We start from the raw sequence: 144,179 nt of genomic DNA on the forward strand, positions 1-144,179 counted from the left end.
CTCTCCATGGTCAACGACCTCCACTGGCCCACTGTAGGATGATCCTTCTCCAACCACTTTTGTAATATGCATTTTTTCCCTAGTAAAATAGAGTGTTTTACAAAATCCCAAGTAACCCCTCGGTGTCGGTAGTGATAGGTGCACAACATCAACCAGCATGTTAGCTGATGGAATCTAACAGTGTCTCCAAAGATGACTCACATGTGTAGTCACAGAGTCCCAGAAAACCTTAATCAGTGGACATCTCCAAAACATGTGGCCCAGTGTAGCCTGATTCTGTGAACACTTTAAACAGTTGTCATCAGATCAGAGAGTGGCCAAGAAGGATCTGTGAGGAGAAATATAAAGTTTCAAAATAAGTCTATACTGGAGCTCAGCATGTGTTAGGTCCCAGGAAAGTGCTCCTCTATTAAGCACACATCTTTAAAATTATTCCTCTGAAAGGGATATCTCCAAATCTACATTCCATTGTGCCACATAATGTGCATAATTCATTTCAGGTAGTAGTTCCCACAACTGTTTATGGAAACATTTCAGAGGGATTAGGAGTTGCACGTCTAACCAGTAAACCTCAGTATAGGCCTCATGAGCAGACAAAGAAAGTGCCTCAGCTGGGAGAGAGGTCACGTGCAGGGGCATAATCGAAAGGGGCGCCCAGGTTTTCCTGAGGACGTCCTCGCAGGACGTCCTGGTGAAGGGGCTGGGAAACACGTATTATCGAAACAAGATAGGCGTCCATCTTTCATTTTGATAATACGGTCGGAGACACCCAAATCTTGGCATTTAGGTCGTCCCTAGAGATGGTCGTCCTTAGACTTGGTCATTTCTGGCGATAATGGAAACTAAGGACACCCATCTCAGAACCGACCAAATCCAAGCCCTTTGGTCATGGAAGGAGCCAGCATTCACAGTGCACTGGTCCCCCTGACATGCCTGGACACCACCCGGGCACCCTAGGGGGCACTGCATGGACTTCAGAAAAAGCTCCCAGATACATAGCTTCCTTACCTTGTGTGCCAAGCCCCCCAAAAAACCCCAAAACCCACTTCCCACAACTGTACACCACTACCATAGCCCTTACAGGTGAAGGGGGGCACCTAGATGTGGGTACAGTGGGTTTGTGGTGGGTTTTGCAGGGCTCACATTTACCACCACAAACGTAACAGGTAGGGGGGGATGGGCCTGGGTCTGCCTGCCTGAAGTGCACTGCACTCACTAAAACTGCTCCAGGGACCTGCATACTGCTGCGATGGACCTGAGTATGACATTTGAGGCTGGCATAGAGGCTGGCCCAAAATATTTTTAAACTATTTTTTTGAGGATGGAAGGGGGTTAGTGACCACTGGGGGAGTAAGGGGAGGTCATCCCCGATTCCCTCCGGTGGTCATCTGGTCAGTTCAGGCACCTTTTCGTGCCTTGGTTGTAACAAAAAAAGGACCAAGTAAAGTCGTCCAAGTGCTCGTCAGGGACGCCCTTTTTTTCGATTATGGGTCAAGGACGCCCATGTGTTAGGCACGCCCAAGTCCCACCTTCGCTTCGCGATTGAAAGCAGTTGGGGACGCCCAAAAGCGGCTTTTGATTATGCCGATTTGGGCGACCCTAGGAGAAGGATGCCCATTTTCCGATTTGTGTCGAAAGATGGGCGTCCTTCTCTTTCGAAAATAAGCCTGATAGTGTCTCAACTGATAACACTGAAAGTAAGCTCTGGTCCCCAAATGATATCCCTGTTGCAAGTCAGGTAAGGGTCTTATTCTGCCAATTTCAGTGACCATATAAAACAGATATTGTGCCCCTTGTGAAACCCAAGAATCAAAGGCCCCACCAGCTAGTCCAGGAGGGAAGGCTGCATTGCCCACCAAAGGCAAAAAGGGAGTCACCCTGCAATCACGGGCAAGAATCCTCCCCATCTTTTTCCAAACTTTCCAAAGAAGGGCAAAAAACAAAGATTGAGCAGGATGTGGCCCCAGGTTCAGTGTGTTAACAAGCATAGATAACTAAAGTGCCAGTGGCTACCCAAACCAATTTCTGCCTCACACACTGAAAAATGAGATGATCCTTGGAACCAATCCAGGATGTGACGCATGCCACTCACCAAAGAGAAAAGATGCAAATCTAAAAGGCCTAAACCACCTTTCTCTCACAGTTTATACACAGTTGCCATGGGTAAATGAGGGCACCTCCCACTCCATAAAATTCTCCGTAACAATCTATCAATGATTTTATCATGTATGCAGGATAGCAAAATTGGCAACACCTGCAAAACATATAAACACCTTGGTATTAGAAGCATATTATATAGGGCAATCTGACCGGAGAGGGGAAAAGGCAAGGTCTGCCACAATTGCAATTTATGAAATAAATCTGACACTAGAGGATTAAAATTTAGAGAATAGAGGTGTGTCAAATCTTGGGGAATAACAATGCCCAAATATATTAGAGAATCCGGGGCCCAATTTAGTGGAAATGGACCCACCCATGTTCCACAGACCTTATCCTGCAACAGAAGGGCTAAGGACTTCGCTAAATTTAAAGAAAAAACAGAATAAAAACCAAACATAGCTGCTAGACTAATATACAGATTGAATAGATATACTAGTGTTTCAGACTCAGGTTCAAAGCTGCTTGTTTAGATTTTCAAATCCTAAAGAGATTCACTTCTGAACTGCTGACTAAGAACGCTTCGCTGTGTCTGGTCCAGTCTAACAGGCTGAAACAACAACTGAGGCTAGCATTACTGTTCCAAAAGACAATTAGAAATCAGAATTTTTCAGCTCTCTATTCCCCGTTCTTGAAGTCAAAATATGGAATTCTCTGCCTATTCCCATCAGAACAGAAAACAGCTACCTTGACTTCAGGAAGAGGCTAAAAACCTTTCTCTACCCAAAGATTCTTCATAACAATCATGACTTCTACCTCTTAGTATCACCCATTATCCTTTTCTTAATGTTTTAGTCTCATGAATTAATCCAATGGTCTCTAATGTTTCTCAAACATCACACTAATACTATTTACTTTTGTGTCACCTAGAATGTAAACCACAATGAACCCTGAAAAGGGGATATTAGCGGTATACAAGAATTAATTTGAATTGAATTGAATTTGAAATTCAGAAATCAGACTAAGTACTCTGGCCAAAGATAGCACAGGCTCAGATAATATTAACCACAAATCATCTGTATATGCAAGTATCTTCAGAGTCTGAATACTTTCTTAACTATAAAGAACAAAGATGGATTTATCAATTGAATTTTGTTTCTCATTTACTGGATTGAGAGTGGAATGATTTTTATATGAAAAAATATAGTAAAAGAGAAGTAAAAAAATATATTATAAAGACTATATTTAAGATAAAGGACTGATGATGATTTGATTTGCTGTCATGATCTGCTTCTTGAAAAATGCCATTTCTGAATGTCCATATATTAAGCCATTTATTTTTATTGGTTTAGATATTGCATATGGAGTTTGACAACTGGATTATATTTAGATAGACATACCTTTGTAAAGACACTGCTTATTTATATGTGGTTTTGGGTCCTGTACCTGATGAACTATCAGGTTTGCCCCTAACACAGTCACTGAGGTACCAAAACATGTTGAGCTGGTAATATTCTACTATAATCAACAGGTTTGACGTTGCCTGTATTTGATTTTTTGCCTAAAGCGAAGTCATCAAGGCAGATTACAATTAATAAAATCAATAGATAGAAAGGAACTCCATGGAAAAGAATAGTAAGAAAGTAGATAAAGGAAAGAGAATGGGGCAGGGGAAATAGCTGTATGCTACGATCCATAGGCTAATAAGAAAGAGAAGCCCTCCAAATTCCAAACAGCTCATAGGCAAAAAGTCGACCACAATAAGCAAGTTTTCAACACAGCTTTAACTTGAGGGAGAATACCCTTAGCTCACAATGCCAAGGGAAGGGCATTCCACAATGAAGGCCCAACAATATTAAACATCATTTTCCGAAAGTATTCAACTGTGCCTTCTGAACCAGAGGCACTGCCAGTAGTCACTGCTGGCTAGAGCGCAGAGTTCTAGAAAGTATATAAGGTGTCATTGCGGAATACAAAAAAATAGGGGAACCTGGGTGCAAGATCTTGAAAATCAAAAGCAAAGTTTTAGAAACCATTGGGGATTCTACGGGAAGCCAGTGTTCACGCCGTGTCATGTGGTCAAATTTATGGACATCAAACAGTAGTTTTGCCACAATGTTTTGAACAAGTTCTAGTTGTTTGATCTCCCTCTGCTTAACACCCCTCAACAAGGCATTTTGCAATAATCTATGCAGGTCACAACAAAGGCGTGAAGAAGGACTTGAAGTGCATCCTGAATAACTGGATGCTTCTCATACTGAATACGACCGAGATGGAAAAACAGAATTTAACCACATCAGACACATGTATGGAAGGAAAGTTCAGAGTCTAACACAACCCCCAGGACCTTAATAGTGTCATTTACCTGAAGCGCAGAAGAATGTTACGCCCTGCCAAAAACCTGAACACATGTTTTCTGGGTGGTAAGAACCAATTTATGTGCTCTAAGCCAAGCCTCAATCTGGTGTAATTTCGTGCCATATGGAACACAATAGTGAGGAGAAACCAAGGAGGATACCAAAAAACTTTAATTAGGTTTAACCCAATAAAAGTTTTTTGGTATCCTCCTTGGTTTCTCCTCACTATTTTGTTCCATATCTCATGGCAGCGTGAGGTTTTTGCCTCCTTTGTTTTGTTTATTTATATAATTTCGTGCCAGTCACAGCTAATAGGCTATCTGCACTCTACTCTGTTTAAGGTTACTGTCCAATAAACTGTATTGTGCCAAATGATGTGTTGGGTGTTGTTTTACCCTGTTTTATATTCTGCTGCAGCTGATTACTACCTCTTTGTGGTGTTTGGTAAAGCCCATAAACTATTATTAAGGTAGACCTGGGAAACCACTGCTTATCCCTGGGGGTAGGTAGCATGCAATCTTACTGCTTCTTGGGATTCTGCCAGATACCTGTGACCTGGATTGCCCATTATTTTACAGCTACCTCCAGGCCCATAACCTCTGCAAGGACTGTAAAAATTACTCTCTTAAGCAAAGCAGATCCAAGACTCAGTAGTGAAATGTTAGTGGTGTGCCTAGCCACCAATAGCAAAAAACAGAAAGAAAATCTGAGCGTTTAAAAATTCTCTCTTGATTCCAGTATTTGAAACATCCCTGTGCCAATTTTTGGAAATGATGGGGGAGGGGGAGTTCTTTTGTGTAGCGACTGAAAAGTATGTAGAGTTGGACACTTGGTTGGAGTAACTGTTTCTTATCACAGATTTCCCCGGACAGTTGTCTTTGAATTTTACATGGCTATTTATTTATTTAGACAATAATGATATTCCACAGATGTGTTCACTTAATCCAGGATTCCCATTCAATTGGGCTCTGACAACCTATATACATTGTTTCACATTAGTTGATTGCTGAGGTACTTTTTTCTTCACACTAATGGCAGCCTTTATTTACCATTTATCTCTGCACAGTCTCCTCATGATCCTTGCCAAACAGCAGTCTCCACTTGATCCCTTCCCACCAGGACAAGTCTAATAAGGCATTTTCAGCCACCAGAGGATTTCTATATCTTCCTACTGAATCAACACTATAGGGACATCCTCCCTTCAATTTTCCTTTGTGTACAGGATCTCCATGATCAAGGGCGACCCAACCATTAGACCACCTGAAACGGGGGCCTCAGGCGGCACTGTTTAGGAGCGGCATCTCAGGGGGCGGCTTCACAGCATTTTACCTCATCACGGTGATGTTCCAAACCTGGCAGGAGTTCCCATACACTGCCCTTCCACCACCAGCACCCACCTCTTCCCTTTACTGCTGCCGCCTGAAGTAACTTCCTGTTTCACTCAGGCAGCCGCAGTAAAGGGAAGAAGCGGGTGCTGGCAGCAGCAGGGCTGGAACATCACTGTGACAAGGTAAAACGCCCGAGGGGGGGGGCAGCATACAAGCTCCGCCTCAGGCGGCATCTTGCCTTGGGTCGGCCCAGTCCATGATCCACTTCTCCCCTGGGGCTTACAGTTTAGTTAGTGTCCAAAGCTTCCAATGCCTAATTTGCTGTCTGGTGTCTCTCTGTCTTTTGAAAGGGTATGTTATCTTCCCTCTCCCGGCTACATTCTGTGCAGGCAGACAAGTTTAATTTCATTTAGTTTAATATTCTTTTGTTGCATTTTTTAAATTCAGTTCCATGCTTCTCCTATAAAAATGTATTGATCTGTTTTTTGGGGGTGGGGGGCAGCTTATTTCTTTGGAACTTCTAGTCCAATCTAGCTCATTTTTGAATGTGATATATCTTTGTACCAGTTTTTTAATCCCTGCCAAATTTGGTCCTGTTCATTCAATTTTGCCCCCAGACAGACAACCCTTTGGACTACATTCAATAAATGGTGCCTAAAAAATCATCATGGAAAAAAATTGTTCTTAGCGCTATTCTATGAATGGCACTTAAAGTTAGGCACCGTTTAAAGACCTGCAACCACTTTTAGGCGCAACCATTTACACCAATGAAACCCTGGTGTAAATCCTCATGTCTAAATTAGGTCCAGATCCCCTTTATTCTATAATAGCATGCATAAATTTTGGGAACAACCTTGACCCACCCATGGCGATGCCTCCTTTTGAAATCCACATGTAAATTTTAAAAGTAGATCAGGCCATGTAAATTTATGCAAATACATTTTAATTAATGCCAATTAGCACTGATAATTGATTGGCAGGGCTAATTGTGGGCACTAATTGGCTTGTTATTCAATTTAATTGCACGCACAAATTGAGCACACGCCCAAATCTGTGTATGCATTTTTAGCGCCATTTATAGAATTTGAGGTTTTATGTATGACTTCAACCTTGGAAAGAATAAAAAAATGTTTGGTTCCACACACACACACACACACACACACATGCACCCTCCCCATTCTCCCAATCAAAATAAAACAAAATGAAGAATGGACAACATGATATTCATTTTTCTTTTGTTTTACATCAAAGCAGCATTGTGTCCCCAATATTTTGGATGCATTAAAAATACCTAATAAGCAGTGGCCTCAATAGGACTTGGGGCTCTTTTATGTGCACATTCCTAGCTGCAGCAAGGCAACAAGTCAACTCCCAGGCAGCCATGTTTTAAAGGGACAGTAGCTCCAAAGAGATTCCCCACACTTTTTTTTTTAGAATTGTTGACAGTCAATGGCTCCTCACATCCCTCCACCTGTAATAAAAAGGAAACGACTATATGTGAAGTCTCCCTGAAACCTCTTTTTGCAACTTTGTCCATCAAAAAATTAACTCCCTCATAAGCACATAAGCACCGCCATACTGGGAAAAGACCAAGGGTCCATCAAGCCCAGCATCCTGTCTCCGACAGCGGCCAATCCAGGCATCAAGAACCCGGCAACCCCCCCCCCCCCCAAAAAAAAAAAAAAGATTTTTAATAATGTTCAATGGACTTTCACTCAGGAATCTGTCCAAACCCCGCTTAAACTCCGTAAGGCCAGATGCTGTCACTACATTCTCTGGCAACGAGTTCCAGGTTCCAATTACACGCTGAGTAAAGAAAAGCTTTCACCTATTTGTTTTAAATCTACCATATTCTAACTTCATCTTGTGTCCCCTGGTTCTATTGTTGTTTGAAAGTGTAAACAAATGCTTCACATCTGTCCGCTCTACTCCGCTCATTATCTTGTAGACTTCTATCATATCACCCCTCAGCCGCCTTTTCTCCAAGCTGAAGAGCCCTAACCTTCTTAGCATTTCCTCATAGGGGAGTCGTTCCATCTCTTTTATCATTTTCGTCGCCCTTCTCTGCACCTTCTCCAATTCCTTTATATCTTTTTTGAGATGTGGCGACCAGAACTGGGCACAATATTCAAGGTGCGGTTGCACCATGGAGCGATACAACGGCATTATAACATCCTCGTGTTTGTTTTCCATCCCTTTCCTAATAATACTCAACATTCTGTGCGATTTCTTAGCCGCTGCAGCACACTGAGCAGAAGTTTTCAATGTCTTATCAACGATACTCCCAGATCCCTTTCTAGGTCTGTGACTCCTAACGTGGAACTTTGCATGACATAGCTGTAATTTGGGTTCCTCTTACCCACATGCATTACTTTGCACTTGTCAACATTGAACTTCATCTGCCACTTGGACACCCAATGCCCCAGTCTCGCGAGGTCCTCCTGTAATCTTTCACACTCCTCCTGCAACTTGACGACCCTGAATAACTTTGTGTCATCTGCAAATTTAATTACCTCACTAGTTACTCCCATCTCTAGGTCATTTATAAATATGTTAAAAAGCAGCGGTAACAGCACAGACCCCTGAGGGACCCCACTAACTACCCTTCTCCATTGAGAATACTGACTATTCAATCCTACTCTCTGCTTCCTATCTTTCAACCAGCTCTTAATCCATAGTAATACCCTACCTCCGATCCCATGACTCTCCAGTTTCCTCTGGAGTCTTTCATGAGGCACTTTGTCAAACGCCTTCAGAAAATCCAGATATACAATATCCATCGGCTCCCCATTGTCCATGTTTGTTCACCCCCATTCAACTCAACCCCCCATCCTTGACTAGCACAAGCTTGCCTTGTAACCCCTGGGGTCTAGTGGGGGCAGGTGTAATCCTCACTCTCACCTGCCCCATCATTGCCAGTCTTCAAAATGTTACCAACTGACCCTACTTTGCCCTATAGTTGAAGTGTACAGTAGTGGGTAGGATCAGTTAGTGTCGTTTTAAAAAAACTGAAAGCAATTTTATTCAGAAGGAAAGAAACAACAGAGAGCAGACACCAAAAGTCCAAACAAATCCTTTATTCAAACAGACCCGGTATGGCCACGTTTCACCAATAAGGCCGCATCAGAGGTAGAGACACAAAACAGCTAACAGAAGAATTAAAAAATATGTATCACAAAATAATTTGGTACAGCCAAATTAAAATGTACAATAAACATATATAAAATATATATATATATAAAAAAGAACAACAAAATAAATCTTTTATTGGTAAAAGCTAAGAACTTAAAAACCATATAATAATAGGTAATAAAAATAGAACATACAAATTCGATAAGCTCATTGAGCATAAGTAAAATACCAAAAGAACTAAAATCCCCCAGGTTTGATAGGGAGAGGATATAAAAAGCAGTGCTGGAATCAACAAAAATATAAAATATAACAGTAAAACTTACTTCAGTATCAGTTTCCTCACAGGAAGTTGAGCAACAGCTTCATACCTCTGCATGGGGTTTGCCATCTTGGAAACAGTCCATTATTTATAGTGCTGAGAGTCTTTAATCTTCAAATTAAGAACTAAGTCTAAAACTACTTAAAACATAATCTTTGCTCATATAAAATCTTATGACAAGAAAACTAGAATGTTAAGGTGGAGGCTCTATTGTTTTAAAAGCTGAGGGTTCAAAACGTTAAAAATCGGTGTTTTGGGTGAAAAAGTGAAAATAAAGCCTAAGTACTGGATCTGATTCCCTGAGTGATGCCCTTCTTAAAAAAAGTGATTTTTATTAAAAATCGCCACTTAAAAACGATAAAAAACGCTAAAAATATATGCATTCGAGCAGCCATCTTGAAAGCGTTCCAGTGATGTCATCAGGTGTCACTGGAGCTAAAAAGCTTAAAAACATACATGGGTTAAGAATCCACAAGCATCTGCAGTAAGGAAGCCTACTAAAAAATTAAAACCATATCAGAGATATGTAAAAAGGCACTAAACTTCCTATTTAATAATAAGAGCTGTACATGTACACTTGAAGAATATAAATGATTGTATTATGTTTAAGAGATAAATACATAAATATACATACATAAAAACAATAGATATGTAAAATAGCAAACTGTTATACATGTAAAAGAGTAAATATAAATGAAATCTCCTCATCCAAACCATATGGATGTCCTGTATTAAGGTCAAAGAAACTTTTGTTCTGTTTTCACAAGGATTCTGTCTACATTTCCACCTCGTCTTGATGGTTTTATTTTACAGAGTACAAAAAACTTGTACTCCTCAAATCTGTGATTATGTGCTAAAGTGTGCTCTACCAAAGGTTTCTCTGAAAGTCTTCTCTTGATGGCACTCTTATATTCTATAATCCTCTTATTTAGTGTTCTTTAATTTTCCCTATGTTCATAAGAGTGCAGGGACAGTTACACGCATAAACAACACAGCTGGATTGGCAGTTAGAGAAATGCCTTAAAATGTATGGTTTCTCGATAACTGGATGAATTATGGATGTAGTTTTGTGATTTACTGGACAAACTGAACATCTCCCACATGGGTGGTGGCCAAAGGGAGAAGTCCTTTCACATATTTCATGTGTATTATAATCTGATGACACTACAAAGTCATTTTACGGCTGTGGTAAAAATATTTATTTATTTTATTTATTTTTGGTACATTTATACCCCACATTTTCCCACTAGTGCGAGCTCAATGTGGCTTACAAAAGGTTACAATGCATGGAGGGTAATGATACAAAAGTCAGAATGACGGGAAAGGACATAAGGATAGTACATGTTGGCTAAACGGGTATAGGCAATGTGAGGAAGGGAGTGACTGAGCATTATTTTGGGGGGGGGGGGATAAGCTTTCTCAAACAAAAATGTTTTTAAGGATTTCTTGAATAGCTTTAGTGCACAGGAAAAATTCCTGCAAGGGCATGCTAAGGCCACTTTTTACCACAATTTAGTAAAAGTGCCCCAGATAGAATCAAACACAGAGGTAGATTTTCCACACTATACAACAGTGCAACACCAAAGCAGGAATCAAAGAATAACCAATAGAAATATAAAAATACAATCTATTACATATATTAAAAATGAAATCACTTAAAAACATTAGTCATTTCATTTTTAGCATATGTAATAAATTGCATGTTATATGTTTTATTGATTTTTTATTATTTGATTCCTGCTTGATTTCCTGTGTAAATTTCTGCATGAGCATTTGTGCACAGCTATTTTATAAAGGCGGAGTCATAAATGATATGTATATTATATTACCTCCCACTAGTCTAGATTTAAGTGGAAACAAAATTACACAATGCATAAAATCATACTGTGTATTTTGCATAGTAAGCTTCAGGACCTGTCCTAGTTTTGTTCACTGAGCAGTGTTTAAATATTTCTGCTTCGCCTATGGATTTTTGCCTTAATTGGTACCTCTGCTAGTTAATCCTCTGACACCTTGAAAGTATCATTTCCTTAGAGGGTAAGTACATTCTGTCATTTTCATGGTGAGACCATTTTCTACATCAGTTCCTGAAAAGGGGAGACAGAAAAAAAGGTGACTTTAAAACATGCGACAATCACTGGGGGGGGGGGGGGGGGGCAGATAAAGTACTATGACTGTAACCTGTAACGGCTGTGCTCCATCTTCAGTAATTAACACTCTTCCAATACTCTGAAGAATTCTGTGAAACAATTCACTTTAGTATCAGGATTAAATACTTATCAATGGTGCAAGACACATTAGTGTTTTAATTGGCATTCGGCAGCAAACCAATTAACTTTTATCACATACTTAGGCAATAAAATGAAATGGCAAACTTGAACTGCTCATTAAAATATTTGGTGCTGTATTGAAAAGTCACATATTTTGGAAACACTGGGGCCCTTTTACTAAAGTGTGGTAAAATCTGGGTTTAACTGGTGGTAACATGGGATTTTACTCTGCACTAAACCCAGATTTAACACAGCATCTTTTAAGGGCTTTTTCTTATTATTTGCAGGTCGTGCTTTATTGTTCCCATTAGCACATGGTACCTGCAGAAAGTCACAGGCAGATGATCAAAAGCCCCGCGCTGTTCCAAACACCGTTCTAAAATAACTCTAGAACAGAGCGGGGCGCTATTAGACCTATGATCAGAGATAATCCATGCAAATTTAAGCAGCACAATTATCTCTGATTATGGAGTGGAAGTGCAAGAGAATTGTGCCTGAGCATGCGCTCAGCACAATCCTCCCGCACTTGTTTGACAGGTCTGGACTGGAGACCAATGAAAAGAGAAGGACGTCCATCTTTAAATTGGAAGATGGACGTCCTCAACTGCCCTGTTGCAGGGACAGCCAAATTTCAAGGGGGTGTCGGAGGTATAGCGACGGGGCAGTTGAGGAAGTCCAAAATTTGGATGTTTCTGCAATGGGCAGTTAAGGACGTCCAAAATTGGATGTTTCTATGAGAAAGACGTGCAGGTGAACTTACTGCCTCCTATTTATGAGGTGCTAAGTGCTTCCTTATTAACCCTACATTAGCCAATTAGGGCCTTATACTATAAAGGTTATGCTCCAAAATTTACGCTCCTAAAATGTATGCTCCTAAATTTATGCTCCTAAATTATGAGCATACTCTATGCTCCAAAAATAGATTATGCTCATAATTTAGGAGCGTAAATTTAGGAGCATAACCTTTATAAAATAAGGCCCTTAGGGTCAGATTCTATATATGGCACCTAGATTTCCATGCGAAAGTACCCACGTAACTTAATTGGTGTAACAAGCCAATCAGCATTTTTAGCAGCACTTAACAAGCAATATTGAGCACTATTGCCAGAATTTATGCATGGAAATCACTAAGCATATTCTATAAAGAACTGTGCCTAAATTGAAAAGCACTGTTCAAAAATAAATGTGCGTAGTTAAAAAGGACCATGTTTATAGGTGTGTTTATGGGTGTTTCATGGGCATGCCAAAATTTCCGTGCGTAATTACAGAATATGGGTTACTGTGTCTAAATATATGTGCATGGATTTACACCAGGTTTTTATTAGCGTAAATGGGTTTGTGTAGAGTTAGGCGCTATGGTATCAACTAAGCATGTTCTATAAACTGCACCTAAATCTTATAGAATATGCTTAAATCCACGTAGATTTTTTAGGTGCCATATATAGATTCTGGCCATTAGTGTGTGGTAATTATAACGTGCTAGCTGGTTAATGCTTCCATTCTGAGTCTCCATGACATGCCCCCCTCCCAAACATATTTTCAAAAAATAAGTAACGCGTGGGTTAGCATGTGGAAGCAGGCAAAGGGCCCCATAATGAAAATGGCCATGATTCACACAAAGATAAGCACCAACATTGGTGCTTAATGTTATGCTTATATTCCCTGGTGTCGGCAAATTAAATACTACCACTGAATGTAGGTATAAGCGTCAACCACATTGCAACTGAAATGCAAAAGTTATGCCTGCTTTTTCGCTGGCCAAACTTATGCATATAAATTATATAAAGGGCAACTGAATTTCATGGCTTTGTATATGTGCCTACCCTGACCTTGCTTCCCAGTCTACAGATAAGTTTTATACATAGAATCCACTATCACATGAGCTACACATAAAGTTATGCATATCAATGTGACACTTTTTTTTAAAGGTATATGCGGTTACCATTGGTGCCATCCACATAAGTGATGATAAATACCAGGCCCAATGCAAATAGATGTTATTAGCTTTCCGAGTCTCTCTACAGTTCATGATCCCAACGGTGGCGTAGAACATAGAAGATCATTAAACTTAATTACGAAGCTCCTAATGTAGTAAAAAAAAACACATTTGAAGCACCAAAGCCCTAGGTCTCAATAAAACAAATTGATTTGATTTAGTTACTTTGTATATCACTATAGCTGTGTCACAGCTGAAACATCTGGAAACACTTTGAATAGGATTTCTGTGAAACAATGACTGCCTATTCTTTTCGTCATAATTCAAATTTATATTCAAACAATATACAATCTGAATTAGTAAATGGAGTGCATGGCAGTAATAAATCAAATCATAATCCTTCAAGGCAACAGAATAAATTATTCAAGTTTATCCAAGTCACCAAACAGAACAAAAGAAGGTAGATTAAAGAGGAAAAGAGGCGATTTATAACAGGTGATTCCTCCTCTTCTTAAAATATAACTGAAATACCATTCTTCTTTCTGAGGTCTGCACAAAGTTAACTACTACTACTACTACTTAGCATTTCTATAGCGCTGCCAGGGTTACGCAGCGCTGTACAAGTTTAAACATGGGGAAGGACAGTCCCTGCTCAAGAGAGCTTACAATTTAAAGGTAACAAACTATGTAGTCAGTGTAGGTATCATGACTGGGGAAGGTGGTTAGGCGCCAAAAGCAAGGGAGAAGAGATGGGCTTTGAGTAAGGACTTGAAGATGGGCAGGGAGGGCGCATGACGTATGGGCTCGGGAAGGCTGTTCCAGGCATATGGTGATGCGAGGCAGAAGGGGCGGAGTCTGGAGTTAGCGGTGGTGGAGAAGGGTACAGATAGGAGTGATTTGTCCTGAGAGCGGAGGCTACGGGTGGGAACATACGGGGAGAGGAGGGTAGAGAGGTAATGGGGGGCTGCAGATTAAGTGCACTTGAAGGTCAATAGGAGAAGCTTGAACTGTATACGGTAGCGGATCGGGAGCCAGTGAAGCGACTTTTCACTTTGTTTCACTTCTCAATTCTAATGAATTTGTATCAAAAGCCTTCTGCTCAGCTGTTGCCTATGAGGTTTTCTCACTGGTTGTGCCCAGTATCTGAACAATTTGCCTCCAGAGGGTTAGGTCCCGGTGTGTTTCGATACAAACTTGACATGGCTGCTGCATCTTTCAAGGGCTTTTGTTTGCTTGTTTTTTAAGAGTACTGATCTGTTGAATTTTAATTTGCCTTGGAATCAAGTTTTGGTCCCATCAGCTCATACGGATAATGTATTTATAGTTACTAGATGCCTTCGAAAGCCACATTTAAAGAAGGTGGTATATAAATTTATAAAAGGGCACTCTGCATTTTATTGAGGAAAATGCTCTTCCAGCACAAGCACAAAGAAAGCAAGTAATGGCTGCAGTTAAATAGAGCAAGCGCAGTCATATCCTGAACAGCGCTGGGTCATTTTCAGACAGTGAAACTGGGCACACAGTTCTAGTCTCATCATATGGAGGCTTACTATTTTAGTTAATAAAAGGTACAGTCCACCTAGCAAAGAGTGATCAAGGTGTACTCTAACCAAATGTTCAAAAAAATAACATTACAGCGTACACAATATAACAGAACACCCCCCTCCCCCTATTTGGATTTAGAGAGGCCATAAAGCCCTTTCTGTAGCCGAGATGACTCTGTAAACCAGATTTACAAATATGGCTGTGAAAAAATTCAGAACAAAGCAGCACATCGAAATTCTGACTAAAGTTAAAACCCTCCTCATAAAAGTGAGTAAAAAAAAAATCAAAATCTTCCAAACGGGAAGCAGTGTTAAGGCCTACAACACTGCACCAGCTCCCTTCCAAGCATGACAGAGGCACATAAAACGTTCATATGTTGTAAATAGATAATAGTAATGGTGCTCACTGCCCTGTAAAACACTTAAGAGTGACAGCCCTTGATATCTAATGTTTAACATGGAAGGTGGTGTCCACTGGGCTCAACCAGCAGACCCTATGGAAACCATCAGCAAGGTACAGCCTTGGAATCACGTAAGAAGCCAAAGGCATAGCTACATCGCCATTCACAGACAAGACAGGGAACTGCTCCTATGGCCATTATTCACCATATTATCTCGAATTCTGCATGTGCAGCTATCTTGGGAGGGTGGGGTGATTATTTTCCCCACTGATATTTACAGGTAGGGCTACAGACCCAGGAACTTAGAAGCTACTAAGGTTGCTCTATTACTGGCCTCCTTCACCTTAGAAAGTTGTTTAAATTACTTAAGTCTAATTGGTCCAGACTTCATGCCTCCTCATGAAGATGGACAGATTTAGGAATGTAATAAACTCTAGAAAGTGTATGCAGGGAATCTGTAAATCATAGGTACGAGGATTGAATGAAAAGTGATGCTTTCATCTTCATAATTCATTAACAGATGACAGCACTGACATGCTACACATGTTCTTTGAAATCTCTTCCTTTACCTCAGTTGGCAAGAAGTGTCAGCTTGAAGACACTGTTTTGTTATTGCTTGTGAAAAGGAAGTATGCAGTGGACACTCACTGGAGCAATTTAAGTAACATGTCATGACAGAATTTCTGACTGTTGGAGTCCCTTCAACTGAAGTACACTGTGCACACAGGTTGTTAATGGTGATGATTGTGTTGATGTGAGTACTGTGTGTTGCTGTGTCAAAAAAATATAAAGACTGTCGACCAGGAAGGGCTGACTTGTGTGATCAAAAATGAAGTGGACAACCCGTGACAGCAAAGGACAAGCCTCACATGAGAAAAGTTGACAAACTCATAAAGAACAATCAGAAGATCTCTCAAAGGGAAATTACTGTCATACGTGGCATTTAGAAGGAATGTGTAGGGTATATTATTGATATTCTTGGATACTGAAAGATTTGTGCAAGACGGGCTCCTTGCATGCTGACTTCAGTAATGTCCAATAAGGGATTTTTGAGGAATGGTATGATCACAGCATATTGGAATAATAATGGTCTCCAATTTAAAAGCATTTCCACATGTAAAGAGCAGCATTTACACACACACAGATATAAATGGTGATTTCAGAACACTGCTGTTTATATGGGGAAATCCACACCATGCAGAGATTTTAAGGGGTTGTGGTAGAGGTGTGGTTTGGTGGGGCTTGGGCAAGGCAAAAATCTACATGCCTATTCCACATTTCACAAAGTGAAAACACACCTCTGGGGCAAAATATCCCTGTCGGGTTCTACACCAGCTCAAAGCCACACACACACACATTAAAGTGCTCATTTTGGCCAGGGCATTAGACAAGAAATTAAGGGAATCATTCTCCGTAATCCCCTGTAGATTATTTCTGCCTCTGAAATGAAACCAAATAAAAATGGTGGTCTCAGGACTTAATTGGCAACATATATATGTGAAATCAGGCAGCTACACAGGGAAGCAACACCACATGCACGTGGAAGTTACAAAATTGTCACTTTCATGAAGAAATGCCAACACCTTTATGTGAAATCCACCCAGTCTATGCCATTACATTACATTACATCATAGGAGCCAACTTTTCAAAATGATTGGGGGTGCTGAATTTTTTCTTTTACAGGTGGTGCATTCCCCCCACCCCCTCGTCCCTCTCCCCCTGTCCCCCCTCCCCCTCCTCCCCTGTCCCCCTCCCTCTGAGTTCCAGGCCCCCCTCCCTCCAGGGCCTGCTCCCTCCCTCCGAGTTCCAAGGTCCCTCCGAGTTCCAGGGTCCCTCTCCCCTCTCCCTCCCTCCCAGTTTCAGGGTCCCCCTCCCTCCCAGTGTCCCTCCCTCCCAGTTCCAGAGTGTACCTCCCTCCCTCCAAGTTCCAGGGTCCCCCTCCTTCCCTTTGAGTTCCAGGCCCCCTCCCTCTGAATTTTAAAAGTCATCTATCTTATTTCGTTGGGGTTAGGGTGGCAGCAGTGGAAAAAAGCATGCAGGCTTGGCTCGGTGCTTAGTTGTTTTCCCTTCTCTCTCTCTCAGCTCTGGTCCCACCCTCATTTCCTGTTTCCACAAGGAGGGGGCCTGGAACTCAATGGGAGGAGGGAGGGAGGAAACGAACTTCCGGTGGGTGAACAAACTTCAGGTGGGTGAAATATTGGGGGTGCTTGAGCACCCACAGCACCCACGGAGTTGGTGCCTATGCATTATATTATTACTTACTGTTTGCATATACCTGATTAGTTCAATGCAGATTATATACCAAGAAAGCTGAGAATAACGCAGAGAATTACAGTAAAATAGAAACTTCCAGTGATTAAAAGGTTCAGATAACTTAGCCAAGATGTTTAAATTACCATGTTTTAAGTTGTTTCCTAAACCTTGGATAGATCTTCAAGTATCTAAGATCTCTAGATAAACTGTTCCAGACACTTGTTACCAGATAAGTGAAAGAAGATCTAAAAATTCTTACATACTTACCCCCCTGTTTACTAAACTGTGCTAGAGGCTGCAGTGCACTAATGCCAGCACAGCTCATTCACTTTGAATGGGTTGTGTCAGCACTGCCGCACGGCTTAGGGCCCCTTTATTAAGCTATGGCAATAGGAGGCCAGCACTGGCATCAAAGCATGTTTTACGTGCATGCTGAGGCCCCTTTTTACCACAGCTGGTAAAAGGGAAGTCTCACTGTAGCATGATATGAGGAATTTTCAGAGTTATTGATTTTGTATATAAATGTATATATATATATATATAGAGAGAGAGAGAGAGAGAGAGCAGTATCAGATAAACTGGTCTGGCCTTCACCCTCCCCTGGAGACCACTGATACCAGTGTAACAAAATAACAAAAGTCTACATATTGACAGCAATCAAAAAGATGGGATGAAACTCATACACAATGACTCAGAGACTGAAAAGCCCATCTACCTACCTACCTACCTACCTACCTAATCTAACAAAAGAAAGACCATGTACTCCTGACAATGACTCTTTTAATCCTGTCAAATACCTGTGTGTCTACCAGCAGATGGCCAGACAGGAACTCTTATGATGTCATTAAACATGTGACCAGTTACCATGCTCCATCTCAAAACTAGATGGAACTAGTTTTCAGCTATCCCTGAGTTTTCATTGGATCAAATATACCCCACCTGACTTCAGCCTATGGTCCAACAAGAAATTATAAAACCCTGGAACATTCTCAGCTCTCTCTCTGCCTCCATCAAAGTGAGTTACTATTAATCCAGCCTAATTTATAATTCAGACTTTCTAACAATATTCATCTTGTGGCACATTTCCCTTGTGTAAAATCCCTAAAACTGCCTTTTAACAATATTGCATTACCTGTATTGTAAATAAACAATTTAAAGGTAAATATCTGGTCTTTATGTTGTGAGCACATGTCCTTAACCCTTACAGTGCAGGTTAATGTAATTCCCCAACTCTATTTCTTCATCACCTTTCATTCCCCCATCCCCTTTTTTACATTTTGTTGTAACATCACCTTCCTGCAGGAAATGGCCATGCAGCAAGTAAAGTACAAGCTGAGCAGCCATTTCGGGGGGAGCCCTTACCGCCACCCATTGAGGTGGTGGTAAGTGTTTAGATGGAGGTAACTGTGCACTGCCCGATTACCGCCGAGTACACTCCAGTGCTACAAAAATTAATACATTTTTGTAGCGCCGGAAATGACAGCACACTAGAGGTGAGAAGTACCACCGGGCTGCTGCGGTAGCCCAGCCATACTTCCTGTATAGCAAGTGGTAAGCCAAGGAGCCCTTAGTAAACAGGGGGGTTAGTGGGCCTTTTACAAAGGTGAGCTAGAGATGTCCACATAGTCCTACCTTGCCTTTGTAAAAGACCTCTTTAATGCCTGTGAAGATGGAAAGTGTAATATCATAGGATCTCTTAGCATAGGGAGTATCTTAATCGTAGGGCAGAACACCAACAAAATATCGATCCATTTATTTTATCCACATGTATATTTCTAAAATGGATGCTCCCATTGTATGTGTCAACAAACGCAGATGCAATGTGAACTCTTGCAGGTATTTTTTTTTTTTAAAAAGGCACTGCACTGGCAGAGACTTTTAAAAAATTACTGCCAGAACAGAGCATGTCTGGACCTGGCCATCTCAATCCTAATCTCTGTGCTCTGTATAAAATGAGTCTTTACAAATAATAATAATAAAAGATTTTTTTTTTTTGCATCCTTTCAAATAATTGAACAATTAAAAAAATGTGATTTCACTACCTGTGAAGGAAACCAGCAACACCACAAAACAAACAATATCCGAATTCAATTAGTGCTCAGAGGCACTGCATTTTCAGTTTTTTATTCAGATAACAATTTACATAATTGGATCATTTGTTTTATGTGGCTGGAGATATTTGTTGTTGTTGTTTCTTTCTTAAAGGTATCCTGGGGTTAATTGTAACTTCAGACTCCTGACAAGTAAAAATGGTGCTATGAATACCCATTTTTTTTTTTGTTGTTTTCAGTTTGGCAACACATCAAAGCAATCTCCTTGCCATCCTTCCTGCAAACCTCAAAAATTATAATCAGAGGGGCCTGATGCCGTTCACTCAGTTTGGGATTAGCAATAAAATACTGCAACCTTTAGGATTAAAATCCTCCAGTGTATAATGTTATCAGTCCCTGTCATTTCTAGCTTTGATTACATCCCCTGCAGCACGTCCCTTCCGTGTGGAGTTTTCAATTTTGTAGGATCCCTCACAAACCAGATTTCTTTTCTCTATCTCTGTACCTGTGCTCTGAAAATAGTAGTGCAGGAAGCTTGCAGAAATAGAGAGGGTCTGTCCTTCTTTGCCGTTGCTTCCTCCTAGCAGCTTTTGACATGCAGCTGGTGGGAGGTCTGACAAACCGAACGAGGCAGGCAGCAAAAATTCCGCCCCTATTAGTTAGAATCACTGATCCCTGCCTGAAGATTATCTTTCCCAGTTTGCTTTTTTTTTTTTGGGGGGGGGGGGGACCTTTTTTCTTATCATGGTATCTGGCCAATACACATGATGATCTCGTGTTATTTCAAGCTTTACAACCGTGCTCGTTGAGCAAAGATTCAGGAGGGGCTGGCTACAGCTCAGAAGAAAGAAAACAAGAACAGAAGCTGGCACCGCAGTTCCAAAGTCAACAAAACTATCACGAAATAATTGCGTTCTGGAGCACGGAGGGAAAGGGCGTACACACACAACCGCACAAATCTCTCTTTCAAGCATGGCATAAAAAATAGTCAGTTGCACTTTGTAGCTCAGTTGCACTTTGTAGCAGGCTTCTGGAGCGGAAGGTCAGTTTTGTTTTATATTCCTCGATGCTTGCTGGTTTTGCTGTTTGCTTTAACGTGTGTGTGTGTGTGTGCGCGCGCGCGCGCGCGCATTGGAACCGACTCTTTGGGTGCTGTGGGTGAGGGGTTATTTTCATTGGGTTTAGCACCCCCAATAATTTTGAAAAGTTGGCTCCTATGTGTGTGTGTGTCCCTCTCTGGTTTGATGATCTCCTAATAACATCCAACACCTAACCCTATTATTTCTGTCCTTAGCTTAGCGGAGGCTTCCACTACGACAAAATCACTGCAAATACACAGGGAAACAAAAAAGTTGTGCTAAGGATGGCCTTAAGGCTTAAAATGAGCGCACTGATGGCATAAACCCGAGACTAAACTCTGTATAAACTACATACTAGAGAATCCCTGTGTTTTTGTTCATTGTATAAAGAAACAATTCTAGGAACACGGTGCCCAATTAACTTTCTTAAGCCATTTAGAGCTGGTTATTGTTTCTTTGTCTTGTTTAACACTGTTGCATTTAAAAATTGTGTTCCTGTAGATACTAATGGGCAGCGAGAGATGGTCCAGGAGGAAGTACCGGAGCCCAAGTTTGATTTTTCAATCCAGGCTACTTTTTTTTCTTCTCTGAAACTTCAGATGCTCCCGTTCTCTACCCCCAATGTGCCTGCACTTTTCCGCCAGATAATAAAAAGGAGTTTTTGTGATTTCTAGAGAGACTCCAAAGGCGTTTAGCGCTCCGCGTCTGCGGAGTAATGGAGAAAAAGGACAAACGGAACGGACCGCGAGTTTGGCAGGTTCGGTTCTGCACGGCGCGGCTACTGAAAGCGTGATGGTGGCCAAAGGCTGCTCGCTGTTATTCCTTCCCATTATCTCCTTGCAAAGTTCAAGTCTGGGCATGGATATTTTCGGCAAAGGGGAGAACTTTTCGAATCTTACCACAAGCTCCTTACTGCGACTAGGCTTGAGCGATGTGGGAGCTGCAGGGGCCAACGCTTCCGAGATCGTTAACTGGACCACGGATGCAGAAAACCTCACGGACCTCTCTTCCGAGAGCAGGGTGGCTTCCCCAGAAAAAAACTGGCCAGCCCTGCTGACCGTCGCAGTCATTGTGGTCACCATTGCTGGAAATATACTTCTCATTATGGCTGTGTTGTTGGAGAAAAAGCTCCAGAATGCCACCAATTATTTTCTGATGTCACTTGCCATAGCTGATATACTGCTGGGGTTTCTTGTCATGCCTGTGTCCATGTTAAACATACTGTATGGTGAGTATTCCTGCAAAGTGTACCAATTAGTCTGACAAAACTGAACCCGTGTGTGTGTGTGTGAGAGGTTATTATATACTATATGCGACTGTTAGGTTGTCTTCTAGGCAAAGGGAAATGACCTTTCTGATCATTTCTGTCCTATAAGAAAGCTTTTACATAGATATTAAACATCTTAATAACGATGTTTCTGAATCAAGCCATGCAATATGCCAGTATGGAACTTACCTGTAGAGGACAGTAATGAGACTCAGGGCCAGATGCGCAAAGCGATGCTTCTTGCTGTATTCTGTATCCAAATGAAAGTATTTTGCACATCTGGCCCCAGATGTGTTGAGTTCTCTTTAAAGGCGTGTTTAAAATGGACATAATAATGAATTTAAATGCAAAATTTCTAATACGGCAATGGTCTCAATAGACTGATGTCTAGAACACTGTGTCTTCAACAAACAAACCATAGGTGTGCTTTGTGAGTGCGTGAGTGTGTGTGTGTGTGTGTGTGTGTGTGTGTGAGAGAGAGAGAGAGAGAGAGAGAGAGCATTTCTATATCTACCCAAATACATATATGTATGTTTTGTGTATACATATACAGATCTATATTTTTAGCTGTTGCAAAGTGAAACACGCCTGCCCCTAAGCAGGTAACGAATTGTTTTCACCTCGTAAGCAATGACTCAATATGTTTGGTAAAAAATCTGCGTCTACGGAAATGTTTGTTTTTAAGAAAAGTCTCTGAGAATAGTTTGTGATACAATTGTTGGTGCGATACTGGGAGGCGGGGGAGGGGCAGGAAAGTAGGAGCAGCAGAGTAAAGCTATAGCCCCCACCCCATAAATGCAGCTGCTGCTCTACTTGAAAAACATACTGACTTGAGAACAAGAGTGCAAGGAAAATCCCCAGACTGCGTTTAAAGGACCCACTCCAGCGATAGGAGGTCTCACCTGCCCCCTCCGATCTGTCATACTTAGCCTCTCCCACAAAACAAAAGCTCGTGACGCCCACACACACAACTTGTTAACATTCTCAAAAAGGCTCAGTTTTAAATGAGTGCAGAGATGCATTACAAGGTAGCTTTTGCCTGAAAATTTAAAGCCAAAATACACATCAAGTTTTTGTGTGTGTGTGTGTGTGTGTGTGTGTGTGTGTGTGTGTGTGTGTGTGTGTGTGTGTGACGTTTTTAGCATGCATAAATGCGTTTTTATTCATTTAAAAATAATTGAAAATATGACAGCATTTTTAAACAGCCATTTACTTATGACACATTAGAACTAACCTAGCAAATAATTTGCTTTTCTTTGTCCATGAAATAGATTTTCCGTGTTTGTTGCCCTTGGTTTTGTCCAATGAGACCCTCTAATCTGCGGCTGTTCATATTGCATTGACAGTGAATATACCGGCTCTTAATATTTTTGCATATGATGCTCTGTTTTCATTCATCCTAACTTTCTTTAGTAAAAAAAAGTCAGAAAAGATATTCATCTCACCAGGATAACTTGGTAGATACAGAGAACAGTTAAAAACTGATTGAATGATAGACAATAGAGAATAGTGGTAAATGGAGATCTCTTTGAGAACAGAAGAGCTAACAGTGGACTGCCTCAGAAATCAGTCCTGGGGTCAATCTGCTCAATGTTTTCAAAACTGGTATTGCAGAAGGATATTTAGTAAATATTTGCTTTTTTTTTTGTATATGACACAAGGACCTGAAAAAATGGACATTCCTTAGTACAGTGGAATTCATTCCAAGTCTTTGAGAGCGATCAATGGGTTTGGTGTTCAGGATATCCTTAATGAATATGCATGAAGGAGATTTGCATACATCAGAAGCAGTAGGCATGTAAATCTCTCTAGTGTGTATTCATTAGGAAACCCTGAAAACCTGACCCATTGGCAGCCCTCATATCTGATAATATGTGTAAACTGCTCTGTTGCTGCTATGAAGGGTGGTATAGAAACATAAACATGATCTTGAAACAGTACAGCAATCAGCAAAAAAAAGGAGGTAAAATACCTCACGTGACCGAGATGTATGAAAAACAGTGATTTACACACCATTTTTTCAAGGAGAAAAGATTGGAGGTAGACTTATATTATCCAATAATTGGGCATCAATTCTCATCGGTGTATTAAATTAGACTGCTACACCCAGATTGCTCAAGACCCCTGAGGCAGGCCTTAGGGCCGAAACACGGCCGTGTCGGGTCGCTTTTAATCCAAATAAAGTTTTTTTTTGGTATCCTCCTTGGTTTTTTCCTCAGTGTTTTTCCTACTTGAAACAGTACAACCAGATGAGAAGGCAGTGGTCAAAGCTAGATGATTGGTAAAGTGTTTGCAGAGAGGCATAACTGGTAGAAAAAAGATGGCAGTACTTTCTCTGAAATAGTTATGGGTGAAAGTTCTCATGAGGTAGTTTGCTCAGTTCTGTAGACTGTACCTCCAAAAAGAATATATCAAGATTACAAGCAGTCTGGAAGTATACTACAAAATGGTACACCCCCAGAATCTATATAGTGTGACTTAAGTTGCATGTGCAAATCCAGTCGTATTCTGGATTTGCATGTGCCAACATAGTTAACAAGCCAATCAGCATTGATAATTGCCAATTACCAAACAATTATTGACACTAATTGGCATTAATTCAAATTTATGCACAGAACAGTCTAAGCATATTCTATAACGTCATGAACGTAAATTCTAACTCGCATAGTTGAAAAGGGGGCATGGCCACAAGCGTGGAATGGGCGGGTTATGGGCATTTCTAAAATCTATGCATGTTGTTATAGAATACATCCGATCTGCGCCTAATTTAGACATTGGCATTTACTTTGCATAACTGCCTTTGACTAAATTTAGTCATGCAAATGGGTACTAGGTGTATTCTATAAACCATGTGGAAGTTTTGGAGTATTCGATAAAGTGCGCCTAAATTTAGGTATAGTTTGTAGAATACGCCTAGGTGTATTTCATTTCAGCACTGATTTTTTTAGTCATGATATATAGAATCTAGTCCATACTGTCTGCATCAAAAGCCATCTGAAATGAGAGTTAAAGGACATAAATGTAGCTCACCATTCTGTATATTACAATGACATTTTACTATTGTTACACTCCTGCTTATTTTCAAAGGAGAAGGGCACCCATCTTCCGACACAAATCGGGAGATGGCCGGCCTTCTCCTACGGCTGGCCAAATCAGTATAATCGAAAGCCAATTTTGGCTGGCTTCAACTGCTTTCTGTCGCAGGGCCAGCCAAAGTTCAAGGGGGCGTGTTGGCAGTGTACCAAAGATGGGACGGGGCGTGGTTAAGAGATGGCCGGCCTCGGCCAATAATAGAAACAAGAAGGCCGGCTCTGACGAGCACCTGGCCGGCTTTACTTGCTCTATTTATTTTTAGGACCAAGCCTCAAAAAAGTTCCCCAACTGACCAGATGACCACCGGAGGGAATCGGGGATCACCTCCCCTTACTCCCCCAGTGGTCACTAACCCCCTCCCACCCAAAAAAAATATATATAAACATTTTTGTGCCAGCCTCTATGCCAGCCTCAAATGTCATACTCAGCTCCATCATAGCACTATGCAGATCCCTGGAGCAGTTTTTAGTGGGTACTGCAGTGCACTTCAGGCAGGCGGACCCAGGCCCATCCCCCCCTACCTGTTACATTTGTGGTGGTAAATGTGAGCCCTCCAAAATCCACTGTACCCACATGTAGGTGCCTCCCGTTAGCCTTTAAGGGCTATGGTAGTGTTGTACAGTTGTGGGTAGTGGGTTTGGGGGTTTGGGGGGGGGGCTTAGTACACAAGGTAAGGGAGCTATGCACCTGGGATCAATTTGTGAAGTCCACTGCAGTGCCCTCTAGGGTACCCAGTTGGTGTCCTGGCATGTCAGGGAGACCACTGCACTAGAAATGCTGGCTCCTCCCATGACCAAATAGCTTGGATTTGGCAGGTTTTGAGATGGCCGCCATTAGTTTCCATTATCGGCAAACACCAATGTCGGCAATCTCTAATGCTGGCGATCTCTAAGTGTGGCCCAAATGTTGAGATTTGGCCGGCCCCGACCGTATTATCGAAACAAAAGATGGCCGGCCATCTTGTTTCGACAATATGGTTGGCTCCGCCCCTTCCCAGGGCCGGCCCCAGAGATGGCCACCCTTATAGATGGCCGCCCCTGTTCAATTATGCCCCTCACTGTCACTAAAGTGTAAGCTCTTTCCCCAGGATTCTATATACGGCACCATAATTTCCACAAAAAAATCGAAGCATATTCTATAACAATGTGCATGACTTGATTGGTTAACTAGCTAATCAGCGCAGTTAATTGGATGTTAACAGGCAATTAGTACTAATTGGTATTAATTAAGATTTACACGCACAACTCGCTAAGCATATTCTGTAACGTGGTATGCCTAAATTCTAAGTCTGACTTCCCTCAGTTCCATCAACTGTCCCAGACTCTCACAACCCATCGCAGCCCACTACCTGAATGGAGAAGCTCCTTGACGTGAGAGAAAATTCACAATGCCCACCAACCGTAGGAAAGGAAATGCTTCCACCCTATTTTGCAGGTTTTTACACCACCATCTCCGAGCCAACCCCACTCTCTTAGAAAATGCAACTTCAAGATATGGTCTGCCCACCATGCAAATGAACCTCCAGAGACCAAAGTTGAGTTGATTTGCTGAAGAACTCTTGGCTGATTTGCTGGAGAACCCTTGGAAGACGAGCTGCAAGGCTGTGAATATTTTTTTTTAACTGAGAGTTTATTTAGTTACAGATATAATTGTCCCAATACCTGCTTTTAGACTTCACCTTCATTGTTAATCTAGAGGGAAGTGCGCTTTTTGAATTTGCCTCTCTAGGTATGTATTATAAGTAGAAACTTTCTTTGAGATGTTTCCACCAACACTGGTAACTCTTGAGTATTATTATGCCCACTTTTCACATATAGGGTTCCTTTTACAAAGCTGCGCTAACATTTAGCAACATGCTAAGGAGGTGATTCCGTATTTGGCACCTAAAAAAATCAGCATTGAAACCAGTGCTGACTAAGCATATTCTAAAATTGGCACCTAGATTTAGGCACCAATTATAAAGTATGCTTAGTTGATATTTTAGCACCTAAAAACTATAGACTCCTTAAGCGGCGGTAAGCCCGATGCGGGCTTACCGCTCGCTATACAGGGAGTACCGCCGGGCTGCTAAAGCAGCCCTGGTGGTACTTCCCATCCCCAGTCATTTCTGGCACTACAAAAACGCATTTATTTTTGTAGCGCCGGAGTGTACCCGGTGGTAATTGAGCAGTGCCGCGCACTGCCTGGTTACTGCTGGGTTAACGCAGGAGCCCTTACCACCACCTCAATGGGTGGCGTAAAGGGCTTCCCCCTAAAATGGATGCACAGCAAGTGCTTTACTTTCCGCACGGACATTTCCTGCAAGAAAGGCGAGACTTCCCTTTTAGCAGCTGCGGTAAAAGAGGGCCTCGGCATGCGTGTAAAATATGCACCGATACCAGTGCTGGCCCCCTTTTGCCGCAGCTTGGTAAAAGGGGCCATATGTGCATCCATTTACATCAATGAAAACATGGCATAAATCTTGGCACATAGATTTAGGCGCACTGGGCCATATTCTCTAACTGCGCCCGTAAATTTCAGAACATCCATAAAACACCCATTTCTCTGCCGATAACCACATCCCTTTTTGCCTTGTGTGCATTGGAAGTTCTGCGCACTTTGTTACAGAATATGCTTAGCGAGTTGTGCGCATAAATTCTAATCAGTGCCAATTAGTGCTCATTATTGCTTGTTAGCTGTTATCGATGCTGATTAACTCGTTAAGCCAATTAAGTTGTGCACCTTGTTATAGAACCCAAACTAATTTCAGCGCGGATCTCTAGGCGTGCTATATAGAATCAGGGGGTAAATGCAAAGAAGCCCATTCTATTTCTGTGGGCTTCTTCACATTCATCTCACCGCTAATGGTAGTGCAGATTTGTAAAAGGAGCCCATAGTTTGCTGCACAAAGCTCTTTTTATATTCTAATTCCACCCTTTCAAGCATAAAAGTTTCTGAGTATGTCTGACATGTATTTGCATGGTTCCTATATGATTTTAATGTATGTTACTTTTTAATCTCTGCATGTTCCATAGTTTGTATGGCTTTTATTTTATTTTTGTTACATTTGTACCCTGCGCTTTCCCACTCATAGCAGGTTCAATGCAGCTTACATATTATATACAGGTACTTATTTGTACCTGGGGCAATGGAGGGTTAAGTGACTTGCCCAGAGTCACAAGGAGCTGCCTGTGCCTGCAGTGGGAATCGAACCCAGTTCCCCAGGACCAAAGTCCGCCACACTAACCACTAGGCCACTCCTCCACTTTATATGATTTATATCATCATTATCATTTTTAATTATTTATATATTTATGTTTTTATTGAATTATAATACATGACCTTAGTATTATTGCTCTGCCCAACAGTTCTGACTCTGATGCAGCCTTCTGGCGAAACATGGCCATGTCAGGCATGTATGATTGTTTGAATTAAAATCTTTGCTTTTTGACCGTCTATATCAGGGGCGTAGCCAGACTTCAGTGGGAGGGGGGTCCAGAGTCCGAGGTGAGGGGGCACATTTTAGCCCCCCCCCCCGGCACTGCTGACCCCCCTGCCGCCACCACCACCACCACCACCACCACCTTTGACCCCCCGCGGCGCCAACTCTTTCGACCCCCCTTCCCGCACTCTGCCAACCCTTCCCCGCTGCCAACGACAGGTACCTTTGCTGGCAGGGGTCCTCAACCCCCACCAGCCAAAGTCCTCTTCTCTGGTGCGGCCATGTTGCTGATCTGCAAGGCTTCTGTTTCTGTGAGTCTGGCGCTGGAGAAGAGAACTTCGGCTGGCGGGGGTTGGGGACCCCCGCCAACAAAGGTATCTGATGGCAGCAGGGGAGGGTTGGTGGCAGGAGGGGGGGGTCAAAGGGGTTGACAGTGGGGGGGCAGGACCAAATCTACGGGTGCCAATGCAGCTACGCCCCTGGTCTATATTTGTGGATCTACTGTTTGTACTACCCCTGAATACATGGGTGCCAACATTTCCAGATTATTGGAGGTGCCAAAAACAACATACTAAATTACTGCTCTCTGGACGCAAGGAAAAACCTTGCTCAATATTGGGGGTGCTCAGCATTGATTGGCACCCACAGAGCTGGCTGCTCTGCCTGAATAACTACCAGTATGCCAGAAATCCAAAATTAGCATTTAATAAGTAGTGCAGGCCAGAGAGCTTACAAAAGTACTACTTATTATTTTCTGTAACGTTACTAGATATACAAGCATTGCAGTATCACGTCAGTAATTACAGTTAGAGTTTTAAAAAGTAAAGATGTGCAAGCAATATATAATTTAATCTTTCTAAAGTCAGAGAACCTAATATTTAAATCTCCATCTATATATAATTTGCTACAGTTCTCAGTTGGTCAGAATACGTAGTGATTGATTTCAGAGCCATATGCCTTCCTTTCTGTCTCGCATCAGAAAGCATGCTTTAGAAATGTTAAGGAAGAAACTCTTTGTAAATGATTTGTGTCATTTTCCCCCAGATTCTATATATGGTGCCCAAATTAGTGCATGTTGCCAAGATGTGCGCACAAATTAATTGGTTAATGAGCTCTTAGCCATCGATAATTGGATGCCAACAACCGATTTTTATTAGCACATTAAAATTTACACATGCATCTGGCTGCACATTATTCTATAGGCAGGGCACTTAACTCCCACAGTGCATTTCTCAAAAGGGGTGTGGCCATGGGAGGGGCATGGCTGTGTCGGAGCATTCCAAAAAGTTATGTGCATAGTTATAGAATATTGGGTAAGCCTGCCTAACTTGGGCGCCAGCATTTACACCAGGTTTCAGCCGGCATACGTCTGGTGCCCAAAGTTAGGTATATATACATGCATGTATACCAAATATGTGCCTAAGCATTATTCTATAACAAAATGTATATCTTATATAGCACATATTTTACAGATGCGTATACTCATGGGTGTGGTCTGGGTGGAACACAGAAAGGGAGCACAATTATGTGCGTAACTCGCAGAATGCTGTAAGTTACATGCACATCTCTGGAACCTAGGTGCACTCACTCACACCAGCTCTGTGACTGGTGTGCTTATTCCTAAGTGCATACGTGCATATATACCCTGTTCTGCCCTCTCACTGGGTAATTGGCCTGCAGTGTAAACCAGAGTATAGAACATCGCTGTGAGAAAACTCAGAACTCTTGAACCAAAATCTTCTTTAATGCAGTAATTAAACAAGGAAAAATAACTTACAGTTCAGTTGTGCTAGACAAGAGTTTTTGCCTTGCAAACTGGGAGTCTGTTCTCGACAAGCTCTCTCTCCATGCAAGAGAGAAGCTGGGAGGAATTCAACAACATGCTGAGAGTAATGCTGTTTATACTTTTACATGGGTGAAATCTTGATAGAGACGCAGTAACTTGAAAGGATCATACCACAGAGTACAGCATAGGCAATTTCAGTTCACAGAGGAGCTATGGTGCAGATTAACTCTTACAGACCCAACTGAGAGAGAAGGGGGGAAGCAACTTGCCCAGCAAGCTTAGAGCTTCTTTTACAAAGCCGCACTAGTCATTCCCATGTGGCAAATGAGAGGAAGCCCATAGAAATTGAATGAGCTTCCTTTCATTTGCCGCACAGGGAATCGGCAGCGCAGCTTTGTAAAAGAGGCCCTTAGAGAACAAGGCAAGCCAATAGAAAGAGTCCCATCAGTCTCAGAGAACTAGACATGTACTCTGAAATAGCCTATTACAGAGATTTACAGGATTGCAGGTATTTGTAGTGTTATTATATATCCTATCATCTGCGTCCATGCAAATAGAGGCAGAACACACCCTGGTACACTAGTATTCTATAAAGGAACTTAAGTGCCTATGATCATTATAGAATATACACCTCCAAGCTGTCCAGTTGTAGAATTATCCCCCACATGCAAATAAACCATGGATTGCTACGTCATCTTGCCTCTGTGTGGGTGATAGTATGCATGCTGTTCATGTGTTGCAATAGGTACACAAATTCCCCATAATTCTATAAGCTTGTGCACTCAAATTTCTGACTAGCACTCAAATTTGCACACGCAAGTTATAGAATAAGGTTGGATGTGCACATAACGTAATTCAATAATTGGCTGTTAATTGGATTACGGTCTAAGGACCAGAACTGTTTTTTATAGGAGAAGATGGGGAATGAAGGCTTTATGACAATGGGCTGTTGAAGTACGGAAGAGGCTACCATCAGAGATAGGAAAATATTATTATATTTGGCCTTTAGGAATGCCCTGAAAATTTATTATCCAGATTTTAAAATTTGATTTTATGTGTTTGTGAGGGAGTAGCAGAACACTGCCCCTCACCCTTAAGAAGGATCCCTCAGGTACTGTTGTTGCAGGAATTGATGCATGAATTTATGATACTTCAGGAGTCAGACAGCACACACCAGAATGAGAGAGAAATCTTCTTTATTTGCCAGCAAACACAGTAGGACATCAGTTCTAGCTCTTTTCTTCTCTTTCTCAGCTCTCTTTGTCTCTCTCTCAGCTCTCTGTGTCTTTCTCTCAGCTGCTTCTCTTCTTATGCTGTCTTCTCCTTCTTCTGTCTGTTCCTTCTGTCCTTCTCTTTCTTCTGAGCTCCTTCTGACGTAAACTGCTTCTTCTCCCACTTAAATACAGTTCTATCTAGCCTAGCCTAGCCCCCTTACTCTCCAATTGGTTAAGGAATAGATTGATTACCTTGCCTCAACCAATCAGCTCTATACAAATATCAGTTACATAGGTTCCAGACATCCTAAACTGACCTGTGACCTGGGGCCCCTTACACCAGACATTTGGGCTCCAGTCTCTTACATGTTATTATGATTGATTTCTCATATTCCTAGTACTAACTGCTAACTAAACTCTGGTATTCATTAAAGGGGTCAAGGGCCAATCTTACTTAATAGCATACATATCAGGTTATTACTTTCAAGACCATTTCTACATTTTACCTATAATTAATCAAGGAGAAGAGAGCTGACTAGTCCTGACCTCTTTCACCTATCAGCTTATACATTGAACCAGCCAGAACTGCAGATAACTTAAAACACATGTTGGCCTCTTCACTGCAGTCCTTGCTTGACCTCTTAAACAGCAGACAAAGAGTAATACAGAATTTAACAGACATTCTACACAGAATTATTAATTTACACAGAATACAGCATATTCTAAAGTAAGCATCCTTATAAGACATATTCTACATACTTATAATGGTCTATATATCTATATCTAAGCTATCTCCTTATAACAAAATCTACATATCAAGAACTTCTGAAATTATTTCAGCTTTAAACTACAGTATGCCTAACAGTATACAGATGTTGAGCTAGCATTCATCATTCACAAGGGTGAAAGAAATTCCTGTCTCTGACCTTTCTAACCTTTTGCTCGGCAAGCTAGACATTGAGTAATTAACCTGAACCATCTGGCATTCCTTCACTGTACTTGCAAAACTGAGAATTTAAAATAGTATTTGAGCACCTTTAAACAGAATTAACCCTTAATATGATTTCTTATATATATTATGCCCATGGCTGCCTCATTCCCCCCTTTGAGACTAAAATCAGCTTATGCAGAGATAAGTCTCACAACTCAAACTCTGGAGATTATAGTGATCCTAACTAGGAATAGACTTATGAACCACCATTACCCTACTTGTTAAGGTTCGACGGCATACTGCCGAAGCACATGAGGCCAGGAAACAAAACAACAACCCTGCTAGAACTAAGACTATTAGGGAAATGAACAAGGGACGTATCCAGGAGGTCAATGACCACCACCAGGAGGTAAGGTCTAATCCTCCTCGGTAATCCTCCACATTGAGGCTGGCCAACTGTAGGACTTTATCCATGGCATGCCTAACTACATGCGTCCTATTTATGACAATAGTACAGCACTCTGAAGAATTTAGCACTGTGCAGAGGCCACCCTGGGCTGCAAAGAGATAGTCAAGACCCATACGGTTATACCGAGAAACTATACTTAATTCATTAATTTGATCCTGCAATGCATTGACTACCACGTTCAGCTCATGAACTAGAACATGAAGTAGGGATTGAAGTCTCCGGGTAGCCATACCTAGTTCAGTAATACCCGCTACCGGGCCCCCAATTGGAATCCAGGCCGTAGCAGAAAGGGCTACAAGTCTCTTTTTAGTCAGAGGATAAGTAGAGTTAATATACTGGAGGGCTAATTCAATCGCCTCATCCTCTGTGGCAACGGAGGAGGGTAAAGACAAGGCCTCTCGCTTAGAGCGGTGCGGGGATGGTGGTTTGAGAAGAGGAATAACTTTAGGAAAATAATTCAAAGTTACCAATACACAAAAATCATATGTGGGGGGAAGAATCATGTGGAGGACATTATCACAGAGCCAGTAATGACCAAGGAGAGGGCGACGAAAGTTCCCAATAAATGTAGGCACAGGATGGAGATTAGGATGCCCATAATGCGAGCCCCTATCCCAGGGGGAACGAAGAAGAAATGGAGACTTTGTACACCATAGGTGCCAATCCCCAATTGTAACAGACCGCTCATATGATGCAACCCCTTCATACCCCGGGGACTTATGAAAGTAGAAAATAGGATGGGACACTATAGTCTTCTCAGTAGTATAGTTAGGAGCCAGATAATCACCTTGGTCATAATCTACAGGTATGGTAGTAGGGCACATAGGAGTACCTGGAGAAACTACCCACACAGGTTCCTCCTTCTCTGGGAGAACATTAGTATAGTTACAGGGAATGGGAAGAACAGTTGAGATGTCTCTTGTTAAACAAAACACTCCAGAAGCTGGATAGGGAGACGTAAAAACTGGCCTTAGAGAAGAGTCAGAGGGGGAAGTAGCATTATAAAAGGACCACCAAGTATAATCCTGGCTCCAAGGACCTGAACTCGAAAAGTAGGGAGGTATAAGAGCTGGGAGCTGCACAGGGACAGGAACAGCTGGGACATCTGTAGTATAAGGAGAAAATCGGGAACACACAATACAAGGGGAAGTAATCTTTGCCTGGCTAATTAGTTCCTGGACAGAGTGTAACCAAAGGTTGGAACGAGTTGGGGTTTTAGGAACAAGGAGGCAAGGAGTAGAAAACAACAAAAGCATCCAAACTACTAACATTTTCTTTCTTCCTAATCTAAAACAAATACAGCAAACTAATTAAGCAATAATATTTCAACAGTCTGTGCTAATCACAGATTACTCTCATATAATGTTCTCAGTCTTTGAGTTCTTATACCAGTTGGGATAGACCCTCAACTGACAAGGATCAAGCTTTCAAATTCCAAGAAAGCCAGAATCTGGACAAGAAAGAGTCTCAGTGTGAAGCCGAAGTTCAGCAGCTCCTGCAGTATGCAGTTGACCCTTCTTTTCAGCTAGTAGATTCTTTGGTTCGGGTCAAGCGCAACTTCAATGGCTCCGCTGGATCTCTTTCTGCTCTCCACTGTCTAGGTTCCGTCTGATCCGTGCTGGGCTCAGTCTGGTCAGCAGACTTAATTCGAGACCAATGGACCCATGGAGTAATCCCTGCGACCTTCACAGCTGCAGGGGTAGAAAGCAAAACAGTAAAAGGTCCTTTCCATCGGGGCCCCAAAGGCTGGAGCCTCCAGTCTTTCACCCAAACTCTATCCCCTGGCAGGAAGGAATGTACCTGAGCCTGGAAGGGGACAGGGTTTATTTCTCTCACATAAGACTGAAGCTCAGAAATTATCTTGCCCAAGAGGGCTACCTGCTCCTGTACCTGGGCAGACCCTAAAATCCCTATGTCTCCCTTAATTCCCTGCAAAATGGCTGGGGGCTTCCCATACACAATTTCAAAGGGAGAGAGGGCTGTTCCTTTAGTTGGAGTGCATCGGAGGCGGAAGAGGGCTAGTGGCAGTGCCTGTGGCCATTTCAGTTGGGTTTCCTGACAAATCTTTGCTAGGCTATTTTTCAAGGTTCTGTTTGCCCGCTCAACCTGCCCTGAACTCTGGGGACGATAGGCACAATGCAATTTCCAGGTAATGCGCAATGCGCGGGACAGGGCCTGAAGTGTAGCTTCAACAAAGGCGGGACCATTATCTGAACCTATGGCAAGGGGCAGTCCATACCTGGGGATGACATCTCTAAGGAGGGCTCGAGCTACTTCTGTGGCTTTCTCAGTAACTGTAGGATATGCTTCCACCCACCCAGAAAAGGTACAGACCATGACCAAGAGGTATCGGAGCCTACCGCTCCTGGGCATTTCTATGAAGTCTATAACTAGAGACTCAAAGGGTGTTAGTCCTCTAGACTGAACTCCTGGTGGAATACGGGGTCCCTGACGGGCATTATTCTGGGCACAGAGAGTACATCGGGCTGAGGCAGTGGCAACCAGACTATCCAATCCTTCCAGCACCACTACTCGACTGAGTAGGCGGGCTAGTGCTGTTTTCCCTAAGTGTGATAGGTCATGAGCTTGAGACACTACAGGCCAAGCTAGGTGGCGTGGCACCAGAACTCTGGTATCAGGGAGATGTAACCAGCCATCAGGTCTCCTTACTGCACCTTCTTCTTGAGCCCATTTCTCTTCCATTTGGGTGTACATAGGCGTCCATTCTTGCAATCGAATTTGGAACAGGGGAGTCACAGTACTTGCTGGGGGTCCTCGAGCAGCTTCCTTGGCCACCCGATCAGCATGGCGGTTCCCTCGGGCCACTGGAGTATCTATTCTTTGGTGTCCCCTGCAGTGAATAACAGCTACCTTCTTAGGTGCCCACACAGCCTCTAGCAGCTGAAGTATTTCAGGTCCATACTTAACAGGCTGGCCTGCGGCATTTATGAGTCCCTTTTCCTTATACAAAGCTCCATGAGCATGTAGAGTTGTGAAGGCATACTTGGAATCAGTATAAATGTTGGTTACCAGTCCTGCTGCTAGCTCCAGAGCTCGTATGAGGGCCACAAGTTCTACTTTCTGGGCTGAAGTTCCTTGGGGCAGGGCTCTTGCTTCTATCACCTTGTCTTCTGTCACCACAGCATAGCCTGCCAATTGCTTGGAGTTCTCCACATAACTGCTTCCATCTGTGAAATAAATTACATCTGGGTCCCTCCACGGAACATCTTTAAGATCTGGTCGACTGGAGTACACTTCATCCATGGTTTGGATACAGTCATGATCCGGTGGTCCCTCAGATGCTGGCAAAAGAGTGGCGGGATTGAATGTAGCCACTGTTTCCAGGTGTATCCGTGGATTCTCACACAAGCTAGCTTGGTACTTAACCATGCGGTTATTTGTAAACCAGTGGTTGCCCTTATACTCCATGAGGGTGAGAACTGCGTGGGGGACTTTAACAACCAGTTCTTGCCCCAAGGTCAGCTTATCAGCTTCCTGGACCAGTAAGGCTGTTGCTGCAATGGCCCTCATGCAGGCTGGCCATCCTTTAGCCACTCCATCCAGCTGTTTAGACAGGTATGCAACAGGCCTCTGCCAGGATCCCATCATCTGGGTCAGCACACCCAGAGCAACCCCCTGTCGCTCATGGACATACAGTGAGAAAGGTTTCTCCACATCAGGAAGGCCTAACGCAGGGGCTTGGAGTAGGGCTTTCTTTATGGCAATGAAGGATTGTTGAGCTGTAGGTCCCCATTCAAATGGTTCCTTTTCACCCCCCTTTGTGGCTTGGTAAAGGGGTTTCGCCATCAATGCAAAATTTGGAATCCAAATTCTACAGAATCCAGCTGCTCCCAGAAACTCCCTAACTTCCCTTCTGGACTTGGATTGGGGAATTGCAGCAACTGCTTGCTTCCTACTGACATCCAGTCTCCGACTTCCCTGGGAAATACAAAAACCCAGATACTTCACTTCTGACTGACAAAGTTGGGCTTTTGAGCGTGAGACCTTATAGCCTGCATCCAAGAGTAGCTCCAGCAATTCTCTGGTAGCCTCAAAACACTCTTCCTGAGTCACTGCTGCAATCAGGAGGTCATCTACATACTGGAGTAAAACTCGCCTGGAAGGCTCAGATTTAAAAGTCTTAAGGTCTTGTCCTAGGGCAGTCCCAAAAATAGTGGGGGAATTCTTGAACCCCTGTGGCAGGCGGGTCCATGTATACTGAAGCTTCCTTCCTGTTACTGGGTTTTCCCATTGAAAGGCAAAAAGCAGTTGACTGGCGGGGGCCACCCGAATACAAAAGAAGGCATCTTTTAGATCTAGTGTCGTGAAATGGGTAGCTCCAGAAGGTATCAATCCTAGCAGGACATATGGATTAGGCACTACAGGGTGTAATGAAATAGTGGATTTGTTAACCACCCGTAAATCTTGGACTGGCCGGTAGTCCTCAGTCCCTGGCTTCTGAACTGGCAATAGTGGCGTATTCCATGGAGACTGACAAGGACGAATAATTCCATGGGATAACAAACGATTCAGGTGTGCTTGGATCCCTTCCAGAGCCTTTCTGGGAATTGGGTATTGGCGAAGATGGATTGGCCGGGCATTTGGAAGTAAGTCTACATGGACAGGAGGAATATTTCGGGCCAACCCTGGGGGATTATCTTCTGCCCATACCCCTCTGACTTGAAAGCTATCTGCCAGGGGTAGGTCAACTTGGCCCTGTGACTGATGCAGCCGCCATTCTTCTTCAAGGGGGCAGCAGAAACTCAATATACCCTTAGGGCTGGATATCGGGGGCCGAAAGGAGACTGAAGTCTGGCCATCAGAGTCAAAGGAAATTTGGGCCCTAAGCTTGGACAGCAGGTCTCGACCTAACAAAGGGATTGGACAGTCTGGCATATACAGGAATTCATGAGTGACTGTGTGTGAGCCTAATTGGCATCTACGGGTCGTCAGGAAGGGCCTCCGGTTCTGCACCCCCGTGGCTCCCACCACTCGGACAGTTTTTCCAGCCACAGGCGCTAATCGCTCCGTCACAACAGAATGTTCAGCTCCTGTATCAATCATGAATGGAATTGAGCGGCTCCCTATAGTTAACTTGACCATAGGTTCCTGGGAGCCCAGTTTGTAGGAACCCGGTCTGTCCTATTCGTCCCATTCTGCCATCTCGGCTATCCCGATGATGTCAGATTCAGGAGGCTCATATCTTCCCTCTCGAACTCGGCCTCGGCTTCCTCGATCTCCTGGTCCCCTTCTCAGTCCCTGGCGCCTCTGGGGGCATTCATCTTTCCAGTGCCCTCTTTCCTTACAGTAGGCACACTGGTCCCTCTCCAATCTTGGTCTGGGATTCTCCCCCCTTGGCCGGGATTGATTGAAGGAATCTCGGGGCCTGGCTGGTGGTCCGGGGTCCCACTTTGGCTTCCCATTAGCTAGAGGTCGACCTCGATTAAGGGTGGAATTAGTAATGGCTGCCGCTAAAAGGTCGGCCTTCTTCTGCATCTTCCGGTCAGCCTCTCGACGCACCTCCTGATCTCTATTAATGAAAACCTTGGTTGCGATCTCAATTAGCTGGGTGGTATTCATCCCTGCGAATCCCTCCTGACGCTGCAACTTCTTCCGGATATCTGGCATACTCTGGGCCACCAATGCACTATTCACCATTCTCTGGTTTTCTAGTGCTTCAGGATCAAATGGGGTGTATGTTCTGTAGGCTTCAATTAGTCGCTCTAAAAAGGCCCCAGGGGATTCAGTTGCCCCTTGGAGAATTTCAGAAACCTTTGCCAGATTAATGGGCCTCTTTATGCCTTTCCTCATACCTTCCAGCAAGTCCCGGCAATAGCCAGACAACAGTTCATAGTGCTGCCCATTATTTGGATCCCAAACTGGAGCTGCGCGAGGAAACCGAGCTCTAACCCATTCCTCTAGGTTCTGTGTCCCCTCGGGGGCACGCGCTCGCGTGATGGCCTCAGCATTTTGCAAAATCTTCCGCCTCTCCTCAGTTGTGAAGAGAGTCAGGAGAAGTTGTTGACAATCAGTCCAGGTTGGGTTATGGGTGGCCATAATGCTAGCCACTAGGTCCACCACTGCCTGAGGCTTTTCAGTATAAGAGGGGTAATGCGTCTTCCAATTCAGGAGATCGGTGGTTGTGAAGGGTACATACTGATAGGCCTGTGCCTGTATAACCTGACCCTGATTATTAGGATCCGGTCGAGTGGTAGTTACCTGACGGAGTGGCAGAACTCTCGAGGAGGTGGGAATGGAATCTGAGGTAGAGCTAGGAGCTACCCTCCTATCATGCTCAAAAGTGATTGCAGCGGGTCTAACCCATTCAGGGGAGGTAGGTTGAAACCCTGAGGGATGGGGAGGGGTACTCATAGACTGAGAGGTGGTCACAGGTGAGTCAGTCCATTGAAAGGGATGCCGGGCCCCTGATGAGTGGGGAGGGGTATTAGAGGGAGAAGCTGGGCTGTCAGGAGTTGAGGAGTCAGGGGGTGGAGCCCAAAGCGGGTCTTTGGAGGTTAACAGGGAAGGATGTGGCAGAGGAGGGTAGAGACTGGCTGAAAAGTCCAACCTAGGATGTGGTGGGGTTCGCACAGTGGGGGAGGAACTATCCGGAGAAGCCTGTACTGGAGAAGCTTGGGCTGGGCGGCGTGGATCTCTAGGGGCGGCACGGAACCCCAACAATGGGCCATAAGGTGGTGGCTCAAGGTCTGAGGGGTCATCAGAGAGTATGGGTTTCTCAGACAGGGTAGGGGCGGAAGCCACCGATTGGGTGGTAGGCTTCCTGGGGCTCTTTCCCTCTTCCAATTTAGATTTTCTAATCTTTCTTTGAACATGGCCTAACATGAATTTTACTGGGGATCCCATATAAGTTTTCAACCAAGAGGGAGGGTCAGTCACAAGGCTATCCCAGGAATCTATATAAGGGAGTTGTTCAGAATATTCTGGTTCTCCTACAACTATGCTGTAGACCTTCCGGATTACTTCAATATCTAAGCTGCCACTAGGGGGCCACCCCACTCCCATAGATGGCCACTCAACTTCACACAAGGTTCTTAAAGTACTTGAGCTTAAAGTCTGTCCATAGTCATTAATTAAAAATCCTTTTTTAAAATTCTTAAGCATACAATCTAGGGGGGTAGCAATTTGTCTAGATGATGTCCCACCCATAATGCTTACAGTTACAACACACAAAGGGGGAGGGGGAATTTTTGAAAGTGCAGTAAGGGGTCCGCACTCTCGAGACACTAGGTAGACAGACAGCAATCGCTTCCTTCCGTCGCTGGCCAATTGAACTCGCGTTAATTGGAAACGCAGCTATAAGAAGTCCGCACTCAGTTAATCATTCACGCATCACACATTCCATACAGAAAATCCCACCCAACAATTTCAAATTTCTCAGATACAGATAAGCTCAAGCGTTTTCGCTTCTAATCTCCACTAGACTAGAAGGTACTAGGGCCTTCGCTGAGAGTTGATCAGGCTCTCCTTCCCCCAATTTTTGAGGGGCTGGTTTACAACTTTCTAGCTAGAATTATAATACAGAATACAGAATACATACCCGGCGAATGTTCTTCAGTCAGTTGGGTGCTGGGATTAATGCAGGATTCAGGATCCCACCGCTGCCACCAAGAATTGTTGCAGGAATTGATGCATGAATTTATGATACTTCAGGAGTCAGACAGCACACACCAGAATGAGAGAGAAATCTTCTTTATTTGCCAGCAAACACAGTAGGACATCAGTTCTAGCTCTTTTCTTCTCTTTCTCAGCTCTCTTTGTCTCTCTCTCAGCTCTCTGTGTCTTTCTCTCAGCTGCTTCTCTTCTTATGCTGTCTTCTCCTTCTTCTGTCTGTTCCTTCTGTCCTTCTCTTTCTTCTGAGCTCCTTCTGACGTAAACTGCTTCTTCTCCCACTTAAATACAGTTCTATCTAGCCTAGCCTAGCCCCCTTACTCTCCAATTGGTTAAGGAATAGATTGATTACCTTGCCTCAACCAATCAGCTCTATACAAATATCAGTTACATAGGTTCCAGACATCCTAAACTGACCTGTGACCTGGGGCCCCTTACACCAGACATTTGGGCTCCAGTCTCTTACATGTTATTATGATTGATTTCTCATATTCCTAGTACTAACTGCTAACTAAACTCTGGTATTCATTAAAGGGGTCAAGGGCCAATCTTACTTAATAGCATACATATCAGGTTATTACTTTCAAGACCATTTCTACATTTTACCTATAATTAATCAAGGAGAAGAGAGCTGACTAGTCCTGACCTCTTTCACCTATCAGCTTATACATTGAACCAGCCAGAACTGCAGATAACTTAAAACACATGTTGGCCTCTTCACTGCAGTCCTTGCTTGACCTCTTAAACAGCAGACAAAGAGTAATACAGAATTTAACAGACATTCTACACAGAATTATTAATTTACACAGAATACAGCATATTCTAAAGTAAGCATCCTTATAAGACATATTCTACATACTTATAATGGTCTATATCTATATCTAAGCTATCTCCTTATAACAAAATCTACATATCAAGAACTTCTGAAATTATTTCAGCTTTAAACTACAGTATGCCTAACAGTATACAGATGTTGAGCTAGCATTCATCATTCACAAGGGTGAAAGAAATTCCTGTCTCTGACCTTTCTAACCTTTTGCTCGGCAAGCTAGACATTGAGTAATTAACCTGAACCATCTGGCATTCCTTCACTGTACTTGCAAAACTGAGAATTTAAAATAGTATTTGAGCACCTTTAAACAGAATTAACCCTTAATATGATTTCTTATATATATTATGCCCATGGCTGCCTCACTGTGAGCCACCTTAAAACCTTTATCCCCACCCAGGGAGGAAGTAAGATGGGAGGGGTGGAGCCAAAACCAAGAACTATAAAAGGCAGGACCAGAGTAGGGTTAAGAGGGCCCAGAGGGAAGGAGCGAAGACTACTGCAAACACCTTCACCACATACTCGTGAGCTGGAAACACAATAGCCAGGTAGAGCGAGTTTAACTTGGACCTTGTACCTTTACATGTTGGATCCAGCCTGAGGCAGGCTGGCTGGTGAAATGTTAAGAACTGTACTGATAACTCTGGGAAGCCAGGCCAGAGCCAAAGTGCATGCAGTGGTGCTGCAGGATAAGGCCACGGAGGACATTCTTCTGTTCAAAGGCTAGTTTTGCATTGGATTTCTCCTTCCCCTGTGAAGTCAACAAGACCTCCTTTCCCAACACCTTTAATAAATGTTAATTTTGCTCACTCTAACCTGCTGTATGATGTCACTTTATCCGGGCCCCGGGCCTAGCTTGCTCACAGTATTGCACTGTTTTATATATGTACTTCTATTATTTCATTGTAATGTGCGCCATCTTGAATGGCAACTTGTTCACCAAAAGTTGTGTCAATAAATAAATAATAAATTATTGGCACCAATTAGCAGTTATGCGCAAAACTGCTCTTAGTCACTAATTTGTGCACTCAAATTCCAGAACATACAACTTCTAGGGGGGTGTGGACCTGGGAGGAGCATGGGTGAGGTTACATACACGGGTTATAAAATACTCTCATTTACACACCTAACTGCCTAAGGCTAAGAACGTAAATGCAGACTTTAGTATTCTATAACGGCAGTTGCATGCACAGCTGCCTTTATAGAATTCACAGTTAGGAGTAAGTTCTATAAGTAGCGCCTAAAACTCAGCACCGACAATGTGCCACACTTACCATGATTCTATAATGAGTATGCTCCCTTTATAGATTCGCACTTAGCACTAGGGTGTGCCTAACTGTAGGGCCTGATATAAACAGGCCTAAATACTGGCGCCTAAGTTAGGCGCACTTAGGCATGATTCTGTATCAACGTGCATAAAATCCGGGAATGTCCCAGGAATGCACCTAACCATGACCCGAAATTTTGATGTGCACTAGAATTGGATAGGTGCTTAAATCCTAATTATTGCCAATTAATGTTGATAATTGATTGTTATCTCCCAGTTATCATTACTGAATAGCTTGTTGTTCAGTTAAGGTGTGAACACTCTTTATAGAATCACGCTAAGCATGTCTTTAATCAGTTCCAATTTTTCAGGTGCAATATATCAGGGGCATAACCAGACTTCGGCGGGAGGGGGTTCAGATCCCGAGGTGAGGGGGCACATTTTATCCCCCCCACCCGGCGGCACCGACCCCCCCCCTGCCGCCGCCGCCGCCACCACCACCAACAACAACTTTGACCCTCCCCCCTGCCGACGACCCTCTCGACCTCCCTCCCATCGCCAACCCGCCGTCGCCTACCTTTGCTGGCGGGGGACCCCAACCCCCGCCAGCCGAGGTCATCTTCTTCCGGCGCAAGGCTTCATTCTGTTTCTGAGTCTGACGTCCTGCAGGAGGGGGGGTCATCGGCAGGGGGGTCCAGGGCCAAATCTACAGGGGCCCAGGCCCCCATGGCCCCACGTAGCTACACCACTGCAATATATAGAATTTGCCCCTAAGTGCGCATCATCCGGGTGCCTAAATTTTGTTGGCCTTTTGAGAATTTCTCCATTCTGTGGGTGGTGGGCAAATGATGTGGATATATGATCACTATGTACAGGAGCTCTGTGTGTCTACTGTCAGAGGATTGAAGCTACTGGCGCAGATGTGATTTGACAGGTGGACCATTGCGTGTACATTGATGTGCCGTTATTTCCTTCTCTGCTAGAACAATGTTTTCTGCCATTTGCCTCTGGAACTGTAAGACTGTATTGTTTTTTTAACCTTGTGTACTATTTACTACCTTAGGAGTCAAGATAATTTGATGGATTTTATTTCTGGGGTTAATTTGATCGCCGAAAATATATTGTTATTGGGTGATATTAATGTTCATTTAGATAATCTAGAGGACTCAGAGTCCAAGGCGCTAGAAGATAACTCAATTTGGGTGGAAGGAGGTCCAGTTCATGAGAAAAGGTCATCAGATCAATCTATTGGCATATAGGTTACAGTCTAAAGGTAATTTTGAAATTGAAGGTCCTATATGGACACCAGCTATCTGACCATTTTAGATTAGAATTTGTTCTTAAAAGTAGAGAGGTTGTTAATCAATTTAAGTCAGGTATTAGTAGGAATCATCTTTCAAGGGGTAAGATTGAAGGACAACTATTTTGGAATATAATCTTAGATAAGTTGGCATCATAGGGTACGACAGAAGCATAAAAAAGAAACTAATTCAATTTTTAAACAAAACAGTCTATACATGAGACAAAAATAAATGTCTCAGTAAAAGAAATAATCATTATTACATCGACCTCAAAGTTGGAAATACTTAACTAGATCCTAGATAAGGTAACAAATTAAGGTAATTAAATATATTTTTTCCAGAGCGTTACACATTCCGGGTTAACATTCTCAAACTATCTTTCAGTGCCCATATGAGATTCTAGACTTTAACATTAACATTCTCAGCCTCTTTAGCTAACAAAAAATCTTCGAGTTGTTTTGGGTCCATAAACTGGTAACTATTCTGAAGGTAAATAAAACGACATATACAAGGAAATTTTAAAGTAAACGTTGCCCCCAGATTTAAAGTTCTTTGGCGTAATGCCAGAAATGCCTTACGTCTATATTGAGTATCTCTAGCAAGATCCGGAAATATCCTAACTTTGGAACCAAAAAACATTGAATCTAAATGTTTAAAAAACAACTTCAATACCATCTCCCTGTCTATCTCAAGAGCAAATGTCACTAGTGCAGTTGTCCTCTGTGTAACCACTTCCAGGGAAGATTCAAGAAAAGATGTCAGGTTCATTCCTCCATCCACAACAACTTGGTCACCTCCAGTTTTAGATGGTATTAAAGTCTGAAGGTAAATTACCCTTGTTATGGGTGGTAAAGATTCCCCAGGCATCCCCAAGACTTCCCGTAGATATTTTTTAACCATATCAATAGCCGAGATAACTGGAGATCTGGGGAAATTGACAAGTCTCAAATTAAGTCTTCTCTGCTGGTTTTCAAGATATTCCATCTTCTTTTTAATAAAATTACTATCCTTAATTGTGGCTTTGTTCAAGTTCTCCAGTTTCTGAATTTTTTCTTCAAGCATTTTTATTTCACACATTTGACACGCATTGATTTGATCCTGAGTCAACAGAGCTTCTGACAATGTTTTTATTTCGCCAGCGTTTTTTAACAAAACTGATTGAAGCGAAGAATGCATTGAAAAAGTTAGGTCCCATGGTGACTCAATAGTAACTACGGCAGGTTTCACCATATTGATATTAAACTCAGGAGGGAGGGCTTTAGAAATCTGTTGTAAAGCGTCTCTCATTACTATAGAAAAAGATTTTACAGTTTGTCCTACCAAGACTTCTTCGCCCCCTGCGAAATCGGCTGGGCTCCTTTCTCCGAGGGTCCTCTCCTTTGCAGGCGTCGGGCCCTGCGAATCACAAGCCGCTCGCATACTTCCTGGTTGTGGTGGTGCCGCATGGGCGTCAGGGCTCAAGGATGCCCCGTCTTCACTGATGGCCGAATAGTTGGAAGCTAGGCCGATAGTGGGAGATGATGTCGCCCGGGGACCCAGCGAAACTCCGAAGCTTTCCAGCGTCGTCTGCCTCGAGAGGTGGGTACCGGTGGGGGTTACAGGAGCCTCCCTCACTTTTCCCCGCCGCTTCCCCATATCAAAATAGGGGGATTCGGACTCCTCGCTTGGTTCCGTGTGGGCAAGTCTCGGAGCACGTCTGGGGTAGCGTCTCAACTCGGCGCCATCTTGGATCCCGTCCCCGACAGATGTAAATTTTATGACTCAGTGGGATAAAGTTTGCGGTGAAGTTCTGGATGATATAGCACCAGTTCAGATGAAAAGAGGTTCTGGAAAGAACAAATCTATATGGTATAATGAGAAATTTTTGGAATTGAAAAGAACGTGTAGAAGGTTTGAGAGATTGTGGTGCAAGGGGTGTTTGAATACCCAAATGGCGTGAGGCTGTTGGTATGTATAAAGCTGCCGTGGCACTGATCCTCTCGTCTCCGTTTTTTTAAAATGGCTGCTGAGACTTCCAGCAGTGGCCTCATGAGACTTCCACAGAAGTCTTGCGAGGCCACCACCGGAAGTCTCGGAAGCCACTTTGAAAAAGTGGAGACAGCGAGAGGATCAGCTGCAGTGGGCAGGGAAGAGTAGAGATCTTTCCTGCCCCGAAGAAGCCACTAGACCACCAGGGTGCCTTGAGGTATGTGCCAGGAGGGCACCCACGCCAGAGGGGAGGTGGATGGATGGAGCTGGGATGATAAAAAGTTGAAAACTTCATTTAGGTGAATCTCTGCTTCCACTTCCTCATGCAGCCGTCATCGCCATACTCTCAAAACAATGCAAGCAAACCTATGAGCTGCATCCACGTCATTCTTTATTGTTGGTGGCATTTTAATTTAATCTCACTTATACTTTCAAACATGCCGGCTTGTGCAGCATACAGATGTACACAAAGGAAATATAATAACGGAATAGCTTTTCATAGGTAGAGTAGTAATTTGTTATAAATCGTAATCTGTGTGTCATTTGAAGGGGCTGGTTATAGAGATACTCTAGCATATGTTATATTCGTGAAGAGATCTTTTTCTCCTGGTAAAGGGCCACTAAAACAGACATCATGTTATGAGAATCAGGTGCTCAACATTCAGAGTTTCTATCTATCTGTTTACTTATTTATGACATTTATAACCCACATATTGAAACCTGGGAGCATTTAAAATCTTTTTTTTTCCTGTGCCTACATAAAAAAAAGATGGCATGTGGGAACTTATTCCTTTTGTTTTGTAGATAGAAGTGGGATATTATAAAAATGAACTTGCCTTTTTTTATTAATACTTTTTCACAGAGAGGTATTGAATAGAAACATAGAAACATGACGGCACATAAGGGCTGTAGGACCCATCCAGTCTGCCCATCCTCAGTAACCACTACATAAGTACATAAGTACATAAGTACATAAGTAGTGCCATACTGGGAAAGACCAAAGGTCCATCTAGCCCAGCATCCTATCACCGACAGTGGCCAATCCAGGTCAAGGGCACCTGGCACGCTCCCCAAACGTAAAAACATTCCAGACAAGTTATACCTAAAAATGCGGAATTTTTCCAAGTCCATTTAATAGCAGTCTATGGACTTGTCCTTTAGGAATCTATCTAACCCCTTTTTAAACTCCGTCAAGCTAACCGCCCGTACCACGTTCTCCGGCAACGAATTCCAGAGTCTAATTACACGTTGGGTGAAGAAAAATTTTCTCTGATTCGTTTTAAATTTACCACACTGTAGCTTCAACTCATGCCCTCTAGTCCTAGTATTTTTGGATAGCGTGAACAGTCGCTTCACATCCACGCGATCCATTCCACTCATTATTTTATACACTTCTATCATATCTCCCCTCAGCCGTCTCTTCTCCAAGCTGAAAAGCCCTAGCCTTCTCAGCCTCTCTTCATAGGAAAGTCGTCCCATCCCCACTATCATTTTCGTCGCCCTTCGCTGTACCTTTTCCAATTCTACTAACTCTACTAACTTCTCCTTTTCCTAAGAGATCCCACGTGTCTATCCCATGCCTTCTTAAACTCCAACACAGTTTTCGTCTCCATGACCTCCACCAGGAGGCCATTCCACACATCCACCACCCTCTCCGTGAAAGAGTATTTCCTCAGATTTGTCCTAAACCTATTTCCTCTTAACTTCATCTTATGCCCTCTCATTCCAGAGGTTTCCTTCATTTGAAAAAGGCTCACTTCCTGTACATTAATGCCACTGAGGTATTTAAACATCTCTATCATATCCTCTCTCTCCCACTTCTCTTCTAGATAATACATGTTGAGGTTCACGAGCCTGTCCCTATATGTTTTATGACCGAGACCACTGACCAATTTTGTAGCTGCCCTCTGGACCGACTCTGTTTATATCTTTCTGTAAGTACGGTCTCCAGAATTGCACACAGTATTCTAAATGGGTCCTCACCAGAGACTTGTACAAGGGCACTATCACCTCTTTTTTCCTGCTGGTCATCCTTCTCCTTATGTACCCGAGCATCCTTCTGGCTTTAAGTGTCACATTTTCTACCTGTTTGGCCACCTTAAGGTCATCAGACATGATCACCTTCAAGTCTTGCTCTTCTTTCTTACACAGAAGCTCTTCACCCCCTATACTGTACTGTTCCCTCAGGTTTTTGTGAAAGGCTTCCTTCATGCAGAAGTTTTGTCCAGCATCAGTCTAAATGTGCCAACATTGTCCAGTTCAGCACACTATTAGCTGCCAAGTTCATACAAAGTTAATTATATTCTGTTACCTCAGGCTGCTTAACATGTGAATATTCCATCACTGTTTCATTATTGCTACCAATTATTACATATTAAGGGCATTTGCTTTAAACTTTGTTTTAATTCATTTATCCACTCCTTACATGCTGTCTTGTCCACAAGGAAGGTGAGCCCTTAGGTCCCGTAAGGCCCCGAAGGACCTCAAAGGACAGCCGTGCAACCCCAAGTCTTCACCCACGGCGACCACCGTTCACCAAGGGTTGAGCCCCCAGCTGCAGGCAATCAACGGGACTTCAGGAACCGCAGGGTTGACGGACTGACCGGGACTGGAACCAGGAGAGAAGCGGGCAGGTGGAATAGAGACGTCCACAATCAGGCAACAGATCAGGGCAGGCAGCTAACAGTGTAATCAGAGTCAAGCAAGAGGTCAAGGCAGGCGGCTAACAGAGTAGTCAGAGTCAGGCAAAAGGTCAAGGCAGGCAGCTAGCAGAGTAAACCAGGAAACAGTCCAAAAGTCCAAAATCAGCAACACCAGGAAACCAACAGAACACAGGAACCACGGAGACTGGCCTCGGGTAACAGAACCTGAAGCAACATCCTATCTCAGGCTCATTCCTTAAATACTGTTCGGCAGTCAGCCGCCCACCCCTGTAGACATAGCCGGCCAATCAGAACTTGGTTATCGACAGAACCCTTCTGATTGGCTCTGACCGACCTCCCAGGCAGATCTATCGTGCTGGCCTTCCAGTCTAACTCCTCTGAGGCGGAGCTTTGGGTTCCCGCGCCCGAAAATGAAGAAGACGCCGGCCATCGTGCCTCGGCGCTATTTCCCTTACTGGCGCAAACACAGCCCCCGTAGCCGGCGATTGAGAGTCCGGCAGCTGCGATCGCCGGCCTCCGGCCTCGGCCCCGGACTGGGCGGCCATCACCACGGCGAGCCCCGACTCCCCTCCGTGGCCTCAAGAAAGCCGGCCTTCGTCATGGTGGATGCCAGCTCCTGCTTCCCGCGGAGGAGCAGCCGGAGGGAGCGACGGATGTGACACATGCACATGGTTTTGCTTTTTAAACACAAAGGTGAATCCTAAGGGTGGTTGAACAGTTAGATATAAACTGTGTTGTTTCTGACTTGTTTTGGAATTTGGACTGCTTTGAGTCCTGTGCTGATCTGTACATCTGTTGTTGTGGCAGAAAATGATTTATGCTACTTTTACTAGTATTCTTACTACTTATAGAATCTGGCTTTCTTGGGGCGGGGGGTCAAGGTGACTGCAGCACAGCAAAGGCTGGGCAGGTCAGGAGCTGGGATGGAGATTACTTGCAGTGGGGATGGGCTAGATCCCTGCAGCGACAGGCAGGGACGGGTTAGATTCCCCCACAGGGACAGACGGGGATGGGTTAGATTCCGGCGGGGACGGGTTAGATTTCTGTCCCTATGCAACTCTCTATTTCAAACTATAGACCGGTGGCTTCCATACTGGAGAGACTTGTAGCTCAGCAATTGACAAATTGTTTATCTTGTTATGATATTTTACATGAATCTCGGTCAGGGTTCAGGAGAGGTTTTGGCTACACTGTCATCTGAGCTTGAGCAAGAAGAGTATGGGTAAGAAGGTTTCTTGATGCAATATGATCGTTCTTGGGCATTTGATCTAGTGGATCATATGGTACTGTCATTTATTTTGGTTCTTCAGTGGTTTAAAGGTTTTCTGACTAACATAAGTTATAAAGTAAGGATGAATGGAACTTACTCCTCTGAATGGATTCCAAACTGTGGAGTCCCTCAGTTTTCTCCTTTGTTCCCCATTCTTTTTAGTTTAATCATGGCACCTTTGGGTAAAAATCCATCTGGGTTGGGTTTTAGAATTTTTTTTTTATTTTACATTTATTGAAATTTTAATATATATCCAAGCAATAAACACTTGTAAAGCAAAGTGATAATAAATAAATTGAAACATAAAGCAATCTATGAAGACCTGATTAAAAAAAAACTCAAAGAAAATCACTTGTCCACCATGAGAAGATCCAAGACTAAAAAAGATAGGAAAAATAAAGAAACAAATTAGGAAAATATGTACACAAGGTGTTTGGCACAGCACTACTCAAATGAAGAGCTACATCAGTCTTCTTACACTTGTTTAGTTGCCAAAAAAGCTGAAAGATGCGTTGGATCTAAGAAAACATAATTAGTAGATTTATATCTAATGATGCATTTACAAGGACATCTTAAGAAAAAGGAACCTCCAATCTGAAGAACACCTGGTTTCAATAACAAAACCTGCCTACGCCAACGTTGGATAGCTCTTGATGCATCCGGAAATATTTGAATCTTGAAACCCATAAAAGTTTTCTCTCTATTTTTAAAGTACATTCACAGCAACCATTGTTTATCAGGTGAAAGTGCCACAGAGGCTACCAAAGTTGCCACTCTAGCATTCTCTGAATCTGAAGTTTCTAATACAGCTGAAACATTTAAAGGAGCTTACAACTGTTCCACAGCTTTCTCAGGGTGATAATAAACTTGTGTAAAAAGTGGAAATTTGTCCTCTGAAATACCAAAAATTTCCTTCATATAACGCTTCACCATTTTCCTGAGCATAACAGTAGATACTCGAGTTGTTGTAATGGTTATGAATATTTTTTATGGAAACTACCTAGTCATAGATGGTATGTAAATTTTTAAAATTAATTAAATAAATAAATAAAAAGCAGAAATTATTGCTCCTTGTATAATTTTCCAAAGCTTCACATTTATTTCTCAAGTTTGATAAGTCCTTCACCATGGAAGTTTGTAAATTTTGAACAGCAGACTAATTTGTTCTTCTCGAGAAGACAACTCCTTCATCTCCGCTTCAGTTTTCAGAGTTTTCTTACTCCTACCTGAGATAATTTCTGTGTCAGAGCATGCATCTGTGGAAACAAGTCTTACCCAAGTCGGAAATCAAAAGCCGCAGGGATTCAAGGGTTACCTCAGCAGGCTTCTTCTGTAAAAACTCAGAAATAGGCATCACTGACACAATTTGAGTAGTAGCTCCTTTCAGAATCTCCTTGGCAACACCTTGGTCCCCTGAGATAGAACTCACCACTGTACCACTGTCTCGAGAGATACCATCGACAGTGCCTCCCACAGTCTCCAATAGTTGTACTTGAGCCTCACTCGATTCAGTGACCCGCTCACTCCTTGGTAAAGACACTGCCAACTCCAGAAGAGGAGAACTGGCTCCTCATAGCTGTGGGGGAGGGGCCCTTCAGTCAAGGCATACTACTACTACTACTACTACTACTACTACTACTACTACTACTATTTATCATTTCTAAAGCGCTACAAGGCATACGCTGTGCTGTACACCATACACAAAAAAGACAGTCCCTGCTCAAAGAGCTTACAATCTAGATAAATAACGATGTCTCCAGCCCAAGAGATGCCACCAAATCCTCTTTCATGATCAGCTTCTCAAGCAGGCTACTTCTCGACCTCCCTGCCTCCCCAGCGCTTCTCAGAAGATAGTCCATTGGACCAACAATAGGGGGTTCACATCACTGGGAGGCTTGAATGACAGCTTTGCCTCTTAATTTAGGCATAAAGCAAGACTAACAGCAGAACTTCAAGGAGCCAGAAGCACTTCAGGTACATGCAGCCATCTTGGATCCCTAAGTTTTAGAATTTTAATTTATTCAGCTGATATAACAGTTTTCAATCCTTTTGAAGGCCACCTGTCGAATGTAATCTCTATTGCATCTAAGGTGATTAATATAATAGAAGGATGGGCAACTACCTTTAGACTTGAAATGAATAAGGATAAAACAAAGCTTATAGTGTTTGGTAGTAAATTCAAAATGGGATGTGAGAAAAACTTTATTGATAATATTGATTTTCCACTGGAGTCTTCCCTTAAAAATGGCTGCCGAGACTTTCAGCAGTGGCCTCACGAGACTTCCGCTGAAGTCTTGCGAGGCCGCCGTTGGAAGTCTCCGCAGCCATTTTAAAAAGACGATGCGGCAGCAAGAGGATTAGTGACAGCGGGCAGGAAAGACTGAGGATCTTTCCTACCCCAAGGAATCCACTAGACCACCAAGGTGGCTTCAGGTATGTGCCGGGAGGAGAGCACCCTGCAGCTCGGGGGACCAGGGGACCGGTGGAGCAGGGAAGAGGTATGGAGGATACTGTAAAAAAAAACCAAACAAACAAACCACGTAGCCAGATGCATTGCACTCAAAAACAAGCAAGCAAACCTATGAGCTGCTGGATCCACGTTGTCTTTATTGAAGGTGGAATTTTTATTTAATCTCACTTAGATTTTCAAACATGCTGACTTGTGCATACAGATTATACACAGAGAGGGGCATAATCGAACGGGGCACCCAAGTTTTCCTGAGGACGTCCTCACAGGACATCCCCGCAAAGGGGTGGGGAAACCTGTATTATCGAAACAAGATGGGCGTCCATCTTTCGTTTCGATAATATGGTCGGGGATGCCCAAATCTCAACATTTAGGTCGACCTTAGAGATGGTCGTCCCCGATTTTCAGCGATAATGGAAACCGAGGACGCCCATCTCAGAAATGACCAAATCCAAGCCATTTGGTTGTGGGAGGAGCCAGCATTCGTAATGCACTGGTCCCCCTGACATGCCAGGACAACAACCGGGCACCCTAGGGGGCACTGCAGTGGACTTCAGAAAAAGCTCCCAGGTGCATAGCTCCCTTACCTTGGGTGCTGAGCCCCCCCAAAAACCCACTCTCCACAACTGTACACCACTACCATATCCCTTAGGATATCCCTTAGATGTGGGTACAGTGGGTTTCTGGTGGGTTTTGGAGGGCTCACATTTACTACCACAAGTATAACAGGTAGGGGGGATGAGCCTGGGTCCACCTGCCTGAAGTGCACTGCAGTACCCACTAAAACCGCTCCAGGAACCTGCATACTGCTGTCATGGAGCTGGGTATGATATTTGAGGCTGGCATAGAGGCTGGAAAAATTATTTTACAAAATTTTTGTTAGGGTGGGAGGGGCTTAGTGACCACTGGGGGAGTAGGGGGAGGTCATCCCCGATTCCCTCCGGTGGTCATCTGGTCAGTTCAGGCACCTTTTTGAGGCTTGGTCGTAAGAAAAAATGGACCAAGTAAAGTCGCCCAAGTGTTCATCAGGGACACCCTTCTTTTTTCCATTATCGGCTGAGTACGCCCGTGTGTTAGGCATGCCCCAGTCCCGCCTTCGCTACGCTTCCAACATGCCCCTGTGAACTTTGGTCGTCCCCGCGATGGAAAGTAGTTGAGGATGCCCAAAATCGGCTTTCGATTATGCCGATTTGGGCGACCCTGGGAGAAGGACACCCATCTCCCGATTTGTGCCGAAAGATGGGCGCCCTTCTCTTTTGAAAATAAGCCTGAGAGGAAGTATAACAACAGAATAACTTTTTATAGGTAGAGTAGTAATTTGTTATTAATCATAATCAATCTGTCATTTGGAGGTGCTGGTTATAGGGACACCCTATCCCGTGTTATATTCGTGCAGAGATTTTTTTTCTCCTGGTAAAGGGCCACTAAACAGACATGTTATGAGAATCAGGTGCTCAACATTCAGAGTTTCTATCAATTTATTTACTTACTTATGGCATTTTATCCCACATTAAACATGAATTTGGTTGAAACCTGGGGGCATTTAAAATCTTTTTTTTTTATTCCTGTGTCTACATCAAAAGAAAAAAAGATGGCATGTGGGAACTTGCTCCTTTTGCTTTGTGGAATGCAGTGGTATACTATAAAAATGCATTTACCTTTTTTTATTACTACCATTTCACAGAGAAGGTAGTGATTAATGAGAGAAGGATTTCGTTCATGCAGAACTGTCCAGAGTCAGTTTAAATGTGCCAACATTGTCCAGTTCAGTACACTATTAGAAGCCAAGTTCATACAAAGTTAATTATGTTCAGTGGAAAATAAATCTGTTGGCTCAAGCTGCTTGCTATGTGAATATTCAATCACTGTTTCATTATTGCTACCAAGTATTACATATTAAGGGGATTTGTTTTAATTCATTTATCCAGTCCTTTCATGCACATGGTTTTGCTTTTTAAAGGTTTCCTATGGTAGTTTCGTGCATATTTGAATTAGTTTTTCTGTACACGTTTTGCTTGATTTGTCTTTATTTGAAATATAATATTTTTAAAACATAACTTGTCAACAAGGGGCGGGACTAGGTGGGGGCAAGGTTAGGTGGGGTGTTGCTAGGTGGGGCAGGGCAGGGGACCCCACCAAACTGGTCTGCTAAGCCGGCCCTGTCTATTTTTGCAAGTTTAGAAAGATAATTCCTGATGCTGTCACAAAGACCAGTTCCTCTTGCCAGTCTGGCTTGGGATGGGGGGGGGGGGGGGGGGGGGACAAAAACCACTGGGGGATTAAGGGGACACCCTCCCCCAATCCTTCCAGTGGAGGACTGCCCAATAGCAGCTGTTTCCCAAAATCATAAGCGCTAGGTAGCAGGTGTAACTCCCAACACTGATCTTATAGGACATTGACATTTAGTCCTCTTCTGAAATGGGGAATAAACAGGTATTTAGCTGCCACACCCTTGCCTGTCCACAACACATCCAGTCCACACCCCCTCGCCATTTGCATGCGCTTGGGCTTGAGATATGTATATCCCAGCTTCATAAAATGGGAACTTTGACATTTTTGCTTACAAAATGAGGCCTTATAGTGACTGAATACTGGTGATAATGGACAGCAGTCAGCAGTAAATATGTGTATTCAATGCTAAACAAATAAATTAATTTTGTTATACACCATGGCCAGAGTTTAAGAGGCAGACTGTCTGCTGGTTTTGAAAATTGTCCCCATTGTTCCTATCCTCTTCTCCATATTAGAAGGCATCCTGCAGGTCTAGCATTAAAACTTGTAACCACACTTTCCACACCATATATGACTGAATGCAAATTTCTAACCTATCAAAAAAGATAAAATACTATCAGATCGTGGTTGGATAAAAGGCACTGTCTAAATACAACTTGTCATTATTACAAATTTCTCTGTTCCAGATTATGAATGGCCTTTGCATAGGAAACTCTGTCCTGTCTGGATCTATTTGGATGTATTGTTCTCAACCGCGTCCATTATGCATCTATGTGCCATCTCTCTGGATCGCTACATAGCAATCCGAAACCCTATTCATCATAGCCGCTTCAACTCCAGAACTAAAGCTTTCACCAAAATAGTTGCTGTTTGGACCATATCTGTTGGTAAGTATATGATACTTCAGCTACATTATAATTATAATGTCCAATTTATTCCTTTCAGGGATTTTGAAATGTGCCTTATAGTCAGAATTACCACTGTGTACAGAATTGGTTTGGCTCAACAACAAGATGTGGTAAGGTAGAAATTAGCTAATATAAATCTGAATAAAAATCAAAAATAGCAATGGCAAGCAGCGCTACAAAATTGTATGGAGCATCAAGCTGCTAAATGGACAGAGCAAGCCTTGCCATTTTTCATTATTCTCTACAAACCTATAGCCAACAAGAGGAAAACAGAATTGTAAAGATGATTAGTGCTGGAAAAGCTCTTTCCTACTGTCATTCATTTTCTGTTATCTTGCTTTGTTTGGCTTGTAAACACTGTGGCTGTGCTTAGGTGAAGGTGTCCACCTAACAGCCTATTTCTCTGTGTGTGACTCATTTCTATAATCACTACAGTCATGGTCTTGCAATGTGTTTCACGCAATGAAGAAATATTAATTCACATTTTTCTTGGCATGCCTTATCCACCCCAAATGCTGCAGATTAATGGTACACATATGGGGGGAGGGGGATTCTATATCTGGGTGCCTATTAAAAAAACACCCAGAGAGCACCTGATAGAGACCTGTTCTATAAATGTATGTATTTATTCTTATTTCCCATATTATCCAAAAAGCAAATATCGGTTCAATGTGGCTTACAATAAATTGTGGATATACCAGTATACATATACTGATAAGAAACTTCTACATTAATAGCTACATTGAGAAATATTTTTTAAACAGATAAATTTTTAAAGCTTTTCAGAATAGAAAATAGGAGTTTATGCTTCTGATTTCTTTTGAAATGAGATTCCACAATTTGGATCCTAGATAACCAAATCCAGCTACAAAAACAGATTTGTATGTTACATTTTTACAACTAGGTAGATGTAATAGCAAATATTCTCTTGATGTTGGCTTTGCATTTCTAGCTGACAGGACAATTAGGCTTGACATATAGTCTGGTGCCATGCCAAACAAATTTTGAATATTAATGTGCATGTTTTAAACATAATTCGACCTCTGATTGGAAGCCAATGTAAAGCAGTAAGCAAAGGAGTGACCTTATTCAATTTTAGTGCCCCATAAATTAATTGTGCTGCTGTATTTTGTGCTGTCTGAAGCAATTTAACTATAGATTCTTTGCTTCCTACATATATTGCATTACAATAGTCTAATTGTGAAAGTGTCAGTGTTTGAACTAGTAATCTGAATGAGTTATTGTTAAAGTAAGCTCTAACTCTTTTTAATCTCCATATTGTCTTGAACATCTTAGCAATTACTGCTTGAGCTTGGTCTTCAAAGGAAAGATGTTGGTAAAAAACAATTCCTAGAATTTTTAATTTTATATCTATAGGATAGTCAGTTTGGTTAATTGTGAAATTAGGATAAGAAGTGATTGAGTAAGAGCTTGATAGTACCAGGAATTTAGTATTTTCTCTATTTAATTTGAGTTTGAAGGTCATAGCCCACTTTCCATTAGATCAGTGGTTCCCAAACCTGATCCTGGAGGCATCCCAGCCGGTCAGGTTTTTGGGATATCCACAATGAATATTCATGAGAGAGATTTGCATGAAGTGGAGGCAGTATATGCAAATCTCTGTCATGAATATTCATTGTGGATATCTCAAAATTCTAACCGATGGGTTTCCTCCAGGACCAGGTTTGGGAACCACTGCATCAGATCTAGATCTATCCGAAATGTGTTTGATATCTCTGAAATGTCATTAATGAAAGGGACATATATGGTAATGTCATCTGCATAGATGAAAGGATTAAAGCCGATATGATTTCATTTCTTTCCTAATGGTGCTAGTATGACATTGAACAATACAAAGGGGGATAGGGGATCCCTGTGGCACCCTGCACTCTGAATTCCATGGAGTTGATATAACATCATTCATTTTTACCTGGTAAGATCTATTTCTTAAGAATCCCTCAAACCATTCGTATACCTCCCCACAAATTCCCATATTACCCAGTAGTCTTAGTAAAATAATATGATCTACCATATCAAAAGCACTGGACATGTCAAATTTCAATAGCAATAAAGGAACATAGGCCCCTCCTTGTCTTTATAGAATTTATTTGTTTATTTATTTATTTTTAACACATTTATATCCCACATTTTCCCACTAGTGGTAGGCTCAATGTGGCTTACACAAGACCGTAGGACAAACTACAGTTCAGTAAAATACAATTAAACAGTGTAATAGTAACAAAGAAGAGGTAAATTAGGTTGAGTCAGGAAGGTAGGCCTTCTTGAACAGGGTGGTCTTCAGTAATTTCCTGAAATTTAGATGGTTCTGAGTTGATTTTAATATTTTGGGTAGTGCATTCCATAGCTGTGTTCCTAGCATATACTAGCATAACCATGAATATAAGTGCCTATAATTTAGAAAATGAACGCTTATGCCTGCAATAGAATTGGCATGTGTGCATCTAAGTGCCAGAATTCTGTAAGTTATGCACATAAGTATGGAAAAAGAAGCCAGTAGATCAATATAACATCAGAAAGATTTTATTGAAGATACCGCATGTAAACAAATTGCCCGACACAGGCCGTGTTTCGCCCACCAAGGGCTGCGTCAGGGGCTACAATAAACAAACAGATTGAATTATAATAAATAAAACATCAAATTTAAAATATAAAAACAACATACTTAACATATAAAAACAACATACCACCATAGTTTCTCATATATTCATGAACAAATAGATAATGTATAAGTTATAAAATGTTATACATACATGTATATAAAATCTAAACATGAATAAATAAGTATGTGGTGTACATAGAAAGGACCACTTAATACAAATAAATAAATAAATAAATCATCCCATCACAAAAAACGCATTATATGTATTTAAAAATTGTATATATATACAAGCATGTATACGATTCACAACATATATATAATAAATATCTATATAAGAACATATACATAAAAACAGCAAAGCAAGGGCACTGATATACAGCATTAGACCTTGAACATATATAAATATGTGAAAATACTGTGTAACATATTAAATAATAAAAATGGAGTGGTGGACACATACCTAATTTGAAACCTTCTGAAAGGAGCAACTCTAAAAACGGAAAACCTAAAAATATGAATGTAATCAAACACTAAATATAAATATATCAAACCAGCAATGATAAAAGATCATAATAATGAAACATTAAAAAATAAGAAAATAAAAAATAAATAGCAATATGAATAAGATTATGCAATAAAAGGTTACTCACTTGTGGTGTATAATAGATTGGAAAAAACCAGCGCATACAGCAGATGCCTAAAATGACTGTCCAAAAAATAAGGAATGAAAATTAAAAATGAAAATGAATAATGTATATAAAATCACTACTGTCCAGACTAACAGGATGTGGAGATGCACAATATACTGAATGTATGTGAGAAACATCTAATGGAATGATGTCATGGTTATACTATATATTGCTGTGTCAGAAAAAATAGTGCTATGGTGTGTGTATGCTCGCTGCATATTGTCAGAAAAAAGCCTCTAAAACTATGTGCCAGAGGTGTCTAACAATAAAGGGTTATACTTGGTGATATCTGTTTAAAATCATTCAAAAAAACACCATAAACGCTCTAAAGTATTACTGTTACTCGTTCACAGTAAGAGAATATCCTGCTTATAATCGAACGAGAAAAACGCCCAAGTTCCGACCTAAATCGGGAGATGGACGTTTATCTCACAAAAACGAATAAAGCGGTATAATCGAAAGCCGATTTTTGGACGTTTTCAACTGCACTCCGTCACGGATGCGGACAAAGTTGATGGGGGCGTGTCAGAGGTGTGGCGAAGGCGGAACTGGGGCGTGGTTATCTGCCGAACAAAGATGGGCGCATTTCACTGATAATGGGAAAAAAGTATGCGTTTTTAGCTAGAATTTAGGACACTTTTCCTGGACCCTGTTTTTTCACGAATAAGGCCCCAAAAAGTGCCCTAAATGACCAGATGACCACTGGAGGGAATCGGGGATGACCTCCTCTGACTCCCCCAGTGGTCACTAACCCCCTCCCACCACAAAAAAATGATGTTTCACAACTTTTTATTTTCACCCTCAAATGTCATACCCAGCTCCCTGGCAGCAGTATGCAGGTCACTGGAGGAGTTGTTAGGGGGTGCAGTGGACTTCAGGCAGGTGGACCCAGGCCCATCCCCCCTACCTGTTACAATTGTGCTGCTTAATGCTTATTAGTCGTCCAACCCCCCCAAACCCACTGTACCCACATGTAGGTGCCCCCCTTCACCCCTTAGGGCTATAGTAATGGTGTAGACTTGTGGGCAGTGGGTTTTGAGGGGGATTTGGGGGGGCTCAACACACAAGGGAAGGGTGCTATGCACCTGGGAGCTCTTTTACCTGTTTTTTTGGTTTTGTAAAAGTGCCCCCTAGGGTGCCCGGTTGATGTCCTGGCATGTGAGGGGGACCAGTGCACTACGAATCCTGGCCCCTTCCACGAATAAATGTCTTGGATTTATTCGTTTTTGAGCTGGGCGCTTTCATTTTCCATTATCGCTGAAAAACAAAAACGCCCAGCTCACACATTGTTGAATAAAACATGGGCGTCTATTTTTTCCCAAAATACGGTTCGGTCCACCCCTTCACGGACCCGTTCTCGGAGATAAACGCCCATGGAGATAGGCGTTTTCGTTCAATTATGCCCCTCTAAGTGTGCAGGAAGGGGAATTTAAAAAAAAAAACCCAAACATAGAGTGCAATAAAATGAAACCGAGATGAGCGGTGCCTGAAAATCCAAGTCAAAAGTGAAGGGGGAGGGGAGAAAGAACCACCACTAAATGCTGCATGCAATTGTTGTCAGAGAGGAAAATAGCACTAGTATAACGGAGACACTATCCGAAGGACCTTATAAATATAAATATCTTATAAAGTGCCTTGAAACAGAGGCTATACTCACTGTGACTCTTAACACAACGCAAGCAGATGCACTGCTGTCAAACCTGGAAAAACTTTGAGGAGTGTCATGTGATGTTTTTTTATCCTTGATTTCCGGGTCAAAGTTCAAAAAAAGGAAAATGAAATAAAAAGCCAAAGGACTGTATGCTATTGGCAAAGAATGACCACAAATATCAAAAAATATTCATACGTGACAAAAAACAAATCTTAAAAAGCATATATATATATGTACCCATGATTGATAAAAATTGAAAATAATGGGATGACAAAATAAAAAATGAATAAAAAGAATAATTTATTCAAAGAAAGACTGATAGATCTGTCTCCATGTTCAGACCTTTAGGATGTAGTGTTTGTAACTCAAAAATAAATTGTTGCTCCTTTCTTAGGAGGAAAGTGTCAACTGGTCCACCTCTCCAATTCTTCTTGTAAACAAATACAACGCAAAACCGTAAATCTTCAAAACAATGTCCTAAAGTCTTTGAGTGTTCCACCAGTGGTTTCTTGAGTGCATTCCTTTTTATGGCACTTTTATGCTCAATTATTCTGTTATTGAATTGTCTCTTGGTTTTGCCTATATAGGCTAAACCACACGGGCAAATTACCGCATAAGTATGCATCCTGCCTATGCTCTACCCATACTCCATCTATGTATGCTCACCTGTAAGCAGTGGCATTCCTAGGGAGGCTGATACCCGGGGCGGATCTCCGATATGCCCCGCCTCCGGGTGCAGCGCCCCCCCCTGGGTGCACACCATTGGGGGGGGTGCCGCGCGCCGGTCAGCTTCGTTCGTTTCCATGCTCCCTCTGCCCCGGAACAGGTTACTTCCTGTTCCAGGGCAGAGGGAGCATGGAAACGAACGAAGCTGACAGTGCGCGGCAGCCCCCCAGCGGCGTACACCAGGGGCGGACCGCCCCCCCTTGGTACGCCACTGCCTGTAAGAAACCTTCATATTTACAGAATAGTGTTTAGGAGGAGTTTGGCACATATGCATATATTTGTCACTATTCCAATGAAATGCATGCGCAATCAGCATGTAATTTTTAGTGTGTACTTTATAGACTTGCTCTGCACATGCTACCAAAGATTTTCATTTTCCTGTTCTAAGAATGATTAGTAATAGAAACATAGAAAATGCATACTATCTGCTGTTCCTTCCTCTCCCTTAGCGATCTTATGTGCTTGCCTCATGCTTTCTTGAAGTCAGATACAATCCTTTTTTCCACCACCTCCATCAGGAGGCTGTTCCATGCATCCATCACCCTTTTCATAAAGAACTATTTCCTTAGATTATTCCTGAATCTGTCCTTTTCACCTTGATCGACCGGTTAACTCTCTTGTTCGTGGCTATCTGCTCATTTTCAGCAGCAGTTAACCGGTTATTCTCGCTAAAAATGACCAGTTACCACCGAACTTCAAGCTGGATGTATTGGGGGGCGGAGTTCAGTTAGGGCCCAATATTCAGACCTAGCTGGCCATGTTTAGCACATAAATAGGTGTCCTATCTGTATGCGCTATCCCATAGTCAGTTAAGTCTGAAAATTAACTTAACCAGTCATGAGCTAGCCAGCTTTAAAAAAGGCCCCACTTGGAGTATTGTAGAAAGGAGGTGTTGATGCCCCTGTGCAAGTCATTGGTGAGGCCCCACTTGGAGAATTGTGTTCAGTTTTGGAGGCCTTATCTTGCTAAGGATATAAAAAGACTTGAAGCAGTTCAGAGAAAAGAGACTAAAATGGTAGGAGGTTTACATAGCAAGACATAAGTGGAGAGACTCTACTGACCTAAACATGTATACCCTGGAGGAAAGGAGAAACAGGGGTGAAATGATACAAACGATCAAATATATGAAAGGTATTAATCTGCAAAAAATCTTTTCCAGAGACAGGAAGGTGGTAGATCCAGAGGTTGAGGTTGAAAGGGGGCCAACTCAGGAATAATGTTAGGAAGTATTTTTTCACTGAGAGGGTGGTAGATACCTGGAATGCCCTCCCGTGGGAGGTGGTAGAGATGAAAATGGTAATGGAATTCAAAAATGCATGGGACAAACACAAAGGAATCTTGTTTAGAAGGATCGGATCCAGTGGCGTAGGAAGGGGGGGGCGGAAGGGGCGGTCCGCCCCAGGTGCACGCGCTCGGGGGGTGCCGGCCCCGCTGGTTCCCTGCTCCCTCTGCCCCGGAACAGGTTACTTCCTGTTCCGGGGCAGAGAGAAGGGCCGACGCAGCTCCGAGTGACGTGCACTCGGGGCAGATCGACCCTCCCGCAGGTAAGAATGCGGTCCGGGGGGGGGGGGGGGGTTGCGCTCCGTGGCGTCTCTCCAGAGGGGGGGTGCGCCGCAGAGGGGGGGTCGCACCGTGATGCACCCGGGGGGGGGGGGGCGCAGCGGCGACCCGCCCCGGGTGTCATTAGCCCTCGCTACGGCACTGATCGGATCCAAAGAAACTTAGCGGAGATTAGGTAGAAAAGCTAATGCTAGGCAGACTTCTACAGTCTGCGCCCTGATCCAGGCTGAATAGATTTGGATGGGTTGGAGTGGAGCTATTCAAGGGCTTTGACAACAACTTCAGAAATTGTGGAACTGGGGCAGTGCAAGGCAGACTTCTACAGTCTGTGCCCTAAAAATGGCAAGGATAAATCAAGATCAGGTATATATATGATGTATCAATTCATACCTTATGTTATGAGTTTATCTTTTTGGACAGACTGGATGGACCATACAGGTCTTTATCTGCCGTCATCTACTATGTTACTATCACACTTATTTTTGAAAGAGAAGGACGCCCATCTTTCGACACAAATCGGGAGATGGGCATCCTTCTCACAAGGTCGTCCAAATCGGCATAATTGAAAGCCGATTTTTTGACATCCTCGACTGCTTTCTGTTGTAGGGACGACCAAAGTTCACGGGGGCGTATCGGCAGGGTAGCGTAGGCGGTATTGGGACGTGATTAGGAGATGGTTGTCCTTGGCTGATAATAGAAAAAAGAAGGGTGTCCCTGACGAGCATTTGGCCAACTTTACTTGGTCCATTTTTTTTCACGACCAAGCCTCAAAAAGGTGCCCCAACTGACCAGATGACCACCGGAGGGAATCAGGGATGACCTCCCCCTACTCCCCCAGTGGTCACTAACCCCCTTCCACCATAAAGAACAAGTTTAAAAATACTTTTTTGCCAGCCTCTTTGTCAGCCTCAAATGCCATACTCAGGTCCATCGCAGCAGTATACAGGTCCCTGGAGCAGTTGTAGTGGGTGCATTGTACTTCTTGTTTCGATAATACGTGTTGCCCCGCCCCTTCGCAGCACCGTCCTTAGAGTTGGGTGCCCTTAGAGATGGTCGTCCCCGTTCAAAAATGGCCCTCCATGTTAATTCATGAAAGAAAGCCTTCCATGGAGCTCTGCTCTTTGATCAGATTTATGTGGTCCAGCACATGAAGGTGCAAGTTTTTTCACCTGATCTATCTGCGCAAGTTCAGATTCAGCTAGCTTCTATATTAGCAGAGGCTGATGAATGTGGCATTCACCTTATCAGGACAGCATACGATGCCTTTGAAGCCTCGGCCAGGATTTCCGCTTCCATGATTACAGCCAGATGCCCTGCATGATTATGAGCTTCCAGTTTGCATGAAGATGTCTACTCCAAGTTATCCAACTCTCCTTGCACTGGAGACTCTTTTTTTTTTTAAGTGAAGGTGAAAGAGGCAGTGGGCATAACTAAAGATCATTATTTTACTCCTCACTATCTCTCAGCAGTTCAGTATTCTGCACCTACAACCTTTGCTAGGCAGACTTCCTTTAACCAATAATGATGTGGCTATTATTACCACAAAAGATTTTATTCTGACAAACAACCTCAGCAAGTACAGCATACTATTGCTACAAAGCCAAGGCAAAGAGAAATGCGGGATGGATAGCATCTTTTTGCGTGAGTATTTGACTAATGAAAGAGGTGTCTGTTATCTAAACCAGCCTTTGAATTATGAACAGAGCATCTTGTTACCTGTACAGGTTTTCTAAAAATAGATGTTATCAATAGAAATCAAACAAAATAAAACATGGAAAAGAAAATAAGATGATACCTTTTTTTATTGGACATAACTTAATACATTTCTTGATTAGCTTTCGAAGGTTGCCCTTCTTCGTCAGATCGGAAATAAGCAAATGTGGTAGCAGATAGTATATATTTATTTCTCTGTTTATCACCCTCCTCTCACCTACCAACACCCATCCTGTTAGAATATCAATGAAATGCTTTGATGTCCCCATGCATACCCCCACCCTCCCACTCTGTCAGACTGTCAAAGTAATGCTTTGATGTTTCTCTTATATATACTATCTGCTACCACATTTGCTTATTTCCAATCCGACGAAGAAGGGCAACCTTCGAAAGCTAATCAAGAAATGTATTAGGTTATGTCCAATAAAAAAGGTATCATCTTATTTTCTTTTCCATGTTTTATTTTGTTTGATTTCTATTGATAAACTTTAAGAGTGGACTAACACGGTTACCACACCTCTCTATTAAAAATAGATGAAAAGGCACCAGGATTTAGGAGCCCCAATGCCGTGTACTTAGGGGGGAGGTTCTCAAAGCAAACTAGGCTTACAGCGTTTTAATTTAGACTGTTTTTTTAACAGGAAATTCAAACAGCAGTACGCTGTGGCTCCTTGTCCCCAAACCTTTTCCCGAGTCTGAACCCAAGCCTCCCCCCCCCCCCACAAAAAAAATCCCCAATAGTCCGGTGGACCCCTCCTGACCCCCCCCCCCCCAAAACCTTAAACAAATCTCTGATGGTCCAGTGGACCCCTCCCAAGCCCCCACAAACAAAAAATATTCTGGTGGACCTCTATTTGATTCAACTGCACTGGCTTCCAGTGCAGGTACAGGTCTTTTTAAAATGTTTACTATTTGTATTTAAGTTCTTGTACAGCATGGCATCAGATTATTTGAGCTCATTTATATTACTGTAAGTTCCAGGTCATCAGTTTTATTCGGTAGGCAATGCCTGATTACTGCTGCTGGAAAAGGTTCCTGAATTCCTTGCCTGAAGAGCTGTGTTCTGTGACAGCTTATAGACTGTTTTGGTCCTCCTTTAAAAAGTGGTTATTTACTTATTTTCAGTGTATTCTGGTATATTTTATTTACAGTATTTATTTACAAAGGCTCGATATACCACACATTGTACTATAGAGCTGCCTTTACAAGTAGGCTATGAGGTAATTTAAAAAATGAAAAGGGAAGGAAGATGAGACATGTTTGTGCAGGGGGCAGGGAAGAGGAGGACCTCAATTGAAGTATTGGCACATATTCTGGAAGAACCAGATCTTAAGCAACTTTCTGAACTTTGGGAGAGATGGTTTGAGTCTAATGTTCAATGGATGGGAATTCTATAAGTGAGGTCTGGCATAGCTGAAGGCAGTCCTAAGAAACAAGATGGCAAGCGATCTGCAAAATCCAACGTGGAGACAAACAAAGCAGACCAATCAGTGATATGGTTCAAAACTTTATTTTAAGAAATTCGCCCAACACAGACTGTGTTTCGCCCACAAGGGCTGCGTCAGGGGCTCTACAAAAGCAAATAAAATCAAATACAATTAAAAACATATACATTTGTTTAATACTATATCATAAAACGTTAATAATCAAAAAGAAACCATATCAGATATATAAAATCAATCAAACACTTGGAAGGAGAAATCAAATATCGTCGAGGAAATAAGCAATGATTATACACATAAATACCTGCATAAACCTATGTTTACAAACATACAAATTTGAGTAACACAAATAAGACATAATCATAAATTCTCTTTTATGCATATGATAATTATCTGAAATAGAGATAACTGATTTAGATAGCATAAGAACAATAGTCCAAACAATTAACATAATAAAATATCATTTATACTTACATATATAAAGAATCAGACTTACAACAATTATAGCAAAATACCTCATACAATTTTATGACTCAATAAAACTCACAAAAAGAATTATATGGCAATATTTATTTATAATACATTTAAAATGTCAGTTATAGCTGAAGGCAGGGCCGGTCCAACCCAGTAAGTGAGGTAAGCATGGCAGGAGGGCGCCAACCTCTGGAGGGCGCCACCGTGCCATGTTGACCCTCGCCGCTTACCTCAGCTGCCGGACCCCGACAACAGCCCTGCCTTTGGTTTCCTGCTCCGATACCCGCACCGCCCTAGGGCATTTAAATCTTGTATTTAAATCTACCTCCGACGTCGCAGCAGCTGCGCAGCATCAGTGAAAGCGCTGCTGCCCGACGTCTCTAGCTTTCCCTTCGCTCATTCGTTCCCTTCTCAGTGTCCCGCCCTCGCAAGGAAATGAAGTCAGAAGAAGGCGGGACACTGAGGGAACGAACGAACAAAAGGAAGGCTGGGAGACGTCGGCAGCAACGCTTTCACTGACGCTGCGCAGCTGCTGCAACGTCGGAGGTGAATTTAAACACAAGATTTAAACCAGAGAAGAGGGCGGGCAGGTGGACATGGGAGCGGGAGGGCAGGGGAGAGAGGAGCATTGATTGATGGACATGGATGGGAGGGCAGGGCCCAGGGAGACAGGAGAAATTGCTGGACATGGAGGGGAGGGGAGGAAGGAGAATTGCTGGATATGGATGGATGGAGGAGGGAAGGGGAGAGAGGAGCATCGATGGGCAAAGATGGGCATGGATGGGAGGGCAGGGCCCAGGGAGACAGTTGCTAGACATGGAGGGGAAGGGAGGGAGGAGAATTGCTGGATATGGATGGATGGAGGAGAGAAAGGGAGAGAGGAGCATCGATGGACACGGATGGGAGGGCAGGGGTCAGGGAGAGACGAGAAATTGCTGGACATGGAGGGGAGGGGAGGGAGGAGAATTGCTGGATATGGATAGATGGAGGAGGGAAGGGGAGAGAGGAGCATCGATGGACAAGGATGGACATGGATGGGAGGGCAGGGCCCAGGGAGAGAGGAGAAATTGCTGGACATGGAGGGGAGGGCAGGGGAGAAAGAGGAGAATTGCTGGATATGGATGGAAAGATGGATGGAGGGCAGGGGAGTTGCTGGACATGGGTGGATGGAGGGGAGGGACATAGATGGAGGGAAGGGAAGACAGGTGTAATATTTTCAATGATGCCATGGCTAGTAAAAGGGGTGTGACTACTGTAGGGGCGGAGCCATAGTGATCCCACCCCTGGATGAGTAGGGGCGCCGACTAATAGGCTGCAGGAGGGTGCCAGAAACCCTAGGACCAGCCCTGGCTGAAGGCAGTTTAATGTGTAATGTCTAAGTGTAGATCTGAGGGACGAGGGAGACTTAATAGTGCCTGCTGAGAGGAACGAAGAGCATGCGCAGGGGAATAAGGAATCAGTAAGTTAGAAAAGTGGTTAGGAGATGCAGGAGTTAGACCTTTATAGTCTTATTATTGTAGGAGGATATTTTGTATGCTTTTATGCTACTGTGGATGACTTTACTTGGTGCAAGCATGTATTGTCTCCTTGCTGTGCACTTTTGAAATCCACTTTGAACTTCATAGGGCCGCCAAGGGAGGGGGGGGCAGAGTGGCAAAATTCCCCAGGGCCCCGCCTCCAAGGGGAGCCCGGTGCCCGCCTGGTGCTGACATGGCTCTCTTGCTCTTGTGTGCCGCAGTTATCGCGTTTTTGGTGTTAACTCTGCTCTGCTGGCCACAGGTCCCTCTTCATGCCGCATCCTACCTCCTGTGTAAAGTACTTCCTATTTGGACGCAGCAGGAAGAAGGACCTGTGCAGTAATGCAGACCTAGCAGGAGAGAAGACAATCAAGTAAGCAGGCCCATAGGAACCAGGGGGCAGCGCACAGGCCCCGGGGGTTGTTTGCCCTGGGTCCGGCTTTGTCTCTCAGTGGCCCTGGGGAAGGGCATAAGTTGGTCATCATTACAGATCTTGTCAAACCAACCACTAATCATTGCAAAAAGCTTTTGACTCTACATTCACAGTTGAAGGTCTTAGGGGACTGATACAGTAAACAACAGCAAATAAAGACCTGCATGGTGAATACAGTCTAACAAGGCAGCCAGAGCCACACTTTATTTATTTATTTAGATTTTGCTCACACCTTTTTCAGTAGTAGCTCAAGGTGAGTTACATTCAAGGCCAAGAGGGAGTACGAAAAAAAGATAGCATTAGAGGCAAAAAAACATAGTAAACATTTTTTTCGGTATATTAAAAGCAGGAAGCCGGCAAAAGAATCGGTTGGGCCGCTGGATGACAGAGGGATAAAAGGGGTGATCAAGGAAGACAAAGACGTAGCGGAGAGATTGAATGAATTCTTTGCTTCGGTCTTCACCAAGAAAGATTTGGGTGGGATACCGGTGTCGGAAATTATATTTCAAGCAGACGAGTCGGAGAAACTTACTGACTTCATGGTAAACCTGGAGGACGTAATGGGGCAGTTCAGCAAACTGAAGAGTAGCAAATCTCCTGGACCGGATGGTATTCACCCAAGAGTACTGATAGAACTGAAAAATGAGCTTGCGGAGCTACTGCTAGTGATATGCAATTTATCCTTAAAATCGAGCGTGGTACCGGAAGATTGGAGGGTGGCCAATGCAACACCCATTTTTAAAAAAGGTTCCAGGGGAGATCCGGGAAATTATAGACCGGTGAGTCTGGCGTCGGTGCCGGGGAAAATGGTAGAGGCTATTATTGAAAACAAAATTACAGAGCACATCCAAGGACATGGATTACTGAGACCAAGTCAGCACAGCTTTTGTGTGGGGAAATCTTGCCTGACCAATTTACTTCAATTCTTTGAAGGACTAAACAAACATGTGGACAAAGGGGAGCCAGTTGATATTGTGTATCTGGATTTTCAAAAGGCCTTTGACAAGGTACCTCATGAAAGGCTACAGAGGAAATTGGAGGCACATGGGATAAGAGGAAAAGTCCTATTGTGGATTAAAAACTGGTTGAAGGATAGGAAACAGAGAGTGGGGTTAAATGGGCAGTATTCACAATGGAGAAGGGTAGTTAGTGGGGTTCCTCAGGGGTCTGTGCTAGGACCTTTGCTTTTTAATATATTTATAAATGATTTAGAGATGGGAGTAACTAGCGAGGTAATTAAATTTGCTGATGACACAAAGTTATTCAAATTCGTTAACTTGCGATAGGATTGTGAAAAATTACAGAAGGACCTTACGAGACTGGGAGACTGGGCGGCTAGATGGCAGATGACTTTTAATGTGAGCAAGTGCAAGGTGATGCATGTGGGAAAAAAGAACCCGAATTATAGCTACTTCATGCAAGGTTCCACGTTAGGAATTACGGACCAAGAAAGGAATCTGGGTGTCGTCGTCGATAATACACTGAAACCTTCTGCTCAGTGTGCTGCTGCGGCTCGGAAAGTGAATAGAATGTTGGGTATTATTAGGAAAGGTATGGAAAACAGGTATGGAGATGTTATAATGCCGTTATATCGCTCCATGGTGCAACCGCATCTTGAGTATTGTGTTCAAGTCTGGTCGCCGCATCTCAAGAAAGATATAGTGGAACTGGAAAAGGTGCAGTGAAGGGCAACTAAAATGATAGCGGGGATGGGACGACTTCCCTATGAAGAAAGACTATGGAGGCTAGGGCTTTTCAACTTGGAGAAGAGACGGCTGAGGGGAGACATGATAGAGGTATATAAAATAATGAGTGGAGTGGAACAGGTGGATGTGAAGCGTCTGTTCACGCTTTCCAAAAATACTAGGACTAGGGGGCATGTGATGAAACTACAGTGTAGTAAATTTCTTCCCTCCCACCCACCCTCTGATCCACCCTCATACATCTTAAGCACCTCCCTTCTCTTATTTTTGACAGGTGCTACCCGTGAAGGAAGTGACTCCCCCACACCCCATTGCCTCTGTTTCTGACAACAACACATATCTTCAACTATACACATGTGAGATTGAAACTTAAGCACAATATCTCTCCTCCCACACAACTCAACAGTTCTCAACTTCTTATACCAATCAGCCATCGTTTCAGCCCCCTCAGCAGGCACCGGAGGCTTAGACCTCCGCTAGCCAAACCAAATCCAGTCAGCCTTGGGGATCTCATGTCAGTCGATTTGCTGATTGCTGTCGCTGCAGCCTATTGCGTCCGGCTCGCTGCCATTTTGGCTGGGTGGCCATCCCCCCTGAGGTTCCTCTTCTAGCTCCTGCGGTCGATGGTACCTCTGCTAATCCCTCTGGAAGAATTTTCTGCGCTTCCGCCATCGTTCGAATCTGCTGTAGTTTGCCTTCCTTATAAAACACTAACGCGAAGGGATGTCTCCATCTGTAGCGCAGGCCCATCTCACGTAGCTTAGCTGTAACCGGTTTCAGTTCAGCTCTCCGCTTTAAGGTCACAGCCGCCAGGTCTTGATACACCTCTATACGGTGAGCATCCCATTTAAAATCTGTGATTTTGTGAGCTGCTTGTAACACTTTCTCCTTCATCACGTATTCGCGGAAGCACACAATTATATCTTTAGGCAGATTCTGCCTTGACGGGCCCAACGCCCTGTGTGCCCTCTCCAGCTTGATATCATCCGGATTCACCTCAGTTCCATCTGCCGATAGGAGGGCACTAGCCACTTTTTGTATTACTGTCTCAGCATCTTGGTAGGCTGGAGTCTCCGGAAGGCCTCGAAAACGTAAGTTGCATCGCCTGCTCCGGTTCTCTAAGTCCTCGATCTTATCATTGATTTGTTGTTGACCCAGTCTGATATCAGAGACCTGTAAATCGAGAGCTGTCAAGGCTTCCGTGTGATCTTCCATTCGCGTTTCAACTTCTTCGACTCTTTGGCCTATCTCCGCGATTTCTCCTCGCAAGCTGGCTCCCAGGGTCGTGAGTTCTTCCTGGACCGCTTTCAAATCAGATCTTATTTCCTGCAGCCAGTCGCGTAGCTCAGGCAGGATCTCTCCCAGCCTGTCCGTTTGCTCTTGGGAGGAGAATAGCTCCGTCGCTGAGTCTTGTGTGCACGAGGCCATCGCTGGTTGATCCGCCATCTTTTTTTTCTGCGTCGCACTGCTCTCGAACGCGAATTGAGTGAGGTTCACTACTCCTCCACTCGCCTGCATCACGAATCTTCCTTTCGGCGATCGGGATATCACTTTTACCTCAATTGGCTACAACTTCGCCACTGTAAGGAAGAGAGAAAGTGCTTTTCGGTCGCGGGTGTGCTGGAGCTCAGTGTTTAGGCAGCCATTCGCTCCGCTGACGTCACTTCCTCTCCACAGTGTAGTAAATTTAAAACAAATCGGAGAAAAAGTTTTCTTCACCCAACGCATAATTAAACTCTGGAATTTGTTGCCGGAGAACGTGGTGAAGGCAGTTAGCTTGGCAGAGTTTAAAAAGGGGATAGACAGTTTTCTAAAGGACAAGTCCATAAACCGCTACTAAACGGACACAATTCCAGGAATAACATGTATAGAATGTTTGTACGTTTGGGAAGCTTGCCAGGTGCCCTTGGCCTGGATTGGCCGCTGTCGTGGATAGGATGTTGGACTTGATGGACCCTTGGTCTTTTCCCAGTGTGGCATTACTTATGTACTCTGGATATTTCTCTGTCCCAGGAGGACTCACAATCTAAGTTTGTACCTGAGGCAAGGGAGAGTTAAGTGACTTGCCCAAAATCACAAGGAGCAGCAGTGGGATTTAAACTGGCCACCTCTGGATTGCAAGACCGGTGCTTTAACCACTAGGCCACTCCTGCCACACTTGCCACGCTGTGTAGGTTACATTCCTCCATGATTGAGCCCTGGCCTCACAACCAGAGCAGTTGGCAATTTGTTACTCTACCTATCACATATAGGCAGTTCTACAAGTCACTTCATTGCTTCAGCAGTACAGGTGCGACTCCAGCAGAGAATCTATTTGCTTGGAAGGGCTTGGACATCCCCACCAGCCATGCATCCAGTGCCTCAATTTTGAAGGAGCCTGAGCCCAAAGTGGGTGGGGCCTGGACCCCCATGACTACCCACTGCACTACACAGCCTGTTTTCTTGTAAATTTAACTTTGTTATAAGCCTGATATTAGCTATCCCTTTATAATTTTACAGATTTCCTTATAATAAAACACTGTTTTTGCTTCCGAAAATTGGCTTTATTTGTGTACAGCAAGCCGGGCTGTTAATTAGTAGCAAAGAAAGCAATACCATAAACATTACTTCAGACTCTAACAAACTAATCATTCCTAAATGTTAATAAGTAATTTGCTAACCATGTGCTAGTTGCAGGAGTCCTAGAAACTATAGAGAATAATATTCTTTACATGGCAGGTGGACATAGTGCAGCAGTTACATCTTTTATCTTTCAGGATGACAAATTATTGTTAATTTTTCACCAAGATATGAAATGAACCTGCTGAGAGTTATGTGATTTTTCTCTTCACATAGAGGATTATTTCATGTTTCAAGAGAATGTGGTAAAAGCAGTTAGCTTAGCAGGGTTTAAAAAAGGTTTGACTAGCTTCCTAAAAGAAATGTCCATAAGCCATTATTAAAATGGACTTGGGAAAATCTACTGCTTATTTCTGGCCAAGCAGCTTAAAATGTACTGTTTTAGGATCTTGCCAAGTAGTTGTGACCTGGATTAGCCACTTTTAGAAACAGGATACTGGGCTTGATGGACCTTCGGTCTGTCCCAGTATTGCAACACTTATGTACTTATGTATACACTACCATCCAAAAAATAAATAAGGGAAGGGAATTAATATACTGCCTGTCTGTGGTTTTTGCAACTACATTCAAAGTGGTTTACTTAGTCAGGTACTTATTTTTGTACCAGGGGCAATGGAGAGTTAAGTAGCTTGCCCAAAGTCATAAGGAGCTGTAGTGGGAATTGAACTCAGTTTCCCCAGGATCAAAGACCACTGCACTAACCACTAAGCTACTCCTCCACTCTGCTATGTCTTTAAGGATTCCACTGATGCTTGTTAACAATGCAAATCTCGTCATACATTGTAGTATTTATAACATTTTTATTTAAAATGGAGGAAAAGATTTCAGTAAAACAGTTGCCTATACGATATTAAAGGCAAATCTGTGATCACCATCATCAGTCATAAAAACCTCCACCTCTCTATTTAATGTTTTTTTTTCATTTTTAAATAATTCAATTTGTGTAGTTTTATAATATAACTTCCATTTTTCTACCAGGCAGACTCTATTATCTCAAAACGGCAACTTAACAACAACATAACTGTAGTGGGGTTATGCTCTATACAACTTCTCCATTTCACTAAGTAGGCTTCATAAGAAGCTGCCCTCCTCAATGTTCCAATTTCTGAATAATCTGCCACACATAAATCCAAAAGCATGAAACTAATATCAACAAAGTTCATTTATATTTTCTGTGGTGCCGGAATGCCTTCATGCTTAAATGGCTTACCAGGAGTTTCGCATATCCTTCTTCTCTGCATGCTGGTGCTTTTTCAAAATGGCGCCTGTATTTTACAGGAACGCCAACCATACTCAGCCAATCAAAACTCCTTATCCATGTCCTTGGTTGTAGATTGGGTATAGTTGTTTGTTCTGATACAGCAAGTTATTAGAATCATCCTTAAGAAAACCACTTAAGAATGTCATGGCAAAAGCAGTCAAAAGGAAACTTTCCAATCTTGATTAATATGCAAACTTGTAGGTTGCAAGCTGTTAAATTTGAAAATCCATCTTTGCTCTTGTTGCAACAATTTTCCCCCTGTCCCGTCCTCTATTATTTCTTGTGGCCTGATCTATGACAAAACATTGTAAGTCTTTGAACACATGAGAATACCTCTGGCAATGAGTCACTATTGTTTTAGATGTTGTAAATAGAACCTATATTCATTCATCCTGGTTTTGAATGGCCGGATGATTTTCCCTATGTATAATTTTTTACATGGACATTTGATAACATATACTACAAATGAATTATTACAGTCAGTGTAATAATTCTCATTCTGCATGCAAAGCCACTGGAACATCTGAAACTTTTTCCTGGGGGTCAGCTTCTTAGCTGAAGAGATCAATCCGAGACACCAGGGTGAGATGCTCCAGAAAACAAACTTTATTGGGACCCTACACGGTCCGTGTTTCGGCTTTTAAAAAAGCCTTCATCAGGGGTCGATCAGTGAGTGCACAGATATGTACTGATTGACAGTGGAGCACATGAAATGTCATCTCTGGCTCCTGATATCTCATTCTGCATGCAAAGCCACTGGAACATCTGAAACTTTTGAAAGCTTTTTCAAAGCTAAGAAGCTGACCCCCAGGAAAAAGTTTCAGATGTTCCAGAGGCTTTGCATGCAGAATGAGATAACAGGAGCCAGAGACAACATTTCATGTGCTCCACTGTCAATCAGTACATATCTGTGCACTCACTGATCAACCCCTGATGAAGGCTTTTTTAAAAGCCGAAACACGGACCGTGTAGGGTCCCAATAAAGTTTGTTTTCTGGAGCATCTCACCCTGGTGTCTCGGATTGATCTCTTAAAGTTGTGTTTTCCACTTCCTTTGGTGTTGTGTCCTTCTCTTCCCCCTCCCAGTCCCAGGTGTTAGGAGTTTTAAAGCCCTCCCCTTCTCAGTGGTGTACTGAGGGTGGGGCAGTGGGGGGCAGTCCACCCCGGGTGTACACTGCAGGGAGGAGGGTGCAGGGAACAGCTGCGCAGCCTGCTCCCTCTGATGTTACTTCCTGTTCCAGGGCAGAGGGAGCAGGGAATAGGAATACATTGGTGTCTCTAGCGTTTGGCATGTGCCTATTTTTAGCACACGCAAAAAATGCTAGTGCGCTTTAGTAAAAGACCCCCTAAGTGTTTTTGAATACTGAGTATATATTTACAAGTGTATTTAGTATATGATCCTTTGAAATATACTATGCAAAAAGGTTTATATGCATTGTAATAGAGAAATCTATACTTCTATATGCATTTTCATTTGCTTTTTTAACTGACTTTTTCATTTCTATATTTTTTGTAGGCATCTCAATGCCAGTAGCTGTGTTTGGACTACAAGATGACAGCAAAGTGTTTAACCAAGAAAACTGTTCTTTGTCCGATGAGAATTTCATCCTGGTTGGCTCTTTTGTAGCATTTTTCATTCCTTTAATTATCATGGTAGTCACTTATTTTTTGACTATAAAATCACTACAGAAAGAAGCAACATTATGTTTTCATAACCTTGGTGCAAAAAGCAAACTGGCTTTATTTAGTTTTCTACCCCAGAGTTCACTTACAGCAGAAAAACTATTCCAGCGCTCTTTGCAAAAAGAATTGGCACCTTATGGAAGGAGGACTATGCAGGCCATCAGCAATGAGCAAAAGGCATCCAAGGTACTTGGGGTTGTCTTCTTTCTGTTTGTTGTGATGTGGTGTCCTTTCTTCATCACCAACGTGATGGCAGTGATTTGCAAGGAGTCATGCAATGAGCACATCATGGAACAACTACTTAAGGTGTTTGTTTGGATTGGATACCTTTCTTCGGCAGTCAACCCATTGATATACACTCTATTCAACAAAACATATCGTTCTGCTTTTTCTCGTTATATTCAATGCCGGTACAAGGAAGAAAAGAAGCCTTTGCAATTGATCTTAGTGAACACCATCCCTGCATTAGCATATAAGTCAAGTCAACTTCAGCTAGCACAAATGAAGAGTTTAAAAAAAGAAGCGAAAATGATGGGCAAGGACTATTCTATGGTTACTATAGGAATACATCATTTAGACAACACGTCAAAGGCCAGTATCAGTTCAGTGAATGAAAAGGTTAGCTATGTATGATTAATGGCTACCATAGCAACTGGGTTGGAGAAAAATTCACCTGCAAGAAGCTTTGTTTACTTAGAAAAGAAAACAGCTCAAACTAAGAGATCCTTTAGTGGAAATATCTTAACTTCATGCTATTCTGTCACTGAAAACCAGAGTTTTGAAAACTACCGTAATACACAATGACTTTCGCCAATGTTGATCCACTACGTCAACTGTTTATGTACAAGTGCTAATAAATTTATTTTTTAAAATATTATAAATAATGTATTTCTTTAAAATATGTACCATGTATCATACCATATAATAACATTGTTCTAAAGTAAATCCCAAAGCTGTTTCTTTTTGAGAAAAGAATGGGGCACTGCTGTGCACTTCCTTGTAGTCATGGACTGAAGAGATTGCTTTAGTTATTCCTTGTTTTCCTGTTCTTGAATGTGAATGAGCACTTTAAACAACTTTAGGAGGAAAGGAAAATAACAGTGAATTTAATAATGTACATGGATAAACAGAGTGAAAGCAATTAAATGACAATTTTGGTGATTGTGTTTTTATAGTTACATTTTCCTCATGTCTCTCTCAAAACGGTATTGAGCTACTGCATTCTTTATTTAGATCAAGACAATTATCTGCAAAAGCCAATTAAAATAAATGTTCCCTTATCATCGTGGCCGTTGGAGAAGTAATTCTATAAGGAGCCACCTAGATGTAAGCAGCAAGAATGCACACAAATGCCAAGTCATTTGTGAGTGTATGTGGACACATCTATTTGTAAATGACCGTATTCTAGTTATACACTATTCTGTAAGTGCATGCCAATCTCAGATGGCAAGTATTTTGCCGATGGGTGCTTACATGAGCAGAGTTTGGGTGGAACATTGGCGAATCACAAAATTATGCAAATAAATTATAGAATACTGTGGTTTATGCACATTCTTTGACAATCTGCACATGAGCCTTTACACCAGCTCTATGGCTGGTATGTTTGCACCTAAAATATAGGTGCATATTTGATTTGTTACACTAGTGCTCTAGGTACCTACTTTTCTTAATAGAAAAAGCTGCAAATAGGAGTGTTCTTGTTGTCTAAAAATAGGCACCCCTTTATGGAATTACCCTCTTGGTCAGTTCTGTAACTGGGCATCCACATTTGCACGCCTTTTGCACACTTAAATGCACAGAATACCAGCACTGTCGTGGGGAAGTGGACACTTAGAATACAAGTGGCAGCAAAGTGACTAAGCACTATTCTATAAGATCACAAGCAAGTGGCATAGGACTAGATTCTATATATGGCGCCTAAAAAATCGGCACCAAAATAAAATATGCCAAGGTATATTCTATAATTTAGGTGTACTTTATAGAATAAGCCTCAATTTCCGCGCATTTTATAGAATACTAGTAAAAAAGGCCCGTTTCTGACACAAATGAAACGGGCGCTAGCAAGGTTTTCCTCGGCTCCCCTGCAGCCACCCATGTCCAGCGACCCTCCTCTCCCCCTGCAGCCACCCATGTCCAGTGACCCTCCTCTCCCCCTGTACCCACTGCAACCACCCATGTCCAGCGAACCTCCTCTCTCCCCTGCCCCTCCTCCTGCCACCCATCCAGCGACCCTCCTCTCTCCCCTGCCCCCCCTCCAGCCACCCATGTCCACCGACCCCCTGACCCCCCTCCAGCCACCCATGTCCAGTGACCCTCCTCTCTCCCCTGCCCCTCCTCCAGCCACCCATGTCCAGCGACCCTCCTCTCTCCCCTGCCCCCCCTCCAGCCACCCATGTCCAGCAACCCTCCTCTGGGCATGGATCAGCTGTGAGGCATGTTTTTTTCCCCCGGGTTCTGAAGTTGACATCATAATGGCCACGGTGATGTCAGCCTGATCTATGGAGCCTAGCAGACCAATTCGGAATGAGCCACGGTCCCAGGCAAGTCAGAACATTGAAGGTGAGAATTATTATACAGGATGTCCAGCAGCTATCCACGTGACTAAATTTAGTTGCAGACAGTTACGCAAAGTAAAATTTGGTGTAAATGCTGATTCCTAAATTACACACAACTGGGCGTATTCTACAACAACACGCATAGATTTTAGAAGCGCCTATGACCTGCCCATTCCATGCCTATGGCCATGCCCCCTTTTCAACTATGCGACTTAGAATTTACATGCATCATGTTATAGAATACGCTTAAACACTTCTGTGCGTAAATTCTAATTAATGCCAATTAGTGTCAATAGTTGATTGTTAAGTGGAAATTATCAGTACTGATTGGCTTATTAACTAATTAAGTTGTGCATGCAAATCCAGAATACGAGTGGATTCGCATGTGCAACTTAAGTCATGCTATATAGTATTCAGGGGATAGCGTGTAAATGCAAGGGGAGCATGGAAGGAGTATGGGTGGTGCTGCAACTCACAGAATACCATAAGTTATTTGTGCCTTTGCCTCATTCAGTGCCAGCCTGTCTTCTAGGCAGACTTAGCAACCACCTAGGTGGCATAATTAGGTAGTAGCATCGGCACTTGATCTCCAGGTTCCCTCTTCTTCCTTCCTTCCTTCCATACCTGCCTCCTTCTACCCTCAGGGGTTCGGGCTTTACTTTCCTTCCCGGACGGTGGTGTGGTAGTCAGCAACTATAGAAAATATAAGGTAGCTAGAGTGGGGCCTTGAAAATCCATTCACACTCAAGGCTTGCTTGCTTCTACCCCTTGCAAAACAGGTTTAGAAGGAGCGGGAACCGGCAGGGCTTGAACATGTGCAGATGCTCAAGGTCCTGAGCTAGTTATAATATATCTCCTATAGCTGCCAACTACTGAATTGGTGCCCCAAAGGAAGGGAAGTAAAATTGAATATCTTGCAGGGGGGGGGGGGGGGGGGATGGAGGGAAAGAAGGAATGAGACAGATGCTGAAGACCACGGGGTGGGTGTGGAAGAGAGAAATGCTGCAGACAGGAGGGGTTGGGAGTAGAAGATACAGATGCTGGAGACCATAGGGGGGTGGACGGGAGGGATGCTAGAGAACACAGAGGGAGGAAAGAAGGAAAAGAGAGAGATGTTGGACCCCGTGGAGGGTACATTGATTTGTTAGCTGTCCCTTGGTGGTAGTTGGGGGAGGGGTACACAGCTGAGGTTTGCCTGGGGCATAAGATACCTTTGAGTTGGCCCTGACTGCTTTTAGGTGCCCTCACTTATGCCAGATGTAGCTGTGGGCACATAAATGTAAGGTGTGACGATGGAGGGTACACTAGCATTTTATAATAGAATTGGTGAGCACAGATGCTACAATACAGATCATCTGCCCATCAAACACAATAAAGTACTTATAAGGCCATGTCAAACCCCAGGCAGGATTATGGAGTAGCCCTTTGAATAACTGATGGGCAGATGATCAAAAGTCCAAACAGTCCTCTAAAAATAGCGCTGGAACAGCATGGGGGATTTACTGTCCCTATGATCAGAGATAATAGCATGCAAATTTAAGCATGCTATTCTCCCTGATCATAGGGTAGAAGTGTGGGAAGATTGTGCCTGAACATGTGCTCAGTCACAATCCTCCTGTACTTGTTTGACAGGTCTGGGTTGTCAAAAGCCCAGACCTATCAAACACAGGGGCTGGAGGTCCATGGGACCACCCAACCCAAAGTACCCCACCCCGAGCCAAGCAAAATGGGGGCTTGAGGTCTGGTCCCCCTGACCCACCCCCCCAACACAAGGTCCCCCCCCCCCCCACCAGCATCCCCTCAAATGTCCCTGGTAAGCAGGGCCGTGCCAAGGGTCTCTGGTGCCCCCCTGCAGACTATCAGTTGGCGCCCCCCCCCCCCCCCCCCCCAGTGAAAATGATCGCTCACCACTTACCACACTGACAGGAATTGTCAGCAATATTCTTAGAAACAAATTGCTATACATTGGAAAATAAGATAGCAGATGTAAATTCTCAAAGTGGACATATTCCAAACACTAAAATGAAAATAAAATGATTTTTTTCTACCTTTGTCCTTTGTTGTCTGGTGACTTTCTTTTTCTGATCATGCTGGCCCAGTATCTGATTCTGCGGCTATCTGTCCTCTTAACTCCATTTCCAGGGCTTCTTTTACATTTATTTCTTTCCTTTCCTCCTTTCTTCTTCATTTCTGGTCCTCAGCTTCTGCCTATTTTCTTCATCCATGTGCAGTTTTTCTCCTCTCTTCCTTTTCCCTCATTTCATCTCCTTCATCTCTCTTCCCTCCCCTTTATGTCCAGCAATTTCTCCTTTCTCCCTGAGCCCTGCCCTGCAATCCATATCCATCCATGCCCATCTGTCCCCTGCCCCCTCCATTCATCCCTATCCAGCAATTCCCCTCTCTCCCTGAGACCTGTCCTGCAATCTATATCCATCCATGCCCATCTGTCCCCTGCCCCCTCCATTCATCCCTATCCAGCAATTCCCCTCTCTCCCTGAGCCCTACCCTCCCATCAATCCATGCCCATCTGTCCCTTGCCCCCTCCATTCATCTCTGACCCTATCCAGCAATTTCCCTCTCTCCCTGAGCCCTGTCCTCCCAATCCATGCCCATCCATGCTCCTCTGTCCCCTGCCCCCTCCATTCACCCCTATCCAGCAATTCCCCTCTCTCCCTGAGCCCTGCCCTGCAATCCATATCCATCCATGCCCCTCTGTCCCCTGCCCCCTCCATTCATCCCTATCCAACAATTCCCCTCTCTCCCTGAGCCCTACCCTCCCATCAATCCATGCCCATCTGTCCCTTGCCCCCTCCATTCATCCCTGACCCTATCCAGCAATTCCTCTCTCTCCCTTCCATGAACCCTGCCCTTTCATGCTCCTCTCTCCCCTGCTCTCCCGCTCCCATGTCCCAACTGCCCGCCCTCTTCTCCCCCCCCCCCCCCTTCCAACATCCCGAGTTGCCAACTCTGTAGTTTTCATGCTGAATTGAGTGGCTGTGGCTCTTTTAAACTTGCCACAGGCAGTTTTCTCCAGTCGTGGGTTTCTTTTTGTGGGCAGTTTTTTGCCGCGCTGGTTGTTCCTTCCCCCCTCCCCCAGCTCCTCAGGCAGCTGTTTTGAGTGTCAGGCTATTTTTGGGCTACTTTTGGCCCCGAATTGGGCCGGGGAATTTTCAGACATCCGGCAACTATTCCCTTTCTTTTTTTTTTTCTTTTAATTTTACCTCCGTGACCATCCGGCAGTGCAGCATCAGTGCAGGATGCGGCGCTCCCGATGTGTCTAGCCTTCCACTTCGCTCATGTTCCACCTTCTTCTGACGTCAAGGAAATGACGTCAGAAGAAGGCGGAACATGAGCGAAGGGGAAGGCTAGACCAGGAGCGCCGCCTCCTGCACTGACGCTGCGCTGCCGGGCGGAGGTAAAATTAAAAGTATTTTAAAAGAAAAAGGGATCTTGCTGCAGGAGAGAAGAGAGCGCGGGCAGTTGGGCAATGGGAGTGGGAGGGCGAGGAGGTAAGCATGGTGCGGCGGCGTCCCCCAAATGACGGCGCCCCCCTGCCATGCTTACCTCGCTTACCGTATTGGTACGGCCCTGCTGGTAAGAGAAAAAGGTCAGACTTCATAAGTTATCAGACGACGCAAAAAGAGGAAGACAGAAAAAAAAATACCTAGAAAAGCTAAGAGAAGCTGGAAAAGCTGTCAAGAAAGCAAAGATAGAAATGGAAGAAAAGATAGCCAGTACATTAAAACCGGGGAACAAGACATTTTTAGGCATATAAGTGATAGGAGGAAGTGCCAAAATGGTATTGTGAGGCTCAAGAGTTAAGGGGAGGATTATGTAGAAGTTTATAAGAATAAAGCTGAACTGCTTAACAATTATTTCTGTTCTGAGTTCACTGATGAAAGGCCGGGGGAAGAACTGCAAAAAACAAATGCTAATGGGAATGGATGATCAGTAGACCAGGACAATTCTCAGAAGACTGTGTTTGTGAGAAGCTAGCTAAACTAAAAATAGACAAAGCGATGGGGCCTGATGGGATACATCTGAGGTTGCTCGAAGAACTCAGGGAAGTCTTGGTGGCTCCGTTGTCTGACCTCTTCAATGCTTTCTTAGAGTCTGGAGTTTTCTCGGAGGACTGGAGAAAGGCAGATGTGGTCCCTCTGCACAGGAATGTTAGTAAGGGGGAGTTCAGGAATTACAGACCTGTTAGTCTGACCTTGGTGGTGAGTAAACTAATGGAAATGGTTCTAAAGTGGAGGATTGTGAGGTTTTTAGAACTGAATGGACTGCAGGACCCAAGACAGCACTACAGGTAGGTCTTATCAGACAAATCTGATTGATTTCTTTGATTGGATGACCAAACAGTTGGATATGGGAGGGGCACTAGATGTTGTGTCCTTGGATTTTAGCAAAGCCTTTGACACGGTTCCGCACAGGTGACTAATAAACTGAGCTCCCTTGGTATGGGTGCTAAAGTGACTGGGTTAAAAACTGGTTAAATGGAAGGAGACAGAGGGCAGTGGTAAAAAGAGTTTGCTCTGAGAAAAAGGATGTTATCAGTGGTGTACCGAAGGAATTGATCCTTGACCCGGCTCTTTCTAACATCTTTGCAAGTGATATTGTGGAAGGACTGTCTGGTAAAGTTTGTCTCTTTGTGGCCGATACCAAACTTTGTAATAGGGTAGACACCCCAGAGGGCCTGATTAGCATATTGGGAGATCTGGCAACTTAGATTTAATGCTAAAAATTGCAGGTTCATACACTTAGGTTGCAAAACTCCAAGGGAAAAGTTTAGTATAAGGGGTGAAGTACTTATGTGTATGAAAGAAGAGCAAGATTTGGGAGTGATTGTGTCTGATGATCTGAAGGTGGCCAAACAGGTAGAAAAGGCGATAATAAAAGCTAGAAGGATGCTCAGGTGCATAGGCAAAGAAATGGCCAGCAGGAAAAAAGAGGTGATAGTGCCCTTGTATAAGTACCTGGTGAGGCCCCAATTAGAAAATAATTCTGGAGACCACATATAAACAGGATAGAGTCAGTCCAGAGGGTGGCTTCAAAACTGGTCAGTGGTCCCTCTCATAAAGCGTATGGGGACAGACTTAAGGCTCTCTATATGTATACTTTGGAAGAAAGGGGATATTATAGAGACATTTAAATACCACTGTGGAATTAATGTACAGGAGGCAAGCCTCTTTCGAATGAAGGAAAATTCTGGAATGAGAGGGCATAGGATGAAGTTAAGAGGTTAAGGAAATAGTTTTTCATGGAAAGGGTGGTGAACGCATGGAATCACCTTTCAATGGAGGTGGTGGAGACAAAGACTGTGTCTGAATTCAAGAAAGTGTAGGACAGGCACGTAGGATCTCTTAGGGAAAGGAGGAGAAAGTGGTTGCTGTGGATGGGCAGACTGGATGAGCCATTTTGCTCTTATCTGCCGTCATTTTCTATGTTTCTCTACTGCCTACAAAATAGGTGGCAGTAAGGGCTCACATGCTAATATTTTTTTAAAGGCCATGTGATAATGGCAACATCAGCGCAGGGCCATTAATTAGGAAAATGGAGAATCGGCCATTTTCCAGCTAAGGTAGAAATGGCCTTAGCACACAGGAAAACCCTGCTTAAGGGTGCATTAAGGTCAATTTTTACCACAGCTTTGTAAAAGGACCCCTAAAAGGAATGAAAATGTTTGGCCTGCATCTTCCTAATGCACATACAGCTTAAATGCACCTATGTTTATCTGATCAAATTGGGATGTGATTGGGATGGAGTTTGGACTTATGAGTATGATTTATAAAATCTGCACATAAGCCAGGAAAATTGTGTATACAATAGCAGGTGTAAATATGAGCATGTGCTTTCCACAGTGCAATTTTCTTTTTTTCTGTTTTTTTTTAATTTATGAAAATTTTATTTACAATCAAGTATAATACTTGTACAGAAAAGTAAAGAGACTGGCTCAACATTCGTTTTACAAAATCACAGAACAAGCAAACTTTCTGACTGAATTACTCAAGTCCACATTAAAGATTCAAGATGTTAAACAAATGGAATTTTAGTTTTACATAATTTCTTAAAAGGAGTTTGCAAAGTCTGACTACCCAAATGGTATCAGAAAATCAACTACCAAGAGAATTACAACCCCCCACTATTCCTCCTAGTTGTTAAGAAAGCTGTGAGCTGGAAAGGTTGAAAGAAAACATATTTTCTCGACACATTTACAGGGGTATCTTAAAAAAAAGTTGCCCCCAATTGAAGTACCCCTGGTTTCATCAGCAAGAATTGCTGACGTCTCCTCTGAGTATCTTTGGAGACGTCAGGAAAGATTTGGATTCGTTGTCCAAGAAAAGTGTTTTCTTTGTTCTTAAAGGGAAATCGCATGCATACTTTCTCTTAGAAAATTGGTGCAACCTATGTACATGCCTACCACACAATTTAGGTAGATGGATACAAGGAGGATTCAGTAGATCATCACATGAAAAGTACAGTTCCAAAACCTTTGTTGCATTACATAACCAAAATACCCATATATTAAAATCATAACAAGATTTAAAAACAACAAAAGAATAATTAATGTACATAAAAACAAAATGATAAATGAATAATTAAATCATTCAACTAAAAATCAATAATACAATGCCATTACAAAAAATTAAATGTAAAGTACAAAGTCACAAATACCACACTAGTACATATATTAAGGAAAAAAGAGAAAAAAATGAATAAAATATGCTCGCCAGTTCCACAACAGTAAAAACACCAAATGCTGGCAATTCTGCCTTTAGTCCTATAGAATAAGCTACAAGTAAAAAACAAATGAGCGCTCTCTCTCTCTCTCTCTCTCTCTCTCTCTCTCTCTCTCTCTCTCTATATATATATATATATATATATATATATATATATATATATATATATATATAATTTTTTTGTGGCCTTCCTTCAAAACATGTGAACATTTTATTGAAAAATTGATGTTTTTTAAAACGTGTCTTGGAGAAGAAAATAGAAATACTGTTTCCGTGTCATTGGTCTCTGAATGATCTCCTTCAGGTTTCATTCAGTATAAATAAGAGGCTTTCATTCCTTCCTATTTTAATTTAACTTATTACACGTGATTATATCACTGACTCGTGGTATGAGTTAGAGCCCCTAATCACATAAGAAATAAAGTTCTACATACATATGCTTCACACGTATACAGTATATTTCCATTAAATAATGTCATGTATTTTTTTCAAGAGATGTATATTTTAAAGGCCAAATGCATTTTTAAAAAATGTGTGTATATGCTTCCTTTCTATCACATAAACCTTTTCAGCAATATTAGGACCAGCCTACCTCTGCCACAGTTCATATTTGAAAAACAAGTCCCCCTCCCCTCCTCCACTGATGATAAAGGACAACAAAATCCAAGTTCGGCATCTCTCCTTCCCTCCCTCCTGTCCTATAGATACTGAACTGCATGCACAGGGACAGAGGGAAGGGAAGAGCAAAGGAGAGATGATAGACCAGGATTTTGATGCACTTTATCACTGACACCCTCAGTAGGATTGCCAACTAGATCCAGATTAATCCTACTGGGTTGATCCAGTCCTGGGTTTACCCCTTTGCATGCAGGGACATGTGGTTCTGATTTCCCCATTGGGTTCCTTAAGAAAAAAGCAAGGTTATAAGTCCCTGCATGCATTGGGGTAAGCCCAGGACTGGATCAACCCTGTTGGGCGAATCTGGATCCAGTTGGCAACCCTAACCCTAGGTCAGTGCTTCACCTGGTCAATAGATTGAGCCAGCCCTGAATTTATGCATGTATATGTGTGCTCTCTTCATATTCCACCTAAACTCTGCCCATGTATATGCACACCATCAAAACTTGGCTCGTACTTTTCAACTAGTTGGTTTTCTTTGAGTGTAAGTACTCATGTGTGTTTATGACTGGAATACCATTTATGCACCTTCTTGCTGCCTAAAATGAGGTGGCTTATTATAGAACTACCCCTTAGTTCTCTAGTTAGCAAAGGGTTTTGCCTCCCACCAGGGGTGTAGCCAGACTTTAGCGGGAGGGGGGGGTCCAGAGACCGAGGTGAGGGGGCACATTTTAGCCACCCCCCAGCGCTGCCGACCACCCAGCTACTTTTTACACACACACACCCCGGCACCGCCGCCCCTCTCCCATCCTTTTTGACCCCCCCTCCCGCCACTGCCAACCCTACCCCGCCACCACCAGGTACCTTTGCTGGCGGGGGTCCCCAGCCCCCACCAGCCGAAGTCCCCTTCAGCGCCGGTCTCTGAGTCCGGCGCATTCGCTGATCTGGATTCTGTTTCTGTGAGTCCTGACATCCTGCATGTTCCTACGTGCAAGAAGTCAGGACTCACAGAAATAGAATCCAGATCAACAACGCACCGGAGACCGGCGCTGAAGAGGACTTCGGCTGGTGGGGGTTGGGGAACTCTGCCAGCAAAGGTACCTGACGGCGGCAGTGGGGGAGGGTCGGCGGCGGGGGGTGAAAGCAGAGGGGTCAGGGCTAAATCTGTAGGGGCCCATGCCCCCTTGGCCCCACCTAGGTACGCCCCTGCCTCCCACACAGGTTGGGAAACTCTCTTTGAAAACAGAGCTCACAATCCAAAAACACAATGTTCTGCACCTACACCAAAGCCAATGAAGCATGATCAGGGATGAATAGAAAGAAAGGCTTCTGAAGAACTATCTGTCTACTGTATCTCATCAAACTATAGACCCTTTGTTTCTGGTCCTTTTTTCATGAGTTGCACAGAGAAACTCATCTGTGGCAGAGGATTTGCAACATTATAGGATTAACAAGGAATTCAAAGAGTCAAGAGTGAAAGGGAGCATTTTCTAATCACTTTATTATAATGAGAGTGTGTACCTGGAATTGAACATGATGTACAGCTCTTCTTATTTCTAAATTCACTGTCCAAATTCTCCTTGCAATTCACACATAGGGGAATTGGATCTCTACAAAATCTATTCCAAGATGCTCTTGTATAGAATAAGGCAACCAACTGGATGCAGTCCTGGATTTACCCTGTTGCATGCAGAGACTTGTAGTTCTGATTTTCCCTATTGCATTCCCTAAGAAAAGCAACACTACAAGCCCCAGCATGCACTGGGGTAAAACCAGGACTGGGTCAACCCTCACCTGTGAATCTGGATCCAGTTGGCATCCTTTTTAGAAAATTAAATATGAATACAAACAAATGATTGCAATTATAAAAGGAAACTGTGTGATTTTGTGGGCTTCTAGAAAGTTTATAGACGTGCTAGGCTGGGGGGCTGGTTTAGTGTTTACACCGTCTCAATGCACAATAATTAATATGTCTTTATTCAATAATGTCAGAGTGCATGAGGAAATAATACGTTACGCTGTAGCTGCTGAGCTGAGCAGAAGTTGCTTTGCAGTCAAATACAATCTGAAGACAGTGCAGTCTAAAAATCCAATATCCGTTGTAATACAAAGCAACCAACACTGGAATAAAAAGCACACATCTTTTCGTCTCTTTGCTGATTCTATAACACTGTGCCTGGCTACTATGGGACACGTATTTTATTTCGTTCCTGTGTAGCTCTGAGCAAACTTTAAACACTTTATAAGATTCAGCAAATAGAGTTGATATATAAAACCACCTTTTTATTGATCATGGCCCATATATACCCAGGCTAAATTCTGGTAACAGAGGGTGGCAGTGAGCATTTTTTTTAGCCACTGCCAGTTTTATGTCCAGATATTCAATGCCAGACCATGTCCAAGAACTGGCATTGAATATAAGTACCTGTATATAATAAGTATTCTGCTTTGACTGTAACCATAGAAAGGCAATATATCAAATCCCATCCCCTCTCCTATGTGCAGCTGACTGGCACTTATCTGGTTAAGGGCCAATATTTAGCCCTTAAACTGCACAAAGATAGGACTGTGTTTTATCTTATCTAGTTAAGGGGTCTACTACTACTTATCATTTCTATAGTGCTACTAAACATACACAGTGCTGTACACTGAACATGTAAGAGACATTCCCTGCTCAATAGAGCTTACAATCTAATCAAGACAGACAAACAGGACAAATAAGGGATAAGGGAATTACTTAAGGTGGGGATGATATAACAGATATGGGTACTGAACAAGTGAACAGGGGTTAGGAGTTGAAAGCATTCTCAAAAAGGTGGGCTTTTAGCCTAGATTTTAAGGTGGCCAGAGATGGATCTTGACGAACTGACTCAGGAAGTCTATTCCAGGCATATGGTGCAGCAAGATAAAAGGAACAGAGTGTCACTGAGTAAGGGAATGTATAAGGAACAAAGTAGTGAGAGGGAAAGAGAAGGACAAGAATGAAGGATGTGGGTTGGCAAGAGTTAGTGGAGGGATTGGAGAAACTGGGGTGTTTTGGAGGGACAGGAGGAAAGTGAATGAGTGAGGAAATCAAAAGTGTTGCAGGGTATGAATTAGAGGATTAAAGGAGGGAGCAATATGTGAGTGGGTTGGAAGGGGTGAAGAACATTAGAGTTGCAGGAAGGTGGGGAAGACCAAAGGAATCAGATAGGGTGAGGGGATAGGAGGATTCATGAGGCTATGAGTGAGGGAATGTTGTGGGGAGAGTGTAAATGAGGATAGAAAAGTGTATTGTGGGAGACAATACGTGAGGGCATTAGAGGCGCTGTAAGGTGTCAGGTGATCATTCCTCTTTCTTCTGATCCCAGATTCCCTCTTCAACTCAGGATTCCCTTCTTTCTCCCTCCTTATCCCCTCTTCTTCCTTTTCCCCTTTTGCTTTCCCTTCTTGGTTTCATGATTCTTCCTATGCTCCCATATCCCCTTCTATTCCTTTGCTCCTCCTGTCTGAAATCCTTTCTCCATTTCCCTTCTCTAGATGCCCTCTCTCTCCAAAATCCCCATTCCCCATGCCCCCCCCCCACAGTATCTTCCAGATCATTGTCCATATTATCTATTATCGCCCCCTTTCCCCTTACCAGCACCAAGGTCTATTTACCCCCCAACAAAGAACCAAATAAATTGACTGGGAATCAAGAAATGAAAGAAAATACATTAACTCAGCATTAGTCACACTAGCTAGTTAATGTTTCCATGCCCATTTTCTGCCCATGACACACCCCATGTCAAAAAATAGTTAAAATGCACTAACAGGCAAAATACAGCAAAATGCTGTGCATGCAAATCAAGTCATATTCTGGATTTTCACATGCAATTTAATTACTTTAAAAGTCAATCAGCGCCGATAATTGCCATTTAACAAGCAGTTATTAACACTAATTGGCATTAATTATAATTTATATCAAAACTGTCTATACGTATTCTATAATGTGATGCATGTAAATTCTAAGTCACATAAAGGGGCATTTTCGAACGGAGATGCCCATCTCTAAGGGCGCCCATCTCTGAGGACGTCCCTGCGAAGGGGTGGGGCATGCCATATTATCAAAACAAGATGGGCGTCCATCTTTCGTTTCGATAATACGGTCAGGGATGCCCAAATCTCAACACTTAGGTCAACCTAAGAGACGGTCGACCTAAATGTTGAGTTGGTTGACCTTAGAGATGGACAACCTCGGTTTTCGCCGATAATGGAAACCGAGGATGCCCATCTCAAAAATGACCAAATGCAAGCCCTTTGGTCATGGGAGGAACCAGCATTCGTAGTGCACTGGTCCCCCTCACATGCCAGGACACCAACCAGGCACCCTAGAGGGCACTGCAGTGGACTTCACAAATTGCTCCCAGGTGCGTAGCTCCCTTACCTTTGGTGCTGAGCCCCTTAAACCCAATCCCCACAACTGTACACCACTACCATAGCCCTAAGGGGTGAAGGGGGGCACCTACATGTGGGTACGGTGGGATTTGGAGGGCTCACATTTACCACCACAAGTGTAACAGGTAGGGGGGGATGGGCCTGGGTCTGCCTGCCTGAAGTGCACTGCACCCACTAAAAACTGCTCCAGGGACCTGCATACTGCTGTGATGGAGCTGGATATGACATTTGAGGCTGGCATAGAGGCTGGAAAAAATGTTTTAAAATTAATTTGGGGGTGGGAGGGGGTTGGTGACCACTGGGGGAGTAAGGAGATGTCATCCCCCATTCCCTCCGGTGGTCATCTGGTCAGTTCGGGCACCTTTTCGAGGCTTGGTCGTGAAAATAATTGGGCCAAGTAAAGTCAGCCAAATGCTTATCAGGGACGCCCTTCTTTTTTCCATTATCGGCCGAGGATGCCCATCTCTTAACCATGCCCCCGTCCCGCCTTCAGTACACTGCCAACACGCCCCCGTGAACTTTGATCATTCCCGCGATGGAAAGCAGTTGAGGACGCCCAAAATCGGCTTTCGATTATGCCGATTTGGGCGATCCTGAGAGAAGGACGCCCATCTCTCGATCTGTGTCAGAAGATGGGCGTCCTTCTCTTTCGATTATGCCACTGATAGTTGAACTGGGGGCATGGCCATGGGTGTGGAATGGGCGGGTCATGAGCATTTCTAAAACTTATGCGCATTGTAAGAAAATACACCTGGTTTGTGCGTAATTTAAGCTTCAGCATTTACACCAAGTTTTACTCGGTTTAGCCCATGACTAAATGTAGTCGTACAGATAGGCACTCAGCGAATTCTATAAACCATGCAGAAATTTAGGCTTATTCTATAAAGTAAACCTAAATTTAGACAAACTTTATAGGACACACCTAGGCGTATTTCATTTCTGTGCTGATTTTCAGCTCCAGTTCTGGAGTACCCCTTGCCAGTCAGGTTTTCAGGATATCCACAATGAAAATGCAAAAACTTGATTTGCATGCACTTCCTCCATTATATGCAAATCTCATTTATGCACATTCATTGTAGATATCCTGAAAACCTGACTGGCAAGGGGTACTCCAGGACCGTACTTGGGAAACACTGATATATAGCATCTAGTTCCATGAGTATGTTAGAGTTTAACACTCTTCACTAAAAGGGCCCCTAAGGTTGAGGATTAAGTGACTTGCCTAATATCACAAGAAGCAGCAGCAGCAGGATATGAACCAGGCTTCCCAGGTTGTAAAACTGGTGCATTAATCACTAGGCTACTCCGCCACTCTGTGAAACATGTGTTCTAAAAATGGCAGTGGCGTTCCTAGAGGGGGGCGGTGGGTGCGGTCCGCCTCGGGTGCATGCCGCTGGAGGGGGTGCCACGTGCCTGTCGGCGCCGCTTGTTCCGTGCTCCCTCTGCCCCAGAACAGGTTACTTCCTGTTCCGGGGCAGAGGGAGCATGGAACGAGCGAAGCCGACAGGCGCGCGGCACCCCCCAGCAGGTAAAAATGCACCCGGGGGGTGTCGTTTCTCCGGGGGAGGGGCAGGCGCTGCACCCGGGGGGGGGGCACATCGGCGATCCGCCCCGGGTGTCAGCCGCTCTAGGAACGCAACTGAAAAATGGTCACATATGTTGCACCTGCTCTTTTGTGCAGGTGATTTCAAAGGGTAAAATAACGTGTGCTTATGAAAGTTTCATGTACATGTGCTCTTTTTCTCCACAATCTAACAATATAACATAGTAAATGTCAGTAGATAGACCCGCACGGCCCATTCAGTCTTGGCACTCTGCAGAGGCTCCATATTTTCATGATTAAATACTGGTATACTTTATCTCTGTCTCTCTCTCTCGCTCTCTCTCTCTCTGCCAATTTTGGCACAAACTTTAGAAGTCTGCCCAGCACTGGTCCTACTTCCAAACTACTGGAGTTGCCGTTGAAGCAGCGACATACTGAGGACAGGGCGGTGCAGGGAATAGCTGCACGGCTGTCGGCTTTGTCGGTTTCCTGCTCCCTCTGATGTTACTTCCTGTTCTAGGGCAGAGGGAACAGGGAACCAGCGGAGCCGACAGCCGTGCAGCTGCTCCCAGCACGCCAGGAGATAAAAGCAATGCAAGGGGGTGTTGGAGGTGATGTGCCGTGGGGGGGGGGGGATGCTGCTCAGGGGGGGGGTGGAGATGACGTTGCACCCGGGGGGGAGGCAATGCTGCACCCTGGGGGGCTGTGCAGCAGCAATCTGCCCCGGGGGTGGCAGCCGACCAAAGAACACCACTGCATCGAAGCCCACTCCAGCCTTGACCCTAATCTGTTTTTGCCATTTACATGACCCAGATCGTAGAAGTCTGCCTATCACTGGAGGAGTAGCCTATTAGTTAGTGCAGTAGACTTTGATCCTGGGGAACTGAGTTGGATTCCCACTGCAGCTCCTTGTGACTCTGGGCAAGTCACTTAACCCTCCTTTGCCCCTGGTACAAAATAAGTACCTGAATATATGTAAACCGCTTTGAATGTAGTTGCAAAAACCTCGGAAAGGCGGTATATCAAGTCCCATTTCCCTTTCCCTTACTTCCCAGCCTCTGAAAATCTAAATAAACTTCTGGAAATGCCTTCTCCCAATCTGGCTAAAAGTATATAAAGCCTGTGTGTAATGTTAGCTAGTCAGAGGAGGTCAGTGTTCAGCCATGACCATTTGATAAACAGCTCTGAAAATTTCCCTCCACATGTATTTTAAACACAAAGCATATTTGTTTCTCATTTGCTCAGTGCCAGTAGCAGCCACAACTTATGTATGATGTCTGTGTACAAAATCTCTTTCTGTCTGATTTCGTCTCTTTGCTGATTCTATAACACTGTGCCTGGCTGCTATGGGACACATATTTTATTTCTTTCCTGTGTAGCTCTGAGCAAACTTTAAACACTTTATAAGATTCAGCAAATTGGGATGAAATGTAGCACACTGAGGCTGTCTATTTGCACTGGAAAGCTCATAATTGCATTCCTGTGCAGTGTTTGTTAAGCAGAGCGGTGTTTGTATGCAGCATGTTCTGTCATCTCATTTGCTTCCTCTTGGAGCCATTATGGCAGTTGTGAACTGGCAGAAACCAATGATTTTAATTGCAGTTTCTAGAACATGCTATAAATATTTTGTCACAAAATAAAAATTTGATGTCTCTGATTTCCGACTGGCATGCTTTTCCCTTTTTGTCAGTTGTATTTTATACATGAATTAGTGAAGACCTGGCAATTCCATCTGCAAGGATCAAATTTTTGGTTTGTATTTTTTTTCCTATTTCTGTTTATGATTTAATCAAAAGCCTTGATCATTAGAGGAATGCCTGGAGAATCTATCTCAATCACACATGAGCTGATCAGCTGAGCGGGCAACATTTTCCCCTCAAACCTTTGAATGCTGGGTTACAGATTGCTTTTCTCTGAGACAAGATATTCTTAGAATAGTAGTTCCCAGAAAGGTGAATTGAACAGAACATAGATGACTACTTCAGCTGATGAGAAGCACAGGAATACACAAAGGTTGTCAATTACCTATGATCATGGTTTCCATGGTGACCTTACCTTTGATTTTCTGGAACCTTCTGAGACATATAATGGTTTCTGGCAACATCTAAACTAAGCACTAACATTTACACACTGATGCCCAGATGATCAAAAGCCCCGCGCTGTTCCAAACAGCACTCTAAAACAGTGCTGGAACAGCGCAGGGCGCTATTGGACCTATGATCAGAGATAATGCATGCAAATTTAAGCAGCGCAATTATCTCTGATCATGGGGTAGAAGTACAGGAGAATTGTGCCTGAGCATGCGCTCAGCACAATCCTCCCGCACTTGTTTGACAGGTCTGGGCTGTCAAAAGCCCAAACCTGTCAAACACAGGGGAGGTCCATGGGACCACCAGGCCCTGACTACCCCTGCCCCGCGCAACGGGGGCTGGAGATCTGGCGGACCTCCAGTCCCCCCGACGATCCCCCCCCCCAGGTTCAGGGAGGGCTGGAGATCCGGTGGGTCTCTAGCCCCCCCAACCCCCCCAGCAAATGGTCCCTGGTGGTCCAGTGGGCGCTGACCAAGCCCCCCCCCCAGCGACAGGGGGGCTGGAGGTCCGCTGGACCGCTGATCCCCCCTCCCGAACCCAACCCCCAGCATTGGCAAGGATGGAATTGTGATGGAATTTCAGGGGGAAATTCTATTTATGGTGCCTTACAAATTGGCGCCATAAAACCACGTGGATAGTGTGATTCTATGAACTACACCTAACGTTATGCATACTTTATAAAATATGCTCACATGCCATTCTTGCGCCTAAAATGTAGGCACACCCACTTAGGCCACCTAAAACCAGACCTAAATACCTGTACCCATGGCCACGCCCCCTTTTGTGCGCATTAGAATTTTTATGCGCACCGTGTTATAGAATACACCTAGAAAGTTGTACACGTTAATTCTAATTTAAGCCAATGAGTGCCGCTAATTGCTTATCAACCAGTGGCGTAGCCAGTATGGGGCCACGGGGGCCTGGGCCCCCGTAGATTTGCTCCTGGACCCCCCTGCCGACGACCCTCTCAACCCCCCCTCCCGCCGCCAACCCGCCGTCGCCTACCTTTGCTGTCGAGGGACCCCAACCCCCGCCAGCTGAGCCAAGGTCCTCTTCTTCCCAATCCCGCGCAAGGCTTCGTTCTAGTCTGATGTCCTGCAAGGCTTTGTTCTGTTTCTGTGCAGGACGTCAGTCTAGAAAGAAGCCTTGAGCGGGTTTGGAAAGAAGAGGACCTTGGCTCGGCTGGTGGGGTCCCCTGCCAGCAAAGGTAGGCGTCGGTGGGTTGGCAGTGGGAGGGGGATCGAGAGGGTCGGCGGCGGGGGGGGGGTCAAAGTTGGTGGCAGGGGGGTTCAGCAATGGCGGGGGGGGGGTGGGTCGGTGGTGCCGAGATACGTATTCCGTACCCTAGTATAGTCAATAATAATAAGTCATTTCGACTACTGCAACGCACTGTACGCTGGCTGCAAAGAACAGACTATCAAAAAACTCCAAACAGCCCAGAATACCGCAGCCAGACTCATATTTGGAAAAACCAAATACAAAAGTGCAAAACCCCTAAGAGAGAAACTTCACTGGCTCCCACTCAAGGAACATATTGCGTTCAAGATCTGTACAATTGTACACAAAATCATTCACGCAGATGCCCCAATCTACACGCTAAACCTCGTGGACTTGCCTCCCAGGAATGCCATAAGATCATCCCACAAATTTCTCAATCTGCACTTCCCCAGCTGTAAAGGACTAAAATACAAGCTGATACACGCTACCACCTTCTCTTACATGAGCACACAGCTGTGGAACGCATTACCTACAGCCCTGAAAGCTATTGACGAAATAACTAACTTCCCCAAATTTTGAAGACACATCTCTTCAACAAAGCCTACAAAGAGAACCTATAGCCTCACAAAACTACCTCACCAATCCTTCCAATCTTTAAAGTCCACCTTCCATACTATCCTGCCTAACACCTTCCTTCTCTCTTTCCTTACTTAATCTCTATACAATACTAAGTGTATGTGATATCATGGAATGACAATGTCATAACAAACTCTGTAAGCCACATTGAGCCTGCAAATAGGTGGGAAAATGTGGAATACAAATGCAATAAATAAATAAAATGTGCCCCCCTCACCTCGGGCTCTCGACCCCCCTCCTGCCGAAGTCTGACTACGCCCCTGTTATTAACATCCAATTATCAGCACTGATTGGCTTGTTAATCAATTAAGTTGTGTGTGTAATTTGGCCAGGTGACCAAATTAGTGCACACAACTTTAGGTGCCATATATAGAATTTGAGGGTCATTGCACACATAAATGTTTAGAAAGCTAGCATATCCTCACTTATGTGTATATGCCAGAATGCCTCCTAAGTCCTATTCTGCAAATACCCAACTATCTTGCATAGCGCGTGATTGTAAGGGGGCCATACACATGGGGAGAGCATGGGACAAGGGCGGAGCTCCCACTTATACAAGTAACACAGAATACTGCAAATTATATGTGTCCCCACTGCATTTAAGCACCCATACTTATGCCAGCTTAAAGGCGGGTACCTAAATGCTAGGCACACTGATACTGGCTTACACTAGTATTCTATACCCAAAGCTAGGCACCACCTAGGTGTCAGCATTACATTTTGCTGTTAAGAGCCTAACCTGAAAGCCTAAGGATCCAGGGCCTTCCCAGAGGCCTCTGGGAGATAATGCAAGCTGCTCTGACATTCCTCCTCCCTCCCTGGTCTGATCCCTGGTGATGCCAGTACAGGTAGAAAGGATGTCTCCTGCCTATGTGGCTTTTAGTTTGCTTGTTTTAACACCTGTACTTCAGAGCAACAAAGGACACCAGGACCAAGTGCTCAAGTACAACAAAAGGAGGCCAGACTAACTGACTCCAGGTACTGACCTCCAAAAGAATTCACACCTCCTTGGTAATCAGTAGACATCAGATCAAATAAACCAAATTATAATGCAAGAAGATGCTAGAAAAAGAGAGCGTTCAGAGATATAAAGGACACACAGACATTCACACCCAGGACATACACATATGTTCAGACACACATCCATACACCCCATACTTGCAGACCTTCTTTCTCAGAGTGTCATTCCACACACATCCCCCTCATCAGCCCCGACTGAAAGACAGACACATACAGAATTAGAGGAACTACCCTGAGACACAAAGAAGCAGCATTAAGTACTGTAAGCATTTCCTACATAATAATTCTCACCACCAGTGGCGTAGCTAGAGTAGTTGACACCCTGGACCGGTCATTTTTTAACACCCCCCTCCAAAATCTAGTACTAGGCATGCCGAGAATACAAAACACTCAGGACCTATAGATCAATTCTACCACACCATAAGCAGTCATTTCTACAAATCACACAAGGAAAAGGAAAGCATCTTAATCACTACAGTGAGCACTAGAACATCAATTCACCTATTGTAAAACGAAACCAAACAGAATAGTACAGATGTTGATCCTGCACAGTCCAGTGGCGTAGCCAGAAGTCAATTTTTGGGTGGGCCAACAGGTTGGATGGGTGGGCACTAGACAGTGGTGTGCTGGTAAATGTTTAACTACAGGCTCTCTCCCCGGTCCACCTCTGCGCCCCCCCCCCCCCCCCCCCCCCCCCCGTCCACCTGTGCACCTCCCCTCAAAATTGCAGAGCTGGCTATAGCCGGAGAGATAGCCCGGGGGGTGGGGGACGCAATGCATTACTCTCTCCAGGAAAAAAACATTAAATGATCCCAGGTTCCAATCTAATTCATGTTTAATGTGGGATAAAATGCCATAAATAAGTAAATAAATATAAACTTTTAATGTTGAGCACCTGATTCTCAAAGTGGACATGTTCCAATCATTATAATGAAAATAAAATGATTTTTTTTCTACCTTTGCTGTCTGGTGACTTTGTTTTTCTGATCATACTGGCCCAGTATCTGATTCTGCTGCTATCTGTCCTCTTTACTCCATTTCCAGGGCTTCCTTTCCATTTATTTCATTACTTTCTGCCTTTCTTCTTCATTTCTTGCTCTGGGTCCTCTGCAAACTTGACTGTCCAGTGGATCCAGCTTCTGCCTATTTTCTTCATCCATGTGCAATTTTCTCCTCTCTTCCTTTTCCCTCATCTCATCTCCTTCCTCACTCTTCCCTCCCCTCCATCCATGTCCAGCATTTCTTCTCTCTCCCTTCCCTCTCCTCCATCCATATCCAGCAGCCTCCTCTCTCCTGCCCTTCCCTCCATCCATCCATGTCCAGCAACCCTCCTCTGCCCCCTGCCCTCCCCTCCATCCACCCATGTCCAGCAACCTTCCTCTCTCCTCTTCCCTCCCCTCCATCCACCCATGTCCAGCAACTCTCCCCCCCCTCCATCCATCCATACCCAGTAATTCTGTTCTTGCCCCTGTTCCCTCCATCCATCCATTCCCAGCAATTCTCCTCTCTCCCCTGCCCCCCACCTCCATCGATCCATCCATCATCCCCAGCAATTCTCCTCTCTCCCCTGCCCCCCACCTCCATCCATCCATCCATCCCCAGAAATTCTCCTCTCTCCCCTGCCCCCCCACCTCCATCCATCCCCAGCAATTCTCCTCTCTCCCCTGACCCCCACCTCCATCCATCCATCCATCCCCAGTGACTCTCCTCTCTCCCCTCGCCTCCCATCCATGTCCAGTGATTCTCCTTCACCCCCATGCATCCTTCCCTCCCATTCCATTCCACCTGCTCGCCCTCTCTCTGACGGCAGCGCTTCCCAGACGCTGCCTACCGCCGCCACGATCGCACGATCTACCTCCTCCCTCTGTCTTACTCTCAACAGCAGCGGTAGCGATTCAAACACGCTACCTCCTGCTTCTAACCTGGAAGCGTCTCCTCTGCAGAGGAGATGCTTCCAGGTTAGAAGCAGGAGGCAGCGTGTTTGAATCGCGATGCTACCGCTGCTGTTGAGGGAGGGAGGGGGACCCTGGGAGGGGGGCACCCTGAAACTCGGAGGGAGGGGGGAGACCCTGAAACTCGGAGGGAGGGAGGGAGGGGGACGACCCTGGAACTGGGAGGGAGGGGGGACCCAGGCAGGGGGGTGACCCTGGCACACACTCTCATTCTCACACACACACTCGCACCCAGTCTCAATCTCTCTCTGTCACACACACACACACACTCGCACATTCACTCTCTCTCTCACACACACAGTCACTCACACACACTCTCTCAAACATACACACTCCGAGGAAAACCTTGCTAGCGCCTGTTTCATTACATACAGAAACAGGCCTTTTTTACTAGTTTCTATATAAAATACCTTTTTTCAAGCCACACCTGTGTGCTGTATTATTATGCTGCAAAACCCACTGCCCCTGAGATATGGACCCAGGACCAAAGAAAGGAACCCAGAACCAGACGAAAGCCAAAGCCGACATCTGACCTCTGGGGACCATTAACTAACATTAGGTTCCGTTAGAGAAGGCTCCTACTGCTTGCCCTCGGGGTGCCTAAATGGAGGCACCTAGTTATAGAACTGCCCTCTTAGTGAGGCAGTGGGCAAAGAAAGTGTTAACTCTGAGAAATGATATTAAAAGCTTGAAGTTAGAATTCTAACTTTTTACTTTGCAACTAAAGTGAAGGTATGCCAGATGGTTCATATTATCTCAATGTCTGGCTTGGCTGAGCCAAAGGTTAAAAAGGTCAGAGAAAGGAATTTCTTTCACCCTTGTGAATAATGAATGCTAGCTCAACATTTGTATACTGTTAGACATATTGTAGTTTAAGAATAGGCTGAAATACTATTTAGAAGTGCTTAATATGTAGATATTCCTGATATTTAGAATATGTGTTATAAGGATGCTTATTTTAGAATATGTATTCTGTGTAGTTAATATGTAGGAAACCTTTTTAAATTCTGTATCAATTCTTTGTCTGGTGTTTCTAAGCAAAAACTGTAGTTGAAGAGATCAACATATGGTTTGACTTAGCCATAGTTCTGGCTGATTTGATGTATGGAGCTGATAGGTGAAAAGAGGTCAGGACTAGTCAGCTCTCTTCTCCTTGATTAATTATAGGTAAAATGTAGAAATGGTCTTGAAAGTAATAACTGATATGTATGCCATTAAGTAAGACTGGCCCTTGACCCCTTTAATGAATGCCAGAGTTTAGTTAGCAGTTAGTACTAGGAATATGAGAATAATAAATGTAAGAATATCCATTATCCTCTAAGTGAACCCAGGTTAAGCTATATATGAGAAATCAATCATAATAACATGTAAGAGACTGGAGCCCAAATGTCTGGTGTGAGGGGCCCCCAGGTCATAGGTCAGTTTAGGATGTCTGGAACCTATGTAACTGATATTTGTATAAAGCTGATTGGTTGAGGCAAGGTAATCAATCTATTCCTTAACCAATTGGAGAGTAAGGGGGCTAGGCTAGGCTAGATAGAACTGTATTTAAGTGGGAGAAGAAGCAGTTTACGTCAGAAGGAGCTCAGAAGAAAGAGAAGGACAGAAGGAACAGACAGAAGAAGGAGAAGACAGCATAAGAAGAGAAGCAGCTGAGACAGAAGCCACAAAGACACAGAGAGCTGAGAAAGAGAAGAAGAGACTTAATGCTGATGTTCTACTTTGTTTGCTGGCAAATAAAGAAGATTTCTCTCTCATTCTGGTGTGCTGTCTGACTCCTGAAGTATCATAAATTCATGCATCAATTCCTGCAACAATTCTTGGTGGCAGCGGTGGGATCCTGAATCCTGCATTAATCCCAGCACCCAACTGACTGGAGAACATTCGCCGGGTATGTATTCTGTATTCTGTATTGTAGTCCTAGCTAGGAACCTGTAAACCAGCCCCTCAAAAATTGGGGGAAGGAGAGTCTGATCAACTCTCAGCGAAGGCCCTAGTACCTTCTAGTCTAGTGGAGATTAGAAGCGAAAACGCTTGAGCTTATCTGTATCTGAGAAATCTGAAATTGTTGGGTGGGATTTTCTGTACTGAATGAATGTGTGATGCGTGAATGCTAAATGAGTGCGGACTTCTTATAGCTGCGTTTCCAATTAACGCGAGTTCAATTGGCCAGCAACGGAAGGAAGCGATTGTTGTCTGTCTACCATTTTGTTTCTGGATCTGTGGACCCCTTACCGCAAATCCAAAAAAATCCCCCCCCCCTCTTTGTGTGTTGTAACTGTAAGCATTATGGGAGGGAAATCGTCTAGACAAATTGATACTCCCCTAGATTGTATGCTTAAGAACTTCAAAAAAGGATTTTTAATTAATGACTATGGACAGACTTTAAGCTCAAGTACTCTAAGAACCTTGTGTGAAGTTGAGTGGCCATCTATGGGAGTGGGGTGGCCCCCTAGTGGCAGCTTAGATATTGAAGTAATCCGGAAGGTCTACAGCATAGTTGTAGGAGAACCAGAATATTCTGAACAACTCCCCTATATAGATTCCTGGGATAGCCTTGTGACTGACCCTCCCTCTTGGTTGAAAACTTATATGGGATCCCCAGTAAAATTCATGTTAGGCCGTGCTCAAAGAAAGATTAGAAAATCTAAACTAGAAGAGGGAAAGAGCCCCAGGAAGCCTACCACCCAATCGGTGGCTTCCGCCCCTACCCTGTCTGAGAAACCCATACTCTCTGATGACCCCTCAGACCTTGAGCCACCACCTTATAGCCCATTGTTGGGGTTCCGTACCGCCCCTAGAGATCCACACCGCCCAGCCCAAGCTTCTCCAGTACAGGCTTCTCCGGATAGTTCCTCCCCTACTGTGCGAACCCCACCACATCCTAGGTTGGACTTTTCAGCCAGTCTCTACCCTCCTCTGCCACATCCTTCCCTGTTAACCTCCGAAGACCCGCTTTGGGCTCCACTCCCTGACTCCTCAACTCCTGACAGCCCAGCCTCTCCTTCTAATACCCCTCCCCACTCATCAGGGGCCCGGCATCCCTTTCAATGGACTGAATCACCTGTGACTACCTCTCAGTCTATGAGTACCCCTCCCCATCCCTCAGGGTTTCAACCTACCTCCCCTGAATGGGTTAGACCTGCTGCAATCACCTTTGAGCATGATAGGAGGGTAGCTCCTAGCTCTACCTCAGATTCCATTCCCACCTCCTCGAGAGTTCTGCCACTCCGTCAGGTAACTACCACTCGACCGGATCCTAATAATCAGGGTCAGGTTATACAGGCACAGGCCTATCAGTATGTACCCTTCACAACCACCGATCTCCTGAATTGGAAGACGCATTACCCCTCTTATACTGAAAAGCCTCAGGCAGTGGTGGACCTAGTGGCTAGCATTATGGCCACCATAACCCACCTGGACTGATTGTCAACAACTTCTCCTGACCCTCTTCACAACTGAGGAGAGGCGGAAGATTTTGCAAATGCTGAGGCCATCACGCGAGCGCGTGCCCCCGAGGGGACACAGAACCTAGAGGAATGGGTTAGAGCTCGGTTTCCTCGCGCAGCTCCAGTTTGGGATCCAAATAATGAGCAGCACTATGAACTGTTGTCTGGCTATTGCCGGGACTTGCTGGAAGGTATGAGGAAAGGCATAAAGAGGCCCATTAATCTGGCAAAGGTCTCTGAAATTCTCCAAGGGGCAACTGAATCCCCTGGGGCCTTTTTAGAGCGACTAATTGAAGCCTACAGAACATACACCCCATTTGATCCTGAAGCCCTAGAAAACCAGAGAATGGTGAATAGTGCATTGGTGGCCCAGAGTATGCCAGATATCCGGAAGAAGTTGCAGCGTCAGGAGGGATTCGCAGGGATGAATACCACCCAGCTAATTGAGATCGCAACCAAGGTTTTCATTAATAGAGATCAGGAGGTGAGCCGAGAGGCTGACCGGAAGATGCAGAAGAAGGCCGACCTTTTAGCGGCAGCCATTACTAATTCCACCCTTAATCGAGGTCGACCTCTAGCTAATGGGAAGCCAAAGTGGGACCCCGGACCGCCAGCCAGGCCCCGAGATTCCTTCAATCAATCCCGGCCAAGGGGGGAGAATCCCAGACCAAGATTGGAGAGGGATCAGTGTGCCTACTGTAAGAAAAGAGGGCACTGGAAAGATGAATGCCCCCAGAGGCGCCAGGGACTGAGAAGGGGACCAGGAGATCGAGGAAGCCGAGGCCGAGTTCGAGAGGGAAGATATGAGCCTCCTGAATCTGACATCATCGGGATAGCCGAGATGGCAGAATGGGACGAATAGGACAGACCGGGTTCCTACAAACTGGGCTCCCAGGAACCTATGGTCAAGTTAACTATAGGGAGCCGCTCAATTCCATTCATGATTGATACAGGAGCTGAACATTCTGTTGTGACGGAGCGATTAGCGCCTGTGTCTGGAAAAACTGTCCGAGTGGTGGGAGCCACGGGGGTGCAGAACCGGAGGCCCTTCCTGACAACCCGTAGATGCCAATTAGGCTCACACACAGTCACTCATGAATTCCTGTATATGCCAGACTGTCCAATCCCTTTGTTAGGTCGAGACCTGCTGTCCAAGCTTAGGGCCCAAATTTCCTTTGATTCTGATGGCCAGACTTCAGTCTCCTTTCGGCCCCCGACATCTAGCCCTAAGGGTATATTGAGTTTCTGCTGCCCTCTTGAAGAAGAATGGCGGCTGCATCAGTCACATGGCCAAGTTGACCTACCCCTGGCAGACAGCTTTCAGGTCAGTGGGGTATGGGCAGAAGATAATCCCCCAGGGTTGGCCCGAAATATTCCTCCTGTCCATGTAGACTTACTTCCAAATGCCCGGCCAATCCATCTTCGCCAATACCCAATTCCCAGAAAGGCTCTGGAAGGGATCCAAGCACACCTGAATCGTCTGTTATCCCATGGAATTATTCGTCCTTGTCAGTCTCCATGGAATACGCCACTGTTGCCAGTTCAGAAGCCAGGGACTGAGGACTACCGGCCAGTCCAAGACTTACGAGTGGTCAACAAATCCACTATCTCATTACACCCTGTAGTGCCTAACCCATATGTCCTGTTAGGATTGATACCTTCTGGAGCTACCCATTTCACGACACTAGATCTAAAAGATGCCTTCTTTTGTATTCGGGTGGCCCCCACCAGTCAACTGCTTTTTGCCTTTCAATGGGAAAACCCAGTAACAGGAAGGAAGCTTCAGTATACATGGACCCGCCTGCCACAGGGGTTCAAGAACTCCCCCACTATTTTTGGGACTGCCCTAGGACAAGACCTTAAGACTTTTAAATCTGAGCCTTCCAGGCGAGTTTTACTCCAGTATGTAGATGACCTCCTGATTGCAGCAGTGACTCAGGAAGAGTGTTTTGAGGCTACCAGAGAATTGCTGGAGCTACTCTTGGATGCAGGCTATAAGGTCTCACGCTCAAAGGCCCAACTTTGTCAGTCAGAAGTGAAGTATCTGGGCTTCTGTATTTCCCAGGGAAGTCGGAGACTGGATGTCAGTAGGAAGCAAGCAGTTGCTGCAATTCCTCAACCCAAGTCCAGAAGAGAAGTTAGGGAATTTCTGGGAGCAGCCGGATTCTGCAGAATTTGGATTCCAAATTTTGCATTGATGGCGAAACCCCTTTACCAAGCCACAAAGGGGGGTGAAAAGGAACCATTTGAATGGGGACCTACTGCTCAACAATCCTTCATTGCCATAAAGAAAGCCCTACTCCAAGCCCCTGCGTTAGGCCTTCCTGATGTGGAGAAACCTTTCTCACTGTATGTCCATGAGCGACAGGGGGTTGCTCTGGGTGTGCTGACCCAGATGATGGGATCCTGGCAGAGGCCTGTTGCATACCTGTCTAAACAGCTGGATGGAGTGGCTAAAGGATGGCCAGCCTGCATGAGGGCTATTGCAGCAACAGCCTTACTGGTTCAGGAAGCTGATAAGCTGACCTTGGGGCAAGAACTGGTTGTTAAAGTCCCCCACGCAGTTCTTACCCTCATGGAGTATAAGGGCAACCACTGGTTTACAAATAACCGCATGGTTAAGTACCAAGCTAGCTTATGTGAGAATCCACGGATACATCTGGAAACGGTGGCTACATTCAATCCCGCCACTCTTTTGCCAGCATCTGAGGGACCACCGGATCATGACTGTATCCAAACCATGGATGAAGTGTACTCCAGTCGACCAGATCTTAAAGATGTTCCGTGGAGGGACCCAGATGTAATTTATTTCACAGATGGAAGCAGTTATGTGGAGAACTCCAAGCGATTGGCAGGCTATGCTGTGGTGACAGAGGACAAGGTGATAGAAGCAAGAGCCCTGCCCCAAGGAACTTCAGCCCAGAAAGCAGAACTTGTGGCCCTCATACGAGCTCTGGAGCTAGCAGCAGGACTGGTAACCAACATTTATACTGATTCCAAGTATGCCTTCACAACTTTACACGCTCATGGAGCTTTGTATAAGGAAAAGGGACTCATAAATGCTGCAGGCCAACCTGTTAAGTATGGACCTGAAATACTTCAGCTGCTAGAGGCTGTTTGGGCACCTAAGAAGGTAGCTGTTATTCATTGCAGGGGACACCAAAGGGTAGATACTCCAGTGGCCCGAGGGAACCGCCATGCTGATCGGGTGGCCAAGGAAGCTGCTCGAGGACCCCCAGCAAGTACTGTGACTCCCCTGTTCCAAATTCGATTGCAAGAATGGACGCCTATGTACACCCAAATGGAAGAGAAATGGGCTCAAGAGGAAGGTGCAGTAAGGAGACCTGATGGCTGGTTACATCTCCCTGATACCAGAGTTCTGGTGCCACGCCACCTAGCTTGGCCTGTAGTGTCTCAAGCTCATGACCTATCACACTTAGGGAAAACAGCACTAGCCCGCCTACTCAGTCGAGTAGTGGTGCTGGAAGGATTGGATAGTCTGGTTGCCACTGCCCCTGCCCGATGTACTCTCTGTGCCCAGAATAATGCCCGTCAGGGACCCCGTATTCCACCAGGAGTTCAGTCTAGAGGACTAACACCCTTTGAGTCCCTAGTTATAGACTTCACAGAAATGCCCAGGAGCGGTAGGCTCCGATACCTCTTGGTCATGGTCTGTACCTTTTCTGGGTGGGTGGAAGCATATCCTACAGTTACTGAGAAAGCCACAGAAGTAGCTCGAGCCCTCCTTAGGGATGTCATCCCCAGGTATGGATTGCCCCTTGCCATAGGTTCAGATAATGGTCCCGCCTTTGTTGAAGCCACACTTCAGGCCCTGTCCCGCGCATTGCGCATTACCTGGAAATTGCATTGTGCTTATCGTCCCCAGAGTTCAGGGCAGGTTGAGCGGGCAAACAGAACCTTGAAAAATAGCCTAGCAAAGATTTGTCAGGAAACCCAACTGAAATGGCCACAGGCACTGCCACTAGCCCTCTTCCGCCTCCGATGCACCCCAACTAAAGGAACAGCCCTCTCTCCCTTTGAAATTGTGTATGGGAAGCCCCCAGCCATTTTGCAGGGAATTAAGGGAGACATAGGGATTTTAGGGTCTGCCCAGGTGCAGGAGCAGGTAGCCCTCTTGGGCAAGATAATTTCTGAGCGTCAGTCTTATGTGAGAGAAATAAACCCTGTCCCCTTCCAGGCTCAGGTACATTCCTTCCTGCCAGGGGATAGAGTTTGGGTGAAAGACTGGAGGCTCCAGCCTTTGGGGCCCCGGTGGAAAGGACCTTTTACTGTTTTGCTTTCTACCCCTACAGCTGTGAAGGTCGCAGGGATAACTCCATGGGTCCATTGGTCTCGAATTAAGTCTGCTGATCAGACTGAGCCCAGCACGGATCAGACGGAGCCTAGACAGTGGAGAGCAGAAAGTGATCCAGCGGAGCCATTGAAGTTGCGCTTGACCCGAACCAAAGAATCTACTAGCTGAAAAGAAGGGTCAACTGCGTACTGCAGGAGCTGCTGAACTTCGGCTTCACACTGAGACTCTTTCTGTCCAGATTCTGGCTTTCTTGGAATTTGAGAGCTTGATCCTTGTCAGTTGAGGGTCTATCCCAACTGGTATAAGAACTCAAAGACTGAGAACATTATATGAGAATAATCTGTGATTAGCACAGACTGTTGAAATATTATTGCTTAATTAGTTTGCTGTATTTGTTTTAGATTAGGAAGAAAGAAAATGTTAGTAGTTTGGATGCTTTTGTTGTTTTCTACTCCTTGCCTCCTTGTTCCTAAAACCCCAACTCGCTCCAACCTTTGGTTACACTCTGTCCAGGAACTAATTAGCCAGGCAAAGATTACTTCCCCTTGTATTGTGTGTTCCCGATTTTCTCCTTATACTACAGATGTCCCAGCTGTTCCTGTCCCTGTGCAGCTCCCTGCTCTTATACCTCCCTACTTTTCGAGTTCAGGTCCTTGGAGCCAGGATTATACTTGGTGGTCCTTTTATAATGCTACTTCCCCTTCTGATTCTTCTCTAAGGCCAGTTTTTACGTCTCCCTATCCAGCTTCTGGAGTGTTTTGTTTAACAAGAGACATCTCAACTGTTCTTCCCATTCCCTGTAACTATACTAATGTTCTCCCAGAGAAGGAGGAACCTGTGTGGGTAGTTTCTCCAGGTACTCCTATGTGCCCTACTACCATACCTGCAGATTATGACCAAGGTGATTATCTGGCTCCTAACTATACTACTGAGAAGACTATAGTGTCCAAGCTTATTTTCTACTTTCATAAGTCCCCGGGGTATGAAGAGTTACTAACAAATGAGCAGCCTGTCACAATTGGGGATTGGCGCCTATGGTGTGCAAAGTCTCCATTTCGTCTTCGTTCCCCCTGGGATAGGGGCTCGCATTATGGGCATCCTAAGTACCCTGTCCAGCCTGAGCCAACATTTATTGGGAACTTTCCTCACCCTCTTCTTGGTCATTACTGGCTCTGTGATAATGTCCTCCACATGATTCTTCCCTCCACATATGATTTTTGTGTATTGGTAACCTTGAATTATTTTCCTAAAGTTATTCCTCTCAAGCCACTATCCCCGCACCGCTCTAAGCGAGAGGCTTTGTCCTTACCCTCCTCCGTTGCCACAGAGGATGAGGCGATTGAATTAGCCCTCCAGTATATTAATTCTACTTATCCTCTGACTAAAAAGAGACTTGTAGCCCTTTCTGCCACGGCCTGGATTCCAATTGGAGGCCCGGTAGCGGGTATTACTGAACTAGGTATGGCCACCCGGAGACTTCAATCCCTACTTCATGTTCTAGTTCATGAGCTGAACGTGGTAGTCAATGCATTGCAGGATCAAATTAATGAATTAAGTATAGTTTCTCGGTATAACCGTATGGGTCTTGATTATCTCTTTGCAGCCCAGGGTGGCCTCTGCACAGTGCTAAATTCTTCAGAGTGCTGTACCATTGTCATAAATAGGACGCATGTAGTTAGGCATGCCATGGATAAAGTCCTACAGTTGGCCAGCCTTAATGTGGAGGATTACCGAGGAGGATTAGACCTTACCTCCTGGTGGTGGTCATTGACCTCCTGGATACGTCCTTTGTTCATTTCCCTAATAGTCTTAGTTTTAGCAGGGTTGTTGTTTTGTTTCCTGGCCTCATGTGCTTCGGCAGTATGCCGTCGGACCTTAACAAGTAGGGTAATGGTGGTTCATAAGTCTATTCCCAGTTAGGACCACTATAATCTCCAGAGTTTGAGTTGTGAGACTTATCTCTGCATAAGCTGATTTTAGTCTCAAAGGGGGGAATGAGGCAGTGGGCAAAGAAAGTGTTAACTCTGAGAAATGATATTAAAAGCTTGAAGTTAGAATTCTAACTTTTTACTTTGCAACTAAAGTGAAGGTATGCCAGATGGTTCATATTATCTCAATGTCTGGCTTGGCTGAGCCAAAGGTTAAAAAGGTCAGAGAAAGGAATTTCTTTCACCCTTGTGAATAATGAATGCTAGCTCAACATTTGTATACTGTTAGACATATTGTAGTTTAAGAATAGGCTGAAATACTATTTAGAAGTGCTTAATATGTAGATATTCCTGATATTTAGAATATGTGTTATAAGGATGCTTATTTTAGAATATGTATTCTGTGTAGTTAATATGTAGGAAACCTTTTTAAATTCTGTATCAATTCTTTGTCTGGTGTTTCTAAGCAAAAACTGTAGTTGAAGAGATCAACATATGGTTTGACTTAGCCATAGTTCTGGCTGATTTGATGTATGGAGCTGATAGGTGAAAAGAGGTCAGGACTAGTCAGCTCTCTTCTCCTTGATTAATTATAGGTAAAATGTAGAAATGGTCTTGAAAGTAATAACTGATATGTATGCCATTAAGTAAGACTGGCCCTTGACCCCTTTAATGAATGCCAGAGTTTAGTTAGCAGTTAGTACTAGGAATATGAGAATAATAAATGTAAGAATATCCATTATCCTCTAAGTGAACCCAGGTTAAGCTATATATGAGAAATCAATCATAATAACATGTAAGAGACTGGAGCCCAAATGTCTGGTGTGAGGGGCCCCCAGGTCATAGGTCAGTTTAGGATGTCTGGAACCTATGTAACTGATATTTGTATAAAGCTGATTGGTTGAGGCAAGGTAATCAATCTATTCCTTAACCAATTGGAGAGTAAGGGGGCTAGGCTAGGCTAGATAGAACTGTATTTAAGTGGGAGAAGAAGCAGTTTACGTCAGAAGGAGCTCAGAAGAAAGAGAAGGACAGAAGGAACAGACAGAAGAAGGAGAAGACAGCATAAGAAGAGAAGCAGCTGAGACAGAAGCCACAAAGACACAGAGAGCTGAGAAAGAGAAGAAGAGACTTAATGCTGATGTTCTACTTTGTTTGCTGGCAAATAAAGAAGATTTCTCTCTCATTCTGGTGTGCTGTCTGACTCCTGAAGTATCATAAATTCATGCATCAATTCCTGCAACATTAGTTTACATCTTATGATACAAAAAATGATATTACATTACATTACAATTAATATTTTATAGGTCACACATACCCAAGATTAGTTCAGTGCAGCTCACAATTATAAGTAGGACAATCCCCAATAACTTACAATATATAAAAGCATAAAACCAAATAGGACTATCTGATTACAAAACACATTTCTGAAACAACCATGTTTTTAACAACTTTCAAAAGGACCCATAGTTGGTCTCATGTCAAATCTGAACTGGTCAAAACACAAAAAAAGGCGGAAGACAACCCAAAACAGACCAAAAACAAGGGAGTTAGAGCGCCAGAAAAGTGTAATAGGACCCTACACGGTCCGTGTTTCGGCCAGCAGGCCTTCCTCAGGGGTCCTGAATCTGACGTTTACAGGTATTCCTCCAAGATATTCATGAAACAAAACGCTGTATGCTGTCAAATGGCGAGCGTGAGCGTATGTACTGGCTATTTTTTTTTTGTTACATTTTTGATTGCATAGATCAGAGACGCTGCTCTGATCTTCTCCGCTTAACAACTTTGTTTCCAGTATAATTGAGCACTATAGCTTCAGTTTATTGGTAAGAATTAATAATCAACAGACGGCAGAGAAGACTCCTGATGCAGGCCAGTACGGCCAAAACACAGCTGTGTCGAGTCCCTTTCTCCCTGCTACAGTTTGGCTAATAAAGTTGATTCTTCATTTTTACATCCAAAGTGTCGTCTTTTTTATGTAATTTTTTGATTTGGATGGATTCATCTTTTAAATACATATTTTATGATTAATTTTAAATTTTGACGTTTTTTATATATATATATTTTATTTTTATTTTATATTTTTTGTTTTTTGTTTTTGTTGGTCATCTTTGCTGTTTTGTTGCTTGTTGATTTCCTTGCAAAGACTGGTTTCTTCTGTTTTTTTGTACTACGTGAGGCTCAATGCGGCTTACATATTGTATACAGGTGCCCATGTCATCCAGACTAGCATAGCCCAGGCATAAGAAGTGAGACTGAAGTCTACAGGAACCAGAACCTATAAAGTTGCTGACCTGTATGTTGCTAGAGGGAGGGGGCTCGTCTGAATCCCTTCCATCTACACAAAGGAGAAAGAGAGACTGGGCTATCATAGTGCATTTCATCAAGGCACCCTGACCCTAGAGTTCAGGAACACCTCAAGGCTGAAGGATTTGTCACCTCAGTCTGCAAGATTCTTGAGGATCCAAGTCACCATTAATAACATCCAAATCAGTGACCCTGTGCCTAAATTCAGATGGCCCTGAGATAGGGGTGTAGCCACGGGCGGGCCTGGACGGGCCCGGGCCCAGGCCCAGCCACTTTCCCTCCAGGCCCGCCCACCCAACATCCCCTTGCATGTCCTCCCCGCCGGCGCTGCCTTGGTCCCTGCATTATTCTTTTCTTCGCCCGTCGCCGGCAGCGCTGCCATTCATTCACACAGGCAGCTCCGCTCCCCTCTACCGCGTCCATCTGGCCCTACGTAAACAGGAAGTGCATCAAAGAGGGCCAGATGGACACGGCAAAGGGGAGCGGAGCTGCCTGTGTGAATGAATGGCAGCGCTGCCGGCGACGGGTGAAGAAAAGAATGCTGCAAGGACCGAAGGTAGAATGCAGGGTTACAGCCCCACGCACATTTTTCATTTTGTTTTTTTTGCAGGGGTGGTGGAGAGAGAGATGCAGGGAAGGGCAGAGCAGAGCATGGTGCCCATCCATCCAAGCTGTTGGCCCAACCAAAAATTGCCTTCTGGTTACGCCACTGCCCTGAGAAGTACCACTACTAACTTCAGAAACTGTAAGTGGAATCCTAAAAAATGACTAGATATATTGTCTGCTGTTGCAGCAGGAATTTTAGACAAGAACTATGTCTGATCCTTGCCACTCCCAGTGGTAAAATTTAAGATATAAGGAGAATGAAGCACTGTTGACAAAAAGAGTGAAGTACCTGACTTTGTAAATATTTGTTCGTTTCTATTGCCTCTGCCACCGCCGACTTTATAAGTGACTTTAATATACCTCACACACTATGGCCATTTTTAGCACAGGGGTAAAATTAGCAGTTTTTCTATTTTTCGTATTAATGACCATACACTAATTTTCCCATGAGCTTGAGACCCTACTGCCACCTATTTTATAGGCAGTAAGGGCTCACACACTAACCACGCACTAATCGGTGGACGGCATGACCACTCTCTGGCCCCCAGACCTACCCCTAGCACTAAAAAATACATTCGTTTACCGCAGGGCTATTTCCCTTTAACAAAAAAAAGTCTTTTACCTGCTGTGGTAAAAGGGGGCCTCAGTGTGTGACAAATCCACTCGTCAACGCTACCGCAGGGCCCTTTTTACCACAGCTTGGTAGAAGGGGCCTTTAGACTGTGAGCCCACTAGGGACAGAGAAAGTACCTTTAATGTAATATGTAAACCATTTTGGTTATACCACACAAAGGTGGTACAACAAGAATCTACTAAAACAAAACTAAAGTCCCAATTGATGTTCTAACCACAGCTTCATATGAGGTCTATAACAAAGTAGTGACACTGTATTCATACTTTGCGTTGCTAGATTTTGATGACATTTGAGTCCACAGACCTAGAAAAATAAGTAGTTTGGATGGAAGAAGATTTGTAAAATACACATTTATATATTGCCTGTTCTTTATGGACTCTACTTTCCCATGCAAAGAAATACCGGGCCTGATATTCAGCTGCTAGTGATCAGCAATTTTTAAGGCACTGAAAGCTGCAATCTGCCGTTTGCTCTATAGCTCCTATTGTTTGGAACCACTCCTTTCAGCTTTGTTTGTAGCCCTCAATAAAAAAAAAAAAGGCCTGGCTTTTTTCTCATGTTTCTCTGATTAACTTTTCTTCCTTTGTTAATCTGTAATTGTGGTTGGCCTTCATCTATCTTGTAGCAATAGTTATTATCCTTTTTTGTGTATCTTCCCCTACTGTTTCTCTGAATATGTTAAGGTCTCAGCTTTATCTTTTGGTTCATTTGCTATTCAAATCACCTTCCCCCTTTCTTTTCGATCTAGTCTCTATTGTTTTGTCATGTTTTTCTTTTTACTGTTATGACCTTACTTTGTACCAGTACTAGGTAAAGTACCATGATGTTGTACAAATGGTGGTATTAACAAACATTCAACTAAGGGGCCCTTTTACCAAACAGTGGTAAAAAGTGTCCTTAGCATGCCCTTACATGGGTCTTTCCTGCACACTAAGATTATTTTTACTGCTGGGGTAAAATGGCCGAATTTCCTATTTTTTTGTATTAATGGCCACACACTAATTTTGCCATTAGCATGTGGCCATTAAAATAGATTAGCGCATGAGCCCTTATCGTCACCCATTATGAATCAGTGTTTTGCTATTAAATCTGGAAATTCAATGCCAGCCATGTCTGGGCACTGACACTGAATTTCTGGGTTTCCAAAGTCGGCTAACACATAGCCGGTTAAGTGTGATATTCAGCACTTAACCGACTATGGGTTACTGCATAAAGATATCAGCACTGAACCATCCACGTGCTGACTGCATTCCTGGAATGCCTCCAAATAGCTGGTTTTCTGTTCAACACTAACTGGTTATTTCCAGTGGTACTAACTAATTGAGTGCTGCTTAAAATTAGTGGTTAGTGCCAAACAGGCAATTTCACCTGCCAGGAACCATTTCTGGCTGGTTAAATCACTCTAAATATCAACCCCTTAGTGTTCTCCAGAATAATGTTTCCTAGGCTAAGTACCCCTTAAGACCTTGGTTATTGATGTCATTTAGAATACTGAACTGCCCACTAAATCCCAATGGCCAAATCCTTGGGGATAACCTCACCACCACACCAATATTATCACGCAAACACACACATTGAACCACAATGGCCAAATCTTGAGGATTACACTCTTCCCCACTAAACACAAATTCATAAACTGTTTATCCTGATAGCCTTAGGATCTTCCTGCCATTGTTGGAGGTACTTTGCCTTCTCCAGTTCCTTGGGGTCTCCATGCTATTGCCGCTTTATCCATCTCCTGGAACCTTGGGCTCCTCATGCCACTGATTCTTTATTTATTGATTTCACATGTGACAATTCTAATATCAGAAACTGCATTTGGGCCTGGCCAATAGTAGCTCTTCTCTGGAATCCTGAAGAAGAAAGATGAATGTTTAGGCTATATTCCAATCTTCTTTTAAAAAAGAAGAGCTCTAAGTCCTTTCATGTTATTTCTATCACAAAATGACATAAAGTAAGCTCTTGTTAAATTCTCCTGGGCAAACCTGCCTATGGAGACACTCATATAATCCTTCATGCACCCCGCAAATAGATACATATTCCCCTAAAACTCTGACCATGATCAAATCTTCTTGATGCTTCTTTGATCTATGACCAGTAGAGAGGTGTGGTAGCCGTGTTAGTCCACTTTTAAAGGCAATCAATAGAAATAAAACAAAATAAAACATGAAAAAGAAAATAAGATGATACCTTTTTTATTGGACATAACTTAGTACATTTCTTGATTAGCTTTCGAAGGTTGCCCTTCTTTGTCAGATCGGAAAAATATCATCTTATTTTCTTTTTCATGTTTTATTTTGTTTTATTTCTATTGATTATCTATGACCAGGAAACTTAAGGTCTTCATGCCCATATTGGTGCTATTTTACCCCTGTCCTGGTGCCCTGGGGTCTTCATTTCACTGTTTCTGTTGCCATGGTGACTTGGAGTCTTCATGCTACTGTTAGTTCCATTTGCCCCTCTTTGGTGTCTTGAGAACTTCATGCCAGTCTTAATGCTTTGGTATATTTTTGTTTCTGTGGTAGATGCCTGTCAACAAGCTTTATGCAAGTTTGATTATGTGCAGAGTGACCACTGTAATACTGGACAAAGAAGAACTGCACTACTCCCATCTATTGCTCACAGTTATGAAAATCCCCACTGTTAGAGCACAAAATTGCTTGCCCCATTGACTTTGAAGAAGCTGAATGATCTGAATGATCCAACTAATTTGGAATCCAAAATGAAACCAAATGGGTGATTGAACCAAATGCAAACCACAATGAATGTTTTTGCATGCATATCACTACTTTTTATCCTTGAAAACAAAAAGTCTGTAATGTAATGGAGTTTAAGTCATGCTAGGGAGGAGGGTACTTTAAGAGTGAGGTTGCCTGATAGTTGAGTGACAGCAGAAGGGGCTGAGCTTCTATATTAGCTAATGGGATTCTACAAGGTGGAACACTGGGAGCAGAGAAGGTGGAGTCCTGGCTCATACAGCTACTTAAATGATGAGCATGTACATGCTTGGAAATGCTTCACAGCTCGCATGATGCCTTATTAGCAGATCATCATAGCATTCAGAGGACTACGGAATTTATTGGTGAAGACTTCTGGTGACCAAGATAAGGCCAAGATATCAAGGAATATATGATATCTGAAGTTTGTGCCCATAATAACTTTCCACAGGACAGCCCCCAAGGATGGTTAACACTGCTATTTATATCTTCTAGACCCTGGGAATGGATTTCCCTAGATATAATCACAGCTTTACAGTGTCATAAAGAAAATCCACAATTTTGGTAGCTTTAGACACTTTCTCCAAGATGGCCCACTCATTGCTGCTACAATACCTGTCTTCCACATGTGAAATGGTGGTCATGCTAGTCCAGGACGTGATCTGACTTCATGGATTAACTTCTCACATAATTTCTGACCCATATTCCCAGTTTACCACGCAGTTTTGGAGAAAAGTGATGAAGCTTCTAGACATCAAGCTCCATTTGTCTTCAACTTACTACCTACAATCTATAAGACAAACAGAATACATGAGCCAGAATCTGGAATAATATCTACAATGCTTTTGTACCTGTCTCCAGAATAACTGGACACAGCTACTGCCAGTGGTGGAATTTGTATATAATAATTTAAAGCATTCCATCTACGAAGTCTTTGTCATTCTTTACCAAACTTGGTTTTCATCCTCGTTTCCATTCTGGAGAAGTCAAAGACTCCAGAGTTCTGGCAGCAGCAGACTATACTAAAACCCTGAGTGAACAGCATATACAACAGAAGCTTAAAAAAAAAGCAAAGTAAATCCAGAAAAGATATGGTTATAAAAGACAACGAAAGGTTCCATAGGAGATTAGGTCTAGCTCTCTACTAGGCACCTAAGGAGTACACCACTCATGGGAAAGTGTGAGCAGAAATTCATGGGACCTTTCATGACCCAAGATGGAGTAAGCCTAGTGGCTTCTCATGTGCACTTCCCAGCAAATCTTTGCATCCACTCAATGTTCCATATATCTCTTCTGAAACTCTACAAACACAACCCCTTCCCAGATTGTGTAAAAGATGATAATAAAAGGAACACCAAATTTTGAAACATGATATTGTTACTGAAAAAACAGTGCTTGTGTTGTGGAAAATAAGTGTAAATATGAGAAATGCACTATTTGGGAATTAAAGAGCTATAAACTGAAGTGAAAATAAAGAATACACAATTTGTAGACAAAAAGTGCAATGAAATGATTGTGACAAGAAAAAACTTGTGGAGAAATGTGAAATGAATCAAAGACTGCAAACTTAAAGGAAAGACCACTTAGCATTTAAAGCTTTTACCGAGCTCTCAATTTTTAATTTGTTCACATAAGCACAGTCCGTAGTTCTGACACTGTCTTCCTGCATCCCTACAATTTTCTTCAAAATTTGGTGTTCCTTTTATTATCACCTTATTATCACCTTTTGCACAAATTATAAAGCCATTCATATGCACATGATAACATATTTGCTCTCATTTATTTAAATATTTCAATGTGATATTTATGTACACTTGATGTTAACTGCTGGCTGTATTTTTTCTTCTGTCTGTCTATTATGTTTATCATATAGTTGTGACCCCTGAAGAAGGCACAACGCCGAAACACGGACCATGTAGGATCTGAACGGTGTATGTGACTTGTCATTTTTATTGGAGAATAAACTTTGTTTGAAGATTTTGGACTTCCAGTTGTACTTGGAACTATTTCTTCCATTATTATTCTCTTCCTTTGACTTTTGTGGAAGTTCTTTCCAGCTTCTGATTGTTTTTTTTTTTTACAACCAAGATGGTTTCCATTTATTATATGCAGGTACTTTCTCTGTCCCTTGTAGGCTCACAATCTAAGTGTTTGTACCTGGGACAATGGAGTGTTAGTGGGAGTTTAATGCAGCTCCCCAGTAGCTCAAGGTGAGTTACAGTCAGGTACACTTTTCCCTATCCCTGGAGAGCTCACAATCGAAGTTTGTACCTGGGGCAATAGAGGGTTAAGTGACTTGCCCACGATCACAATGAGCAGCAGTGCAATTTGAACCAGGCACCTCTGTGTGTCAAGACCGGTGCTCTAACCACTAGGCCACTCCTCAGCCCATTGCACTATTCACTAGGCTACTCCTCCAAACCTTTTGAAAATAGTTCTCAAAGTGTATAGAACCAATAATTCAAACACTTTACATAGCCCAATTCTGTTGACAATAGAGTTCTTGACTGAAAGATTTAGAATGGAGTACAATAGGTGTAAATAAATAAAGAATTATATATCCAATGTATAAATAGATTTTGAATCATTGAACAAAAGAGTAGAGGTAGAGAAACAAATTCCAAGGTGTTTGAAACCAATTTGTGCCAGAACAAACACTGGTATCTCTGAGCTGTGATGAATCATAATTCTAAAATTATGATATGTTTCTACCATTCATTTCCACTGCATCTGTGCCAAGATGCTTTTCATAATTTTACACTACAGGATTATCTTTTTCTGACTGTGAAATTTGTCTTGCTGTAATTTTAGAATTAGCTTGGTGCAGGAGAAGGGTTCTGTGGAGAGTGCTGATCAGAGGAACTGTGGGGAGGTCTGGATCAGTAGGGTCTTTTGATGGCAGAAGTATCTGATTGGGGGGGAGGGGTGTATTGCTTAGCGTGGTGGATCAGCGGGGTTTTCTCCAAATCCTTGGTGGTGGTACCAGATTACTGGTAGCTTGGCAGCACTTAATCCCCCCCCCCCCCCTCTTGAGTTGATGTTAAAATGCAGCTGCACTGTCGGCAGTCATTTCCCACGCCAACGCTGCCCCATCTTGGCCAATAGCTTACCCAGATCCTGCCCCTAGCTGCACTAATCAGCAAGCAAGGGATTTTGGGTGTGGTGCTGGAATAAGTTGGATAAAGGATCCCCTTCTTATAGACCAGTGTCCCAACTACGTTTTGCTAATAAACTGATTGTGAAGTTTCTTTACCAACTATTGTGAGATTTTGTTCAGACTGTTAAATCACCAACAATTGGAATTTTGAAAAATCTTAGCATCAAATCTGTATTAACTTCTTTGGTTAATGATATAAGATTTAGTTGGGATAAAGGAAAAGATGTTATTTTGGTTCTGCAGGATTTGACAGTAGCATTTGATATTATTAATCATACACTATTTTTACAGAAATTATTAGATAAGGGTTTTAAAGGATCAGTGTTGACATGGATTTGATAGATCACAATTCAGTAGTATGGAATGGACAGCTTTCCATGCCTGTGAAACTTCTATTTGGTCTTCCTCCAGGGTCAGTTTTGTTGCCTCTATTGTTTAATCTGTATCTGAGTCCTGCAGTTGCTATAATAGAGGATTTTGACCTCTCTTCTCATTTATTTGCAGATGACATCCAAGTTTGAGTGGAAGTAGGTAAACATCAAAGCTCAACCCTGAAAACATTACAAAATTGTTTGCAGGCTCTTTCAGTTTGGTTTAATAAAAATCAGAATTAAAATTTAAGTTAGAAAAGATGCATTTCATGGTGTTTACTAGACAGCAAAAGGTTTTAACTGAAGTCCCATGCAGTGGCACTAACAGAACTTAGATAATGTTTTAACTTTTAAAAAATCAGATTTAATCTGCAGTGAGTACTTCTTTCTTACATTTAAGATTGCTCTTTTATGTATATCTCTTTTAGAGCAGAAAGATTTGGCCATTTTGTTAACATGCATTATCCTCTCACATTTAGATTATCGTAATGTGTTATACTGCAGCCTTCCAAAATATCAAATTAAGCAACTACAGGGAAAGGGAAAGGGAAAGGGAAATGGGACTTGATATACTGCCTTTCTGAGGTTTTTGCAACTATATTCAAAGCTGTTTACATATATTCAGGTACTTATTTTGTACCAGGGGCAATGGAGGGTTAAGTGACTTGCCCAAAGTCACAAGGAGCTGCAGTGGGAATTGAACTCAGTTCCCCAGAATCAAAGTTCACTGCACTAACTACTAGGCTACCCTTTTGTAGATAGACTTGTAACAGATACCAATGGAATTTAGAATCCAATTTAAGTTTTAGTTCCAAAGTGGGATTAAATTGCAATCAACCAATAAGTGATCCTTTGGAGTGATGAGATCTAAATTGTTGAACTCTGTACCATTAAAATTTGCATCAATTCCAATTCTATTCAACATTTTTAAAGAATTTTAAAGCAAGTTTTTTTTAAAATCTGGCTTTTAAGTAACCTTTCAGTCTTATGTGTGCCTTTCCTAAGATGGGGGGAAGTATTAAGCTAATTGTTTTATTGTTCTTTTGGGGGGGGGGGAGGTTAATTTTACTTGCCTAGAGCTTGCTTCTGTATTCTAACATACACCATAACTGCTAAGCACAACTGAAAGTTTGCAGATATTGTATATGCATTTTGAAAATTCTAACTGTATTACCTCCTTTGTCTCCACCCCCATTTTCTCCCATCTATTACACCTGCTAATTGTGTTTATCAGTTACAAGTGTGAAATTTTAAGCTTTGGGATCATTTCAAAGGCGGTCCTGAAGCTAACAGCTCTGAAATAGAAATGGGCATGGAAATAGTGATTCCTTTTCAAATTCAGTATCCAAGCTATGAATGTAGGAATAGCTCTAAGGAGCCTAATTTCAGATATAATAAGTGTCATCTGCATCTGAGACATCCCTGCAAAATAAATTTCCCTCAGATACAAAGATGAGCTGGGATAGCTGCTCCCAGGTTCAGTGTTGGGGGTGGCAACAGGGCAATTACCCAGGGCCCCCCCAATGACAGGGGCTGCAAGCCTGCTTCAAGCTACAGAAAGCAGAAGGTGGGTAAATTGGAGCCCCCTTCCCAGATTCTGCCCTGGACCCCTGTATGTCTAACACTGGCCCTAGCTGCTCTGGATAAGTAGTTTTAATCTTGATTCTCCTTCTGTTGTTTGTTTCCTGTAATTCTAAATTTTGATTTTGGAGAAAACATTGACTCTTAAAGTGCCAGTGACTTATCAATTAGGGATTCTCCTTCTCTTCCTGTTCTCCAGTTCATGGCTTGATCTGCTGCTATTAAACAGATTCACCTACTTGAATTGGGCAGCCTGTCCACCCACTTTGATCTCCACCCACTCACTGAGTTTTGAAACTTTCAAGAGGCCTCACCCTTTGCCTTCTGACCCCGTGATTTGAACTGAAAGCCCCCACCCTAAATGTTGTATCTGTTATTTGCCTGCCTGTCTTTATGTTTCAACAATTTTTTTATTAATGACATCACAGAAAGCACACATACATAATATTTTGCATCAACCATCGTAGAAAGAAGATTAGCTTCAACAATGACATAATTAAACATGTTGTCATCAATCTTTTTACTTTTTTCTCTGCCTGCCTGTCTTTATTAACTTCAAGAAGCAGGGATTGTCCATTACACGTATCTGGATATCTAGTAGTGCTATACAAAATGAAATAATACCTGTAATGCTATTCTACTCATTACCTGTACGTCCCACACATTGAAACTTGCTTCTCTGCCTGTGTTCCCCATCCATCTTTCTGTTTTCTATAAAAGACTTAGGGGGCCTTTTACTAAGATGCACTAAAATCAGCTAGCACTAAATGTTGAGACGCCCATAGGAATATAATGGGCAATTCAGCATTTAGCACCAGCTGATTTTTAGCACAAGCTAAAAATGCTAGTGCACTTTAGTAAGAGACACTCCCACCTTAATTTCTCTGAATGTGCATTATAGAGGTTCTACTGAGGTAGTGGCGCAGCCATGAGTGAGCCATGGGTGAGCCTGGGTAGGAAGGGGTACACCCACTTTGAGTTCAGGCCACCCAGAAATGGTGCACATCATCTTTGATGTTGGTGGCAATCCCCAAGCCCCACCAGCTGAAGGCATTCTCCATGGAACCCCTCAAGTCTTCTGAATGCTATGGCAGTCAGCAGTCATGCTCCCATCTGCCAACACCGGCACACTCTGCACATGCTCATTTCTTGCACACGCTCAGTTCATGCTTATGAAATGAGCATGTGCGGCTAAGGTGCCCTCATCAGCTGCTAAAAAAGCACAGCCACTCTCTGCCACAATGTTAAGAAGGCCCAAGAGTTCTGCAGAGAATGTCTTCAACTGGTGCGACTTGGGGATGCTCGAAAGCCAAAGTAGTAATTGTTTACATTTGCAGGGGAAGGGAAGCAGGGGCACAGACAAAATGTGTGTGACCAGGCATTCCACCACTGGGCCCCAGGGCTGCTGAGAGGGGGACAGGGGAGACAAAATTCCCCGGAGGGGTCTCTCTCTCCCCTGCTCCTGACAGGACCTGGGTGATCTCGTCCACAAAGGAGCAGGAGAGAGAAAACTCCAGCGCTGGGCTCCCCTTGGAGGCTGGGGAGGACCCGGAGGAGAAGACACAGCAGGTTGGCGGGGGTCCCCCAAGACCCCGCCAGCAGAAGAGATCTTCATCCATCACTGCTCTTCTTCACTCTGCTGCATTGCCTCCTTAGTTCAATTGTACAATGAATTGGGATGTATATCCATAAACAGGACTGGCAAAAGTATCCCTGCAGCTGAGAACCAGGGAAGCTTGGCAATTCATTTTCATTCTCCATTGCCTCTAGTACTGATCTGAGATGCCAAGGGTGGATTGGCCCAAGGAGGGAGATTTAAGAGCAATGTATTTGAAATATAAATTTATCTGTACGTACTCCGCCTTAATGGAATTTTTTTTTCTTTGGGCAGTTAATCAAATGTAATAAACCTGAACCAAAATTTTACATGTGAAAAATAAAGCTTCACAAATGGAAGAAGAAAAATAAAATATTTAGCTTTGGACATGGTCAAAGTGGAGGCAGTATTAGGACAGATTTTAAAAGGAATTTGTGCAGGTAATTTAATAGTTCGTCTTTTTTTTTTTTTTATATATATGTTGCCTCTCTGCTTTACCCTTATGCTGTCTATTAATAAATGTGTGTTATGTTGACATTGGAAAAAGTATACTCTGTTATTTGAATTTTTTTGTTTTTTACTGCTTTAATTGCATATTGCCTATGTCTAGGTTATTCTTGCTGTACACCGCCTTGGGTGAATTTCTTTTAAAAAACTATAAATAAAATAATTAGCAGGGTAAATGCCCTGGCCTGAAAACTTCCCTTTGTATGCACACAGGCACATTTATACCAGTGAACTCCATTCTAGTCCAGATTTTCAGAGGAAACTCCATTTATATGAAACTGACTCCACCAGAGATATAGAACCCTATACATTTACTCTCCAGCTGTCTTTTCTAGTACTGTCCTGCTGCTCAGGTGCTCATTCAGACAGCACCCCCAGCCCCTACCAAGTCTGCTCACCATCAAGTAAAGTTATTTGCTGCCAGTTCTTTTCATCAGCCTACAGCAGACCCTTCACAGTTTCTCCCATTCTTCATTCCTATTCAACAATCCCCCACTCCATCCCCAACAAGACACTCCTTTCACTGACTCTCTCCAAAGGCTCCTGAGCACAGCTGTTCAGCCCCTCCTTCCTGTGACTAGTGCAGCCTTCCTATTGGCTGGATCCTACCACAGTCTCTGCACTGGAAGGGAGAGGGATAGCCAGTTAGAGAAGGCTAAACGCTGAAAAACATAAGTCCCTCAATTCTATAAAAGTTGCCAAAAATTACGAGAGCGCAAATTTGGGCATGCAGCCTGTTCCCACCTGTGCACCTTAGTCTCTCTTTCTCTTCAACATGACCCACCAATTTCTCTGTCCACTCTAGTGCCTATGATGCTGAAGACAACACCAAAAGGGCCAGCACCTCTAGCCAGAACTGACTGCTGACTTTTAGGATTATTTTGTCTTGAAGGTGTTCAATCTTTAACTGTCAGTTAAGAATAATTGTTTGACCATTTGCATTCACATACAAAGTTCTGAGTTGTTTGCTAACTGGGTTGGCCAATGTAAGAGATGCTAGTGTCAGGGAAACAGGGCTCTGAATTGAATTACCTGTTCCTCCAAGCAGTTTGGAACCAATAAGCTCTAACCATACCCAGAGCTGGACTACAACTCCCAGCATGTACAGGGCCGAGGCTAGATGTTTGCATGCTTTCTAGTTTCTGGATCTCAGCTTGGATGATGGACATAGGCGGCTGGTGTCACTCAGTGTTTCCAAAGCCCTTCATGGAGTACTTGCTAAGGTTGCCAACTGACTTCAGATTCGCCTGGCAGGGTTGGTCCGGTCTGGGGTTTGACCTGTTGCTTGCAGGGATTTCTAGTTGTGATTTCCAAACTGAGTTCCCTAAGAGAACAGGACTACAGGTCCCAGCATGCACTGGAGTGAACCCAAGGCTGGATCAACCTTGTCTGGTGACTTGGGAGCCAAGTGGCAATCCCTAGTATTCCCTAGCCAGTTTGATTTATATATTCATAGATTTATATATTCATTTTCAATATTCTGAAACCATGTTTGCTGGGCGTATTGCAGGTACAGCTTGCAAAACACTGCTATCCATTTCCATTTCTGGTCACCATGTTTAAAAAAAGATATAGCAGTATTAGAAAAGGTTCAAAGAAAAGCGACCAAAATTATATATAGCCACACTAATCCACCTCACCAACCCACTCAGTTAAGAAAGCCCACCTTCTATAATTACCCTAATCACTCCCTTCCTCCTTCTTCTTTCTTCCCTTACTTAATCTCTGCACAATACTAAATGTATCTGTTATCCTGTAATGACAATGTTAACAAAACTATGTAAGCCACATTGAGCCTGCAAATAGGTGGGAAAATGTGGGATACAAATGCAATAAATAAATAAATAAAGGGGATGGAATTCCTCTCATATGAGACAAGTCTAAAGAGGTTAGGGCTCTTCAGCTTAGAAAAAGGACGGCTGAGGGGAGATATGATTGAGGTCTACAAAATCCTGAATGGTGTAGAACAGATAAAAGTGAATCGATTGTTTACTCTTTCAAGAAGTACAAAGACTAGGGGACATTCAATGAAGTTACATGGAAATACTTTTAAAACACTCAGGGGTAGATGCATCAAGCAAACGTAAAAAAATCAGAAACGTTAAAACCTTTACCGAATTTCAAATAACGAAGCATGCCCCAAAAACACAGCCCCAAAAAGTTTGGTGCGGTATTGGAAAGAACGATGCACCAATCCCCGTCGCTAATCGGCTCGTAAAGCATGCGCAAAGCAGCCAAGCGTTATGCTGGCTGCTCTGCGCATGCCAGAAACGTTCAAAACACAGTCAAATCGCAAGCACATGGCTCCCAAATCAAATAAAAATAAAAAAAGGATCGGGAGGGGGCAAGGGCGCTCATCAGGAGCGTCCTGTACGGACGGCCTTGCCCCCCCCCCCCCCGCTGCTCCCCACTTTCCGCCGCTCCCCCCACCCCGAAAAAGCAAACTTCTAGAAGCCCCTGCCCCCCTCCCTTCCTCACTACTCTCTCACCTCAGCTCCGCCTCCCGACATCCTCTGTCCGTGCCCCGCCCCCTTTTGGGGTCGTCGCCGCCATTCCCCTCCTCCATCGGGCCCCCTTCCTCTTACCGGGCCCGTGCAGCGCCTCTCTCCTCTGTCCGAAGGCGCTGCACGGGCAAGAAGAAAGCTGAATCAGCTGATGCCTGCCTTCGCCTAGCTTCGATAGAGCGTCTTTCTCCTCCTGGGCCCGCCCCTGTCTGACGTCAGTAACCTACGTAGGTTACTGACGTCAGACAGGGGCGGGCGCAGCAGGAGAAAGACGCGCCATCGCGAAGGCAGGCATCAGCTGATTCAGCTTTCTTCTTGCCCGTGCAGCGCCTTCGGACAGAGGAGAGAGGCGCTGCACGGGCCCGGTAAGAGGAAGGGGGGCCCGATGGAGGAGGGGAATGGCGGCGACGACCCCAAAAGGGGGCGGGGCACGGACGGAGGATGTCGGGAGGCGGAGCTGAGGTGAGAGAGTAGTGAGGAAGGGAGGGGGGCAGGGGCTTCTAGAAGTTTGCTTTTTCGGGGTGGGGGGAGCGGCGGAAAGTGGGGAGCAGCGGGGGGGGGGGCAAGGCCGTCCGTACAGGACGCTCCTGATGAGCGCCCTTGCCCCCTCCCGATCCTTTTTTATTTTTATTTTTTTATGTGTTTTCTGAGGTCCTTTGGACCAATCACAGCGCTTTTAGCTCTGCTAATGCGCTGGGATTGGCTCAAAGTTTGTTTATTTTTTCACTTAACACTTTTTCCTGGCACAGAGCTGTCCTAACGAGAGGTCCAGACCTCTCGTTAGTTTTCCTGCCTTTTTCCTGCGTAAAGGCAATCGGAAAAGGTTAGTGCATGTCGTTTCAATGGGGTTTTCACACTAATTGCTCATCTCCATTCCGTTTTCGTTAGCTGCTACTACCGTCGAAAAATAGGCTTTAGTGCATGGAAAGGATCGGAAATTCTTCCTTAAGGGCTCATTTAACGATGAAAAACGTTTAGTGCATCTGGGCCTCACTCAAGAATAGTTAGCTCTGGAACTCCTTGCCGGAGGATGTGGTAACAGTGGTTAGAGTATCTGGGTTTTAAAAAGGTTTGGAAAAATTCCTGGAGGAAAAGTCTATAGACTGTTATTAAGATAGATATGGGGGAAGCCACTGCTTGCCCTGGGATTGATAGCATGGAATGTTGCTACTATTTGGGTTTCTACCAGGTACTTGTGACCTGTACTGGCCACTGTTGGTGGGCTAGATGAACCACTGGTCTGACCCAGTATGGCTATTCTTATGTTCTTATATATGGAAGTGCATTAATGCTGGTATAAGGGTGAAATGCATGTTAAAAACCATCACAAATGGTTAATGTACGTAAGCTAGCCTCCACGTTATCCATTCAAATGCCATACAAGCTTTTTAATATGACCTTCATGGTGTTCTATATTACTTTTAATCACTGCATTGGGTAAATCTCTTCAAATAAGCAGTAAATAATTCCAAATAAATAAATAATTGATAAAACATGTCACACAGAATAATGCGCAATAGCTTATTAGCTATTAGTATGGTAAAACAAAATACATGCATATTATACTTTGCAGAGGCATTAATGGTAAAATCTTAAATATACACTGGGAGGTATAGTTTTGCAATAGCATATATGTACACACTTGTATGTATGAGCTTTAATGCCTGTGATAACGTGTGCCTCATGTTTATCTTGTTAACACTAGCCATCAATATGTACAAGAAACACCATGTTAATAGTCAGTGTTAATGCACTTTAATACATTGGTCCCTCAATGGCATCATTTATCATTCTGCACTTGGACACTGGAGTGTTAATTAAATTCAGAAAACTTAATTAAAGTAATCTTAAAAGGGTTAGTTTAAGCTGTCAGACTGAACATGGAGCCCATCACAGGTCTCTGAATTACATTTGGACAAGCAGACAGCGACCAAAAGCCATTAATGTCTGATGGTTTTTCAGTAGCAACTACAGAAATACATTAGCAGAATTAGTTCAAATAATAAAACCTAAAGAAAGAATATAGCTGGCAATCGCTGGTGAATGATTACAAATTTCAAGCGGCAGTAAGTAGGGCAGCAGGCATATTTTCTTGCCTAAAATGGGAAATCATGTGCAGGAATTGTTTTCTTAATCCACAAATGCATCTTAAAAACTTAGATGAGCTGTTTGTTGCTCATTAAAGGGAGCATTTGAGAGAGAGATGCTTCCCTAAGGACATACAGATTTGATACCTAGTACTACAGAATGTAGGAAGAGAAAATAATAATAACCCTTAAACCTTTTGTTCTAAAAAGCTATTTTCTTTATAGTTTGGGTGCTGATACATGCCAAAAATAAAAGTCTGGTTTTCTCCTCCCAGGCAACCCTTCCCTGAGCAGCTCTCTCTCCAATTCAGTACAGGTTTGAACAAATCCTGCAGGCATTGGTAGTGACATTATCGGATCCAATATAACATGATGACATTTCGTGCAAAATACCATCACACCCAGTGCCATGTGATGAATGTTTCATATCCAAATCCCAAAAGAAGGTCCCATGATCTTGCCAATCCTGCTCTCCAAGTTCAGCATGAGCCATGAGAAGCTACCTGTTTACCCACTAAACATAACCTTGTGACCAAACAAAAAACCGTGGGGACAATATACTCAGCCTGCAGCTGAGTGGTGGACTGAATAACCCCATAGTCTCCGTAGACACAGCCAGACACTGTGTGGCTCTACTCTAGCTCCTTGTGAGGGGGTGTACACAACACTGCCTTCACCCCAGGGTTGCCAGGTGGAAAATTTTTTTCCAGCCCGATGGAGCCCAAAAAACAGCCCAAAACCCGCCCAAACACAAACCCCGCCCCTGACACCCCCACCCCCGCGTCATCACCCCCACCCCCGCCGTCATCAACCCCGCCCCCGCCGTCACCGGCCCCGCCTCCCACGTCACCGGCCCCGCCTCCCACGTCATCGGCCCCGCCTCCACGTCATCGGCCCCGCCTCCGACGTCACTAACCCCGCCCAAAACGTCATTAACCCCACCCAAAAACGTCACTAACCCCGCCCCCCGCGGCCGAAAAAACCGCCCTGAAGGCCAAAACAGCCCAAAAAACCGCAACCCGCCGCGGGCAAAAATTTCCCGCGGCGGGTCGCGGAAAACCGCCCAATTGGGCGGTAAAACCGCCCACCTGGCAACACTGCTTCACCCTTAAGAATAGGCCCTCAGATAGCCTGAGCCACTTTAAGACAATTAGTCCCACCCAGGGAGGAAGTGAGACAGTAGGGGTGGCACCGAAGGTGCAGGAACTAGGAAGTATAAAAGGTAGGGCCGCCAGACTGAGGTTATGGAGGCCCAGGGAAGGAAGAACCAAAGCCCCAGCAAGTACCTCTACAGCCTATGTTTAGTGACCATGACTTGGCTGAGGTAAGCCAACCTTTGATTTGAGACTTGTAAGCCTTGCTCTGGGATCTGGCTGGAGCCAAACCTGGAACTCAGAGAGAGAGAGAGAGACAGAAAGTGATGAACTTACAGGCTGTGTTTGCAGTGTGGCAGCCACACAGCCTCAGACTGTGTTTGGGTCCTGTCACCCACCGGCCCTGATTAAGACTGTGTTCACTACACCAAAGAGAATTTTCACCTTGTGCTCCTGGCCCTGTGATGTAATAAAGCACTTGTTTCAGTTTTACATCTTTGTCCGGCTGTGTTAATGTGCAGGCCTACCCTGAACCTTCGCTTGCTGTATCACACTCCTCCTATTCTTTGCCCGTCTATTTTCTGTGACTATGCTTTAGCCATTAATTGTTGGATAATTTTCAGTTGCTATCTAATTGGCTAAGTTATGGCTAAAAATAGGCTTATATGTAGCTGGTTAAAACTAGGGAAGAGGCAGGGCTGTCATTTGTAATGGCATAGGAAATTTCAACAACATATCCTATGTCATTACACAATGAAAACAAGCAGAAAAAATACACATTTTGGTGGGAATTCTGTAAATGCTGCTCAAAAATCAGCACTAGAAAACATCAGCGCTAAGCGTCATTCCTTAAATGGTGTGTGCCCTTTGTAGAATCACGCTTCATGCTAACTCCTGTACCTAACTTATGGTGCCAGACTTATGCCTGTTAAATCTGGTGTAAATACTGACACCCAAGTTAGACGTGCTGATGCAGTATTCTGTAAGAACGTGCATAACTTTTCAGAATGTCCTCCCAAGGCTAAGCACCCTTTGAATTATGCACTATTAGAGTTAGGCGCCATGCCTTAAAGAATAACACACAACCAGATGCACGTGCAAATTTTAGTGGGTGCAATTAACATTAATAATTGGTTGTTGTACCCAATTATTGATGTTAATTGGCTCGTTAGCCAATTCATTTGCACGCATATCTTGGGACCATGCCCAAATTTTGGCACGTACATTTAGGTGTCATATAATAGAATCCAGGGGTTTGTGTTTTCTTGTTCATTAATAATAGTGAACGTTGAGGTCCTTTTACTAAGCCACAGTGAAAAGTGATCTGCGGTAGTATAGGTGCATGTTTTTGGCACATGCCAGGCCAGTTTTTACTGCATCTGCAAAAAGGGCTTTTTTTAATGGGACGGGAAAAGGGCATGCGATAAAACTGAAACCAGCGTGCGCCTAAAACTGGCCTGAGCCCTTAACACATTGATTTAGTAGTAAGGGGGTCACGCGCTACACATGCGGTGGTGACCAGTCAGCGCGTGCCAACTGCCAATTACTGCCAGAAACTCTGAGCATGGGAGGAAATAAATAAATCATCCAGGCATTACGGGCATGCGCCAAATCTGAAATTACCACCAGGGGGCATGGTAGTCAGGCAGTATTCTCATTTTGGCGCGTGCTGCATACACATAGAGCCTAATGCACCTTTGTAAAAGGTCCCCACTATGTGGAAAGAAGGCACTCTGTTGGAGAAAGAGTGCTCACTTTTTCCCAATAATGGAACCACCATGCAGGCACAAATAATTGCACATGTGCAAACATGTGCACACATGCGCACTCTTTTGGGAAAAGAGTGCACCCTCTTTCTGAAACAGTATACTCTCTTTACACGTAGGACTAAATTCTATAAATGGTGGCAAAGAAATTGGCGCTAAAAAAATAGCACAGCGCTATTCTATAAATGGCGCTTAAAGTTGGGCACCATTTATAGAATAGCACTTAGTGGCAGGAATTGTGACTACATTTAGGTGTGACCATTTATACCAATGAAACCTCGGTGTAAATCATTTATGGGAAATTTTATTTTATTTGATTTGTTTTGTTCTGGCCATTTTGTCAATTTGTCCCAGTGCGCACTATTCCCCGAATTCTATAAAAGTCACTACAAATTGCACATGCCCAATTTGTGTGCACAATGTAATTGAATAATGAGCTAATTAGGGCTAATAATTGAATGCTAACAATTATCAGTTCTAATTAGCACTAATTAAAATTTACACATGTACATATATGTAGCTGGATCCGCGCATTCATTTTACGTGCAGACCCAAAATGGGGGTGCAGCCATGCAGATCAGGGGCGTTCCTTTAATTTACGTGCATTGTTATAGAATAAAGGGGATCCATGCCGGTTTCATTGGTGTAAATGGTCACACCTAAATGTAGTCATGATTCCTGCCACTAAGTGCTATTCTATAAATGGTGCCCAACTTTAAGCGCCATTTATAGAATAGCGCTGTGCTATTTTTTTTAGCGCCAATGTTTTTGCCACCGTTTATAGAATTTAGTCCTATGTGTAAAGAGAGTATACTGTTTCATAAAGGGGGTGAACTCTTAACATTTTCTGGCTGCCCATCCCTAGTTAAAATACAGCCAAGTACAGTAGATTTAAGTCAGCGCACCTGTACACAGGGATAGTGGCCAACTTAGCCTCTTGAGTTGAAAATTAGCACAACCCAAAGATTGTGCTAACATTTGACCTCTAAGGTAAATTTGGCCTTGGGATTGTTTCTCTTCCAATCTCTTCCTCTCTCTTTCCGCCACAAATCAATTGCTCACTCATTACTGGTACTATGAGGAACAAGTGTTCCAGATTCACTCACCAAAAATCTGGTAGTCTTACTTCTATCCAGCAGCAGCTCCCCAACCCTCACTCACAGTTCCTGAGAAGAAGATTGAAATCCCTCACACAAATGCCCCCCACCCTAGATTTCACAGACACATAGTTGCTCCAAGACCGTACCCTCAGCTCCCATTCTCTACCCCGCCTGTTTCCTGTAACCTGTTTTAATCCAACCAGCAGAGCTACACCTAGGATTTAAGTGAGGGGCAGTCACCTAGGGTCCAGAATTAGGAATGCAGGATGGAAAATGACTAAAATGCAAGTGTAGACCTGCAGCAGATGAAAATTAAAGAAGGGTGGACTGTCTTTCTACCATCCATAACTGGCATCATGTGGAGGAAAGCAGACAAATTTCCCAATCCCCTGCAACCGAATGCCTCCCGGAAACAAACAGAGGCTGCAAGAGGGTGGTCATGTGTAGGCCATGACTGTTGAGTTAAATTATCAAACTATTTGGTGGAAAGGGGACTCTATGAGCCTGTGCCCTGAATCTTCTAGAATATAGCAATGCTTCTGTCCTCTAGCACTAAATTTGGAACCACTGTGTAGATAAAAACTTTAAAAGGAGTAGTAGCTGTGTTAGTCTGGTGCAAAAACAAAAAACTGACAGAGTCAGGTGGCACCTTATAGACTAACCTATTTATTGAAGTATGAGCTTTTGAGGACCAGATGTATCTGATGAAATGGACCCTGGTCCTCGAAATGTTATGCCTCAATAAATTGGTTAGGCTGTAAGGTGCCACCTGCCTCTGTCAACTATGTAGAATGAACTTCGTGGGTGTGGCTTGGATCTCTTTCAGGGAGAGAAAACTAACAACTTATAGCAGCAGCTTCAGAGAGCATTTTCCATCTCACAGATAGGCTGCAGAGAATACCTTCTCCTGCTTTAGACTTAGCCTGGCCTCAGAATGACATCCTATAGTATATCTCCTATCAAACTGAGCTCTCTTTTTCATCAAGCACTGCCATTTCCTCCCCTCACCCTCCCCACTGACAGTTTGAACTTCGTGGGTGTGGCTTGGATCTCTTTCAGGGAGAGAAAACTAACAACTTATAGCAGCAGCTTCAGAGAGCATTTTCCATCTCACAGATAGGCTGCAGAGAATACCTTCTCCTGCTTTAGACTTAGCCTGGCCTCAGAATGACATCCTATAGTATATCTCCTATCAAACTGAGCTCTCTTTTTCATCAAGCACTGCCATTTCCTCCCCTCACCCTCCCCACTGACAGTTTGAACTTCGTGGGTGTGGCTTGGATCTCTTTCAGGGAGAGAAAACTAACAACTTATAGCAGCAGCTTCAGAGAGCATTTTCCATCTCACAGACAGTGTTGCCAGGTGGGCGGTTTTACCGCCCAATTGGGCGGTTTTCCGCGACCCGCCGCGGGAAATTTTTGCCCGCGGCGGGTTGCGGTTTTTTGGGCTGGTTTTTGTGCTTCGGGCGGTTTTTTCGGCCGCGGGGGGGCGGGGTTAGTGACGTTTTTGGGTGGGGTTAATGACGTTTTGGGCGGGGTTAGTGACGTGGGAGGCGGGGCCGATGACGTGGGAGGCGGGGCCGATGACGGGGAGGCGGGGCCGACGACGTAAGAGGCGGGGCCGATGACGGGGAGGCGGGGCCGGTGACGTGGGAGGCGGGGCCGGTGACGGCGGGGGCGGGGTTTATGACGGCGGGGGCGGGGGTGATGACGCGGGGGTGGGGGTGTCAGGGGCGGGGTTTGTGTTTGGGCGGTTTTTGGGCTGTTTTTTGGGCTCCAGTGGGCTGGAAAAAAATTTTCCACCTGGCAACCCTGCTCACAGATAGGCTGCAGAGAATACCTTCTCCTGCTTCCACCCACCCTACCCCTCTACCCACCCACCCCTAGAGTGACATGTCTTATATAACCTCCCTATCAACCCACTCATTACTTTACCTCACCCATTTCTATTCTTCTATCACCTTCTCCCACTACTCCAACCAGAGTTACACCTAATCACACTGACCACCCTTCAACATCTTCTGTCCTTCTGTGACTGTTCTCTTGTGCTTGACTGCTTAAATATTTTAAATTTAAATGCTTTACTTTTTGTCTATTAGATTGTAAGCTCTTTGAGCAGGGACTGTCTTTCTTCTGTGTTTGTACAGCGCTGCGTACACTTTGTAGCGCTCTAGAAATGTTAAATAGTAGTAGTAGTAGTAGAATGTCAACCTGATGTTTTGATACACAGGACCACAAGTAGAAACTATTTTCACTATAGACACACAGATCATGATTCAATAAGATTTTTATTTCCTGTAGACAAAAACAGACAGATATTCAAAGTGATTTAAGTGGGCAGGAGTCTCTCCTGCCCACTTAAATCGCTTCCCGCTGCCTAGGTTGAGATATTCAGCTGCACTTATCCAGAGAGCACCACTGAATATCCCCACAGACCACCCAAACAAAAAGTGGACAGGCCAGGGATAGCACTGGGGAGGAACCCAAGGTTATGTGGGTGGTGCCAGTAGTATTCAGTACCAGCACCCACATAACTAAGCAACTTAATTTAGGACAGCTCTAAAGCACCCGCATAACTTTTTTTTTTAAACCCAGAACCCCTTCCTATCCCCTGACAATGCCTCCTTCTTTCCTCCTCCCTTCCCCCAGCCTTTGCCAATAAGGAGCCCCCCTCCCAGAATGCCCCCTGCTCCCTCAGCCATTCAGGTAGCCCCCCCCCCCCCCAGGCCTACCTGTATCCCTGGTGGTCCAGGGGCAGCATTTCAGGCAACTTCAAAGAGACACGGGGAGGAAGGACAAAAAGGGAGAGCTGTTGTTTGTCCTAGGGAAGGGGGAACAGAAAAGCAGAGCTGCTGCTGGACTGAGGGAGATAAGGAAGGAGGTTAGGAGACATGCAGGCAGCCGCATACCCCCTACTAATGGTTCGCATACCCCAGGGGTACACGTACCACATGTTGGGAACCTCTGTCCTACATAACATCCTTAAGCAACTAACATAAAGTAAATTGCAATAATTCAACTTGTAAATTATAAGGGCATGGACTATTGAGCATAATTTCCTTTCATTCTTGGTTAAATCCTGTATCAGGGTTAAAAACTTCTATTTAACTATTTTAAAGGCTAGAATGTTATATATGTTATATAAATTCTTTCCCACACACACTTCCAGAATTCTATTAAGCATGCACAGAAATAACACGTGGGAAGTGTGCCAATATGTAAAAAAATAAAATTGACACCTTTTATCAGCTGTCATCATTAGTGTTGAAAAATAGGAAATACATGCATGCTTTTCATACACCCTCAAACCCTCGTCTAGCACACATCCCCTTCAAATCCATATGTGCTGCCAATGTACATATGTAAGTAGTGGTTTTCAAAATTGCTATTTAGATGCATAGAACCATTTATACCTATAAACCTGCTATTTACATATGCAGTTGCTGCACAAGCCTTCCAAAATTATCTCCAAAGTGTGGTATATCTTAAAGTGTATGTTTTGTTGACCCCATATTTACTTTTATATTGCATTGTATTACTGTTTCTTGATTATTGTGCAAATTGTTGTAAATCACTTGAAGCATCTTATGATGATCCAGCATTTTAAAATTAAGCTAAACTGTTCCTGGTCAAAGAAAACATTATGGTTATTATTATATTAAACAGAGGACCCACATGGAAATGTTAGCTGAAAAAGTACCACATGAGAGAAAGCACTGTGCCTCATAGTGAAAATTATCTTTCTCCCATGCATAAGTCTAGACAAGTCTGGAAATATCCAATTTTTGACCTATACAAATGTACACCTCTACTAAGAAACTAAAATTGTGGAACCCATGTCCTTCTGTACTCAGACGCTGACCCAACCAGTAGGGATGTCCTGCTGATTTTGTTCACCAGTGGTTCCATCAATGACATGAAATACATCCAAAGAATCCATCTCCATTTGCTCTTCCTCTAAAAATACTACCTAAAGGGCCCTTTTACTAAGCTGCGGTAAAAAGGGCCATGCACTAGCGGTGGGGACTGTTTTTGCCACACACCAGGGGCGTAGCCAGACACCCACATTTGGGTGGGCCTGGGCCCAAGATGGGTGGACAGAACCCCGCCCTGTCCCACAAGTGATTTGGTCTCTCACTCTCTTGCCTGCATGCCATATAGAGGCATATTTTCAAAGCACTTTGGGAGGCTAAGTTCCATAGGTTTCTATGGAACTTTGGGAGGCTAAGTGCTTTGAAAATATGCCTCAGTGTCTCTCAAACATCCCCCCTACCCCGCATACCTTTTAAATAGCAGATTTTCACCGGCAGTGAGCAGCAACTAATACACACTGCTCATGTTGGCCCCACAGTCTTCCCTCTGATGCAACTTCCTGTTTCCACATAGGCGGGAATACATCAGAAGGAAGGCTGGTATGCAAGAGGGACGGTTGTTGGGAGATTTGGGCTGGTGGGGTTTGGGGATCCCTGCCAGCCACATCATAGGTGTGCTGTTACTGGGTGGGCCTGGGCCCATCCAGGCCCACCCTTGGCTACGCCACTGACACAGGCCCTTTTTACCACAGCAGGTAAAACGTCAGTGTGAATTCCATATTGATTGCACAACTTCTGTTATATTTGTCTGCAAAGCAGACTACATAATACAAAAGAGGTATCTACAAGGGTCTAACTCAACCAATTTGTGTGAATATAAATTCTCATTTTGTAACAGCCACTGAAATATATATTTTCTTTCCTCGTATTTATTTTGATAGAACTATCAAACTATATAAGTAAAATAAAGTTGAAAGCTCATGCATGTCACAGATGGAAGAGTTCAGTGTGCACTTCCATTGTGAATAGTATCCTAAATTATTGTTCTTTCCCTACTGCTAAAACTAGCATTTTATAACTAAACAGACAGGACAGCTATTACATCTCAATGAGAAAATCCTTGGATCTATTATGTGGTGATTCAAAAAGCGTATTAAGAAACAATAGTAGACTTGAAAATACAAGAATGCTTTTCGTGAAGCCAAAATGGTATATTTAGACATGCCAAAGAACAAAAAAATTGTGTCTGAATGAAGGTGTTTTATCAAAATTGTACAGAATCACCAAGATAACTAGAGATCAAATGAAAAGCAAAGGTATCTTTTGTTCATCCTTTGTGGTTTCTCATTCTATTGTGAAACACTAAGGGGTCTGTTTACGAAGCAGCACTAGTGGCTGTCCCATACGCTAATGCCGACACGACCCATTCACTTTAAATGTTTCTTGCAGTGCTACTGCTAGTGCGTGGACAGCCGCTAGTAAACCTGAGCATAGGTTTTTTAAATTTTCTTTTTTGTTTTATTGCTAGACTTTTAAACGGGTGGAAAAAATATTTACAAAGATTAGCCAAGAGCAGGGCCAGTTTAAGGCATGAGCCAAATGAAGCACTAGCTTAAGTGAAGGTTAAGGGGCGCCACAAGCCTGTCTCAGCAGTGAAAACTTCTTTGTTCTTGCAAAAGTTGAATCGGCACCACAACCCCTTGAGCTGACCCTGGCCACCAGTCAAATATTTTAAAAGCCAAGAACATATGAGACCTGCAGAGCGAAAAGGTACCAAAAGTGGGGTTATAAATAGCAGAGATGTGGAGGGGCATAATCGAACATCACAGGCGAAATAGGTCGCCGGCGATCTATTTTGGTGGAGGCGCAACAACTGGCCAGAACAGTATTTTTGAAAAAGATGGTTTAGCCCAGCCAAATGCCTTGGATTTCACCGGGTTTGAGATTGCCGGTTTTGTTTTTCAGCGATAATGGAAAAAAATGCCGGCCATCTCAAACCCGGCGAAATCCAAGGCATTTGGTCGTGGGGGAGCCAGCATTTGTAGTGCACTGGTCCCCCTGACATGCCAGGACACCAACCGGGTACCCTTGGGGACACTTCTAAAAATTAAAAAAATATATACAAATAGCTCCTAGGTCCATAGCTCCCTTACCTTGGGTGCTGAGCCCCCCAAATCCCCCCAAATCCCCCCAAATCCCACTCCCTACAACTCTACACCATTACCATAGCCCTTATGGTCAAAGGGGGGCACCTACATGTGGGTACAGTGAGTTTTGGGGGGGTTGTAGGGCTCAATACTTTGCACCACAAGTGTAACAGGTGGGGTGGGGGATGGACCTGGGTCTGCCTGTCTGAAGTGCACTGCACCCATTAAAAACTTCTCCAGGGACCTGCATACTGCTGTCAGGGAGCTGGGTATGACATTTGAGGCTGGCATACAGGCTGGCAAAAAAGTGTTTTATTTTTATTTTTTTAGTGTGGGAGGGGGATGGTGACCACTGGGGGAGTATGGGGAGGTCATCCCCCATTCCGTCTGGTGGTCATCTGGTCAATTGTGGCACCTTTTTGAGGCTTGGTCGTGAAAATTAAAGGACCAAGTAAACCCGGTGAAATACTGATGAATGCTGCTTTTTTCTTCCATTATCCGCGAAAGCTGGCCATCTGGTAGCCACGCCCATGCCCGCCCATGTCTTGCCTTCGCTTCACTGCCGACACGCCCCCTTGCACTTTTGCTGGCGCGGCAACGGGAAAGCGGCGATGGTGCCAAAAACGCCGCTTTCGATTATACCGATTTCGCCGCTTTTGCCAAATCACCGGCCATCTCCCGATTTATGTTGGAAGATGGCCGGCGATCACTTTCGAAAATAAGCCTGAAAGGCTCTAAAACTTTGGAGGGGTAAATTTGGACAACTATCATTTTTGAAAGTTTTGTCTACTATAAGGTCAGTAGAAAGGGACTATGCAATTTTTTCACAACTTTGATGTTTTTCATTTTCTACAGCCTAAAACTGCGAGTCTGTGATCTCTGGGATTAATTACTTTTTTTAAATGACTCACAGGATACACAAGCTTGAAACAATAAACACGAAACATACTACTAACGTTTCAAATTGTCAGCTACGCAGTTCTACTCTGCTTAATTAAAAGCCTTAATACACACTCAAAATAAGTGGAGAGAAAAGACCTCAGCTTCATAAACTGCACCTCAGCTAAATACACCAGGCTAGGGCAGCTAAAAAAATGTCATTTTTGATCAGAAAAAAACCTCCAGTTCAAAACAGGCTTGTCAAACAGAGTAGAAACTGCTATAGCAATTCTGGAGCAGAATATCACTGTATCTTCCATTATGCTGTTGCAATCAGGAATCAGTTGAGGTTTTTTTCCTGGCCTATAATGGTGTTTTTTGTTGCTCTAGCCTGGTGTAGTTAGCTGAGGTGCAGTTTGTGATGCTGAGGTCTTTTTCTCCACTTATTTAGAGTGTGTATTACAGCTTTTGATTAAACAGAGTAGAACTGCATAGCTGACATTTTAAAACATTAGTAGCGAGTTTTGTCTCATTTTTTTAAAGACATACTGCCAGATTCTATATATCGCGCTTAGCGTTCCGTGCCTAAATCTAAGTGTATTCCAGAATAATGGGCATAACTTAATTGGCTTAACAAGCCAATCAGCATTGTTAACAGCACTTAACAGGCAATAATAAGTACTAATTGGAAATAATTACACAATTTATGCACAAAGCTTGCTAATCGTATGCTGTAATGAACTGAGCCTAAATTCCAAAGCATGCAGTTCAAAAGGGGCATGGCCATGGGGGTTGGGACGTAATGAGCATTTTGTGGGCATTCCCAAATTTACATGTGTTGTTATAGAATGCTCAGTCTGCATATATCTATGTGCAGGGATTTACGCCATGGTGTAAATGGAGGCACGTAGTTTTAGGCACTGGGCTATCAACTAAGCATATTCTATATAAAACATGTAAATATTATAGAATATGCTTAAACAAAAATTATTTCTGTGCAGATTTTCAGGCGCCATACATAGAATCCCCCCCTATAATTATTCCATATCTGAGGCTGAAATTTGGCAGGATTATGCAGTTGATATCCCTCTGTCTTTGGTATAAATAAGTCACATACCCCACTTTTGGTACCTTTTCGCTCAGCGGGTCACATATGCTTTTGCACTTTCCAGCTTTGGGAAAGAAATTGATCCCTTTTGTTTGATTCTATCTGTCTGTCCATATGTACAATGGAACTTCAAAAATGGACTGCAATTTACCAAACTTAGGAGGCACAAATAAAATATGAATATCTGAAAAGTGTGGAAGCCAGACATTTCAGGTCAGTAATTTCAGAAAATGGAGCATCTAAAAATAAATCCCCATGGGTTTCTATCCATAGCTATTAGAAGCTGCAAAATGTTGACCAATGAACCCATTTCAAAAGTCACTTCCCCTCGCTCCACACTGCCAGCAATTTGACCCAGAGCAGCAGAGGCAGATACCAAAACAAGGAGAAATACCTGAAGCAGCTGGCAAAGGAAGTCACCAAAGGCACTTTCAAAGTCATCTCCTCCACACTTCTAAAGTGCACATATCCCCCTCCATATACACAATATTCCAATACTACGCACAACTACCACTTTTTATTATTATTACATCTTCTTCAAATCTTTGTTACATTTTAAATTTTCACAAATCAAAAAATTCTTAAAACAGTACCTCACAACCTTCACATTTTCACTCCTCATTCATACCATTCACTCTCAATCAAACTATCTCCCATAACCATCTCCTATGAATTAAAATATTTATCCCTCAATACAGGATTCCCTGTTATTACACTTTTTCATTCATTATTTACACCTGCAAACGTCATTGTTCATATTCATGACTATTTTGCTTCACTCCCTACAAAAGTGTTCCTCCATGTTCAAATATATATCTCAATAGTCCAAACTCTTTGTAGACTGAAGCTCCACCTTATTGTAGGCAACTGCAAACTATCCAGTGCATGCCTTGAAACATCTTCTAACCGCTACTAGCACCACAAATTTCACAGGGACTTCTTGTATACAGAGCACAATCCTTTTCAATGCTCAAACTGTTTTACAACTTTTCCAAAACACAGTTGTTACTTCACGTCTCTCAAACTCTCGAGGCGTCATGCTCTTTGATCTCCACAAGCGCCACAATTTTGACAAAATCATTTCCCATACTGAGCTATGTATGTCCTTCCCAACATAAGATTCTTCAGTGAGCTTGTGAAAGCCCAATACAAATGTATTTCGCACTATGCGTCTTCAGGGGCGTTGACTGCAAACCAAAGCATACAGTGAAGGGAGAACTAAACATTTCAATATCACAACCCACTTCCATCCAAAACCATATATAAACACTATTACATACCTCTCAAACAACTTGTTTAGTTTCAACATATATCCATATACACAGAGAGAAGGAGAATAATTCTATTCTATTAGTGTTTTGTATACCGCCTGTTATTCCAGCATAGGGTTCACAACAGTTAACAAGCTAAGGGGCCCCTTTTACTAATCCATGCTAGTGATTCCCATGCGGCAAATGCGATGAAGCCCATTTGATGGGCTGCTTTGCGCATTTACTGTGCTCGGAATCACTAGTGCAGTTTAGTAAAAGGGGCCCTAAGAAATTCTCTACAATAGAGGGATATCTTGAAAGTATAACCTTGGCATACCAGTTATTACAAGAAATGATTTACTTGGGGGAAAGAGCTCTAGAGCACTCGCTACTGTTTATAATTTAAGAGCAGGTGCTGTATTTATAAGTTTTAGGATATTAATTTCTCCACCAATCACCAAAGGTGATAATTGCAATAAATTAAATAAATTAAGTATATATAAAAAGATATCATATACTCAGAACACAAAGAGACCGTATTTTTAGCTTCAAAAAGGTTGATTTAATATACAATTGCACACGAGAGGTAGGTTTTAAAAGACCTTTACAGATAATCTGTGCTTAAGTAAGGTAAAGTAGAGTAGCAGGTCTAGATCAAAAGTTATAACTTACAAAGCAGTCTGTTGCAAAGCATTTTGTGGTCCATTGAAGAGCCATGAGGCAGGTGGACTGCAGATCAGGAGCAAGGCATCTGGATTGGTGCTGAAGAGAGAATCTCCTGGAGGGAGAGTCTTGAAGAGAGAAGAGAGTCTCCTTCTTGGGGAAACAGCTTGTCCTTTTATACTCTTATTTTGCAGGGAAGCAGGCCATGTGCATCTGGTTGCTGGCTTCCTGTTTTTTTGCACATGACCCCTGAGTCCTGGTCTCATGTTTGCACACGACCCCTGAGTCTTGGTCTCATGTCTTATGACATCACGAGACTTGCTGTCTGGATTTTGCTGACAAATGGTCTTTTGATGTACAGGGCTTCCTGTTTGATTCTCTGTGATAGATATTCCTCTGATAAGATTTGTCTGGGGCAGCCAGCAGGTGTCCTTTGTCCCACCTGCTTGTCTCCTTGCTTCTACTGGTTACCTTTGATATTTGTTGTGTTGATCAGAGGAAGAGAGTCAATTTAACCTTGAGGCAGTCTCTTACTTGAGAAGTCTTTTGTTAAAGAGGGAGGGAAAGGGGGAGGTGAGGTCCTTGCAGCAGTGCCTTTGTCTTTTAAATGTTTTTTTTTTAATGTTCCCCAAAGGGAGAGGGAAGAGGGCTTTTGGAATGAAAGCCAGTTCTGCTGCAGTATCAAATATATATATTTTTAAAAGCTGCACAAATATATTGGTGTATATATATGTATCTGATCCAACACAACATCATGTTACACATTTAATTCTGATGATTGGCTTATACCATAACACAGTCACACTTGAAGTCTCTATTTTTTTAAAAAGTCTCTTTTATTGAATAAATCACAGGTAATTTACTCACAGTCAGATGTTCAGAAGTGCTGCCTCAGGGCACAGAGACTCCGAAATTCTGAGAGCTGTTTCAGTGGTTGGAGGTGAGAAATAGTTGAGCAGATAGAAGTATTTCAGAGTTGGGTGACTGGAAAATACGATATCTCATTAGTGAGGAGATATTTTTAAGGTAAAAAACCAAGTTCATTCCAGGGAGTTGGAACCAGGACAAGTGCTGGTCTGAAGCAAGATGGTGAATGCCTCATGGCCAGAGCGACAGGGGGGGTCGAGAAGGCTCGCACAAGCCCAGGGAGGAGGAGGAGGACCAATGGGGACAGATCTTGCCATCGGGCAGCAAGGGGTGGTCCTAGAGGACAGCCCTCGATTGGAGAGAAAGATCATGCCTGGCTGACCTCTCAGGACAGAGATAGCAAGAATGACCAGGAAATGACAGTAGCTAAACAAAGGAGCCAAGCTTGGCTGAGAAAGAGAAGAGGTCTAGGCAGAGACACAAACCAATGGTAACAGTTCTTATAGAAATAGGCAAGTGTGGGTGCATTTACCTGTGAACTACATTACACACAATGCATTGCTCACATATCTTTGCAGTGAGAACTGCAGTCATGAAAGTCCTTAGACATTTATTTGTTGCATTTGTATCCCACATTTTCCCACCTATTTGCAGGCTCAATGTGGCTTACATAGTACCGTGATGGCAATCGCCAATTCCGGTATGAGAAATACAGAACAACAGTAAGGCATTAAACACATTTTAGGATCCCATTACAAACTAATGCAAGGCTGTCAGAGGACAGAACACAACTACCCCAACCACTCCACATCTGCAAATACCTTCACAGTCCCCACCTACAAACATGCAGTCAACCCCCTCCCCCTAAAGAAACACATCCACATCCACTTACAGACATCTGCCAAACACACGTGGCCTCTACTACCCAAGTGCACACACCCAGTATACATCCATCTCACTCACACACCCTTATGTCCCATATTTCCCAAGCATACCTCCTTATGCTCAACCCTCCTACAGATCAGTCACAACCTTTAAAACAGATCACCCCTAATACCTCACAACTACCCCATATCTACAATACATGGAGGGGTATTTTTTATATGACATCTACGTCGGACTTTGGATGCTTTGCGCTAAATGTCCAAAATCCAAATAAAAAACATGACCATTTTTGAAACCACAAAACCTCTATCTTGGTTTTTTTTTTTTTTTTTAGAAAATACTGTTTATAATAAAGATTTGTGCTCTGTGCATTTATCTTTTCAGGCCAGTTTCGAAAACAAAATGTACAAGTGAAAAATGTAGAAAATCAAGCCATTGGGATGTGGGAGGGGCCAGCATTTTTAGCAGACTGGTCCCTCTCAACACAGGAAAGCAATGGGGCAAACAAGTGGGCACTGCTGTGGCCTTCATATAAATGCTCCCAGGTACACATCTCACTGTTGCTCCCTTATCTTGATTGCTGAGCCCTCCAAAACCCACCCAAAACCCACTACCCCCAACTGTACACCATAACAATAGCCCTTATGGGTGAATGGAGTATCTATATGTGAGTACAGTGGGTTTCTGGTGAGTTTTGAAGGGCTCACAGTTTCCACCACAAGTGAAAAGGTAGGGGGAGGTATGGGCATGGGTCCACCTGTCTACAGTGCACCCCACTGTAGCTCCTTGTGACTCTGGGCAAGTCACTAAACCCTCCATTGCCCCAGGTACAAATAAGGGGAAAGGGAAATGGGACTTGATATACTGCCTGAGGTTTTTGCAATTACATTCAAAGCAGTTTACAGGGCCGTGCCTAGGGTCTCTGGCGCCCCCTGCAGACTATCAGTTGGCGCCCTCCCCCCCATGTGGCATCTCCTTTCTCTCTTCTCCCACCCTGCCCCCTTTTTCAGCCCATTACCATTAAAAGTGAATGACAAGTGCTTTAGAATTTAGGCGCAGTTCATTACGGAATACACTTATTGAGTTATGCGTGTAAATTCTAGTTTATTGTCAAAAATGAGCAGCTACAATAACCCCACCACCACCCATGGGCTCAATCCCCGTCCCCATGTTATTCTCTAGTGGCAGAGCTTAGCATATGGCGTGTGCAGACTAACACGTTTGGAAACACTGTCCCAAGATCAAATGTATAAGGTCTAAATGATGGGGATAAGGATCTCATCAGAATATTAAACTAGACCATGATCAAAGCAAATGTGGTAAGGACCTAATTGCATAGAGCCAGGATTCTAACAAGGACTGTGCTCTTTTAAAGTATAGGAGTAGGAGGCTCCAGAACTAACCAGCTTGGTTTGCGACTCACAGAAAGGAAGATGTCCAAGGTGATGATTGTAGAGATCAGTGAGCCTGAGAAGTCACCCTGAGTATATGGGATATCAAGACTAAGGACTGCTGCTGCTAGATGAACTGAATGTGTACCCTGTGTCTGATTCCCTTTAGTAGAGAGGCAAGGTCTTGTCCACTGCACAGAATAGCTAGTGGCTAGCCTGTTTTCCACCAAAAGCCCAAGGGAGGCAGGATCTGAAACTACCCTGAAGCACTAAGGGCCTGAGGCCTTATCATAATAACCATAATCCAGAAAACATACATTTCATACCCAATACTTGTAGCCCCCAACCACATACCCCCCAAACAAATCCATTTTTCTTCTATGTACACGTACCCAAATATCCACCCATATGAAAAATCCCCCAGGTACCCCCCTTATACCCTATTAACCCCCACATCCAAATGCACCCTTGGTATCCACATTCTTCTCTTCAACAAATATACTGTAGGTTGGAAAGCATTCCTGAAGCCATGCTTTCCCTGTTCACCCAAACATACATGCACAAAGTCGTACACATATTCCAACATACATTCCCCATCAACCATGCTCCAAGTAAACTTCTCATACCCCAAAATACAGTACATCACCTCACACAACTCCCAGATAGCCTTATAACTTTATATCCCATCACCAAATCTACTCACAGCATATCCACTATTTAACATTCCTATACCCCAAAATAAATCCATCCTACATTTCAATTCGGTTTACTTTTGGATCGCTTTTGATTCATTTTTGGATAGGGAATGATTTCATTTGTTTTATTAGTGTCCATTGCAATCAGTGGAGCAGGACTTTAGCTTGTTTTCAAAATGTAAGTCCTGATAAATTGGATCACATGGAACCGGATCAAGACTCTGTTTGTTTGGCTTGATCTTTACACCCCAGCAATTCATTTCGAGGTATGTCTGAAAGGGTTGCCAGATTGGTGCCTTTTTAATAGCGTTACAATGATGTTTACATGAAGATGATTTATGTCTTCAGCTTTGCCCTGATATCCTATATAATAATTCTCACCTTCAACGTTCTAACCTGCCTA

General features: G+C 43.5%; 1 protein-coding gene across 1 annotated transcript; it reads left to right on the forward strand.

Annotated features, from left to right (window-relative positions):
• The first annotated feature begins 20,482 nt into the window (after positions 1-20,482).
• HTR2A (5-hydroxytryptamine receptor 2A) lies at positions 20,483-76,710 on the forward strand. The gene is made up of 4 exons (XM_030200497.1): positions 20,483-20,730; positions 21,269-21,995; positions 55,261-55,461; positions 75,406-76,710. The coding sequence occupies exons 2-4, from the start codon at positions 21,560-21,562 to the stop codon at positions 76,203-76,205; spliced, it is 1,437 nt and encodes a 478-aa protein (XP_030056357.1). The 5' UTR covers positions 20,483-20,730; positions 21,269-21,559; the 3' UTR covers positions 76,206-76,710.
• The last annotated feature ends 67,469 nt before the right edge of the window (positions 76,711-144,179 follow it).

Source organism: Microcaecilia unicolor, chromosome 4 (assembly GCF_901765095.1).
Source record: "Microcaecilia unicolor chromosome 4, aMicUni1.1, whole genome shotgun sequence".
In the NCBI taxonomy this organism is placed as follows: domain Eukaryota; kingdom Metazoa; phylum Chordata; class Amphibia; order Gymnophiona; family Siphonopidae; genus Microcaecilia; species Microcaecilia unicolor.

Bases quoted from the DNA above. Each gene is read 5' to 3' on its own strand.
- HTR2A (XM_030200497.1), top strand. From the start codon at position 21,560: ATGGTGGCCAAAGGCTGCTCGCTGTTATTCCTTCCCATTATCTCCTTG. The intron at 21,996-55,260 runs GTGAGTATTCCT...TCTCTGTTCCAG, and splicing joins CATGTTAAACATACTGTATG to ATTATGAATGGCCTTTGCAT. The intron at 55,462-75,405 runs GTAAGTATATGA...TATTTTTTGTAG, and splicing joins TGTTTGGACCATATCTGTTG to GCATCTCAATGCCAGTAGCT.